Here is a 113,052-nt window from a genome sequence, read left to right on the forward strand (position 1 = left end):
ACACCCAAATACCTCCATGCTGCTCGTATGTAATGTCCGTCTTATATTGAAGCCCCGAAATGCGAAATTGTCCCGAAAAAAATTAAATAAGTCTATATTTCAAGCTCGTTTTGTAGCGGAAGCTTCTCGAAGCTCCTCTTCCCTGGAAAGAGGACAGACCCTGATTTGTCCAAATTTGACAAACAGGGAAGAGGAGCTTCGAGACGCTTCCGCTACAAAACGAGCTTGAAATATAGACTTATTTAATACTTTTTGGGACAGTTTCGCATTTTGGGGCTTCAATACAAGACGGACATTACATACGAGCAGCATGGAGGTATTTGGATGTTCTTTGGTGTGTCTTTTTGTTACGAAGACAGTTGGTATCCCTTTTTCAACTGTTATATGGACATGCACTGCTACGCCGAGACCCCCTGTAACTCAGAGAAGCCACGGAGGACTCTGAAACTTCTCCCAGCCCTTAGTCCACATGAGGGTGAGTAGATAATGAGTGAATTTTCAATCTTGGGTGAACTATCACTTTAAGGCCCTCATGCAGCATTTGTATACAGGGGCTTTTTTTGAACATGGTTGTTTCAACAAATGTCTATCAGTATGCCACATCCAATACTTTACAGTGTTGTGGCCCTGATGCTGTGTTTCAAGTAGCTGTAATCATGACATAACTTTACAGTGCACATTGCACAACATTGCACAGCATTTAAAACATTTAAAAGGGCCTTTTTTTGAACATGGACATTTCAACGAAGGTTGCAATGCTTTACAGTGCTGTGGCCCTGATGCGGCATTTGTTTATGAAGGCTTTTTTTACCTTACTTTTCCCCACCGGTGTCCATCCATCCAGGGTACTACAGCGCATGATGTAAGCTGCAAGAAGAAAAAAAACAGAGAAAAGAAAGCACAAATTACAAATGGCATAATGTAACAGCAGTTACAATGACAGTATTGAGAGTTTTTTTTAATCCAGATGTCACATAATTCACATTGAAATATCTCTATGGTTCACACGAGGAAATTCAGCAAAACTGTGAGGTCACTGAAACAATCAAAACATTAAATGTAGCTTTGTGATACATGGGGTTCCAACACTTCAGAAATTATGCCAAATTTGGCCAGATATTGTGATGAATGTGAGAAGGGTCAGAAAAAAGAGGGGAAACCAAACTAGAAATTAAAAGTAGAATTACAACAAATTCATTTTTGAAAATAATTTGTGCTTCTTTATGTTATGTATTTTTACTGATGGATTTCCACAACCTTTCCATATTTCCATAAATTGTTAACAATGAGCAATGTACTTACTTAGAATCCCATTGACTTTGAACTTATCCAGGACTGTCTTCCCATCTGGCACCTTCCCGTGCTTCCCAAAGGCCACAGCATTTCGGCACTCCTCTGCAGTAAAAAACTCAAAAATACAAAAAGTCCTGAAAATGAACAGAGTAAATATAGGAGATTTTGAGTAAACCAGTACAGGTTAAAAATCCATCTTAAACATGCTACTATATCTTATTGGTCTCAATTCTAATCCTCTTAGACTTAGAAGTGATACAAATTAATCTCTTCACATTAGCCTTCAACTAGCATTAACTTTATTCTTTTTGCATTTGCTTCACACTTCTTCACTCATGCGACACTTTACAATAACAATGTATTTGATTTGAATCATGCACTCTGTATTCTATCTTTTCACTTTGTTTTTATTCTATTTAATTATTTAATGATTACTGTATGCATTTTATTATCAACGAGATCAACAAGATTCCCGCGAGTCTATGCATGCATTTATTATTACTAATTTCTCCAAGATGTCCGCCTCCTCCAGGTAAACAAACACCTGGTTGCATGTTTGTATAACTATTTGCTGTTGTCTGTGGAATAAAAAGGGTGGTGTGTGAGTTGCAAATAGCTAAACGGCGGTAGAACGCACTACCTCCATTTTCTGCTGCTGCTAGGAGGTGGGGACAGAGAGATCTGCTAGATAACAGGAGACATTGAGAGAAAAATCTGCACATTCATTATTCTAGAGGTAAAATATTTGGAAAATATGGCCTATGGTTGTTTTTGCCTGGAATTGTCCTTTAAGCTTTATTGTCTTTCATGCAGACACTGTGATATATGCAACTGCACCCTCTCATTCATTCGTGGTCTCGTACTGCCATCTAGTGGTGCAAATAAATCGCTACGCGACATGACAGCGGGTGATAACGGAAACACCTTTCCTCAGGCAGACACGCCTGTAAGTCCACCAACATAAATTGTAGATAAAAGCCAGATAGCAGCTGCTAAAACCTTAGTCACGGTGCAGCAAGAAGTAACTACCATCAAGCTAGACGAAGAACCGACGTCAGGACACCGCTGCTCAGGTTAGGCTGTAACAACTTAAGATCGTACTATTTGTTTACATTGTGTTGTGTGTGTGTGTTATTTTAATAACCTAGCTTTCTTTGTACCAAAATCTAAATTTACAGGTGTGATTATCACACCCGTGCTGATATACAGTACAACAGCACTCCCTCTCGTGTGATATTGCTTAATTATACAATTAATGTTCAGCTTCCTAGTAGATTCCTTTCGCCTCCCAAGGACATAGCTTCAGGAAGGTGATGCCCTGAGGTTTTGTTTAACCCTATATGATTAATCAATAACTTGATAATACGATAATTTATGAATAGTGACCATAACTGGTCATGAATCATTACCCTCCATATACCCTACATTGTCAATACATTTTAAAGAATTAAATTCTATAATCTACAATAAAGCGGCAACGGAGTTTCTGTAGGTATCAACAATTAGAGACCTATTTGCACTTTCATGCCTATCCTGGAAAAAAGTTGCTACTTTTTCTGATGAGAATTTTATTTTATTTAAATAAAAAATGTTTAAATCAATTTCCCAGCCCCAAATGTAGTGATAATTTGACCAATAGAGTTGTAAAATTCTGTCACTAAAATGCATACAGTTTCAAGTGGGGGTTACTCTCACCTTTGACATTTCTTTTTAAAAAATCCTGTAAATCAATGTTTGCAGCTGAAGTTTTCCAATATATAGATAATAATAATCCAAGTGATAAGAGACCAGAGACTGTCAAAGATTTTGGTTTTTATAGTGTCCATAGTAAGTTAGAAATGACAATCATGCCAAAAATTAGCTAAGCCATGTAGTGAAATGAATTACCATCTGAGTCATCTTTGGGTGAGCCGGGGTCTGGTTCATAAAAACACATCTTCTTCGGTGGGTTTCGCGCTCTTTTGGGCATCTCTTTCTTGGTATTTCCTGCTGGGCCATCCATTCTGTTAAATACATAAAAATACAATATTTTAATTATTTAAAAAGGTGGTTCAATGTCTTATTTTAGTTACTAGTTTTATCATGTCATTATATCTCATAATTTGGTACAGCAACTTGTTGAAACATTTGGATACAGAGATGTGTTACTGTAACCATATCAGACAACTCAGGAACTGAAAAACATGGTCTTTAAGAGGATATAGGCTATCCTCTTAAATTTCAACACATCAACAATTTTGTCCACAGCAAGCACTTTGAATATACATGAGGCTCCAATGCAAATATCTTAATTGCCAAAAATGCCATAGGCTACATCATGTTAAGATTTGATCACCAAATCAAACTTGCTGTCTTGTTTGCTAATTATATAATAAAATATGATTAACCACCCACAGAATTCTGAAGAATTAATTATGAACACATGAATACGTATATAAAATTATGTTTAAGTCATGAAACAATAAGCAGTATGATCTGCTCTGAGACGCTGGAGGTGTGTGCTGGAGATGCTGAACTCTGTCCAGCTGCCTGCAGAACTCCCTTTTAAACATCCACCATTACAACAAGCCTTGTTTAGAGCAGTCTTGATAAACAACATGGATAATACTGGAAAAAATAACATTCATTAGCCACTTCAATCTAATTTGGCACATATTTTGTAGGTAAATGTGGACTCCTTTCTAAATGACCAGCTAGCAGGCAATCCATCACAATCGTCGTCGTGTTAATTTGAAGATTTTTTCAGTTCAGTAGCCTATTATTTTACTCACTTCATTGTTTGTGAAAAAAAATCCCGAAGAGCATATTCTTTACATAAAGATATTACCACAATAAATTAACCAGTTAACGTTAGCTAACAGTTAATCATAATAAGTTCATGGCCACGTGTGGTCCGGGCCTCACTAGCTAAGTTAGCTTCACTATTAGCCGCATGTGCCGACCAGTTTCTTCGAAAACCACCTCAACCAACATAAACTCTTGCCACCTAAATGTTTGCAAAGTTTTACCCAAATTACGCTTTACAAAGATATCGCTTACCTTCTTTTACGTCCCGTAACGGTTCCTTCTGCCTCCATCTCTCTTTTTTTTCCTTCTGCCTCCCGCACATGGCTCCCGCACTGGCGCACTCCAACCGTTAACGTAAGGCTTCACGTCAGTCAGACTTAGTGCCAATCAATGACCAATCATGATGCAGCAATTGTGACTGATGGCGCTCTCTCCCAATGAAATGTTGACGTTAGGGCTGCATCTACTGGGTTCAAAGTTCACATTGGACTTCATTGGACTGTTGAAATAGTAACTTTATTGCTCTCAAATTAACAATAAATGACTGTTGTTTTTATTTTACGTTTTATGTGGTTCATGAAAAAAACCTGAATGATGTGCATTGGAATACTTACAATTATTCATAGAAAATGTAATTAATATAAAAGCAGAAGGTCTTTGCAACCTACAATCATAAATGTTCAATCAATTCATTCTGAGTACAGTTAGGCTATACATAATTAAAAAAAAAAAATCATGTGGATTACAATAAAGTCAACATGATTAAAAACAACCAAAACATTGATCTCAGTCTGAGAAATCAATGAGTGCTTTTGGAGAGCTCTTCATTTGTTCTGTCTGAGCTTAGTATGAGATGGATAAACTGAAGCTAGAATGAGAATAGATTGAGTTTATAGAGAGAGCTCTCTGATTTCTCTGCATGATATCACAAAGAAACTCTGAGAATTATATTAGAGCTTGTTGAGATCTCTTCTGAAACTTAAAAGGAGACTAAATTGAGATTTAGTGCATCTTATTGCTCTGGAGAAAAAGATGAGACACAGGAGAAACAACCCTTAGTCTCAGTTTGCTGTCACACAGATCTCATAGTTGTCTAGGAGAAGTAAATGAAACATTTTTGAGATCTCTTTTTGAATTTTCTTTTCCTCTGGGGCCGCACCCTGTTCCATGCTAAGAATGCGATCTAGAGGCTCTGCAGGCTCCTGCGATGACTGGCTTAATGCTGGGCCTGTGTTTACATCACTGGCTGGCTTACCAGTAGGTAATGACGCATGGAGACCAGGACTAACGTCCTGCCGCAGCACAGTCACAGCAGTGGTGCTCTTAGGCTGAGCAGAGTGCCTCTTATCTCGTCAATGTTCAACCAGTTTCTCATGGACCTCAGCAGCAGTCCACTGCTGCAGAGGCTTGCACCTGAAAATCAGGGACAGTTCAGAATCAGGGCAGTGTCTGATAAACATAGTAGTTAGTTCACGTGATGGATCATCCATTGTCTTATTCTGTCTTTTCAGACAGTCCTCAGTTACTTCCATAGCCTTGTTCAACCTGAGCCAGTACTCAAAAGGGTCCTCACTAGAGAATGGTAAGGTGGAGTAAAAGTCAGCCAATGGCATGATGGAGGAAACTGTGTCACTGAAATGTTGTTTTAATATGTCAAAAATGGGACCTGGGCCATCAGACAGAACAAGGAAGGGGTTACTGCGGATGCCTACTCTAACCACCTCCCTCGCCTTCCCCATTAGCTTGTTCATGACTTCTTCTGCCTGCTCTGCTACAGGTATTGCCTGCTTCCTGAGATATGTCATGACCACTGTCTCCCATTCATGCACTGTATAGGCATCTGAGCCATCCCCCTTAAAACATACTGGCTCTCTGACTTCCGACTTCACTACCCAGTTCACGAGAGAAGCATCTGCCCCTCCTGATCCAGATGCGTTACATGCAACATTTGTACCTGCTCCACTACTAAGCTGTGATGCAATGCAGGAAGCAATACTTTCTCCAATTGACATTCCAATTTCTTTAGCTATGCTTGCAATAACTTGAACTGAAGAATTGCTCTCATTTGCGCCAGGTAAATCGTGTCCAACACAGCCAACCTGGGGTGGAGCAGCAAAAGCATCATTACTATTGGAAATGTCCTCAAGAACTGGCATAGGGGTGATCATGATAGGTGTAGACTGGAACCTAGCTCTACCCCTACCCACAGGTGTTATGGGAGTGTACATGAACGCACCTCTCCCCCTGCCAACACTAGACTAAAGTCCATGTTCAGTATGGCAGGTGCATGAAACAGAGAATAAAAAAATAAAAAAATAAATAAAAGTAAAGTATCTGATTATAGGTACCCCCCAAAAAAGAAATTATGTGATAGGCAAAACCTATAAATGAAAACAACTCAAATAACAGAAAATAGCAGTCATATGAGCAAAATCACTGATAATCAGGACAAAAAAAAAAATTGACTGAAGGCACACAGCCAATAAAACAACAGAAACAAAAAAAAATACCCCAAAATGAAACCAAATCAAAAAAAGAGAAACACCCCCACAGAACAGGGTACACTGTTCATGAAAAAGTAGCCCTAAGACTGCTCAGTCTAAAAGACCTGTTGAATGATTCAATAAGTTGTAAAATAAACAAAACAAAAATAAAATGACGTCCAAATAACCCACAGGTGACAAAAATGTGTCAAAACCTCACCACAGTATGGGAAAACAGTGAAGGAATGAAGCCCTGCTGTCACATGAGTGGAGCCGATGCTCCACCTACTGGCGAAAGAGCGCTACTGCGCCAGACGGACAGTCCGGTGCGTCAGTGACTCAGCTGCAACTACGGTAGTTTTCTCCGGGAACCGGCGGCTATCCTCCCGACGTGAAGAGTCCTGGAGTACGGTCACGGCACCATTGTAACAGTTGTCTGCGTTGTGTTGTTTAGTTGCAAGAAGGACCGACACTCTCTTAGCTTCAGGACCGGACTTTTATTGCCTGGACAATGATACGGAAATGACTGGTCAGCTCACGGTCAAGCACAGCACTCGTTCGGCACAGCATGGGCTCAATCCTGCATACTGGCCTTATTTGTGTACATCATTAATTAAAAATAAATATAAACAAAAACACATGTACCTGGACAATGATACGGAAATGACTGGTCAGCTCACGGTCAAGCACAGCACTCGTTCGGCACAGCTTTATGGAGGAAAATTAGCAAGTTAGCTTAGCCTTCGAGCTAAGGTCGCTAGTTATAAACATTAAACAAAATAAACCCTCTGTAACACATTTAGTTACATGTAAAACTGTTGCCAGCTTACTGAACATAATATCATGATAACTGCATTATTACATTACATTGTTTACACAGTTTCAGTAGGCTATAATGCTGTGCTTCGTGTAACAAACCTACCATGGGCTCAATCCTCGCATACTGGCACTGTGTTTACGTCACAGCCCATATTTATGTGCTGAGGAGAGCCCTGCTAACCAGTGAGCGTCCGTGATACATGAATAAAGATAAATATGATTGGCTGTCACTGTGGAAGTAGACTCAACACCAAAACTCTGTTACATATGGCAGGAGATAATGTGATGAGACCTAAAATTAGTCGGGGGGGGCGCCTGCATATCGGTATACCATATCGGTTGACATCGGAATCGGAAATTAAGAATTTGGTGAATATCGGCTATCGGATATCGGCAAAAAAGTCAATATCGGACATCCCTAGTTTTATGGGATGTAAATAATTATACGCTGCTGTGGCGATGGGAAGACAGAACTACTGCAGGACAGGACACATTAAAAAGAAAATCTTCAGAGTCATTCTTTTACACCTACAATGTTAGGAAACTACATGGGTGTATTACATGGATCTATTATATCCATGGTGTGTATTATAATACTCCGTTGAATTTGCCCGGAATTGTCCTTGAAGATCGGGTATCCAATAGGAGACCTGTGTGCCGTCACATGAGCAGCAAAAATCCAATAGGAGACCTCTCTGCGGTCACATGATTGGTCAAAGATCGTCTATTTATATCACGATGCACGATGGTTGCGCTGTTGCTGTTTATGATCGCTATACTCTCGGAAAATCGCCCGTAAATCCTAATAAATAATGCACAGATGACCATTTACACATTTTACGCAAGCTGAGACCAGTAAATGGACCTGTGTTGAAAGAGGACCTGTGTTTACTGTAGGAAACGTGACAGAAATGTCTGTGAAGCTCCTGTAAATGTCAGGGCTCTCTGCCTCACTACTCACAGTCTATGCCCCCCCCCCACACACACACCTTTTTGCAATTAATTCTCAATTTAAACTATAGGCCTATACTGTCTTTTATTCTACAGATCCATGATGGCAGAGAAATTGTCAGAGATCACTACTTTCTTGAGAGGTAGAGGTGTCCCAGAGGAAACTGTCAATTTAATTGAAGAGCAAAAGGTACTTGAGGAGTACTCCTGGCCACTAGGGGGCAGTATCTTATTAGTGCTACACTGGCTCAGTTAGTAGGCCATTTTGTGAGTATCTGTTTATTATGTTCCTGCTATGGTGGTTGGAGGTTCATCTCTGTTCATATTCCTGTAAGTCTTAGTATTTTATTTTCATTACTATCAAGCTTGGTTAAGCTCATACTGTTACCTTTGCTACACAGTATCACATATTAATTAGCTATTTGTTTTAGCTTATGTTGCTATTCTGTGTATTGCTGCAGGGCTCCTTCATCGTTGTCATTAAATACCTGACCTGACATCGAGGAGTGTGTTTCTTCAGTACTGAATGCAGTGATTTTTTTTCTTCGTGGCTCTAGTACTTCATGCACCCATTGTCAAATATGCTGAAACATAACTTAAGTATTTTTCCACATCAGTTGATGAATGCCTTGTATTTTGCTTTTTACTTTGCATATTTAAGGTTGATTGTTCTTTTGCATGTGAAGTTGATAATCTTCTCTCTGTCCTATCCCTAGATTGACAGAGAGGTCATTCTGCTCATGGAAGATGTTCAACTGGCCCAATATCTTCCATCATATGGAGACAAAGTTGCTCTGTTCAATTTTTGCAAGCTCAACACAAATTCATCAAAGCGAAAACAGGGTCTTTTTGAGAAACTAAGAGAGAAACTGAAACTTAGAAAGGAAAACCACAGAGGCGAAGAGGAGCCAGAAACATCACATAAAGCCAGAGGTAGACCAAAACAGTCCATGAGAAATATTGAAATGGGATAGATTCACACTGACAATGAAGTGACAAAGCAGGTCAGAGCAAAACAAGGTGGAGGGACAAGAAAGGTACCAATTGACATTCAGTCAGGTTATGATGAGATTCTGAAACAAGGAAAGGCCCTGTTCTTTCCAGAGGGTACATCTAGCAAAGGTCACGAATATGACTTTGAATTTGATATTTGGGACTTCAAGCAAAATCCTCTTCCAAAAGATGTTTTAATTGAAAGCATTTACAACACAGTAAAACTCCCAATTTTGCGCTTCTACTTAGCAACTACACCAAGACTATTGCTGAGTGAGTCTGATGATGAGCTTAATGCTATTGATGTGTCTGAGTGTGCTGCAGTGTCAGCTGATGAAGGGTCCCTTGAGGTGTTCTTTATCTCTGAGTCACCAAGAGAAAATCCAACAAGCTCAAGTGATGTTGCAAGCACACTTCTAAACATCAGTGATCCCATCACTCTGGATGTCATTTTAGAAGATGACCCTGAAATCATATTTGGTGCACAGCAAACAGCTAATGATGAGTCTCTCAGTGACACACTACTTTACCAACCTGATGAGTTTCCTCCAAGCCCTCTTCATACTTTGCCTGAAATGACCTTGGTGTTACACCACACAAACAGCTTCAGTGAAATGATAGAGGCATTCTCTGACCCTGAGATCATGAACAAAACCTTGAAAGTAAAACGTTTACTTCCTGACAACTCAGTGGAAAAAGGCAGCGGTTCTGGCGTAGTCAGAGACAGCTTCAGTAGCTTCTGGGAAGAGTTTTATGAACGGTGCACCCTTGGAACAACTTTGAAAGTGCCTTTTCTTAGGCATGATTTCAGTGCAGCTACATGGAGAGCAATTGGACGAATTCTTCTGAAAGGATTCCAAGATCACCAATACTTGCCCATCAAGCTAGCCCCACCTTTTGTAGAGGAGATGCTTTTTGGGGAAGTTCACAGTAATCTGAAGACAAGCTTTCTTCAGTTTGTGAGCTCCCAAGAGAAAGATGTCCTAAGACAGGCTATAGATGATTTTTCATCTGTTGATCCTGATGACCTTCTCGAAGTTATGACTGCCTATGAATGTAGAAAAAAGGTCTCTGCTGATACCCTGCCAGACATCTTAGATGAGATCTCTCACAAGGAGCTTGTACAGAAACCCAAGTTTGTGATTGACTGCTGGAGGGAGATCACACAGTCACAGTTGCATCTGAACCTTGCCAAACTGACCAAAATGTACAGTGACCTCAAACCAACGCCAAGGAAAGTGGTGGGGATACTGAACTTTCCTACAGCGATGACACAGAAGGAAGCAGAAGTCTCCCAGCACCTAAAAAGATACATCAGAGAGCTTAATGAGGAAAAGCTGGGAAGATTTTTAAGGTTTTGTACTGGCTCTGATTTGTTGGTGTCTGGTCATATCAAGGTGGAGTTTGCTGTTCAGAGCAGTTTCACAAGACGGCCCACTGCTCATACATGTGGAATGGTCTTGAAACTGTCTGACAGCTATGATCATTTTCCTGACTTTCGCAGCGAATTTAATTCCATTCTAGAGAGCAACATCTGGATAATGGATATTGTGTAGGCAGGACATGTGGCATCAAATATTACTGCTGACTTTCTACTCTAAAATATTGTTACACAGTTCACTACCTCCATACACATGGTACAAACAAACACATGAAGTTATCAGCACAGATGTTTAATACAAACATATTAAATGCACACATCTTATCTCAGAGAAAGGCATTTCTAACAGAATGTTCAAATGTATCTCTGTTACAGAAAAAAATGTATTAATCGGTTGTGAAAAACAGATTATCAGTTTATAGGAAAAATGTATTGATCGGTTGGGATCAAACTGAGGTAACTGTTTACAGAAAAAAATGGATTGATTGTGATGATATGTGTGTACCGACCACCATCTGCCAAGACAGATTTCTACGACCAGCTCAAACTTTTATTAGACCATTTCAGCTCAAATAATGAAGTTATCCTGGTAGGGGATCTGAACATCAACTGGGATGTAAAACATGAAAGAAAGACTCTGAAACAAATTATGGATCACCATAATTTCTCCCAGTTGATTGAACAGCCCACCAGACTAACACAGCACTCTAGAACAAGAATTGACTTGCTATTTACTACATGCCCTGACAGAGTTGTAAAAACCTACAACCTCCTTACCGGGCTCTCTGACCATAATGCCATCCTCTTTACCAGAAAACTCACAAAGAAACGGCACTGTTTCCATGTTAAACCTGTAAACTCCACCTCCCTCTATGACTTTATACCCCGGAGTCAACAGTAAAATTTAACTGTAGCCCTCCACAACAACAACTGGTCTGATGTTATATCCTGTGAAGATGTCACTCATGCATGTGATCTCTTTAACAGGTCAGTCAAGGAGGTCACGGGCCTTTTCACCTCTAGAGGGAGGGGCAAGAAAAAAAGAAAGCATTTTTTACCATGGTTAAACGAGGACTGCAGAAGACTGATGTGCACGAGGGATGAACTGTGGAAGCAATCATTAAAAACTGGTCTAGCTACGGACCGCCTGAGATTTACTTCCATGCGAAACAAGATAACCCAAACCCTGAGGAAGTTAAAAGCAGATTTCTTCATGAAAATTATTGCAAATGCACATGGCAACGGTAAACTAATCTGGCAAAGTTTTAACAAATTGACAGGCCAACATTACAAGCCAGAAAACAATAATAATAACTTAGAACTTATTATAAATAACAACCTAGTCATAGAACCTATCAACCTAGCAAATTGTCTTAACAACTTTTTCTCAGAGTCTGTAGCTCAGATTGCCAAACTATTCCCCTCTCCCAAATGCACAGCCAGCACTCTGGACAATAACAAACCCATCTTCTCAATCATTGAGATAACTGACTATGATGTAGCCAGCCTAATCTCGGGTCTTAAAAGCAGAAGTGCAAAGGACGCTTTTGGCCTCAGCAGCACCTTTCTGAAACAACAGAAAGATGCCCTGGTTCGCCCTATCACCCATCTTATTAACCTTTCTATTAAACACGCACATGTACCACCAGTCTGGAAAGTGGCAGCTATAACACCCATCTTCAAATCTGGTAAAAAGACTGAACCATCCAATTACCGACCAATAAGTATTTTACCAGTAATATCAAAAATAGCTGAGAAATGGATCAACAGACAATTAATGGAGCACCTTAACCTTGGTCACACGCCACTACACCCCATGCAATTTGGTTTTCGCACCCACCATTCCACTGAGACTGCCATGTGTGTGTTTTTAGAAAAGGTCAAAGGCCTGCTGGACAGAAATGCAATTGTGGGGGCGACCTTCCTTGACTTAAAAAAAGCCTTCGACTCTGTGAACCATCACGTACTGCTGTCCAGACTGACCCATTTTAACCTCTCAGAACAGTCCTTAAAATGGTTTGCCTCCTACCTCTCGGGGAGAAAACAACATGTGGTGGTAAATGGGGTTAACTCAGCCAGTCTCGAGTGCAGTATCGGGGTCCCTCAGGGATCAGTCCTTGGACCAATTTTGTTCTCACTATTTATTAACAACCTGCCTAGCCTTGATCAGAATGTCCACACTATAATGTATGCAGACGATGTAGTGATCTTCAAGGAAGCAAAATCCATCACAGAGGCCTCATCCTCTCTCACATCAGCTTTATCATGTATCGAGAAATGGCTTACTGCATCTTGTCTCTTGCTTAACACCAAGAAATCTGCTTGTATGATGTTCAGCAAACGACAAACGAAAATAACCAACTCTAACGTGTTTGTAAATGGTGTGGAACTTGACATGGTCGAGCATTTTAAATACCTGGGTGTTACCCTAGATTCGACCCTAACATTCAAAAAACATGTCAGTATACTATCTAAAACCACCAAATTTCACCTGCAGAACTTCAAGCAGATCAGACACAACCTGACGGATACAGCAGCCCGAATGTTTTTATTTTCTGTAATTCTTTCCCGTATCGAATACTGTCTTACAAGCTGGTCCCTTACAGGTGTAACCATCCTCAAGTCAGCTGAGTCACTTTACAATAAAGCTCTAAAGGTATTCGATAAAAAACAAACAAGACACCACATTTGCAACGTCCTTAACAGACACGAATTACTGAGTTTCAACAACTTAGTTGATTTTAAACGAGCCTGCCTGGTACACAAAACCCTGCACAACCTGGCCCCCCCACCCTTGAAATATTTTATAAAACGCACTGATAGCCAACCATCTGCAAAGGTCACAAGATCAGTAGCTAGAGGGGACTGCACTATCCCCTACAGACGTACCACCTTCGGTCAGGCTGCTCTATCCGTCATGGGTTGCAGGACATGGAATAGCCTGCCGCTCACAGTCAGAGAATGCACCACACATATTACTTTCAAAAAGCATTTAAAAAACTGGTTGCTATCAACCCAGACCTGCACCCACTATTAGAAGTGTATACCTATTTCTGACTGTTGTATTACTGTTATATGACTGTGTTGATGTTGCCATTACTGTAATTTTGCTGTGTTGTTACCATTACTACTACTACCAGTACTATTATTATTATCATTACTATTATTATAATAACTAACATAGACAAAATAGCAATATGAATAATACCATCACTAGTTATAGGTCGATATGTATATGTGTGTATGGATGTATGTGTACATATATATGTATGTATATATGTATGCATAGGACCTTCTACGCACTTTTGATGACTGTAAGCACTTTATCATGACACGGTTGCACTTTTGTACTGTCTGAATCTGTATTATTTATCTATTGTACTGCTGCTATTTTTATAACATGCCTTTGTTTTTATTTATTGTAATTTGTGTGTACCAGGGAACATCTATGTATGGGACAGCGGATGTAAATTAGCCTGTGGCTACAATCCGGCGTGCTTACGATTGTTTCGTTCATGAACTCGCATTGTCCCATTTTAAAAAATAAATTGAATTGAATTGAAATCAAACTGAGGTAACAGAAAAAATGTATTGATCGGTTGTGACAAACAGGTAATCAAATTGTTTACAGAAGTATGTTGATCTTGACAGGTTGCTTATTGTTTACAGAAAAATGTATTGATGTGTTTGCATCAAACTGAAGTTTTTATTGTTTACAGAAAAATGTATTGATCTGTTGTGATCAAAGCAAGGTTATTATTTACAGAACATATGTGTTGATCATTTGTGATCAAGTTGTCATGGATTACAAAAGTAAGCCAAAGACATTGGATTTCTTCAGGTCACTTGCAGATGTTTGTATGAAGAGATTTTATTCTGACTGTTTACTTACTTGTGAAGTTATTAAAAGATATGTTTGACACAATTGTATTCAAGTCATTTTGATGAAAACAGACATCTGCTGAACATTTCAAAAGTTAACTCATCAGTGATGGAATAGAACTGACTACCTAAACTTTGTTGCTGCACTTGTTTGTGGTATATGCACTTTACATGAGTATTTCTATTTCACCACTATTCAGGTTTTATTTTACAATTCAGAGAAAAAATATTGCATCACACATGTAGACACTAGGCTACCGGTATTTGCATTATTATCACTCTTACAGAAAAAAAACCTTCTAGCCATTTTGCTGATAACATAACATTTGGAATGAATCTTTTATATCATGGGTAGCAGGTCCCCTTTTATGGAGGATGCCATGTTTGTAGAGTAGCATGATGTGCATAAAAATGCTTTAAAATAATAGCTGCACATCAGTACCTCGAGTTGGACAGTGCTTGTTCATCTTTAGTAGGTTATACTGACATTTTAGATGAATGTGACAGGATGATGTGTTCACAGAAGAGTCTTTATGTACACACAATTTAGACCCTTATTTGGAAAGATGCTGTAGGTATGTAGCATCATACTGAGGCAGCCTCTTATGAAGTCATGTCAAACAGTCCACAAAAACAAAATGAACATTGTGAAACTTTTATAGATTTTCAAGTATTTCATTTCTTAATAGTGAATACAGTTCTGTCCCAGCTAGCAGGGAACGTTCCCACAACTTTGGCTAACATTCCCTACAAGTTCTGTTTGTGTTTTAAAGAAAACATTTTCATCTAATGTTTAAAGAACATTATAATGATGTTTATTATTTCAAACAATGTTCCTGTATTGTTAAATGTTAACAAAGATAGAACGTTTTAGATGAAACATTCTAAGGATGTTTTGGGGATGTTGGTGAGGTAAACAATTATAGAATGCTCCTCTATAAAACATTACCTAAATGTTCCATAATAACAAAGGAAAAACATTATCAGAAAATCATTTTAAAAACATTCTTACAACGTTATACAATAACAAAGAAGGAACATTCTTAAAGCAATATTTCAAAAATGTTTTCAGGATATTATTGACACTTCAGATTACACAATGTTCTTTTCCAAAACATTTCTGCAATGTGATATGTTAACAAACATAGAACATTTGTCTAAAACATGCTTAGGATGTTCTGGGGATGTTGTTGAGTTAATGGATTATTGAATGTTCTTCTAGAGAACATTTCCATGATGTTAGAGGAAAACCACAAAGGAACATTCTCAAAGCAACATCCAGAAAACGTTTTCATTATGTTATTAAGGCCTCAGATTATATTATGTTATTTATAAAACATTCTAACAATGTTATATGATGATAAACGAAGAATATGCACAAAGCAATATTTTGAAAATGTTTGCAGGATGTTATTGATGCCTCAGATCACAAATAGCATGTTTGTGTAATGTCATTTACGAACAAAGGAAGAACATTTTACCCATAGCATTTTGAGAATATTTTAGGGACAACGTTTACATAGAGATTACAGAATGTTATTTATAAAATGTTCTCATAATGTTACATTAAGAACATTTTCAAAGTAATATTTGGAAAATGTTTTCAGGATGTTATTGATACTTCAGATGACGCAATGTTCTTTTCCCAAACATTTCTGCAATGTGATATGTTAACAAACGTAGAACATTTGTCTGAAACATGCTTAGGATGTTCTGGGGATGTTGTTGAGTTAATTGATTATTGAATGTTCTTCTAGAGAACATTTCCCTGATGTAACAGGAAAACCACAAAGGAACATTCTCAAAGCAACATCCAGAAAACGTTTTCATTATGTTATTAAGGCCTCAGATTATATTATGTTATTTATAAAACATTCTTACAATGTTATATGATGATAAATGAAGAATATGCACAAAGCAATATTTTGAAAATGTTTTCAGGATGTTATTGATGCCTCAGATCACAAATAGCATGTTTGTGTAATGTCATTTATAAACAAAGGAAGAACATTTTACCCATAGCATTCTGAGAATATTTTAGGGGACAACATTTAGGTAACAGATTACATAATGTTATTTATAAAATGTTCCCACAATGTTAAGTGATATCACATGAAGAACATTTTCTAAGCAATATTTCAAAAATATTTTCAGGATATTATTGATAGTTCAGATTTTGCTATGTTTTTTTCCAAAACATTTCTGTAATGCGATATGTTAACAAACATAGAATATTTGTCTAAAACATGCTTAGGAAGTTCTGAGGATGTTTTTGAGTTAGTGGATTATTGAATGTTCTTCTAGAGAACATTTCCCTGATGTTAGAGGAAAACCACAAAGGAACATTGTGAAAGCAACATCCAGAAAATGTTTTCATTATGTTATTAAGGCCTCAGATTATATTATGTTATTTATAAAACATTCTTACATTGTTATATGATGATAAATGAAGACTATGCACAAAGCAATATTTTGAAAATGTTTGCAGGATGTTAATTTATGCCTCAGATCACAAATAGCATGTTTGTGTAATATAATTTATAAACAAAGGAAGAACGTTTTACCCATAGCATTTTGAGGATATTTTGGGGACAACGTTTAAGTAACAGATTACAGAATGTTTTAAATAAAATGTTCCCACAATGTTAAGTGATATCACATGAGGAACATTTTCAAAGTAATATTTCAAAAATGTTTTCAGGATATTATTGATACTTCAGATTACACAATGTTCTTTTCCCAAACATTTCTGTAATGTGATATGTTAACAAACGTAGAACATTTGTCTAAAACATGCTTAGGATGTTCTGGGTATGTTGTTGAGTTAATTGATTATTGAATGTTCTTCTAGAGAACATTTCCCTGATGTAACAGGAAAACCACAAAGGAACATTGTCAAAGCAACATCCAGAAAACGTTTTCATTATGTTATTAAGGCCTCAGATTATATTATGTTATTTATAAAACATTCTTACAATGTTATATGATGATAAATGAAGAATATGCACAAAGCAATATTTTGAAAATGTTTGCCGGATGTTATTGATGTCTCAGATCACAAAATGTTTTTTTGTTTTTTTTTTACCAAATGTTCCTTTAATGTTTTATGTAAACAAAGGAAGAATGTTTTGCATGTAACATTTTGAGAATATTTTAGGGACAATGATTAGGTAACAGATTACAGCATGTTATTAATACAATGTTCCCTCAATGTTAAATAATATCACATTTTCTAAGTAATATTTGGAAAATGTTTTCATGATGTTATTGATACTTCAGATTATGCAGTGTTCTTTTCCAAAACATTTTTGTAATGTGATATGTTAACAGACATAGAATATTTGTCTAAAACATGCTTAGGGTGTCCTGGGGATGTTTTTGATTATTGAATGTTATTCTATAAAACATTTCCATGATGTTAGAGGAAAACAACAGAGGAACATTCTCAAAGCAACATTCAGAACAGGTTTTCAGTATGTTAACAAGGCCTCGATTACATTATAGCCTATATATATATATATGTATAAACCATCCTGCTATATCACAATGATTGATGATGACTAGAGGACTGATCAGTCAGTCATCAGCTAATAATTATTTTTTACTTATCAATATATAGGCTATAAACCATCCTGCTCTATCACAATGATTGATGATGACTAGAGGACTGATCAGTCAGTCATCAGCTAATAATTATTTTTTACTTATCAATATTTTACTCATCAATTATAAGGAAATATGCACTAGGTTGACTCATCTTCTCTCACGATATGAATGGGCTCGTTTTGTATGACACTGATTACAGTATGGGGCAAAAGTTATTTTTCACCTAGGCTACTTTAGAAAATTTTTAAATCAGCAGCAGCTGAATTTTATGATATCTGTGATATGAAGTTTGATATGAGAAAGGTCAGTAATTATCATGGGAACATGAGAAACCTGACAGAGATGGGCAGGCAATTATTTATCCATTGTCTACTCTACAGTCCATCTTTCCCCGAATGAGGACAACAACTCCTTTGCCACAATATAAAATACAGGCAGCTCTATGCAGCCCACTATATTTGTGTGGGCTGTTTGAAATAAGTGGGCAACTTGGTTGTAGGTTGTACATTAGGGGGAAGCTAAATGGTGGCCTGAAAGCTTGCCAATTTGGATGTAATGGTTTTGAGGTATATTTACAGGATAATAAAATTAAAATATATTTTTTTAAATCATCATGCTAATGTATTTTCACTGGATGATCTTAAAAAAGAAAAGAAAATGGGGCTATGTGTGTTTTAGTGGCATATGTTGCCTTGCTCATTGTTGTGTGTGCGTTTTAAACAACAGTTATTAAAGCAGATAACAGCGGCACAGCCGTTTCGGCTAATGCTGTGTTCAAGGCAGGCTTTTGAAACCGTAAGTTACAGCTTCAAGTCACAACTACGACTTGGTAGCGTTCCAGGTAACCCGTAGCTCGTGTTTTTACCGTCCTGTTGTCTGTGAAAGTTCCCTATAACGGCCACTCGTAACTTCCGACCCGTGAACTCGTACCAGATCGAACTGGTATGACTTCACAGGAAGGAAAAACACAAAGTACGAGTTTCCTTGAACGCACCATGAGTTAGCAGCCCCCGCCCTTGTCAGGCATCAATTGGTCCTCGTGCTACGTCACCACATTCACGCGCATCCCTTGGCTGCACACACAGCCCTTCATGCCGTTCTCTCCCCTCATTGGATAACACTTGTATCCCACAAGGAAAATTTTCTCCTCGGGTTACAGCAGAGCAGAGTGACGGAGAGACTCGTGTTTAGGCTGAAATACTTCATGTAAGTGATTGCTGACGGAAAATAGGACTATTTAGGACTTATATTAACAAAAACATTCCACTGATATCTGCTTTAAGGTGTCAGTGATCTATTCTAGACTAGGCAGTTGATAAAATCATTGGCATGTAGTAGATTTACCGCCCAGCCGGTGGGCCTCATGACAAATTAAAATTCAAGACTTAGACCAGTAGTGATTGACTGGTGGTTTGACCCCCAAGCCGGCGGGACACAACAGGAACCAGTAACCTGCTGCAACTTCAGACTACTTCGCTCCCAAGTCCACATTGGAGGCCCAGATTGTGATCGTGGATCATGGTAAGACTACAATAACTGTTTTGAATTGATTATTGATCCCCAGTAGAGAATTGGGTCCAGTTAGTTTACTAGTTATTCACATTATTTCCCCATTTGTTCATTAATCTGTCAATCAGAGTGATTTTGCACACACTAGATCCTCATTGGCTAGATCAAGCAGCGCAGATCAATGATTGGTCAGAGGGGAGTAAGTCCCGACCCTTCCAGTTTGAATTCGTTAGTGCCGAGTCAGAGCGGTGAGGCTGCGGGGGTGAGATACAAGGAAGAAAACTAGCAGAAATTAAGCACACAGTGGTTGTGAACGCGGTTATCACCACTGAATAATTATTTAAGGGACGCAACCTGAGTCCGAGCGGTGGTTTAGGAGCCGTGAGCCAGGACTATCACTACTTTTGGCGGTGTCATGGTGAGTTGGTGGAGTTAAGCTAGCGCATGCTAACTGTATTAGCCATGTGGTGAGTGGAGCAGGAGAGGTGGAAAACCACCGAGGATACATGAACCTGACGTACCGTTTAGTGTTGTATGCTAAATGTATTAAAGCAAGATTTAGAGCTGCATATTTCTGCACTGATAACCTAATAGAAAATGAGATATGCTATTTTGTTATGCTACGGTGTGTGTGTTTACTTTGTTCATAATGTGTAGTATGTTTAAAGAAACTGCAAGCCTAAATTCATTGTTCATTTATCACAAAATCAAAAGACTATTTTGACATTGAGAAGTGTAGCCTATAGGATGTGTGTTTTGCTGTTATTTAGTTCATCATTTTATGGCAATGTATGTAACAGACAAAAGAAGGGAAATTAACCTATATTTAATAGGAAAAGAGCTATAATATGATAATTCATGATTTAAAATACTCCATTTGAGATTAGAAGAAAAAGATAATTTAATCACTGTTGTGTTATACTAGTGTTTTGTGTTGAATATGGCCATAGAGAGTTTCAAAATAACATAAGAGCATTGTCTTTACAGGCTAGGTTTTTGAGATCTGTCAGGAAACTCTGGATTCTCCCTAACAAGGGAGATGGCGAGCCCCCAGTGAGAAGGCTTCTCCTTCCCGAGGAGTGGGTCAACATCAACTGTGCCCAAGGAGGACACCAAACAGTCTTCGACACCTTCATCCACACTGTGGTAGGACCACCATAGACTCACGGCTACTGAGCTTAAAGTCTGTATAAAATTAAACTAGTTTTCTAAGTTAGTCACACCACAGATGTCTTAACCATCCTGTCAAATTTGATTTAATGCTAGAAAAATTAGTTTAGTAAATTAGGTTTTAAAATCATGGCAAAATCAAGCAGTTCTCCTAGCTCTGGAAGCTGGAGTTGTGTCTGCTGCAGGCACTGAAGCCCTGCCCACTTGCTGAGCTTTGTCAAATTTGAACTTTCAATCAAGTACCATCAAACGACATTCATGCAAACTGTCACATCATACCCGGGCAGCTACAGGTTTGAACCTCTGAGTCTGAGTCCAGCTCTAATTCTGAATACTTCAGATAAACACATGCTGAGGGAAAAGACATACAGTCCAGGTGAGGCGCTGGAGCGTCTGGCCCATAGCTCAGGGCTCCCATTGCCAGTGGTGGCCAGCGTCTCACCTGGACTGAGAAATCCTTGTCCTCAAAAATAGTTTTACCCTCAGATCAGTGCTCCATAGTTATCGGTCTTTGCATGTGTTTTCAAGAACCATATTCTAACATATTTATCAAATCTCGGATGACACTTAACACAGACTTTAAGACTTTTAAACTATATCTGACTTGACTTTATTCCCTTTGGACTGAGCGTGCTGACTTGACCACAACAACAACATTAAAGGGACATTGAAACGAACATAACACTGGACACTTTCCATGTATTTTTTTATTTTATTTTCCATACAGGTCAATACAGCCAAGCTGACTGTATCCTGTGGCTCCATTTATGATAATGTGTCATTTTCTCTCTCTCTCTGTCACTTTAACCCTCCTGCTAGGAACCTGTCCCTGGCCCATATATCATACTACCCTGTGGCGCTTAGTGGGTTACACTTCACATGCCAATATGTCACGGCAGCTGCGGTGTCCTGCTGAAAACTGGAAAGCTGTGGAGAAGAGAGCTGGGGCTGGACCAGGGGATCGAGCTGCCGTGTGCCGAGAGGCAGCTGCTGAAAGCCTGCAGCTCTGAGAGCCAGGTAGCATGTTGCTGCTGGAGGAATCAACACACACCGGGCCACCGCACCAAGTTCTGCTGTCTCAAGTCTGAGACCTTCTCATGTGTACACATTTTGCGAAGCAGGTATGCAATTTGACATCAAAATACGCTGGTACGATTTGCCTTTCTAAACTACGCAAAAAGCTGCTGACATAGAGAATCATGCAACACTCATGTCTGACAACACGGTGCAGCAGTGTGCTGAAGCAGTTTCAACCCATTGTATAGTTGTGTAGAGTAGCAGAGAAAAAAAGTCTACTGAACCAAGCGCCGGGGACACATCGGACGCGGCGCGCCACGAAAATCGCGCGCGAGACAGAGCCCTCCTGTCCCCATCGGAACATCGGTGTTTCGAAGTGGAGGTGTGTCGGAATGGAGAGCAGGCGGATCTTACGTTGTTTAGGCTGTTTACCTGTTTCCCTCAAAACCACATTTTTTTCCCCCCACAGACAACGTCAGGTGGCTATTCAAACATACACCGAGGGGCTTGTTTACTTAAAGAAAGCCGACAAGTTTGTAAACAGAGCTGTAATACAAATGGGGCCCTGTAACGCCGCATTATGTAATAATGACGCATTATGTAATAATGTAATAAATCTTCACGTCATTATGTAATAACGCCGCATTTTGTAATAATCTGCCGCATTTTGTAATAAAAATCTTGAACGCAATATGTAATAAACTTTGCCGCATTTTGTAATAAGTTGTTACATTTTACATCACTTATTACATATTGCGGGTGTTACACTTTTTTATGAAAAAAATGTAATAATTTGGTGCATTATGTAATAAACCACCAAAATGGATGTCTTAATTAGAAAAAAAAGACATTAGGACCATCAGAATAACACTGACTTTAAGCATACCAGCATGCATGAATCATAAATATGAATTAATTTCTAAAACCAGTAGGACGGTCAAATCTAACTATCTATCTATCTATCTATCTATGGGTGCTCCCTGAGGGGCACGCCACCAGATGCGCTTTTCTCCGTGCCGCTCGGCAGGCGCCTCGGCCCCTCAGATGTGTGTGTGTGTGTGGGTATGTGTATCATGTGTAGCCCGTATGTGTGTGTCACCTGTGTGAATGTGTGTGTTAAATCTCGCTCGTGCTCTGTTAAGATGAATAAACAAATCGCTGCAGAGCACGAGCCTGGCACAGAGGTGCGCGCTCTGGCGCATCTGGCACAATCTGTTAAAGGAAACTGGCTCCGCTCCGCGGCTATTTCGCGTCCGACGTCTATGTTAAGCACATGTTTTTATTGATATTGTAGCGTCCGACCCAACGTAACTATACAACAACATAACACAAACTTTATCAGACAGCTCACTTCTTCCTCTGCACCACCTCACTCACTCACTCACCTACACACGCACACAGGACCCTCACACTCACCTTTCAGTTGTGCAGTATTATTAATAATGAGCGATGAGTATGTAAAATAAAAAAAATTATTATAAAAAAAAAACATGACATCATAATACACACATGGAGAGGAGAGTTAAAAGACCATCATACTTTTTACTGGACCTCAATCGACCAAGGGAAAGTGGTATAATCTGATATTTTAGATCGGAGTTTTGAAAAAAGCGTCAAATCATCCAGCCCTCTCCCTCACGTATTTTACCCGGGCGGCGATGCACCATTCTTGGGGAGCGCTCTGGCAGGGCCCCCTCTCTGGTTCTCCGGGCCTGGAGCTTCTGGGACTGGTTCTCGTTTTACAGCTGCTGCTTGCAGATGATGATAATTTTTCAGTAGTAATGTAAATGGATCAGCTGGGCAAATTTTGATAAAATGTTAAATCTGGTGAAAATCAGAGGCAAATCACTTCCAGCATCATCAGCCCGATGAAATCCCACAGCTTGACCCCCCCCAGCTCGCCCCAGCTGCGGCTCCGGGGGCGGTGATCCCAGCCGCTCCTGCCGCTGCTGGAGCAGAGCTGGACCCGGCCTGGAGCTCCAGTCGGACCGTGGTCCATGTCATCCCTCCACAGACGAACATGACCCGGGCGTATTATTGTCGGTGGGCAAGGGGGGAGGGAGAGACGCGGAGCGGTTACCATCCGCGTGGGACCCGCTGTCGGAGGAGACCGCTCTGCTCAGCGGGGAGGAGGAGCAGCGTGTATTATTGTTAATGTTTTTTTCTAATTAAGACATCCATTTTGGTGGTTTATTACATAATGCACCAAATTATTACATTTTTTTCATAAAAAAGTGTAACACCCGCAATATGTAATAAGTGATGTAAAATGTAACAACTTATTACAAAATGCGGCGAAGTTTATTACATATTGCGTTCAAGATTTTTATTACAAAATGCGGCAGATTATTACAAAATGCGGCGTTATTACATAATGACGTGAAGATTTATTACATTATTACATAATGCGTCATTATTACATAATGCGGCGTTACAGGCCCTATAAAATCATTTTTTCCGTTTTAATTTTGGGGAATTTAGTTTTTTTTTTTTTACCTTTCACTCTTATTTTTACTACAAAAAAGAGAGTGTTTTCAATGTTAATGACTAAGATATATACACAAATTAAATAGAAATGACTTTATTGAGGTAACAAACAAACAATACTTAATACGTAACGGCCTCTCCTTCGTGACATGTCCCGTTATGCCCAACAAAGTTGTGATGTGAAGTTACAACGTCAGAGCTCTGGACTTCTGTGAGCCGAGACGCTTTCACCAGATGTGAAAATGATCCATTCCATTGTTTCATTTTGCAGCTCGTAAGGTTCGCGTTTACACATGTTTGTTTTCACTCTGGTCCAAACAGTAGATAGAGTATCTTTAGTAGATCCGTGACTGTCTCGTTTCCATGGCGACTGGCCGTGTGTTACGTTACTTGTACGTGACTTCAGATTGCAAAAACCTCTGAGGAAAAAAAAAAATCTCTGAGAAATAACACTAGACTTTAACAATAGAGACACCAGGCAGTTGTTTTTTAGTTTTTAGTGCAGACAGTTGATTTATTTAAATAGTATTTTTATTATTTATTTATTTTTGTGGTTGATTGAACAGCATTTCAAGAGTGCAATCTGTGACACTTGCTATAGCTGGTGTTTAAATATGTTACATAAATGTCTTATAATAAGACATGATAATGGTAATATTTTCACATTTCCATTCAACTTTTAATATTGATCTTAAGCCCTTATGAAATCAGGCCTTCTAAATTCTATTACTCCATTAATGAATCTGTTACCTATAGGGTCCTGCCATCAGTCAATGGTCAGGGTCAGGCCCCTGTCACAAAAAAACATGCTTGGGCGCTGGTGGGCTGCTGGTGCCACCCTACCACCGGGCTTAAAGGGATAGTTCAACATTTTGGCAAACTGGCCCATTGCCATAATCCCTATAGTCATAGCAGTAGGTTCGTTACCTTTAATTGTCGGTGCAAGCTATTTTTAGAACGGCGGAGCAGAGCCGTGAGCTGCTCAGAGCTACGCTACGGAGGCTCATGGGATTTCTTGGTTTCCCTCATCAAACTCATCAAATACGCAATCCAACAACTCCAAAACGCTCTGGTGGACAAGCTGGTGCACATTCACCACGCTATGAGATAATAACACAACGTTACCAGACAGAGTTGTTTTAGAGGGAAATACAGAGACTGCTTGATGAAAAACTGTCCCGGAAGCCAATGCGCATCAGCGGTTTTGCATGAATTTACCTCTAAAACAACTCTGTCTCATAACGTTGTGTTATTATCTCATAGCGTGGTGAATGTGCAGGTCACAACTTGTCCACCAGAGCGTTGTGGAGTTGTTGGATTGTGTATTTGATGAGGGAAACCAAGAAATCCCATGATCCTCCGTAGCAGCTCGCGGCTCTGCTCCGCCGTTCTAAAAATAGCTTACACCCACAATTAAAGGTAACAAGCCTACTGCTAAAACTATAGGGATTATGGCAATGGGCCAATTTGCCAAAATGTCGAACTATCCCTTTAACAAGAATCCTGTATATAGTAGTAAATAGTATAGTAATTACTAGACATTGTGTCACTACCACTATTACCATACCTCACTTTTTTATCTACTTTACTTATATTGCTGATATAACTGGTTATTTCTGGTATTAAAGCAGAAGTAAGTGATATATTTGTGTTAATATAAGTCTTAAATAGTTGTATCTTCCGACAGCAATCACTTACATAGAGTGTTTGGTCTGAAACACGGGTCTGTCAGTCACTCTGCTCTGCTCTGAGCCGAAGAGAAAACTTTTCTCGTATCCTACAGTTTTTATCCAATGAGGAGAGAGAACGGCATGCAGGGCTGTGTGTGCAGCCAAGGAACGCCGTGAATGTGGCGACGTAGGGACGAGGACTGTTATGGTGCGTTCAAGGAAACTCGTATTTTTCCGACCGTGAAGTCGTACCAGTTCGATCTGGTACGAGTTCACGGGTCAGAAGTTACGAGTGGCCGTTATAGTGACTTTCACCGGTAAAACAGGTCGGAAAAACACGAGTGGGTTGCCTGGAACGCTACAAAGTTGTAAGTTGTGACTTGAAGCTGTAATTTACGATTTCAAAAGCCTGCCTCGAACGCAGCATTAGCCAAAACGACCGGACCACTTACTTCTGCTTTAACTTCATTATTAATGGTCTGTAATTTACAGGATAACCAAAAGACATCTAATGAAGCCGAAACAATCATGATTTTATGATTTTTTTTTGTCATAATGCAGGTGGTGATTTAAGGCAACTGGACCATCTGTCACAGAGGAAGACTCCTGTCCTGCAGTGTGTGAGCCCCACACTGCTGTCAGAGGATTCTGACACATGAACAGTGAACACACACCTTTTCTTTGTATTTTTGGGTTAGGGTTTTTTTGCTTGTGATTGATATTTAAAATGGTTCAAATCATACAGTAGATGACCTTGTACTTTGGTATTGCTTATTGAAGTAGATCAAAAAATGTTTTAAATAAATTAATGTTGTCAAACATTAACATGGGCTTGTAGTCCAGTTCCATTATTAGGTAAATTCTCAGTGATCCTAGTGGTCTGTTAGGAAAGTGTAATCTTGAAATTGAATGATGATGTCATATTTCAATGTTTAAATATTTTAATGAAATGTTACAACATTACCTTTGTGGATTTCTTTTTTTTTCAAAGCATGTTATTGAGTCCCTAAGTATTGTCATTCTGGAAACATTAAAAACTGTCAGCTGTAACCATTTGCAAGAATATTTGGGCATAATGTTGTAGCAATGTTTTCATTTGTAACATTGTAAGAAGGTTATCACATATCATTCTTGGGATGTTTTTAGAGAATGTTCCTCCAGAACGTTCTGTGAACTTAAAGAAAACTTCCCACTAAGAACATCATTAAAACAGTAGCGTATAATGTTATAGCAATGTTTTCATTCAACATTTTAAGAAGGTTATCACAAAATATTTTTAGGATGTTTTTAGAGAACATTCCTCCAGAACATTCTGGGAACTTAAAAAAAACTTCCCACTAAGAACATCATTAAAACATTAGGGTATAATGTTATAGCAATATTTTTCATTCAACATTTTAAGAAGGTTATCACAAAACATTTTTAAGGATGTTTTTAGAGAACGTTCCTCTAGAACGTTCTGAGAATTTAAAGAAAACTTCCTGCTAAAAACATCATTTAAACATTAGGGTATAATGTTATAGCAATATTTTCTTTCAACATTTTAAGAAGGTTATCACAAATCATTCTTAGGATGTTTTTAGAGAACGTTCCTCCAGAACATTCTGGGAACTTAAAGAAAACTTCCCGCTAAAAACATAATTAAAACATTAGGGTATAATGTTATAGCATTGTTTTCTTTCAACATTTTAAGATGGTTATCACAAAATATTCTTAGGATGTTTTTAGAGAACGTTCTTCCAGGATGTTCTGGGAACTTAAAGAAAACTTCCCGCTAAAAACATCATTAAAACATTAGGGTATAATGTTATAGCATTGTTTTCTTTCAACATTTTAAGATGGTTATCACAAAATATTCTTAGGATGTTTTTAGAGAACGTTCCTCCAGGATGTTCTGGGAACTTAAAGAAAACTTCCCGCTAAAAACATCATTAAAACATTAGGGTATAATGTTATAGCAATGTTTCCTTTCAACATTTTAAGAAGGTTATCATAAAATATTTTTAAGATGTTTTCAGAGAATGTTTCTCCAGAATGTTCTGGGAACTTAAAGAAAACTTCCCGCTAAAAACATTCTAACAACATTATAGGTAACATTGTCAGAATGTTTTTAGAACAAAAAATTTCTAGCTGGGGTGGCACTGTATGCATCCGTAGGAGGACTCCAAACATTTTCAGCCATTAGGAGAATGCAGAGCTCGAAAAGAGTCTCATCACAGGGGAACTGCCCTTTTGGGGTGCACTCCTCCTTGCAAACAGCAACCTCCTCAGGTAGTACACATTGGAGTTTGTCCTCTGCTGCACAGAGCTGTGGCATAGAGTAGGGGAGACCGGGGATGGTTGTAACACAGGGTAAGTTGTAACACTCTCAGTTTGACCAATCAGGAATGAGCTGTCGTGATGTCATCAATACAGTCCATGCCCACTTAAGCCCCTGACACACCGCCACGACGCTTCCCGACGCGTCCCGACGCCAACGGCTTTGGCCGACGAGTCTGTCGCCTCTCGTCGGGAGAAAGGAAACAGTGAAACACACTGTGACTGCCCCGACTGCCGACCAGAGCGACTGAGCGGCGAGGACTCCCCCATAGAAATACAGACCAATACAGACCAGGGGCAGCTCTGCTCACTGTTCATTCAAACAAACTAATGCCACTGCCACAGTTAATTTCATCAATGAGACCAACATTAATCTCCCCAAAACAATTTAACCAGCCACGTGTTAACAGCGCTAAAGCCAGAATTAAAACAGTTTTTAGCAGCTTACTGCTGTGGCTCGGTTGCCGCGAATTGGCGATAGCCGATGCTAATTTCTGTTAGCCCGTCTATGGTGTTTTACATTATAAGTTAGCATTAAGCTAGCGGGCTTTATATGCTTAGTTGTGAGCTGTGTGTGTTTTGACGTTGTTTCAAACTATGTGGGTTTGATTGAACATCTTTGATGTTTAAATATATATTGCCGCTTAATATATTGCTTTACTCCTCTTTTTATTTTGTATACCATTTTTACTGTAGGACAGGCTAGACACCGTTTGTTTACTGTGGTCACTTCCGTCCCTCCCACACACCGCGCTGATTCGCTTAGGGCACCGCCAATCAGAATCGCCATAGCTAGCACACAGCCAATCAGAGTACCCGACGAGTCTACTCTCCCGACGGCCGACGAGTCCCGACTGAGCATGTTCAATCGGCCCCGACGAGACCCGACAAGAGCCGAGGCTCCCCGACGGAGAGGAACACACCAAACAGACGAGCTGCCGACGCCGTCCGACGAGGCCAGACACCCGACGGTCGGCTCGGTGTGTCCCTGGCTTTACAGATCGAGCTCACTGGTGAAGCCACATGTCTCTGAGTTAAAAACTCTCTGTTCTAGAGCCAAAAAAATATTTTTCAGGTAAGAAAGTAAAAATTTCCATCACAACAATTTTTTGCATAGTGTCCATTGTGTTGTAGATACAGTTGTTTCACATACATTAGGTCAAAAAGTAGTTTCTCTAGTTTAATTTGATGTGTTGAATTAGTGCTAGCTTTGAAGCTAAATGCTATAAATGGTTAGCTTTTTAATGGCTGCCTGGCATGGGGAGGGTTGTAACAGTTCTAAAAAAGTGTTACAACCTTCCCCTTATGTTGACATTTTGTACTGGCCTCATTTTTACAGCATGCCTAGACAGTGGAAGCGTAAAACAGACAGAGGTGTCCCTGCAGATGTTCTCAGGAAAGCAGCAGCTCAAGTCACCAAAGGAACATCCATAAGACGAGTCGCCAAGGACCACAATATCTGCCATGTCACCTTATACAGATATTGTAAAGCTGCAGAGAAGCTAAGAGAAGAGGGGAACGGTGAGAGACCCCATGTAGGCTACCGTAGTAGCCACAAGGTCTTCACTGGGGAACAGGAGGAACTTGTGGCTGAGTACTTAAAAGAAGCAGCTGACATGTACTATGGCCTAAGCCCTCGAGAGGTAACAGGATGTTTAAGCACTTACATTTTGCAATATGATTCACAAAAAAGCATCAGTAATAAATAATAGCAAAAAATAGTTATTAATGTCTATTTCTGATGTGTGTCTTAGGTCAGGAAGTTTGCCTACCAGTTGTCAGTTCAATACAACTGTAAGCACCCCCACTCTTGGAATGAGAACTCCATGGCAGGACCAGACTGGTTTTCAAGCTTCATGAAACGTCATCCCAATCTTGCCATCAGAAGTGCAGAGCCAACCAGCTTGTCTCGGGCCACAAGCTTTAATCGCACAAATGTGGAGAGATTCTTTAAGAAGCTTGGAGATGTCATTGAGAAGCATGGGCTTGATGGGAATGATATTTGGAATGTAGATGAGACAGGTGTCACAACGGTCCAGGCTCCTGACCGTGTTATTGCACGCCGTGGTGTCAAGCAAGTCGGGGCCATGACGTCAGGAGAAAGAGGTGTTCTGGTGTCAGTAGCCTGTGCGGTGAATGCGTTGGGAAATGCCATTCCTCCAGCCTTTGTCTTCCCACGTAAAAGATACAATGAACACTTCCTAGCGGGTGGACCACCAGGTAGTGTTGGGTGTGGAAATGCCTCAGGATGGATGCAGGAAGAAGAGTTCCTTGTCTTTTTGAAACACTTTGTGAAGCATACAAAGGTCACTCCTCAAAGGAAAGTGTTACTGTTGTTAGATAACCACAGCTCACACATCTCAGTGCAGGCAGTCAGCTACTCCAAAGAAAATGGCATTATCCTTCTTACATTTCCACCGCACTGCAGTCATAAGCTACAACCATTGGATCGTAGCGTGTATGGCCCATTTAAAAAAATTATCAACTCTGCCAGTGACGCATGGATGAGGATGAATCCTGCTAAAACAATGAGCATCTATAACATCCCAAGTCTGGTAACCACTGCATTCCCCCTCGCTGCGACTCCAAGCAACATTCAAGCTGGATTTAAATGTACAGGAATCTGGCCTTTTAATCCAGACATTTTCCAAGACTGTGACTACGCGCCTTCGCAGGTCACAGACCGCCCTGATTCACTCGCCTTTCCTGACACCTCAGATCATCAACCAGGCCAAGCCTCTACCTCAGCTCAACAAGGCCAAGCCTCTTTCTCAGCTCAACAAGGCCAAGCCTCTTTCTCAGCCCAACAATGCCAAGCCTCTATCTCAGCTCAACAAGGCCACTCCTCCACCTCAACTACCCTGGCAGCTGAAGCTTCAACCTCAGCTAACCTGGAAGCTCAAGGCTTCACTCCATCTGCTGTGCGACCATTTCCTAAGGCAGGAGCCAGGAAGAATCCTGCTGGGAAAAGAAAGAAATTACAGTCAGAAGTCCTCACAGACACACCAGTAAAACAGGCACGAGAAGAGGAAGAAAAGAAGAAAAGCAATGCAAAACAGAATATTAAGTATCAGGGGCAAAAGAAGAAAATGACAAGCAAGAAGAAAGCAACAAAGAAAAGGCCAAAGCCTGATGACACCGAAGATGCCGACTCCTCAGACAATGAAAATGTCTGCATTGTGTGCTTGGAGCACTTTGATCATTCGCGGCCAAGGGAAGTGTGGATCAAATGTCAGCAATGTAGATTTTGGGCCCATGAAGCCTGCACCCCAGTCAAGGACAACTACATTTGCCACAACTGCCTATCTGATTAAACATGAGGCAGTTTGCTTTAATAGTTATTAAGCACTTATGCACCCTAAAACATACTGTTCAAAATAGACAATTCAACGGTTCATACGTCTTTTAGTATTTACTAAGTATTTAGTATAGCTTTGCACCACACTGTTCAAAAGTGGTTTGTTCCGCAGAAAAAAAGTGTTCAAATACTATCTCAAATGAAACTGGTTCATTCTACAAAAAACACACACCAGTTTATTCTTTCCTCTTATGTGATATATTCATTTATTTTATTGTATTTATTTTTATTGTATTTAACTTGTACTTTTTATTTATTTTTTTATCATAATTTTTGTTTCTGACAAGTTTATGGTTCTTACTTAATTATTCAATAAAGTTCTTGCATACATTTTTAAGTGTATATCTTTTTTTGAGTATAATAATTTAATTGTTACATCCATCCCCATGTAGTGTTACAATTCACCCCGGTATTGGGGTAGGTTGTAACAACGTACATCTCTGTGTTTGACATTAATTTACATAATCTGTGATGGTGTAGTAGAAGTCCAAGTGTATGTCATTTGTAGCAGACAAATATGGGTACCACATGTCAAAATTTGAGCTCTCTAGCACCAACAACCACTGAGTAACACTCGCTCAAACAAAAAGTGTTACAATCATCCCCGGTCTACCCTACATGAGAATGGGTCGTCCTCTCTGCACACCATGGGCTGGTCTTGATCTTATCTGGTGTGTATTCCATATCCTGACAACCTCATCAAGTTCATCCTGTAAATAAATAACCATTTAACATTAATTGTAATATATACTACTACAACCACTGTTGATCACAATGAAAATGCACTGTATTTTGAATATCCCTTTGCTACAGCAGGAAATACACTGACAGGAATAATTAGGCCTATTAATACAATATATAATGTAATAAAAATACTATACATTTTTAATGCCAGATACTTTAACTTTACTTTCACTTTAACCAAATTATCATTTAAAAATTATGGCGATACTTTTAATTTAAGAACAACTTCATCCAACACTGTACCTGGATTAAGTTGAGAAAACAGAACTGGACCAGGGATTTGTCCAGAAAGTCCCCCGAGAAGAGCCCATCATCTTTGAGGGTCTGAAGTATGTCCATCCAAAACTGGACACTCTGTCTACGCAGGACCCCCCACCACGATTCTATCCGCTGATTGGCAGTGCTGCATCCATAAATGAAGCTCCCATCTCCCGCATGATGATCCGTGTGATTCCTCCGCAGGAACATCTGCATGTCCCTCACGTGTCCATTTTCCGTACCTGGGTCGGCCCTCAGCCGCTGTGGACAGCCTCCAATGCGCATCACAGTATTTATGAAGTATTCAGCTATTACCTTGGGGTTGCTGTTAGTTGTATATGCCTCCATCCACATTATGTGGCGACTAAATCCGTCAATGCAGCCGTTAATAGCAATGCCATAGGGCTTTAGTTTATCATAAGAATCCATGTGCCATAAGGCGTTGGGGCCTCTGCAGGTGTATTGCCGTGCTCGCCGGAGCTCGACTCCCTCTGGATCCAGAATCTTAATTATCAGTCGGATTGTTTCTTGAGACACCACGAAACCCCTCTGAATGGCCCGCTGATGCATCCACCGATAACCCTGCAGTTGACCAGTTCCAGCCATTTCCCCCTCCACAAAAGCAGCGACTTCCTCCAAGTCCGTCTGGTTCTTTCTCCGGAAAAGATGCATTTTCTTGCATATTCTTTTTAACGTCCTAATACTTATGATGGTATGATGCTGATGTGCCAAAAGATTAAGTATCTCCTTGTTTGTGAAACCTATCCTAAAGTACAACTCCACAAAATCCTCCACGGCCCCCATTTTACCAACTGTCCTCTAAAACAACAGGTTAGAATATTATGACTTTTTTCTCATAAAATTATGACTTTTTTCTCATAAATTACGACTTTATTCTCATAATATTATGACTTCATTCTCGTAATATTATGACTTTATTCTCGTAAATTACGACTTTATTCTCATAAATTATACATTTTTTCTTAAATGTGGCCCTAATACTCCGTCGTAGTTTAACAGTAACCATTATGATTTTTTTTTTTTTTTGAGGACTTTTATGTTTTGTTTTTTTCATCACTTTGTGTTGAAGATACGACGGAGTATTAGGGCCACATTTAAGAAAAAAAAAAGTCACAAACTTCGAGAATAAAGTCGTAATTTATGAGAATAAAGTCGTAATTTACGAGAATAAAGTCATAATATTATGAGAATAAAGTCATAATATTACGAGAATAAAGTCGTAATTTATGAGAAAAAAAGTCATAATTTTATGAGAAAAAAGTCATAATATTCTAACCTGTTCTTATAATATGGGCAGAAACTTGTGCCACCAGAAATTGAATTTGAATCATTTATATTTGAATTTGAATTGCTAAACTTAAATAATTGAATTGAAAATTTGAATTTGAATCACATAATTTGAAATTGTATTGTTTAATTTGAATCATTGCATTAGAAAACTGTATCTGAATAGTATAATTTGAAATTGAAATCCAATTAAATTTGATCCTCACTGAAAATCCAACTCTCACAATTCAAATTCAGTTTTCAAAATTCAGATTCGAAATTTCAAAATTCAAATTCAAATTCAAATTCAAATTCAAATTCAAATTCAGTTTTCAAAATTCAGATTCAAAATTTCAAAATTCAAATTCAAATTCAAATTCAGTTTTATTGTGACAGACATCCGGGTACTTGAAGGATGAAGGATGAAAGATGAAGGAAGAGCAATCGAGCTCAGATACACAGGGCCCCATTCATTCTGCACTCGCCCGCGAGCACTCCTAGTGGAATTCTGGTGGAACTGCAACCAAGTTCGATACAATGGGGCTAATGGAGAGTGGCAAGGCTCAGACTGGCTCTGACAGGACTCATCTCGCCTGTGTATCTGAGCCATGGATCTATCTGAGCTCGTAGAGAGAGTGCTGTGCTTAACTGGTTCAACTCTGGTGCCTCCATTAGCTGCTCCTGTCTTTGCTGCTGCGGCGGCGACAATTCTCAGTCTAACGCTGCCTGTAGCCGAGCGGACTGCCAGGCTAATTAGCAGCTAACGCTGATATCAAAACATCGCCGTCACAATGTAGTTGCCGGTCACGGCGAAGACGGCTTCCTTTATTCTTTTTTCAGCCGAGATTAGACTGAGAATTGTCGCCGCCGCAGCAGCAAAGACAGGAGCAGCTAATGGAGGCACCAGAGTTGAACCAGTTAAGCGCAGCACTCTCTCTACGAGCTCAGATAGATCCATGGCTCAGATACACAGGCGAGATGAGTCCTGTGTATCTGAGCTCGATTGCTCTTCCTTCATCCTTCATCCTTCAAGTACCCGGATGTCTGTCACAATAAAACTGAATTTGAATTTGAATTTGAATTTTGAAATTTTGAATCTGAATTTTGAAAACTGAATTTGAATTTGAATTTGAATTTGAATTTGAATTTTGAAATTTTGAATCTGAATTTTGAAAACTGAATTTGAATTGTGAGAGTTGGATTTTCAGTGAGGATCAAATTTCATTGGATTTCAATTTCAAATTATACTATTCAGATACAGTTTTCTAATGCAATGATTCAAATTAAACAATACAATTTCAAATTATGTGATTCAAATTCAAATTTTCAATTCAATTATTCAAGTTTAGCAATTCAATATAATGGCCAGAGATTGGCCTCACATTCTCCGTGCATGTCTCTGTGTTCCAAATTTGCCCCTTCTCCATCGATAGACTGTCTCCATCATCTTTTAGCTCCTGTGGCACCAACTTCATTCTGACCTTCTGACACTGCAGTTGTCCAGAGCCAATCAGATGGACAGTTACAGTTACTGGCACTAAGGTTGTCACGATCATAATCATGATACTAACATTTTCAACTCAATATCGATATTAAGGAAAATATTCGATACTCAATACCATTTTCAATACGGATAAAAAAAGAAAAGAAAAATCTCTCTCTCCCTCTTTCACTCACACACACCTGTTTTTTTTTTTACTGTCTTTCCTGTCTGCTCTCAAGGAGGAGGAGGAGGAGGAGGAGGAGGGGGGGGGGTTACTGTAGGTTCTCTCTCTCTTGCCTCTTTACTGTAACTGCTCTGAAGCAGTGGGCTGCTTGTCTGTTCCTTTGAGCATGGCCATGGGTCTGACTGGGCTCCTACATTTAACTCAACGTAAATGCCGGTCCGGCCTTCAGCCCCGGTGTGTCTGGCACGGTCACCATAAACGTAGCCGAATAGATGGACATGCCTGATAACGTTGTCTTTAATCATTAACGTCAGCTTTTAACCGCTAGCTGTGGCTAATGGCTAATATTAAGACGACAACATATAGCGACGAGCCCTGTTATGCACTCACGTAGCGGTGAGGGGGGGAGAGGGGTGTACCTGCCTGCATAGATGACCTGCCTGCTGCTGTGTGCGTCTGTGAAGGGAGAGAGAGAGAGAGGCGGCAGCAGCGTAGCTACTTTTGACAACCCACACAGAGTTATATATTTTTTACTTTGTAACTTAAGCTATTTAAAATGTAACTAAGTACATTTCTTCCAACAATATGTACTCAAGTAAAAGTAAAAGTACTGATTTTAAAAATTACTCAAAAAAGTACAAGTACACAAAAAAGCTACTTAATTACAGTAACTTGAGTAAATGTAACTCGTTACTTTCCACCCCTGACGTTAACCTAGGTTAACTAAAACCTAGGTTTACTCAGTGAGCAGAACAGTTTGATAAACGTTTAGCTGACAGCAACATTACCCTGCTGTGGTATATCACCTTTTCTCGTCTCGACCTACTTCCGTTTTACTTAGACTTTTTTCTCATAAAATTATGACTTTATTCTCATGAATTACGACTTTATTCTTGTAATATTATGACTTTATTCTCATAAATTACGACTTTATTCTCGTAAATTACGACTTTATTCTCATAAATTACGACTTTATTCTCATAAATTACGACTTTTTTTTTCTTAAATGTGGCCCTAATACTTCGTCGTATGAAGATAATGATGTCTATCCAGGTAAAGCAGATGTTCAACATATAATAGAATATGGGGAATAGACTATAGGACTAGGATTTATCATACTGTAACAAGTTGCTTTTCAAATTTTTGAGTTAATCCCAATGAATCGGACATAAAACAACATTAAGAGTGAGTAAACTAATTGACAACATCACAATGAAGATGCTCATTTCTATGATCGTCTTTTTCATAGAAACGCTGCTGCTCCTGAATCCTGTGCTGAGAAGATGTCTGAACTGATCACCTCCTCTCAACTACAATTGGGTCTCTGATAACAGATCTTTTAATATTACGCTGTTCTTCAATATCAGAGGATTGTGAGGTTGCCAGGCAGGGATATTGAGTGCGGGCTAAGAGTTTCTCCCTTTCAGCTCGGCCTCGGCATCAAAAACGTATTAGACAGATAAATGAGAACTTGCGTGGAAGCGGGCCACTTTCTGTGACCGCGTGTCATTCATCCATCTCCTGAATACTGGCTCAATCAGATAGTAGCCAACCTTTCACAGCAGCCACCGTCTCTCTGCATCTTTAGATCCAAACCCCACAGCAGCCGCAGACCAACGTGCTGCTCTGCTGCTGCTTTCAATGTGAAACTGTGCAAAAATATTCATAACCAGCTGTAGACCTTAGTTTGTTTGTGCTCATGTGTGTGATTTGTTCCGACCCACACCGACTCAAACTGAAATCTTAAAAAAGAAAAAAGAAAAAAGAAAAAAAAGAAAGGACATCCTTGACCAGTTTCCTGTAACCATGGCGATAGGAAGTGCTCTCCAATCATGTCTGTGTATTGTGTGTCAGGGAAATGCTCTGTTTCCTGCTGTTTTCACTGGCTTCCTCCCATTTGGTGTTTGCTCAGGATTCAGTGCCTGGTCCTGGAAAGCAACACAGTTCTTAGCATGAGCTCTTGATTTTCATTTCATTTTTATTTTATTTCACGCTTTTGGATTTACCCACAACAACACGTTCAAAGTTAAATGACGTAAGTTCAACATTTGTTTTATTAAAATATACAGACAGTTAATTATTCTGTAAGAATGCCTTTTCCTAGTCCACATACCAAGTAGGCTACATCTCGTGTAATTTCCAAGGTGATGCAGTGATCATACTCTTAAGAACACTGTGATCGAGTTGTTTAAAGAAAATGTCTGAAAACTATAATCAAACTCAAATAAACAGAGAATGCAATTCAATGCACAGTGGATGTGAATAGAATTTGTGTTCACAAAATACTCTACAGGTCAACTTTATTTATTCATTTTTGAAGACAGTTAAAATTTAGATATTAACATCAAATGGGTGTGGTCTGAAATGTTGAGCACATTTCACTTGCAACCATGTAGTAAACCCTGAAGCAAGGTGAGATGTTAAACAAAAGGCTGAAAAAAAAATAAGATGAACAGACATTCTGCTAGATTTAAAAGACAGTGAATAAATGATGGAAGTTAACACACAGGGCTTTATTTCGAAAAATGTGGTTTATGTTGCAGAGCATCAGACACTTGAAGCCATTTGAAGCCGCCTCATTGGAGACTCCACATCACGCTTCTCAGGATCTGTCCAACATGGGGAAATAATTACATCAAGCAACACTCCTCTACCATTGGACCAAACCTGGCAGCGATGCAGATTGGCCATCACGTCACTGCTAGCACCCCTCTTCAGATCCCTTCACAGCCAAGCTTACACCCAATCCTAGTGGACACCATCCAACCAGTCCTGATCCAGGCCCTTATCAGTCCTCAGCGGGTCATGGAGGGGCCCCTCCAGCCTCAGACACCACAGCCACCCAGGACCTGTGGTTCCCCTGGACCTGCTGGGAAATCCTGCTGGAGCTTTGACATCAGAGTGGCCGTGCTGCTGCTGACTCTGGCAGGAGTTGTAATCTTAGTGCTGCTGTATAAACTCTTACAGCTGAGACACAGGTGTGTACATATCACAGTGGAATACTTGACGTAGTGTGTAGTGACTCCCAGTCCCAGTGCATACAGAGATTAAAGGGATAGTTCAACATTTTGCCAAATTGGCCCATTGCCATAATCCCTAAAGTGAGTAAGTTCATTACCTTTAAAGCAGAAGTAAGCGATCCGGTGGTTTTGGCTAACTTCCTTTCAGCCGATGGAGTTAGCAGTCCCCACCCTCATCATGGATCTATTGGTCCTCGTCCCTACGTCACCACATTCACGCGCATCCCTTGGCTGCACACACAGAGAGGACCGCCCCTTTATGCCGTTCTCTCTCCTCATTGGATAGAGGTTGTAGGATACAAGTAAAGTTTTCTCCTCGGCTTACAGCAGAGCAGAGTGACTGACAGACCCGTGTTTCGGACCAAACACTGTATATAAGTGATTGCTGTCGGAAGATATAACTATTTAAGACTTATATTAACACAAACATTCCGCTTACTTCTGCTTTAATTGTTGGTGGAAGCTACTGTATTTTTAGAACGGCGGAGCAGAGCCGCGAGCTGCTCAGACCTACACTACGGAGGCTAATGGAATTTCTTGGTTTCCCTCATCAAACTCATCAAATACACAATCAAACAACTCCAAAACACTCTGGTGGACAAGTTGTGACCTGCACATTCACCACGCTATGCAATAATAACGGAATGTTACGAGACGGAGATGTTTTCGAGTAATAGACTGCTTGCCGAAAAACTGCCCCCGACGGAAACGCGCATCAGCGGTTTTGCATGAATTTACCTAAAAAACAACTCCGCTTGGTCACGTTCAGTTATTATCTTTTAGCGTGGTGAATGTGCAGGTCAATTAAAGGTAACGAACCTACTCCTAAAATTATAGGGATTATGGCACTTTAATCACAGAGAAATGGTTGTGAACTGCTAGACCAAGATCAATAAAGTTTTACCCTACATGTCTGTCTGGAAGCAGTCCCATGAGATCCAGATAGTCCACAACAGAGGAAGTCAGCCGTAGCTCATTAGCTGTTGAGCCATCCGCCTTTAGGTCATCTCCTCTGGTGTAATATTTCTTTGGAAGAGGAACGGTTAAATTGCAGCTCTGAGGCAGGAGTTTAATGTTTGTTTGCAAATGTTAGCTTGGTAACTTTTTGTATTAATCTTTATTAAGTGAATTAAAGTATAATTCTGAGGGCACAGCAGAAGATAAGAAGAATGTTGTCTGATAAGCACTAGCATGTTCCAAACTGGTTACTGTAGCATGTTTGGTGTTATCTTTATACCTGTCAGTAGTTACTGTGTCACTGCTTCAAAACAGATTTATAGTGAAGATGTTTATGAATTCACTGCATCACACCATATAATGGGATCAACTGCTCTCCATCTGCCTCTTGCAGGGCTCCAGACTAACTTTTTTTTTACTAGGAGCACAGTGGCCCCTGACTAAAAATTAAAAGCATACATTTTGGGGGCACACAGTAAATCAACTTGCAAAGCAAATATTCACATTTATTTTTCACTGTGATCCTCACACACATTGGCCTGCCACCTGTAGGCTAATGACAGATACCATATTCTTTGAGTCATCCCTTCCATGTTGAACCAGTGTTAAAAAGACCCAGCAAATTTACTCGTTGCACATGCGCAAGAAGATGAAAAATTTACTTGCACTGCCTCATATTTTAGAGGCATAATGCCCCCCTTTAGGGTCGGTCTGGAGCCCTCTGATCTGTGTGCTGACATAGGCTAACATGGCTAGCCCTGACTTGAATTGAGCGGGAGCGTACCTATGTTCCCCGGGTCCCAAAAAAGGTCCTATGTTCCCCAGTCGCAATACTTTTGCAGTTGAAATATATACTTTTTTTGGAAAAGGGTCTTATGTTCCCCACTGTTGCCGGTCGATGGACTCTCTCTGTCTATCTGGACTCTATCTGGCCTGTCTAGCCTCTACCTGGTCTTTTTTTACTAAAATTAACCAACTCCTTTCTTCATTGCCTAAACCCAACCAATGGGGAAATTCCACTTCTCACTCAAAGTCACAACTCAACTTCTAGGTATGGGTACAAAAATTGCATGTTCCCCGGGTCCTTTTGGGGAAAAGCGGGGAACATAGGACCAGGGGAACATAGGGATGACCCCGAATTGAGCTCCTTATGATGCACAACACAAGATTAATGTAACAAAATTACTTTAAAGCAATACTTACCGATCTGGCATTTCACTCAGCACAGCACAAACATTTGAAAATCAACAGCTCGACCTCCCTCACAAGTCCCACCCACCTCTCCCTCCTGCCGCACCTCCACGAGCCCCCTCCCTCCCTGCTGCATGCGTTGGCATGGCAACGGTAAACAGAACAGGAACGCGAGTGAAACTGGAACAACACAAACAAACACAACACCGGAGTTTTAAACCGTATAAACGGACTCAGTGATGATGACTGATGAGTTTTATAATAAACTGTTGTTAGCCTACTGCTACTGGAGACGCAGGGGAAGTGATTCTTACAGATTACAGTTCTCAACGAGCCGGGCTGGCGGCCAGACCAGCGCCACCTGATTCGTTGGTTCAGGGCCAAAATAAATCCAGACCGAGCCGAGTCGAGCCGCGCCGGTCCGGAGTTCCACCGGGTCCGGACCGCTGAGAACTCACAGAGCTAACAGTAGCCTAGCCGTTAGCACTGGATGCTTTATAGACACATGTGACTTCCTGTGTTTACGTATCACTCGGGGATGCTCACTATCAACGTTACAATATCAGACATGAAACTCCACGACCAGCTGCGGCTGCAGTTATTGGTCTTTTAAAAAACTACTTATTTCCAAAATAGGGGGAGAGGAGGAGAGGGGTGCACAAAGTGATTACATATTAAGTAGGTTTGGTCGCTCGTCAAATCTTATTAATCGGACCGAATAATATTATTGGTCAGACTTTTCTCAGAATTATATGAGAATGAAAAAATGATGAGTTTTTAACCCTGTTGGGTTTCTCTTACATTTTAATGTATCATCAGATTATTAATAGCATTTTAACTTAGACAAAGAAATGTGCAAAAGTTCCAGAAAGGTAAGTATTGCTTTAACTATGTTGAATCATTTGTTCTTTGACTTTGTAAATTAGGGAAAAAGAAGAACACGTGTTTATTTTGTGTTGTGTTCCTGCAGGCTGAGGCTGGCCGGGGCGAGACACGCTCTGGAGTACTATAGCTTCTACCACACAGGCACCTACACACTCAAACACACTGCACCGTGTCAGGACCTGCCAACCAAGAACGGGACCGTCCCTGAAGCGTCTCTGCCCGTCCAGACTGTGACCGCGGTCACACCTGTTGCCATTGCCCCACTGCCTCCCCCGCCGGTATCCAGCCCACCTCTGCTGCCTCTTCCTCCACCTCCGGTCCTGCCACCGCCCGCTACTCCTCCTGTGCTGGCCCTCCCCCTCCCACTGCCCGTGATCCAAACCACCCCACCCAGCCCTCACCTGTCGTGGGGAGCCTGCTCAGACGCAGATGTCTACTCTCGGATCGGAGCCTTCAGGAGCTCCAGACTCTCCAGCCTCTCCACCCACTCAAAGGTTATCTTGTTTGAACACTCATCTCTCTGACCTCTGACCTACTGCAGAACATGACTGGATATAACCACCATACTGTTCTCCTGCTGAACTGTGCTACAACAAACTGCAGGTGAGGAGGTGTCCATTCTTTAAAGGGGCACTACATGTAGGTTATACTGTACTTGCAGGACATGGACACATTTGAAGTTTCAGTTTTTTCAGGGATGTTTAACATTTCAAAAAGAAAAGTTTTGAGCTTTTTGCAGACTAAAATTACATTTAGTGATCAGTGCCTTTTTTGTTTCACTGGAGAGTTGGAGTTGATTTGGATTGACGGACAAGGCCCAAGGATTGTTTTGTTTTTGTTTTGTTTTTTTCCACAAACTCTCAACTATATTGAAAACTGTTTTGAAGATGGGAGAGATAAGAACGTTTGACTTGAACAAAGACATTCACACAGTGATAAGTACTCATTGTTCATTCAGAGCCTTAGCAGCGTCATTAAAATGTATGTAAATAGAAACTAAATCTGTCATCTGTCAGTTTTTGTTCTAAATACATACATATATTGAAAAAGTAAAGATAAAACTCAATTTTAAGCCATCAATTTGAAAAAAAGATGGAGGCTGTTTGTCGACTGGCCAAAAACGTCAGATTTATTTGAATACTTTTTTTCATTTATTTCCTGTCCATTTGACATTTTGAAGTTGCTCCATTATCCCAAACCCCTTAATTTTCTAGATAAGAACAAACAGTACAGAGAGGGGAAGTGCATTTGTTAAGTGATGTGTTCTGAATGGCTCTTTTTGGGACATTTTTAAGTAGTAAAGAGAAATACTCACATCAGGTGTTCTTGGCTCTGTGATTTTGTTGCAGCACACATTTATGTGGCCATGATGGCGAGGAAGGGATTGATAGGTAGGAAATTGCTCTATTGAAAAAGAAAAGTTGTGAGCAGCAAAACCTGTTCATTTTGAACTTCACATTCAACTATAATCAGGAACTTCATTTGTGTAACTAAACTTTAAACTAACTCTTTGCCAAATATAAACTTGCAGAACATCTTTTACTGTCCAAACAAAGACAACTGTGGCATCTGTACCTCAAACACACACATTACATCTCCACCTCCATATAACTGTCTTAAAACAAAAAAAGGCAAAGCTCTACATGCAACACACTGCATGTTTAAGATACTTACAAAGTTTTGTCACCTTTGGTATAAAGAATTCAATCAAATGTCAGTAGATAGCTCATCATTTTAAAGAAATAGTTTGTCATTTTGTGAAATATGTGTATTTGTTCAAATGTGTCAAAAACTAAATGATAAAAGACATGTTATTATTTATATTGTTTAAAAGTATGATGGACTTTTACAGTGCCACTCGAGTAAAGTCAGAATGTTTGTTTTATAGTAATGAAAATGATGAGTTATGTGAACTCTGTCATTTGTAATGAACTATTTGTAAAATCATCAGGTCTAACCTCTTTGTAATCCTTTTCCATACCACAGAATATAGACTGGCATTTTTACAGTGAGTTGGTTTAGTAGCTGAGTTCATTGTTTCTTCAGACGGAGGTATTTCCTGAGCGGGATTTCCATGTCAGGGTCCCTCCCTGTTTCACACCATTCTCTTGTGTTTCCTCTGGCTCCCAGTCTTACCTTGCATTTTGTTCACTTGCAGTCTTAAATTATCACTGTGAGGATTTCTTCGATCCAAAGGCTATACATTTCAGGCATGAATCTGTAAATATTATGTTGTCACTTAATACATTCAAAACTACAGTGCAGTGCTTAAAGTCCCCCTCCCGCGACCCTTTTTGGTCATTTTAAAACCAGCTCATTAGCAATGCACATTAGCAATGCACCTCTGGAGGATGGGCGGAGACTGCGCTGCTCTGCACCCGCCCAGCCACCTCCGCTTGCTGACAGCTGGACGTTGTACAATTACAGATTCAGCGCGTTTAGCGTAAAACTCCACACTGGGATTCAATCCCAGACTGGAACATAGTCCTTGCTCACGGTGCAAGCTGCTCTACCAGGTGAGCTACACCTGTTATACCTTGACAGCTACACTGAGCTGTCAAGCCTTTCACCTCTGAGCCAGATGCAGAGCGGGGCGGGAGCTTGTAGCACTAGTGCCCTCCCCTGGAGCTGTGACACGTCAGCTCCAGTCTCCCTGAAACTGCCAGTTTGCGTCTGCCGTTGGTTCACAGCAGTTTGAAGGCAGAAAAACTCAGAAATGCAATTTTGCACTTCCTTTTCTGCTGATATGTCCTCTAACACAAGAAAAATGCCACAGGAACATGTGAAAAGCACGAAAAACACCATTTCCATGGGAGGGGGTCTTTAACAATGGTGCAGGTGCAGCTTTTAAGTATTTAGTGTGGTTAACAGCTAAACTGGCATTTACACGTGAGCATGACTAATCATCTAATCATTGTCTAAAGTTGTAGCGTTAACAAAGGGAACAACTGTCTGTTACTCCTCCACATATACTTCAATGTCCATCTGGGTACTAACAAGCTGCTAAGTTTCATTTTGTTGAATAGGACTGGATACATTTGGGAAGCCATGAGTTAAACGATGGCAGTTTGATGCTTTCTGTTCTGCTTTCTTAAGTTGAAAACTGAAACTTTGTGTGACATGTCTCTTTAGTCTGCTGTAGTGAGGCAACTGTCCCCATACTAAAAGCTTTCTAATTTAATCTATGCATGTACTGAGAGTTATCTCTTAATTGGTAAGATGAGCAGGAAAGAGTTCTGTAACTCTATACTGCAGGAGAGATTAAATGAAGTGAGAGGTTAGGGTTAGGGCTAGGATGAATATATTTACGTACTGAACTTTATTCATATTAGTTAAAGGTTTTTATTTCAAAAGTATGTTTATTATCCATTTTGAACTGCAATTGAAATCCTTCATATGGCAAAAATCATTCACATAGTTTTTTTTTTTCATACAAAAAAACAGTATGAGTAAAGTGTTTTATCTTTTATCTATCAGCGAGAGTCAGTTTGTTTCAGTTTTTCTAAGAGCAACTAATGCATGCAAACATGCTGCTTATTATCTTTTTTATATGTGAAGGTCCTCATACACACAGCGCTGCTGTATAACTCTGACAAACTCACTCATTCACAGTACGCAGGCAGCTGAATGTCCACAACAAGACTAAACACAAGCAACGTCTGAAAAATAAACTCTTTTGCTGAATGGACTACCATTCTTCTGTTTTACCTTTATAGCAACACTATGTAGTTTCTTGGCCTTAAAGGGATAGTTCACCCAAAATTCAAATTTCACTCATTATCTACTCACCCTCATGTCAACTAAGAGCTGTGAGAATTTTCAGAGTCCTCCGTTCCTTCTCTGAGTTACGGGGGGGGGTCCGCGCATCCATACTGCTCGTCTGTAATGTCTCTCTTGTATTGAAGCCCCGACATGAGAAATTGTTCCGAAAAAAGTCTATATTTTAAGCTTGTTTGTAGCGGAAGCTCCCAGTGTCTCGGTTCACTGCTCTTCTTGTGCCAGTGCAACTCTCTCGTGATTTGCACTGACCGGCCAGACGTCCGCCTTGGGTACACTTTGAGTCCACGTGGAGTCCGCTCTGTGTACGTTCCGCCCGACTATGTGGGGGCCTAAAGTGGGGTTGCGCCATCTGCAACTGCACTGTAAACTTTCCTGTTTGGCTAGGAACACATTGCCTCTGCGATCCTGGTAGACTGCAGTTCTGCTAAGCTCCAGATTCTGCGCATCCAGAATCAGGCATCAGGCTGCAGCAGTGGTACGATTCATCCAATTAACTGACTGAAACATTGTTTTAGGGCTGAGAAACTTTATAGTGTTGCTTTAAATCAAAACAGTATGTCTTGTGCAATAAGCATTTGCCATTTTGATTTGGAGTTTTACAAAAGATTAAAAATGAAAAAAAAAAAGATGAAAAGAAAATGTGAGGTTGTTCTCTGTAAGGACATCACGCCTTAGCTGCAGGATGGAGGCCAAGTATCTCCAGTTTACTTATATGAAGGTTCCTTTAACTGTGCAAAACTTAACCTTTCTGACATATCTGCCTATATTGGACATTAATGCAATTTGAATGTACATTTTAAAGTTAATTTCATGTTTCTGTTTAAATACTGAATTGATGGATTTTTCTGTCAGTGAATCCACTTGTTTCAAATACAAAAGCTCAGACAAAATATTTTGTAATTATGACATTTCTTAAGCAGGAATGGTGCAACCCAATTTAGAAACAAATGATGAGTGACAAACAAAGAAACTGGTACAACCCATTCCAGGATTACTTGAGGCCACAAAGCCACACAATCAGTCACCAGTCTGGCCTCAAACAGCAGTAATGTCTGGCATAGCTTTAATAGCAGAGCACCTGAGCACAAGTTCACAGGTGTTGTGTAGACCTTTCTAGACTTTGTGGAGGAACACCACTGTCATCCAGAAAAAGAAGCGACATTGTTCCTCTCCCTGTCCTCCTGCTCCTCGCTGTCATCTGAGGTTCAAAAGGACATGGAATACATCAGCTGTGTGCACAATATGACAAGAACGTGGGTCGTCTCAACAATTATGAATGAACAAAAGCAAAGATGAACTTTTCTCACAGGAGGTGGTGGAAGAGCACGGGGCGCCGCAGCAGCTCCACCACCAGCAGCACTGTTGGCACTAACCATAAACATGCAGACTGAGTTAGCATATTTGAATCCTATAGAGCGCAATGCCTTGTTCATGGCACAACTGTCAGGATCAGAGAATTGTAATACCCTGTAACCGCAGTTTCTTTCTTCATTAACAGTCTCCTCCAGGTCGAATCTACAGGGTGCAGGCTGAACCACAGTGGCACCTGCTTCACTTCAATGAAAACAGACAGACACAGTTAAACTAGGTCAACTTTTGTGTCACTGACAATGTTAACACTGAGGCTAATGCCAATTCTGCCAATGCTAACACTAATGCTAATGCTATCTACGGGTGTATTCACACCGGTTTGTTAGTTATCCCAAAACAGGAAGCGTTTTGCCCCTGAGATCAGTTTGTTTGGTCATATGTGAACACAGCAATCGCGTTTGGATTGGTTCCTGGTCGGATTAAAATTTTCAGGCCCATTAAGACCTCTATTCCATGTTTTTCCCAGCTAACTTCCTTCTTCTTCCAGGTACGATTTCTGACCGATGAGAGAACAGTTGGTTTGTGCATGGCATTTTCAGATTTTTTTTTTTTTTTACAACTTTGGACCGCTTTGGACTGTTACCATGTGAACAAAAACAACCCAAAAGAAAAATGCAACAATTGTATTGGTTCAGCTGCTGAATTGGATCCATGCAAACGAGCCATAGGTCTGAATACACAGTCAACAAAACACAACACAGTCCTATCACCCTAGGCTATGTGCAACCTAGAACCTCCTAGAGATGGGTGGGTGTGCCCAAACATTTTTCTTTAAAAAGGTAAAAAAAAAAGATTTTCTCATTAATAAAACCAGACATAAACACACACTCACGGGGAGCTCAGGTGGGGGCTGGTGGTGAGGTTACCCCTGGTAATGAATGGGTGGTTGAGAATACCAGAAGCAGTAATCCTCTCTTTGTTATCCCACCTGAGCATCTCCTTCAACAGCTCAATACTCTCATTCCACTCTTCATCGCCTTCCATGTCGCTCAGCCTAAGCTGGTTTTGGAAACAATTGAAAAGTGCAACTTACAGTGTCTTCTCTCGTAATCATGAAAAGATAATGAATGGACGTCACTCTACCCAACCACCCACCGCTTTGGCTTCATCAAATGAGCAGAACTTGTAGGTCCTGCTGTCCCTTCTGGGATGGGATGAATGGTAAAACTCATCAGGTGTCTAAAAGAAGGGAGTATTAAATTACATTTCACAAACTGTATTTACTAAAAGTGAAGAAGTGATTGATAAAGTTGTGAAAGGGTGAATTGTACCTTGAGTATCCACTGGCCGGAGCCATTTTTTTTATAGAACAAACGGGATTTCCGCCCATTCTTGATGAGATGCTCCGGTGGTGAACCAATAAGGCTGATCATGTATTGGAGCTGAAGACAAAGCAGCACAGCGCCACTATCACAATCATCATAAAGCTTTGATCTGGTCAAGATCATTATCACAGCTGTTAACTCCAGCAAGTGTTATACAACTGCCAACAATTAAGAAACTAAAATTAAAATCTGGTCTCTTTAGAGATAACAAAAAAAAGATTTCAAATGTGACACACTACACACCAGACGGTCATTCAACCACTGACAGTTTGGCAGAAGATTTAGATGTGTTATTGTACTGGTTATGTTCACTGTAGCTTAAAGGGACAACAAGGAGTTTCTATTTGGTTATAAAAAAGTCTCACATTAATGTGGATGAATCTACGCTACCCACACTTGTTAATGGCTTTTCGATAAATATATTGTTTTGTCTCTATCGTTATTTTGTTATTTTAATTAATGGCGGAAATGCTGGGCGAGCCGACCAGCGTTTCCTTACTTTCGGTTTCGCGGACGCTCATGAGAATAACGCTGCCGTATTGCAGTTTATGGTCGGGACTACGACGGTAACTGAACCTCTTTGAACCTCTGACTTTAATTCTTGATGAATGAAAACATGAGTCTGTCTTGCGCTGGTCGAAGAATTCTATGGTGCGCGCGGAGGCTCATAAATGTAGTGTGAAAACGCTTCGCTTTTCCAAAACTCCTCCCTTTAAAGTTGCTCTAACCACAGGAATATGAGTTCTGGCAAGATCACTTCTCCACACACAGTAGCCTACTTTTTTTTTCGGACTCACAACACAACAGGCCTTTTTTCCCCAATTTTTTATATGCAGCATCACTCCCCATGACCCGTAAACGGTCCACAGTGTGTAATATCAGTGGTATTATGGTGAATTGGTGTTATTTTTTGCTATTTCGAAGGTATGTCAAGGAAGAAACTGAACTTTTAAAACTTACTGTAAAAACTTTTCAGGATAAAAGCTGACAATAGCTTGGGAATAAAGCATAACAGAAAAACATCTCAAAATTGTCTTTATTTTGAAGGATAAGTTGCTGAAGCAGAAATGACTGTGCTTTTTGCCATGGCCTGATGCATGTGTCTCTCGTTTAAAGGAGAAGTGCCGTCTTTTACAACCTGGACCTTATTTCCATTCGAGAACCGCGAGAACCGCGCACCGAAATGCAGCCTCTAAATAACACATAATTTGCCATGAAACTCACTCATTTCACCAATATTTTGTTACGATTCACTAGTGCTGTTCCACAAGAACACCACCAGTTACCATCTATTCGTGGACATGCAGTGATTTGTTGTTCTCTAGCCAGCTGTTCCTCTCTCTGCCTCCATATACTCTGGCTCAAAACAGTAAGGACATCTAGCATATTCAAAGTTGTCATCCACAACCTCAAAATCTGACAGATATTCAGCCATGTTGCACAAAAGTAGCGGTAGCAAATTCCAGGTAAACAAGCCGACCGTCACAAGAACAAAAAAGAAAAAGCCGACCGTTGCAGAGTGAATAAGCCTTTTTTTAAATTGCTTTATTAACAATTATATACAGAACAACACTGTTTAGGGGTATTATAGTTATAAAAATGATACAAAGAGGCAGAATAAATGAGCCATGCTCATTGATCGATACGTCCATGGTTGTGCTGTGGCTACGCGTGGCACTCAGAGATGACATCATCCAGTTCAGAGGTTAGTAGGTCAATCTACAGACCCCGGATGAAGATGACAGGCAACTCCGGACTCAAGGTGAATAGCACTGGCGAATCATAACAAAAATATTGGTGAAATGAACGAGTTCCGGGACAGATAATGCGTTATTTAGAGGCTGCATTTCAGGGCCCCAATCACTCCCACTATATGGATACGCGTCTCTCGAATAGATCTAAATATTGTCCAAAGGAATAATGACACCAAAGTTATATTGGTTAGTAAATGACCATATTTTATGCCAGAAATAAGGTCCAAGTTGTAAAAAATGGCACTTTCATATTCAGTATTGTTAGAAGAAGAAAAAAGCACACAAATATAATCATGCCAAATATTATTCCCAGTTTTGGCTCACAACATACAAGTTCCCAATCACTGAATCTAAAATCTGTCCAGATGTTAGTGCCTGTCTGTGTATTATAGTGGAATCCTCCTAATCTCATGTCTTAGCTAAATGAGGTGGTAACTAAAATGCTAACCAATCTTTTAAAAAGGGAATAAGACCGAGCTGAGTCCGACCACCGAGTTCACTGATGTAGAAGCTCTTCAAGAAAAGATGAGCAAACAGAGTCTTTCTATATAAACTGACTTACTGCCTCATACTCGACTCTTGCTGGGAAGAGCATAACACCAAACATCATGACTGCCATCACGCAGCCCAGTGACCAGATATCTATGGCTCCTGAAAACGGTAGGCCCAGCAGTATTTCTGGTGCTCTGAATGAAGATAAAAAACAATGCTGCACCAATTTTAAGATTTCTTGGTTTCATTATTGATCAGTATTTACCTTACCTATACTCGGGTGTCTGGTGTGTGCTGCCTTGCTTGGCTTGAAATTGGAAAATAGCCAAGCCAAAATCGATCAGTTTGACTCTGATGGGCTTTCTGTGGCGATCCACCAACAGGATGTTGTCGATTTTTATATCAGCGTGGATCACTCCGACCCTTTCCAGGGCTTCGAAAGCTGTTGATATCTGCAAGAGATAAAAACGGCAATAATAAGGATGATAACATAAAAACAGAAGTAAAAGTTACAAAAGGTTCTTCAGTCTGCATATACTATGTTGCTATTTTAATTTTAAGTTGTCTTGCTTCCCAGCTGATATCACAGCCCACCTGCTGAATTACAGACTTGATTTCCCCCATAGTTATGAAGTCATCCAAAGTCAGCAGGTAATCCTGCAGTGTGATGTCCAGTAACTCAAATACCAGCCCTGTCTGACCGCTCACTGTGACCTTGCAATCATACTTGATGATGTTAAACTTGTCCAGGTTGTGGTCCATGAGGAATCTCAGCATTAATGCCTGAGGAGACACAACCTGCTGATTCAGCTAGAGCTAGACACACGGACATGACACACAGACCACTGAGTCTAAGTGGGCTTCCACAGTCCCTGCTGCCAGTTCATTATAGAAACACACTTTCTTGCTATTTGCAACATATTTAAAGCAGAAGTAAGCGATCCGGTCGTTTTGGCTAACTTCTTGTCAGCCGATGGAGTTAGCAGCCCCCGCCCTCATCATGGATCTATTGGTCCTCGTCCCTACGTCACCACATTCACGTGCATCCCTTGGCTGCACACACAGCCCTTCATGCCGTTCTCTCTCCTCATTAGATAAAGGTTGTAGGATACAAGGAAAGTTTTCTCCTCGGCTTACAGCAGAGCAGAGTGACTGACAGACCAGTGTTTCGGACCAAACACTCTATATAAGTGATTGCCGTCAGAAGATATAACTATTTAAGACTTATAATAACACAAATATTCCGCTTACTTCTGCTTTAAGTTTGATCATGCAACTTATAGTCAATTAAATTATGACATTGGTTAGCAGGGCATGTCACTCTACCTCATTTTGGAAATTTCTACATAATAAATCAAAATCAACAGTGCAGTTCACCTCCCTGCGGAGGTCCTGGTCAGGGACAGGGACCTTCATGGCCACCATCTCTCCAGTGTCCTTTTTTAAACATTTGACCACTATTCCAAATCCACCTTCTCCCAGATACTGCAGGACCTTGTAGTTGTTGGAGATGTGGATATGGTGAGAGTTCTCAGGAAGTGAAGATGAACTTGAATTTCCCATCGCTGAGCAACTCTATTTCACAGACAGGTGGAAGAGGAGAGGAACAGGTTAGTTTGGTGTATACATTCATATTAATGTACAAAGTAAAGTTAAATATAAACATATTTAAAATGCGTTGTTTTAATAAAGTTGCCTTTTAACAACATATGGCTACCGTAGAAAAGTTGTTCTTCACGTAAGGATTTACACATTCACAAATTATAAGACAGCTTTGACATTGAATATAGTTACTTACCTCACCCAGTTGTTTTAGATTATAAAAGTGGATGTATCTGATGGTAATTCAGCAGATGTTGAACATTTGAACATTCTCTGTCAGTTCAAGAACACACTTATGATGTCATCAACTGTTCTAACACTGTCTTTCCAGGACTTCACTGTGTGCAGCAACTTAACAAGCTTTTATTAAAACATATCAATCAGTATATTTTCCCCGAAGTTTATATCAAAGTGTAAACCAAGCAGAGTGGGTGTGTTGTGGCTGTAGTTGCAGAAATTGTTTGGCCATTGTAACCTGGATGTGACAAACAGGCTTAAATTGATAACTGGTAGCCTAATTTGCTAAGTGGACTATCTGTTCACAAGTTTTTGATATTGAACTACTTATACTGACTGAGTTGTTATGGCCACTCTGACAAATATGTCCAAAAATGAAAAAAGAAATTTATTAATTAAAAAAAAGAAACAACTAAAGGACTTCTTACATGTTTCATTGTCCTTTAAGGTCCATTCTTCTCATGTAGTCATTCAAGTCAGTCTTCCAAAGTTTATAATAGGCTATGTTAAAAAGTCGTTGGCACTTGTGAAGAAATCATTTCAATCAAATGGATATGACACATTAAACAGGGAAGACCTAATGAAAAGTATTTGCTGTGAGCTCCCTGTGCATTTAAAAAGGACCAATTCCACACTTTTACACACTTTCAAGGTCAGATAGTCTTTGAGAACTCACCAAAGGTCTTCTGTGGATTTTGGTTGTGTCTCCATGTGATCCCAGACAGACTGTATGCTGTTAACATCAGGTTTCTGTAGGGGCCAGACTCCCTGTTGACTCCTTATCCTTCTTGTCTGTAGTTATTTGTGATATTCTGGTTGGTGTTGTGTATGTGATGTATGTGTATGTATGCATAATAAATTTATAAAGAATTTAGAAAATATTTTACCATTCTTATTGACCCCAGAGATTTAGAGATATATGAAACACAACAGTAGTCTGAAAATATTCAGAAGACATCTATGAATAAGTCCATGGTGTGACACAGCAAAGTAAAAGGCAAACAGAGAAAGTGTGTGTGTGTGTGTGTGTGTGTGTGTTTGTGCATGTGTGACATGTTTCAGGATACAACTGGTGCACCCTGCAGCATCTTTGAAATGCAACCCCATCTCTCTGTCATCTGTAGCACTGCTGGATTCATTCCTTTGTTAACAGTGCTCTGGTATTCAAACACTGTACTCTCTGACATAAATGCTCTGTAAAGGCACTTTCACTGCTATAGAGAGCCTAAGCGGAAGCAGGAAGTAACGGCGCCATGGGACCTCAACTCTGAAAAACTCGCCATAGAAATGAACGGGACTGAAAATTTCATTTCGTGATCCGATTGAATTGCGCCATGAGAAAAAAATATGTCCTCTACCTGTTTAAAACATCACGTTTCAAACCCCTCCTTGAACCGCCACCTTACCGTGGTGGAGGGGTTTGAGCACCCGAATGATCCTAGGAGCTATGTTGTCCGGGGCTTAATGCCCCTGGTAGGGTCTCCCAAGGCAAACAGGTCCTAGGTGACGGGTCAGACTAAGAGCGGTTCCAAGCCCCTATGAAAATGAAAACATCGAGGAAGTGTACGTCGCCCGGACTGGCGTTACCGGGGCCCCACCCTGGAGCCAGGCCTGGGGTCGGGGCTCGCAGGCGAGCGTCTGGTGGCCGGGTCTTGGCCCACGGGACCCGGCCGGGCGCAGCCCGAACGAGCGACGTGGGCCCGCCCTCCCATAGGCCCACCACCCGCGGGAGGGTTCATAAGGGGCAGGTGCTGTGTGATTTGGGTGGCAGCCGTGGGCGGGGGCCCCGGCGACCCAATCCCCGGACGACATGGAATGTCACCTCGCTGGGGGGGAAAGAGCCTGAGCTCGTGCGGGAGGCTGAGAGGTATCGACTAGAGATAGTCGGGCTCACCTCCACGCACAGCCTGGGCTCTGGAACCCAACTCCTTGAGAGAGGTTGGACTCTCTTCCACTCTGGAGTTGCCCATGGTGAGAGGCGGCGAGCTGGTGTGGGCTTGCTCATAGCTCCCCAGCTCAGCCGCCATGTGTTGGAGTTCTCCCCACTTAACGAGAGGGTCGTTTCCCTGCGCCTTCAGGTCGGGGATAGGTCTCTCACTGTCGTTTCGGCCTACGGGCCGAACGGCAGTGCAGAGTACCCGGCCTTCCTGGAGGCCCTGGGAGGGGTGCTGGAAAGTGCCCCAACTGGGGACTCCATCGTTCTGTTGGGGGACTTCAACGCTCACGTGGGCAGCGACAGTGTTACCTGGAGAGGTGTGATTGGGAGGAACGGCCTCCCCGATCTGAACCTGAGCGGTGTTTTGTTATTGGACTTCTGTGCTAGCCACAGTCTGTCCATAATTAACACCATGTTCGAGCATAAGGGTGTCCATCAGTGCACGTGGCACCAGGACACCCTAGGACGGAGGTCAATGATCGACTTTGTAGTCGTGTCATCTGACCTCCGGCCGTATGTCTTGGACACTCGGGTGAAGAGAGGGGCTGAGCTGTCAACTGATCACCACCTTGTGGTGAGTTGGATCCGCTGGCAGGGGAGGAAGCTGGTCAGACCTGGAAGACCCAAGCGTATCGTGAGGGTCTGCTGGGAACGTCTGGCAGAATCCCCTGTCAGGGAGGTCTTCAACTCCCACCTCCGGGAGAGCTTTGACCGGATTCCGAGGGAGGCCGGAGACATTGAGTCTGAATGGACCATGTTCTCCACTTCCATTGTTGACGCGGCCATCCGGAGCTGTGGCCGTAAGGTCTCCGGCGCCTGTCGCGGCGGCAATCCCCGAACCCGGTGGTGGACACCGGAAGTAAGGGATGCCGTCAAGCTGAAGAAGGAGTCCTACCGAGCCTGGCTAGCTCGGGGGACCCCCGAGGCAGCTGACGGGTACCGGCAGGCCAAGCGGACGGCAGCCCGGGCGGTCACGGAAGCAAAAACTCGGGTCTGGGAAAAGTTCGGGGAGGCCATGGAGGAGGACTACCGGTCAGCCTCGAGGAAATTCTGGCAAACCATTCTGCGCCTCAGGAGGGGGAAGCAGTGCTCCGCCAACACTGTTTACAGTGACTGGGGATATCGTCGGGCGGTGGAAGGAATACTTCAAGGATCTCCTCAATCCCACTGACACGCCTTCCATCAAGGAAGCAGAGGCTGAGGATTCAGAGGTTGATTCATTCACCACCCAAGCTGAAGTCACTGAGGTAGTCCGGAAGCTCCTCAGTGGCAAGGCACCGGGGGTGGATGAGATCCGCCCTGAGTACCTCAAGTCTCTGGATGTTGCGGGGCTGTCGTGGCTGACACGCCTCTGCAGCATCGCGTGGCAGTCGGGGACAGTGCCTCTGGACTGGCAGACCGGGGTGGTGGTCCCTCTCTTCAAAAAGGGGGACCGGAGGGTGTGTTCCAACTACCGGGGGATCACACTCCTCAGCCTCTCGGGGAAAGTCTATTCCAGGGTGCTGGAGAGGAGAATTCAGCCGATAGTCTAACCTCGGATTCAGGAGGAACAATGCGGTTTTCGCCCTGGCCGTGGAACGCTGGACCAGCTCTACACCCTCCGCAGGGTGCTCGAGGGCGCATGGGAGTTTGCCCAACCAGTCCACATGTGTTTTGTGGACTTGGAGAAGGCTTTCGACCGTGTCCCACGTGGCATCCTGTGGGAGGTGCTCCGAGAGTATGGGGTCAGAGGCCCTCTGCTGAGGGCTGTACGGTCCCTGTATGACTGGAGCAGGAGCTTGGTTCGCATTGCCGGCAGTAAGTCAGACCTGTTCCCGGTGCGTGTTGGACTCCAGCAGGGCTGCCCTTTGTCACCGGTTCTGTTCATTATTTTTATGGACAGAATTTCTAGGCGCAGCCAAGTGCTGGAGTGGGAACGGTTCGAGAGCCACTTGATTTCATCTCTGCTTTTTGCAGATGATGTGGTCTTGTTGGCTCCCTCGAGCCAGGACCTTCAGCATGCACTGGGGCGGTTTGCAGCCGAGTGTGAAGCAGCTGGGATGAGAATCAGCACCTCTAAGTCCGAGGCCATGGTTCTCGACCGGAAAAAGGTGGCTTGCACACTCCAGGTCGGGGGAGAGTTCCTGCCTCAGGTGGAGGAGTTTAAGTATCTTGGGGTCTTGTTCACGAGTGAGGGGAGAACGGAGCGCGAGATCGATAGGCGGATCGGTGCGGCGGCCGCAGTAATGCGATCATTGTATCGGTCCGTCGTGGTGAAGAAGGAGCTGAGCCGAAAGGCAAAGCTCTCGATTTACCGGTCGATCTACGTTCCCACCCTCACCTATGGTCATGAACTCTGGGTCATGACCGAAAGAACTGGATCCCGGATACAAGCGGCCGAAATGAGTTTCCTCCGCAGGGTGGCGGGGCGCTCCCTTAGAGATAGGGTGAGGAGCTCTGTCACCCGGGAGGAGCTCGGAGTAGAGCCGCTGCTCCTCCACATCGAGAGGAGCCAGCTGAGGTGGCTCGGGCACCTGTATAGGATGCCCCCTGGACACCTCCCTCGTGAGGTGTTCCGGGCATGCCCCGAGGAAGACCCAGGACACTCGGCTGGCCTGGGAACGCCTTGGGGTCCCCCCGGAAGAGCTGGAGGAAGTGTCAGGGGAGAGGGAAGTCTGGGGTTCCCTGCTCCGACTGCTGCCCCCGCGACCCGGACTCGGATAATGCGGCGGACAATGGATGGATGGATGGATGGACGTTTCATGCCGAGAAATCAGCCGTTTATCATAAAACGGCAACAGAAGAATGTATTTTGTGTAAAGACCGCTCTACGGACTACAAATCTGTGTCCCACAAAAAATACGTCACCAACTGACACGGGAAAGGGCGGCATTTGGTGTGTGACGTCACCTACGCGACTTGTAGTCTTTCTGCTTACAGATTCTTCTGAATTTTATTTTACAATAGTTTTACAACAAACTGCTGATTTCTCGGGATGAAACGTGATGTTTTAAACAGGTAGAGGACATATTTTTTTCTCATGGCACAATTCAATCGGATCACGAAATAAAATTTTCAGTCCCGTTCATTTGTATGGCGAGTTTTTCAGAGTTGAGGTCCCATGGTGACCGTTACTTCCTGCCTCCGCTTAGGCTCTCTATATCCAACAGTGTTAGTGACGTGTTCATCTGTGATTAATTTTTCAAGAAAGCTTTGGTGAGGCATATTCCAAGTCAGCCAACAACAGTGAGTTTGTATAAAGATGTAGGATTTTTGAGAAACAATCATGATCCAACAGATTTGTACCAAGGAAAATCCAAGTCATCACTTGAAAAAAAGGGGAAAATCTCTTAGATAATTGTGGTATCATGAAGTTAAAATCTTCAGTCAGTGCTGAACAATAACATCAGACATTTCCAACAGATTTCATGTGCAGAAATAATGACAGACAGGATTTAAGAAGCAGATAGAATACAACATGGAGCCTGGAGACACTTCATTTACTATGTTGAAAATGACCTCTCTGAATGAATGAATTTTTAACATTAGTCCTTTGTATGCATACTGTATACCTCTACGCAAGCACAATACATTAGATTAACAGAATAATAGCTAGAATAACTTTATTAATGAATGAATCTAACTTGAACAAGGCCAACACTTTAAAGCCCTGCTAGCACCCTTTGGAGGCTGAAATATTCATTACACTCAGCAAAATGACATGCAGGTGATTTTGCTTAAAGGGATAGTTCAACATTTTGGCAAATTGGCCCATTGCCATAATCGCTATAGTCATAGCAGTAGGTTCATTACCTTTAATTGTAGGTGTAAGCTATTTTCAGTGCGGCGGAGCGCAGCAGCTGGCTGCTCAGAGCTACGCTATGGAGGCTAAGGGAATTTCTTGGTTTCCCTCATTAAACTCATCAAATTCAACATCCCAAAACTCCACAGCGCTTTTGTAGACAAGTTGTGACCTGCACAACCACCACGCTATGAGATAATGACGGAACGATACGAAACGGAGCCGTTTTCGAGGTAAATACAGGGTAAATACGGAGACTGCTTGCTGAAAAACTGTCCCTGAACGCAACGCGCATCAGCGGTTTTGTATGAATTTACCTCGAAAACGGCTCCGTTTCGTATCGTTCCATCATTATCTCATAGCGTGGTGGTTGTGCAGCTCACAACTTGTCTACAAAAGCGCTGTGGAGTTTTGGGATTTTGTATTTGATGAGTTTAATGAGGGAAACCAAGAAATTCCCTTAGCCCCCCCTGTACTAAAAATAGCTTACACCTACAATTAAAGGTAACGAACCTACTGCTATGACTATAGCAATTATGGCAATGGGCCAATTTGCCAAAATGTTGAACTATCCCTTTAATTATTCTGTTTATAAGGTCACTTCAGATCACTCAGTCTGCCTCTAAGATTTGAATTGAGACTTTATGACTGGATGGAAGTAAAGGATTAAAAAAAAGAACAACCCACGCATAGTGAATTATTGAGGGGAGAGCAAATCCATGAACAGCGAAGATGTTTCATATTCATGAAAAAAAAAGGTAAAGAAAAGAAAAGCTTCCCATATATACATTGCTAGCTAAGCATAGTGAGTTTGGCTGTTTTGGGAGAAGGAAACACACTGTACAAACAGTCCAAATGGTCAAGTTTATGCAAATAACATTAGGTGAAAATTTTGATTGTAGATTTTAATGCAGAACCTTAATGGAGTTAAAAATGTAAAAAAAAAAAAAAAAATGGATGCAGATGTTTCTCTAGGTGCAAAATGTTTTTAGATCATTAGACTGGATTAATACATTTCATGACATGATCTTTCTCACAAAATTATGATTTGTCCTTTACAGATGGATTTTTCATTCAAGAAATACAAAGATATGCAACTTCACATAGCATAATGTAACGTAATGTAATGTAAGGTAGTGTAAGGTAAGATAACATAACGTAAGTTACGAAACAAAAATATCCAGTCCAGTTATTTAGAAAGTTGATACAACTTTGCATTTGTCTTTTCATTTGTATTTCTCTAAGTTACAGTTAATGTAACAGCTGATGCATTCAGACGTGATGAGGAATATGTCCAGTTATCCTCTTGAGAAAGACACCTGCAGAAAGTATCAAAAAGCAACACAACAAACAAAAAGTATGTGTTTGATGTGTGAGTGTGAAATGAAACAGTGACAGTGGTGACACCTGCTCGGTTCAGGAGGGGGGAGGGGGTCAGGTTCAGGGAGCCAGAACACACATCCAGACTTTAAGGGGCATTTTGCTTCAGGCCTGAATCCAAGTACACTTCACCCCAAAGTTCATTTTCTTTGATTAGCATGGACACTGTACCGTACCCAGGCACAGATCAACAGTCCACTCGTGTTCTAGAGCATGATTCCCATCAGGTGTGGAAACTACTTAAGATCTGAGAAAGAAGTGGACAGAGGAGGAGGAGGAGGAGGAGGAGGAGGAGGAGGGGACATCACTGAACAGTTGTTCACCAGAAAGTGAAATGTCTTTGTGAGACTTCAGCTCTTCACATGCTGGACCAGCCTGGGAAACGTTGGCCTACGTTTTTTCAGGCTAAGTTAATTAATGAAGATGTAGCACGTAATCAGTCGTGACTTCACTACATTTGGAGGAGTCCTGTGAAGCATTTCCACCTCACAGTGGAGGATTCATTTGTTTGCTCATAGCTCCAGAAGAGACACTCATACGTGACCTGAAAGTCACGTTGTCTATGATCCCATCAGCAAAAGTCTCAGCACCACAGACACTCACACAGAATACGTCAGTAAGATTCCCTGTAGATCTTAAAGATATAGAATAAAGAAAGAAAAAAAAAGATTTAGCATAGTGTTAATTCTATGACTGAGATTTTAGCTTAAACGGGAAATGCAAGTCCGGTTGCTTTCGTTGTTTTGCTAACCCTCCTCCCGGCCATGTGCATTTGTTTTTAACAAAGCCCGCAAGAAAGCAATCCATGGAGCAGTGGATAGCTTTATTTATCATGTTACAACGTGTATATTTGTGTAGTCTTATCCGTGTTGCGGTACCGCTGAGACGAGAGCTGGAACACCGGGCTAGAGGCTCTGATCTTACAGGTTGGTTTTCAGCCAAGAGATGCTAAGTGGAAGGCAGAGAGCCTCCATTCTCCCTCCAACAAGTTACAAGTCTAAATTTATTCAACCATCACAATTACTTCAAAGCTGTTTAATTATGGTAAAAATGTGGCATAGTTAAGGTAAAAATCCTGCATAGTTCCTCTTTAAATAGGTATCAACGTCCAAAACGTTTCGTAAAACATTATGCACAAGTTCAGTATCTTGGACTAGGATAATAATTTTGCTTTATTTTATTTGACAGTAAGCTATATGGAAATATAGAAAACTAAATCAAATTAAGCTTTTGAGATAAAGAACATGTCAAAGCCCCTATGTGAAGGGGCTTTGACGGGGGGCGACCGCCATTCCGAAGGACCGCCATTCCGACGGTCTGCCAGTCCGAAAATTCCGGAAGGTCCGTCATTTCGAACTTCCCGAGGGGCCACCGTTCCGAATGTGTTTTATTTTGAAAATTGACCGGATTCTCTCGTGGTTTGACTTCCTGCCCGGCTTGACACGACGCGCCGCGGGGACAGCGCCCGACCGGCCCTTCCCCCTCCCCCTCCGCCTCCAAAGTTTCACCCAGGTGCGAGTCTGATGCATTACATCCATGGTCTGATGCAGCCGCGGCACTCCTGCTGAAAATAAATGTCCTTGCTCTGTGCTTTGGTTAGGTTTAGGCAATGTAGAAAGGAGTTGGTTAAGTTTAGTAAAAAGGTTAGGTAGAGGCCAATAAAATCTCAGTTAATATGTATCTCCCCCGGGAGTCGAACTCTGATCCACCGCGTCAAGAGCAGATGCTCTGACCACTATACGCTACCACTGCAATTAGGCTTGTTTACTCCGTGCCGTAAACCATTCAAGATTTTTTCAGGTTCGGAATGGCACCCTTTCTTTCAGGTTCGTAATGGCACCCTTTTCCCATAAATAATTAAGGGTCGGCATTCCGACAAATTAAAGTAAACGTTCGGAGTGGCGGCCCTTCGGAATGGCACCCTGGAACCGGCTTTGACATATAAAAGCTTAGAATTTTCCAGTGTGGAAAAGAAAGAACCGTAGACTGCAGCTAATTTCATTTGTTGAGTCATTTCCCTACAAACAAAAACTGGAGCATCTGAATGATCTGAAAGACCCTGTGATCACACAGGAATTCAAATGTAGCCTATTCAATTTTTTTTAAACCGTGAATCAGAACTGCTGCTTTAAATGACAACATAGATACAGCAAATTTCTGTTTTCCCCTTCCAAACGAGAACCAGATACAGCTCCGGTTCTGCCGTTTCCCTTGAAGCTTGTTGACAACAGCTCAAAGAGAATATCCCAAAAAAAGACAAATACAGGGTTTATTGTGTCTTTGGGTCCGTGACCGTGCGTAACGTAATTCCTTTGACAGCACGGTGCCGTTGGTGCTCCTGCAGGGGAATCATGACTGAACAGTTCAAGAGCGTATGGACAAAATTTAATCCACACTCTTCACCTCCTCCAATACACAGGCTGATTTACAGCCAAGTGCACTTGGTGGCAGGCTCTGAGGACGCTCACACAACAGAGCCTCAGAATACACAAGTATCCACAGTGACGCATTCAAGCAGCGTTTCAACTGCTTCGGCCTCGTCCTGCACATTTCCAAGTGACTGCTGGGAGTTTGACTCTTCTCGGTTTAACACTTTAGTCAGATAGTTGAAGCTTTTTTTTCCCCCTTCAAGTTGTAGAAGAGATCTTTTGAAATGTCTATTGTTAAAAACACAATGGCAGAGCTGACTGACAAACGCTGTTGTTTCAAGGTAGTGACACTTCAGGCACTCGCCACAGAACAGACAGCATAACAGTTGTGTTGTGGAAGGAAATGTATCAATACAGATTTTGGTGTTGTTATTTTTCTTCTTTCTGGTTTGACAGCTTGCAACAAGTTGGTGACACACTGCAAAATAAAGTTTAGATTACAGATGTTTCTGCAATGTGTGGATTTACATGTGGTTAGAGGTGTGAGCTGGCAGTGGTTAGTTCAAGGTAAACTAGTACTTTATTACACAACTGGGTTAATCATGGCAAAGCTCAGAAATGTGTGAGAGTGATATAAAAAGAATTAAAATCAGTAGTTCTAGAGACAGATGCTTCTCGCATGTGTCCTGTATACTTCCTATTATGCAACTGAACCCTGACTGACTCCTTTGGTTTATTTATTTTTATTTATTTATGTAAGTCTACTGTATGTAGCTTGATGAACACAAAACAATATGTGACAATAGACAGTGTGGAAAATATTTCTCTTTAACCTTTAGGTGAAGGGGAAATTTAATAAAAAAAGAGGAAACATAATGAGGGAAATCATTGAAATTGATGTTAGAATGTAAATGTTCTGGTGTTATTGTTGAGAGAGGAATCAGTAAAATTGTGTTGACTGTGGAAAACTGTCAGAAGAAAAACCAGTGAAATAATAAATATGGAATGAATAATAAAAAGTAAATAAATGACAAAAAAATGAAGGAAAGTAAAATAAAAATACCACCTGTTTATTGTCTGAGATGGCTGACAGCTGTTGGCCCCTCATACACACCTCTGTATTCCTGTGTCGCAGCAGGCCTTTGATCAGGTAATTGCCCCTCGGCCCCCGGAGTTTGGATCCCCCATATGTCGCTATGGCGACCACCTCTCCAACCTCCATCTGTGTGCCCCCTTCACAGGCTTTTTAAGATGGACTTATACGTTATGAGGCTGTGAGTGACGGAGGAAAAGGGCAGCGAGGCGCTGTAAGAGGCACCCAAACCACTTTAACAGCAACCTTTACACTGCTGCTCATGTATGGTGATGAATGTGTGTGTGTTTCCTTTTTGGCTCCCTCTCTGCAAGTCTGTCCATCTGTCCGTCTTCTGTCTGCCACATCTGAGACACACTCCATGTCAGTGTCACCAGACTTGAGTAAATCCACATGTTGTCAGAGGATCAGAGTGAAGCTGCAGCTCAGGGACACGGCTTGGGGACACACCGTTCTGTTAAAGACACTGACACATTTTCTGTGTCAAATCTCACTGTTACAAAGTTTAACTCACAAATGTTCAGTCTGTATAACAACACACTGACTGCTTTTCTTTCTTTCAAATGAACCCAATCCCTACAGGACAACATTTTGTACATGTTCAGTTTCAGTTTGTTCCAGAAATACGTATCAGAAATATTCAAATAAAAATCATTTTTATTTTTGCACCTTTTCATGAAATAATAATATTCCCAGTTCTCTGAGCAGTTTCAGACACATCTCCCGACAAGTTTGATGTGTTTGGTTGATTTGGGATACAAATTTAAAACATTGAGCTGTGGATTAAAATAATGTTTCCCTCCCTGTCAGGGCGCTCTAATGACTGATCATGTGGTTGACGAGTTTATTTAACCAATAAGATTTTAATATTTCACATTAACACAGGAAGAAAACGAGAAATTCACATCTGGAAGCTACTCAATGTCAGATCAGTTTCCTCAGGGGCAGAAAGTGTCTCATTATGTACCTTGCTTGAGGGCACTGCAGCAGTGTGGAGGACAGATGTTTAATGATGTAATTTCCATGCACGTGAAGAGTTTGCAGGTGCTGGGTGTCAATGATGTAGTCTCAGAGACACTAAACAATGGCGCAAAGATCTAAGCGAGCGTCTTCAGGCACTGACTGTAAAATAAAAATAAAAGCAGTGTCAGTGCAGACATTAAATGAGAATATTAAGAGTTTGTTTTCTTTACATGCAATTAAGTCTTTGAATGTCTATGGAAGTAAAATACCTGTGACTCACTGCAGCTTACCCTTAAGCACTAAATACATATTTCAAGATGACTGACTAATGGTTCATTCTTTTACATATTAGAATAAAAAATAAAGAAATAATTTCCAACAGTTCAAGGTGACATCTGTTGATGTTTAAAGCAGAGAGAAGCAGCAGGCTCTCAGAACTGAGAAGATGAAATCTGATAATGTTTTTCATAAAAGAATAATTGATTCATTAAACACCAGAAGCCTCATGAGATGCAGATTCGCCTCTTTAAGATTTTGCTTCTTAAATTATTTGAATTTAAAAAAAGCCTGGGTCTCTACACAAATCTTGAATCAGGACTTCAGAGCAGTTATTAAAAATGATCTCTTTATTGAACATTACAGAACATGATGAGCAACATGGAGCTTCAATGGAACAATCACAGCTTCATCTATGCATAGGCTACAGACATCTCTGGGAATATTTAAGGATGATTATCAACAGTAATCAAGAAGAGCTCTTTTTTATTTTTTTTTAAATAATCTGTCTTTGTTCAGAACAATCTGCTCCTCTCTTCACCTGGATGTCTTTAATAACTCAAACCTCAATGATCCTTTGAGTTTTATCCACACGAAATGAAACTCAACCCGTCACGGTCTGCAGAAGTGACACTTGATGATTTTCTTGAAAGCGCTCTGGAAGTCTTTGTTGAAGTACGCGTAAATGATGGGGTTGAGTAAAGAGTTGGAGTATCCCAGCCAGTTTATGACATCCTCCAGCCAGCGGGGAATGTGGCACGACTCCAGGCAGAAAGGCTTGACCAGGGCGGCGATGAAGAAGGGCAGCCAGCACAGGATGAAGGTGCCCATGATGATGCCCAGCGTCTTCACCGTTTTGCGCTCCCGTGCCAACGCGATCTTCCGCTTGGCCTCGGTCGCCTTCTCGTGCCTGCTCTCGAACAGCGGCACGGAGCTCGGGGTGTTGGGCAGCGGCAGGTTACCTTTGGAGTTGCTGTGAACCTCGATGATCTCCAGGGACTCGCCGTCCTCTGCGTGTTTCACCGCGCCGTTGACGCTGGGCAGCGGCCGGGGCTCGACGCTCCTCTTCCAGCTCTTCCCCTGCGCGTCTGCCGGAGTCTTTTTGTGGAAGAGCGCCGGGGACAGCGCCAAGCACGAGTCGGACACTTTCTTTTTCTCCGTTTTACGCACCGTCCTTCTGATCCGAAACCTGGCGGCTTTGAATATCCGCCCGTACAGAACCAGCATCAGCGTCAGTGGGATGTAAAAAGCCCCAAACGTGGAGTATATTGTGTACCAGGGGTCTTGCCTGATCTGGCACTGCGGCAGGTTCTCCCTGTCCCCTTCCATGCTGTTGGGCTGGGAGCGCATGATCAGCATGGGCGGCACCGAGATGGAGAACCCGACGAGCCAGGTGACGCTGATGAGGACCGCGGCTCTCCTCGGTGTCCTCTTCTTCATGTACTCTATGGGCTCGGTTATGGCCCAGTATCTGTCCAGAGCGATGGCGCACAGGTGCAGGATGGACGAGGTGCAGCACAGCACGTCCAGAGAGATGAAGATGTCGCACGGAACCTGCCCGAGAGTCCACCGGTTTAACACCTGGTAAAGTGCCGCCATGGGCAGCACGAGCACCGACACCATCAGGTCGGTGACAGCCAGAGAGCCGATCAGGTAGTTGCCCACATTCTGGAGGGAGCGCTCCAAGGCGATGGCCGCGACGACGCACGCGTTTCCAAATATTGCGCACAGGATGAGCGCGGCGAGCAGGAAGGATGTGACCACCTGATAGCTCAGCTTCACCTCTTCGTCCTCCGGTGTGGGGGTTTTGTTGGAAAGGCTGTCAAACTGTGTCCAGGTTGTCGTGTTGTTTGTGACCTCCATTGTTGGTGTGCTCGGTGTGTTTTTTGGAGAGCTGCGGTTACTTGCTGGACAGCCCGGTGCGCGCGACACCGTAGCTCTTTGCAGAGCGCATAGTGTGGTGGTGTGGTGTGTTGGATGCAGAGAGGGTCTGAACTGCGAGCCTCGGCTGCTGCCAGAGAATGATGCTGAGTATTTATACCGATGATGGAAAATGCGTCACTTAACCGTGAGGATGTAACACAGTCTGGGTTAGTGTCTGTTTAGTCGGCAGCTCAGACACTGAAGATTACGGAAGCGTATTGCATTCACTTGAAAAAAAACAACAACTTGTTTTTTCTGAGTAATTTATTTCCTTTTTTATTTTTCGGGGTATATTTTTTCAGTTGTTTTTTTTTGAGAAACTAATTTAACTAACAGTTTTCTGTTTTGCGAAGTAGCCCAGCTTTTTTTCCCCCTCCTGTTTTTTAAGTTTTTTGGGGTTTTTTTGCTTCGGAGAATTTTTTTCTGACAAGATAGGCCTTCTTCAAAATCCTGTGAGAACCTACACCTGCGAGTAACGTCAAGCAGGTGTTTTGAGTTGTCACTAAAAAAAATAGATCAGTAGCATATCAGAATAAAAGCCCTACAAATATGTAGAAGCCTTAAATGGCATTCTCTGTAAATTCTGATTGATTAAACTCTGTGTTATTACTGCACAACTCACTTCAGACTGATAGTAGCTACTCCACCTCAGAGTATCGCTCAGGTCAGGGCAATCTGATGTGAACATGGATGGACCAACAAGGTTTTAATATGAATCCGAATCAACATTTTATTCTGAAATGCTAAATCAGACTGCTGAGTGACACTGAGGTGGTCTGACGCTGTAGTCTCTTTTCAAAACAATCTGAATTTACAGGGAACACATTTAAACAAATTAATTAGTGGGGTTTTACTTTATCTACATCACCTTGCAAATTATGCAATTGAATCGTTTTGGAAGATCACCTTTATTTAATCAGCATGTAGCACAAAACAATGCCAGGGATAGTTTGACTGTATTTTTCTTGGTGGGGTAGGCTATAACTTGTGGAGGCTGGCTTGACCGCAGTAGGCTACTTGCAGGTTGGAGCTTCTCGCGGGATTTTGAAATCTCGTCATATCAAAAAGCTACTGTGAAAAAATGAAAAAAAAAAAAAAATCGGCTCCTCCGAAAAACAGAAAAAAAAAGAAGAAGCTTTTTTTCTTTTTCAAGTGAATGCAATAAGCCTCCGTAAGACATCTAACCTAGCCTATTCAACAAATAGTCGACTTGCAATAGGCCTGTTGCTTCATGCTTTTCAAACTGGCTTCCAAAATAATTTGAAAGTCTTTTGTTTTCCTTTTCAAATAGGCTAATTGAAGTGGATTTTGCCATTCCGGTGAGAAAAAAAGTAAATTGTTTCCAATGCAGCCATCAAAAGTTTTCTGCTTTAAAAATACACTAATATGTATCATTTAATAAATAAAGAATGAATGAAACTTCATAATAAAAAGGGGAGGGAACTTTACACAACAGTTTCATAGAGTTCAGAATGGAGTTATTTTTAAATAGCATATTTTTTATGATCAGCATGAGGTAGTTTATCAGGGAATTTAAAACGCACCACAGTTAAAGAAGCAACTGTTTTATATGTATTGCATTTGCATTTCTACTTGTAGGTTTATTAGGTTATTGGGAGTTATGGCTGTATTTTATATTCAGATCTGCAATTCTCTAGATAGAGCTGTTATCTTTATTTATTGATGCAACATGTTAATTCTGCTGCTCTAACTACCATAATTTCCTGTGAAGGATTATTAAAGTATTAGGCCTATTGTAACTTTTATTGAGGCTCCTCTCCTTTCTCATGACCCGGTCGGCACTGGGGCATCGGGTGGGATACTGCCACCTGGTGTTAGTCCGTTTTCATACCAGTTAAATTCTGATCTTTATTAGCCTATTTAGTAAGTAATTAAACAATGTAAACGCACACAAAGATGGGACACTATGATGAGGTTAATTAATAGCCTATGCCAAAAAAATGCCTTAAAAAGAAGCTTAGGCTATACTCTTTAACATGTCATCCAAACATCACCAGTGTTCATTTTGTATTAATGACGTGATTTAATATTTGCACCGACGTAGGCCTATTATATATTTCATTTGCTGTCAATGCTCACAGAAAAGCTGGAAGAGATTATGGACGGACCTCGCTCGTAGGATTTTTGGTCCCTACCGCTGTCCGTAATCCCCCCCACATTCCATGACGTCACCGCCCCGTTTAAAGCGGAAAGCTAATGTAACTTTTTGTTGTTTTGCACAGTGTTTCCATGGTTTTCATCTTTCCCGCAGCTCCACAACAATGCAGAACTGTCAGGTAAGCACACTGTCACTATAAAATATATTCACATTAATAACAGGATCATTGTCGCGTTGTGCAGTGTGTTATTTTCCAGCGAAAACGTCGCGAGAGAGGCTGTCTGTAAGGTAACAGTAAAGTAAAATTCCTTTATTGTCCCGAAACGGGCAAGTGTTTTGCAGCAGCTGCTTCAACATTTAAAATACATGACAGGCAACAAGGACATGGAAAGACAAAGAGACAAGGAACACAGCACTACAACAATGATGGCAGGTGAAGAGCAACAGCTAACAGCTAACAGTAAATTGTTTCACACTGTTTATATCGATAAACACAGTGCATTAACGCGACTGAATGAAATGTCACTGGAGTTTGACGAGTGTGAACGAGGAGGCAAATCCTGTCAACCTGCTGGAGTCGACACCTGAGTGACACATCTATTTTCTCCTCAGCCTCAGCCTTCACATTTGAAATTCCTGTACCCAAATACAAACTATACATTTTTTTTATAGTCGTGCATTTCCAACTTTGTAGTAGTGGTTTCAGCATGAGTGACGTTACCCAGGACCTCAGGCCTTCTCCCAGGATCAGAGCTAGACCATGCTAATGCTGTCATGGTTAAATGAGAGCAAACCCCAGGTTGTGTAGCAAACGGTTCTGCTACAGAGATTCAGGGCTCCACAGCCTTTCTAAAACATGACCAGTGCATTGTCTTTATGAACATGTTTGTTTAAGTGTCTGGTGTAGCCTTTCTTGTTTGAACAATTTTCAAAGGTTTATCAACTATCAGGTTATGTTCCACATGCAGACAGTTTGGGCAAAACAATTGCAACACAATTGCAACAGATTATAGTATGGGGCGTACCAGTTTTTCTTCTTATTTTTTAATATATTAAAGTTCTTTTTGCGAGGTCTGTAACGCAGACAAGGTCACTCTCAACACAGTGTGTGCATGTGCACATGGGTTTACAGTTTACAGTTGCTGACTGTTATCACCATCACCAGAGCTGGACCACAGCCTGAGGACAGGGAACCATGCTGCGCTGCAGGAGGTGTCGGAAAGGCGTCATAGACTCAACATGTTTGTCCAGGGTGAGTCAACATTTTAGTGTTTAGCAAGTTTGGTTTAAAGTTGCTGAATCTGTAAACTCAATGTTGCATACTTTCCTGGGCCATTCTTTGGTCAGTAAGGTGTCACTGTGCTTCTTGTTTCCTGTTGCTGAGACATAAAATCAGTTTTCTTAAATGCTTAAAACTAATTTTAAAAACTGATTATTGTAAACAATTGAACGCCAATACAACATTCAGTCTCTCCAGTATCTGTTTTTCTTCATGTACAGTTAAGTTTTGCGGTGTTGTTCAAACAAAATGAGAGATTTGAAGGCATAATCTATCTGGGCTCTCAGGAAAATCGGCACGTTTTATATTTTGACATGTCTATGTTAAGTGTATGAGGTTGCAGGGGCGGATTGGCCATAGGGAGTACCGGGAGTTTTCCCGGTGGGCCGGTCACTAATGGGCCGATAGGCGGCCGTTTTTTATTTATTTATTTAACTTTTTTTCCGCCATGCCTCGCCTTGCCTTGATAACTGTTGTAACTCTCCCGGCCCAGGGAGAGAGACATATCGGCTCGGCCCACAGTGCTCAGCTGCAGACTCAGCAGAGAGGTGACGATTGGCCTAGTGGCTTGTCTACCTGGCCCAATGGCCCTATGAGAGGCTACAGAGGCCCAGGAGTCCCACCCACGCATGTTCTAGACCCCCCCTCGTCCAATCACTTTTAATGATGAGGAGTCATGATGAGAGAGAGAGCGAGAGAGAGAAAAAAACAAAAACACCAGCGCACGAAAACGGAAAAGAAAAGAAAAAACAAACGCAAAGGCAGCGCCGAAAAATGGAGGAAAGTAACAGAAAAAGAAAAGCTCTAGCAGCACAGACTGCTGAAAGTACAACAATTACGCCGATCAGGGGCCGCCTGGCCTGGCTGGAGCTAGAAGCACTGATGCTGCAGCTTCAGCAGCAGGTCCTTCACGTGAGTCTGAAGAGAGTGAAGCTCCCGTTACCACTGCCCTTATGGTGCAGGAGGAGGCTGAAAAAATAAGTGTTGAGGAAGACTCTCCACCATGTGAAGGAGGTAGTGATACCGTGTTAAGCAGGTATGTGCTTAACTGTGTGAATGGTGTGGATAGACATTCATAAAATGGTCCAGAACGGTTGCTATGAACTTTACTTGACATAATAAATAGCTATAGCTAATAACTCTGATGGTGTGGTGTGTTACAGCTAAATCTAGTTATCTAAAGTATTGGAAAACAATAACTATATTCATATACTATCCTGATTAATTGATTACGGTAGTTGATTTTATTAAAGTGCCCTCACTCAAATTTGGTCATGAAGGACATTGAGCTAACAACTTCAGTCATGGTTTATTGTCCTTTCTTTCAAATTAATAAAACACAGGTTACAGTAGGCTAACTACTGTTACAGTAAAACATCATTCTGCATACATATTACTCATGATGCAGTACACAAATTACAAGTAGCCTATTTCTTGTCATGCTTCATTGTCTGTACATTATGTTGAGCTGTACTGTCTTTCTAAGATAAAATTAGTGTTTGTCCATTTTTCAGATCATTGTACTATTGTTTTCCATACTTTAGCCAACTAGCCACAGTTCTGATTGCATGCAGACTCATTATGTGCATGTAATCTTGTCCAAACTTAACTTATTCCACAATATTCCTCTACTTTGTTGTATATTGTATATTGTTTAGTAGTGGTGTTATTAAGAGCTTGTGTGTTTGTATGTACATCAACGGTGCTAGTTGGCAAAATATCCGTGCGCAGATAGTGGGCCGGTCTGGACCAAAAAGTCCAGGGCCAAATTTTTGTCCCAGTCCACCCTCATGTAAAAGTCAGAGATAACAGCTTATGCATCAGTCATAAACACAGTTCGGTATCTGCCTCAGAGAAACTGGGTCTTATGGGAAATGTCCTTATCGCCTTTTTGTCTTCTTACACCGAAGCAGGTTGAGGCCACAGGTGAAAGCTCGTGTGCTGTCTGCAGCATTTGGCACGTGAATGTTGACACGCTGCCAGAGTGGATACTGACCTCAGTTCACCAGGTAAGTATGTCAGCTTAGCAGTGAAGTGCGTGTCATGTTACATGGTTGAGTTTGTGGCTATCAGGGGAAGTTTGGCAAACGTGAAGGAATCTTAATACTTTCTGAAACCACTGTGTTAACTGTAAACATTTTAATGTTTGTCTCATGTTGTAGATGCTTTTTCATAAATCTTAATTGAAAACTTAAAGTAAAAACTTATACAAAAAAGTCATTTATGAAGCAGAAATTTTAGGTTTTTTATTTTATTTTACATTTTGTGGAAGTGTTGTGTGTGTGTATATACGTATTTTTGTTCAGTTTTTATATAATATTTATTGTTTTCGAGAGGTTAATGGAATTTTTCAATATTTAATTAAATTTTTAAGAAACAATAAAATGAAGGAAATACATTTCCAACCGTATATTTTATGACACAAAACTTTGAATGGATGTTACCTTTTATTTTGAAAATGTTGTGATTTACATATCTGTGGTTCCTGTCTAGGCTCAGTGGACTGTAGGAAAACTCAACTGCCAGAACTGCGGTGCTCGCTTGGGCGGCTTCAATTTCATCGACTGCAGTAAGTGTCCCTGCGGCCAGGACGTCACCGTTCACCTCAACAAAAGCCGCGTGGACCGGGACCATAAGCACAATGTTCTCATCGTCCAGCCGAAGAGGACGAGGTCAGAGAAGGGACCAGCTGGCCTGTCAGCAGACAGCAATCAGAACAGTGAAGACAGACACGAGTCAAACAGAACTGCACTTAACCGTGCTGCTGTCATGTCCCACATCAGCCCCGCAGAGGTGTCCAGTCCACTGACTGACAGCGGCAGCACCCAGTCGTTCCCCTTCAGTCCTCTCTACTGCATCTCTCATAGGAGAAGGTGCAGTTTAGAAGACGACGCCACCTTCAGGCCTTCCTGTTTTTGCCCTTCAGGTCTTATGGACAAATCTGCTCTTAATTTGAGGAGTACAGGGACAGATGAGTCCACACGCTCATCCGCCTCCCATCCCACAAGTCAGCAGCCCGACACGGATGGCGAAGCCTCGGTCGAGGCCGTTGCCTTCCGTTCATTCGCTCCTGTGGGGAGACGACTGCCTCTGGACCAACAGCTGTTGCAGACGGTGGAAAGTGTGGAGTCTTCTGCGGAGACCACAGCTGTCCACGAGGAGGTCTCCGATTCGACCCTGTTCCTGAGAGGAAGGACCGTCTCAGACAGTGTAGCTGAGCAGGAAGAGGAAATGGTGGTATGTTGCCGCTCTTTTAACCACTGTTGTCATCTGTTGTCATTCAGTCGCAATTTCCACACCGTCACGTCACAGCCAACGTTAACATTAGGAGCTGTTCACTTAGCAGCTTGAAGAAATGTTGTGAATTCAGCATCAGACTTAATTCCTTTACTCACCAAGAGCTTGTCTCTTGTGGTGGAAACAAATACCAATGTCAACTCTGACATTAGCATGCAAAAAAAGTAGTTCCAGCCCAGCTCACTGTCACTGTACTGTAGGCTCCAATCTGCCCTGATGAAGCAGCACTGTTATATGTTATAACCTCTTGTCTCATATATACAACGATGGCCGACACTCACTAAACACTGTGTTTGGTGTTGGAGCATCTGTACAAATAGCTCCTTTAATTTCAAGATATTAAAGGAATAGTTCAACATTTTGGCAAATTGGCATATTTGGCATAATCCCTATAGTTTTAGGAGAAGGGTTGTTACCTTTAATTGTTGGTACAAGCTGTTTTTAGAACGGCGGAGCAGAGCCGCAAGCTGCTCAGAGCTATGCTACGGAGACTAATAGGATTTCTTGGTTCCTCTCATCAAACTCATCAAATACACAATCCAACAACTCCAAAACGCTCTCGTGAACAAGTTGTGACCTGCAAATTTACCACGCTACAGTATGAGATAATAACAGAACGTTACGAGACAGTTGTTTTCGAGGTAAATTCATGCAAAACCGCTGATGCGCGTTCCCGTCGGGGGCAGTTTTTCGGCAAGCAGTCTCTGTATTTGCCTCAAAAACAACTCTGTCTCGTAACATTACGTTCTTATATAGCGTGGTGAATGTGCAGGTCACAACTTGTCCACGAGAGCCTTTTGGATTGTGTATTTGATGAGTTTGATGAGGGAAACCAAGAAATCCTCTGTAGCATAACTCTGATCAGCTTGTGGCTCTGCTCCGCCGTTCTAAAAACAGCTTGCACCGACAATTAACCTTCTCCTAAAACTATAGGGTTTAGGGCAAATGTGCCAATTTGCCAAAATGTTGAACTATCCCTTTAACAGTTTCTTTTGTAACTAATTCTACCGGTATATGAATTATTTTAATCCATTAGTTTCCCGTGTAGGACATAAAGGAAGTATAGGAGTATACACGGGTAGATTTCCTGCATTGTTTCTTGCAAGCAAACTGACCCTCATTTGCTATCAATGACCACTTTACAAAATCAGAATATAAAAATATAGATATAGGTATAGACAGGGTTCAAACTTAACTTTTTTGCTCACTGGCCAACTGGCTAGTGAGCTTTAAAAATCTACTGGCCAGAAAGATTTTTTACTGGCCAAAAATGATGTATAGCTGTTTTGTATATTTTTCATTGTGTTGAACTGTTATAATACACTCATAAGCATATTTTTGTGTGGAATAAAGGAGTCAAGTTTGTCTTTTTTCCCTAAAAGGTTTATTTTAGGGCTGCACATGGTTCACCGTTTAACCATTAACCTATAACAAGAACTTGACCGAATAATACTATCAGTTATTTATATATATTTATTTATTAGCTCCTTATGTCGTCAACTCATGGGGGCGTGTCGACATGTGCAGACTTCCACTGCCTTCAGTCATATTATTTAGTAGTTAAAAGTTTCACAGGAGGACTGACACTGTGCACCATGAAGGAAGATCAGACAATAAATGTAGCCTACACGGACATAGATGTGCATCACCTGTAATAACGGCGCTGCAAAAAAAAAAAGAAAGAAAAAAAAAAGACGTTGCAGCTCTCCTGCAGCTCCACAGAGGAGCTGTCAGAGGAGCTCTGCTGCTCCTCTCTCTTCAGTCTGGTGTTTGGCTGCACTTTCAATAAGAGAAGTTCCATATGAGCGTCTCAGCTGATCGCGCTCATATGGAACTTTTCTTATTGAAAGTGCAGCCAAACACCAGACTGAAGAGAGAGGAATACACACGTGCGCCGCGAGCGTTGTAATCGGTCACAAATCATTGCTATATGGCATGTTGTCATGTTGTTGTGAGCTTTAAGATCTGCACGACACCGGCTCACAACCCAAGCGTCACAGCCAGGTCGGGAGGAACAGTAACAACAACGAAGTAGCTGGATTTTTTTCACTCGCCAGAGTGGCCAGTCAGCCGGCTTCCTTTACTCGCCAAAGCATCAAAGTTAGTCGCCACTGGCGACTGGCGACCGCTAATTTTGAACCCTGGGTATAGACATAGATTTAAGTACAATTTAATAGGAATTAGTGTGACTTTTACAAGTGATTCTATTTCACACAGTCCTGACATCTGAAAATAGATGGAACAATGGCAGCATGTTACAGAATCCCTAGAAAGATCACTTTCTTTCCCAGGCTGCAGAAGTAGTGATGCTGCAAAAGACCAGTAAAAATAAATATACACACATATTATAGTCTGAAGAAAGAGATCAAAATGTGTTTCTTTCATGCTGGAGTAAATCTAGTAAAGACCTGATTTCCATGACGTTCATGATCCCCACAGGATGGATGTTGTTGTCTACAGTGACCTCCTGACCTTTTTTAGTGAGACATTAGGTCAACTTGTCCTTATGTCAAAAATAAGTGGGCACATTCCCATCACATTTACTGATGACTCTGTTCCCCAGAGGCTAAACCTTTACATGTCAATTACCCCGTGACCTTTCCTCTCCCTCTCCTCCATTCTCGGGTCAAACTCAATCGTTTTAGCTTCACTAACAATGGAGCTCAGACCGTCAGTGTCCGGTCCAATTTGTTTATTCAGTGTTGTGACAAGAAAATGCATGTTTTGCAATAAAGCTGCTGTGGTTAAATCATTGCTGTTTTATGCTGATGATGATTCCTTGTGTATGTGTGTGTGCTACCTTCACAGCCTCAGGCCTCTGCGACCCCCCCGGCCTCAAACAGCCTGAGCAAAAGGGAGAAGAACCGTCTGAAGAGTCTGAGGAGGAAACAGCGGAGGAGAGAACGGTGGCTGCACAGTCAGCTGAAGCAGGAGCAGGTCAGAGTTCACACTTCACCCTGATACATGCAGATGTGTCAAACTCAAAACTGCTGCATACTATTTATCCCTCTAGTTTATACACTCACACATACAAGTTTTGAAAATAATAGAACAATATTTCTTCTGTTCTTAAAGAGTCGGTACATTGCGTTGAGAGAAACAAGCTATTTCATCAATGTGCACCTCATATGTAAAATACAGTATTAAGAAACCGAAAGACGATGTAATTATGATATTTGAGTTTTATTTATTTTCACATGCAAATGCAGGAATATATCTCTGTGTAAACATAATGGTATATTATGATTTAAAAACATTTAGTGACATTCATTTTTAAATATAATTAGTAGAGTAGGATCATGACACAGTTCATGAACAAATAGTCTGAAAGAATTTACAATACAATTTTTAAATAACAAAAAACTGAAACTAAAAAATATATATAAACAATAACACACAAGCAATTTTTAAAACACATAGTTCCACAATTAAAACAGCCATTTTTCCAGATAGGAAAAACTCTATAAGGGAATGTTTAAAGCCTTGTTTTAAACTGTGGATCACATAAGACTAAACATTTCTAAAGTGCTCTGTAGCTTCTTCCACTGATGGACCACCTGTATACTAACTGATCTGACCAAGAGAGATGTGTCATTTACCCAGAGGAGCTTCCTAAATAAATGGGTATGAGTAGATGTCAGAGAGATGATGAGTTCAAAGATTTAAGGGATAATTCAACATTTTGGCAAATTGGCCCATTGCCATAATCGCTATAGTCATAGCAGTAGGTTTGTTACCTTTATTTGTCGGTGTAAGCTATTTTTTGAACGGCGGAGCAGAGCCGCGAGCTGCTTAGAGCTACGCTACAGAGGCTAATGGGATTTCTTGGTTTCCCTCATCAAACTCATCAAATATAAAATCCAACAACTCCAAAACGCTCTTTTTTAATTTAACTCCATTGTGGAAAATATTCCAAGTTTTATCCTTCTGCTGTGTGTTGTTTGTGTGCAGGCTGAGAGTGTGACACTGTTGGACAGTGAGGAGGAGGACAGAGAGGGTCTGACCTGCGCCGTGTGCCTGGACGTTTACTTCAGCCCGTACAGCTGTAAGCCCTGCGGACACGTCTTCTGCGAGCCGTGTCTCCGCACGCTCGCCAAGAACCGACCCACCAACACGCCCTGTCCCCTCTGCCGCACCCTCATCTCGCACACCAACATCCACAAAGGTCCAGCGTCCTCTCTCTGCATTAACAGATGCCGTGTCAAACGTTTTGCTAGTGTCGGTTTCTCACCGTGCTGTACGGTTCTCGTTCCTCCTCAGACCTCAACCAGACCGCCAAGACCTTCTTCCCAAAAATCTACCACAACCGCAAGCAGCAATTCCAGAACGCCCCGTGTGCGAAATGGCCTCTGCCGAGCTGCCGCAAACACTTCAGAAGCTTTTGGGGTGAGAAACGGTGAAAATGTTGTGTGCAGGATGTGAGCGTGTTTGTGTCTTGTGTGTACATTGATGGTAGTTCCATTGTCAGTGAAGTCTGTGGACATGTGGAAGGGAAGAAGTGTTTTTTCCATGCTAAGTGTGTTTCCTTGTCCTGACCAGGGCATTGTTTGCAGGGAACGAAAGATAGGTTATTGGTTTTTACCTCAATATTACATTTACAAAGCGATTTACAATAACAACCCTCAGGCCTTAGTTGGTCCAATGATTTACTCAAAGCTGTTAAAAGACAAACAAGTCATGAACAAAACCTGAAGCAGAGCTGTGTCCAGTTAATTCTGTTACTCCCTACATAAGGAAGACCTCATCAAACGTTAGGCACTAGAACTGTTTGATAACAGTGGTGTGGCTAAGTATTCAAGTTAGCGTTATCACTAACAGCTATTTACTGACCAGTTTGGATAAACATTGCAAGTTCAATGTTGAACTTCACTCCTTAACTCTGCTGTAGCTGTTTCCAGAAGTGGAGAGACACCATTATTGTCTATATCACTCACAGTAACCTCCAGTCTGTCCTGAGGGTGTCGCTCTGCTGAGAGGGTGTGTAATAATAATAATAATAATAATAATAAAAGTTATAATAATAATAATAATAATAATAATAATTTGAATTTATAAAGCTCCTTTCAAGAAGTCCAAGGCTGCTTAACAAACAATACCAACATACAGTAGACACAATTAGTGGGCGAAGGACTGCAGGAACAAGTGCCTCTTAAGCATAGATTTAAAAGAGTGGGTGGGTGCTCAGCGAATTGTCAGAGGGAGCGAGTTCCACAGAGTGAGAGCTGCCACACTGAAGGCCCTGCTCCCAAAGGTGCTTGTGCGGGGGGGATGGAGAGGAGACGCCGGTCTGCAGACCACAGGTTCCGCGAGGGACGGTGAGCATGAACGAGGTCCTTTTAAATACTGAAGGGCGAGGGCATGAAGAGGTTTGTAGGTAATAACCTCTCGTTAACACAACAATGGATTAAGCCCCTTTTCAGTCTACAGTCAAAGCCCCCTCCCGAACCGAGCACATGTTCAGCAGCTATAGGGAAATTCACAAATAGCCCCTTTAATGCTACAAGTAGCTAAATCATACTGAGTAATATGTACTGTGTTTCTCTTCAGGGTATCAGAGACAGGCAGCAACAGCAAGGAGACGCTGGCACTTTCCTCACGGAGGCGACGCCGTAGACATCACCGACATCCGCGGCTGGCTCTTCTACATCGGCCTGGTCATCGTCTACATCCACTCAGTCAACTGGATCCTGGTTTTCTTGATTCTTTGTTTCCTCATGTACTACTTTTTCTTTTGAAAACACACCTGAATTTGCCGCGGCAGATTTAGGCGTCTTTTCTGGTGGAGAGTCGCTTTAAAGCAGTTTTCATGTGTTAACATATCTCACAGATAGCAGTGAGAAACACATAGAGGAGCCTTTTTATTTGTTTTTTTCCCCCTGTGTTAAGTGCAATGATTTACTTAAAGCTGTTAAAAGACACACAAGTCATGAACAAGACCTGAAGCAGAGCTGTGTCCTGTTAACTCTGTTACTCCCTACATAAGGAAGACCTCATCAAGCGTTAGGCACTAGAACTGTTTGATAATAATTGTGTTTATTAGACAAAAAATGATACTGTTATTCATATTTTCAGAAATAGCTCAACATTTCTTTCTTCTCTGAGTTACACGAGCAGGTCAATATGATCTCAAGTTAAGTCGGGAGCTGGAGCTGAGACAGATGAATCTCACTTAAATTCAGTTGAGTTTAGACTGGAATCAAAGAGAAACAGAAAAACACACCAACCAACACCTCCACAGATTAATCAAGTGTTAAAGCAGAAGTAAGCTAAGAATTTTTGTGTTAATATAAGTCTTAGTAGTTATATCTTCCGACGGCAATCACTTACATAGAATGTTTGGTCTGAAACACGGGTCTGTCAGTCACTCTGCTCTGCTGTAAGCCGAGGAGAAAACTTTCCTTGTATCCTACAAGTTTTATCCAATGAGGAGAGAGAACGGCATAAAGGGGCGGCCCTCTGTGTGTGCAGCCAAGGGATGCGCGTGAATGTGGTGACGTAGGGACGAGGACCAATAGATCCATGACGAGGGCGGGGGCTGCTAACTCCATCGGCTGACAAGAAGTTATGGTGCCTTCAAGGCAACTCGTAACTCGTGTTTTCCCGACCTGTGAAGTCGTACCAGTTCGATCTGGTACGAGTTCACGGGTTGGAAGTTACGAGTGGCCGTTATAGTGCACTTTCACAGGCAACAGGTCGGAAAAACATGAGTTACGGGTTGCCTGGAACGCTACAAAGTCGTAAGTCGTGACTTGAAGCTGTAACTTACGGTTTCAAAAGCCTGCCTGGAACGCAGCATTAGCCAAAACGACCGGTTCGCTTACTTCTGCTTTAAGTGAGCTGTTTAAAGGTGTTGGTTAATGTATGTGTGTTTAGTTTAAAGCAGACCTGTTTCCTCCTGCTTTCAATCTGACTCATAGATATGATTAATAATAATCTTCTCATCTAACTTTGTTAAATAAAGCAGATGTGTTTATTTTCCAGTGATGAGCTATCCCTTTAATGTAGCCACGACAGGAAGCACTTTACTAAAAAAAAAAAAAAAAAAAAGCGATCCAGCAATAAAAACACAAATCTGTGAAAACTCAATGTGATACTAATTAACCTCTTATAGCATCAGTGTGAAAGAAGTTCAGTGTGTGTGCTGTACAATGGACTGATGTAAAATTCAGATATTTTGAAGTGAGAGAATCTGATGAGAACGTTTTTTTTATTTTATGTGCATGTTTACAACGTGAAGGATTACTCAGGAACTGGCTGAGTGGTGGATAAAACAGGGAGCAGGAAGAGCGGACACATGTAAATGTGTAAAATACTCGCTTCAGTATAGTGGCCCTCCTCAGTCTGTGTCCTCTGTCTACAACAGGTGTGTCATTTGAGTATGCACCTGTGCATTCTTTATCTCAACATACTGTCAGATGTAGTATTTTAGCTCAATGAGAAAAAAAAATCAACAATAATAATAAAAAAGTTTATTTTGTTGAAAAAAGAGTAACTAATGTTAATGTGGCTTATTTTTCAAACTTTTCATCCAATCCAATACTGATATGAAGTGAGAGGAGATGGGACCAGAGTATTGAATCATTGCAAATAAAGATCTGTCTGAATAGACTATTTAAAAGTGATAAAACCCTATTTTTTTCACTCCTCTACATTTCTAACACAATTCATGACTGTGGTCCTCTGTAGTGTTATGAAATGACAGGAGGTGTGTGTCCTCTGTGTGCCGGATGTCAGAAAAACAAAACCACAACAAAACAAAAAAACAGAATTTGTTCCAACAGGTAAAGTGCTGTGTGGTAGTCGGTGATGTTCTCATAATCATGGAGAGGTCGTCCCATCTGCCTCTTAATTTAAGATTTATGTTGTGATGAAATGACTCTATGCACTCTCACACTCTGGTCATGGTAAAGCTGTTGTTTTCAAGGTAAATTTGTGCAAAACCGCTGATGCAAGTTCCCATCAGGGACAGTTTTTCGACAATGCATTTGCCTCGAAAACAACTCTGTCTTGTAATGTTCTGTTATCTCATAGCGTGGTGAATGCGCAGGTCACAACTTGTCCACGGGAGAGTTTGGGAGTTTTTGGATTGTGTATTTGATGAGTTTGATGAGGGAAACAAAGAAATTCCATTATCTTCCGTAGTGTTGCTCTGAGCAGCTTACGGCTCTGCTCTGCCGTTCTAAAAATATCTTGCACTGACAATTAAAGGTAACAAACTACTGCTAAAACTATAGGAATTATGGCAATGGGCCAATTTGCCAAAATTTTGAACTATCCCTTTAAAATGGCAAAACATACTTTTTTGAGGGGATGGTGGAGACCAAACCACAGCTAAAAGGAGAGGGAATAGATTTACAGTCATCCACACCAAATGGCCCCATAGAACACTTTCAGGTGAAGTGTAACCTTTATCTTTAGTGCCAGCCTACTTTTTTTCTCAACCTCTGAGCGACCCCTTTTCCTACAAGCAAGTCTGCATTGTATTAGGCCAGCTGAATCAGGGAGAGCTGAAATCTGCATTTAGACACATATTACACACTGTTTTCTGCTGATCCAGACACAGCAGCACTCAGCTCTGTCTCTGTACCAGTGTATGCTAACTGGGCAAAAGGTTAATCTGGACCCACTGCAGGCCAGACCCTGACTAAACCTGACACCACGTCAAATAACACAAACATGTAGCCTAGTACAATAATGTCTGGGCTGCTGCCTGTCTGCTTGTCTTGGAGTTTCTCTGCCCCCTAGTGACCAAACGAGTAACTGCAGCTTTAATCAAAGGTTTCCACACAGCAGCAGCAGCATCCAAACTCCGGCCCCACACTGATGCTCAATGTGTTCACGTCTGCAGCACAGCACGGAGAGCCTTTATGCAGCTCTCTACCCTACTATCATCACTATCAAGGTCTTAGCAGCAAATGCACCGACGTGTCTTCTATATAGTGTCCTGCCCCACAGAGGAGGAGAGAGGACAGCCTTGCATGTCTGTTGTTGTCTCTGGACCTCCGGTTGCTCTTAAACAGTTAATCGCCAGTCGGGAGGGTGACGACTTGTTTTGCTGTTGGCTCTCTCTGAATCCTCCTCACACGTGAGCGCGCGGCGGAAGACGGAGGAGCCTCCCTCTCGGCCTCCCTCTCGGCTGAAGGTGACTCTCCTCTCGGCTGGGATGCAGAGGGAGCTGCTGGGGGTCCGTCCGGCCCACTACACGGTCCTGCTCCGGGGAATAACCACACACTGCCACCGCGGTGCGCTTTAGATATATATATTAAGAAAAGAAAAAAAGAGCGTGCAGCGTCCAAGAGGCTCTTTTATTTTCCTCCTCACCTCGGCGATCAGAAAAGAGGAGGGGAGGGGGGGCGAATCTCCTTCTCTTTTATTTCTCTCTCTCTCTCTCTCTCTTTCTTTCTCTCCCCTGTCTCCTCCTCTCTGTCTGCGTCGGACTGGGCTCCGGTGGTTGGGTGTGCATGAATGTGTTCTGCACCGTACGGGCGGAAAAAGCGCCCAAGATCTGCAGGGAGCAGCATCTTCCCCGTCAGTAGAGGCGCGCAGACGGAGCCCGAGCGCAGGGAGAGCACGGAGGGAGCTGTGGACGGCAGCAGGATGGTGAGTATAGCCTATACTGAAAACACCGAGCGTGGATATACTGTAATGTCGCTGTGCACCAGAGGACAGGCTTATGCACCCACCAGATTCTTATCATGATGCAGCAGTGGCGCAAAAGGGACAGTAAACAGGTGCAGAGTATCCTATCCGGCTTGGTAATGTTTTTATTATTATTATTATTATTATTATTATTATTATGGCAATCTGTCCGTAGATTGAGGATGCATTGTTGGGCTGTGATGGTGTGTTCAGGCTCATGCCAGGAGAGTCGGTGTTGACGTTTTTTGTTTTTTATTCTCCCTAGACTGTCCAGGAATTCAACACCCTGGTGGCACTGTATCGGGAGCAAGTCATATCCATCGGGGAGATCTCGGCCGACTGTCCGTCTCTGCGCGCTCAGATGCACCACACGCGCTCCAAAGGATGCTCCATGGCCCGGGCGGCGCACCAGGACCTCGCCGTCATCGCGGTTTCAGGGTAAGAGACAGGACCCCCCAAGTGTGCAGTCCGAGCTCCATCAGTTTTGATGAGAACATGGCAGCTGTCCATCACTGATATTATTAGTAGCCCTGATTTTCCCACTTCAGTAGAGAAACGTCCCTCCAGGCTGATAGACAGCAGTGAGCTACATCTCCATCTCTGTGTGGCACTTTGCTATACAAAGTTACACAGAGACTGACACGAAAACAACAAATCAGATTGCAGAAGAGAAATACACATTGGTATTCGTCAATAAGAAGAGAGGGGACTGTATTCCCACACAAGCTCTGAAAGGAGAAACTGTCTGAGAAATAATTTTTCTTTATGGGAAATAGTTTAATCAGCAGTGTTTTAGAATGTATTGGTGGAAGTGAATGTCAAATTATTGAAATCCCAGGACAAGGGTAGGTAGCAGCTCCACTCTGGGTTTGTGAAGTTCCAAGTGTTGTTGACTTGATTTTTCTGATCAGTATATTGAAAACTATTGGAAAAATATCTGCAGCGTATTTCAGAACTTCAGCTCCCTGATGTTTTTTCGTTTTCTTTCTCTGTTTTCCTTCCTCGCCTCCTTCCTCTCACCCCTCCTCTCTGTGCTGCTGCAGACCGGAGGACGGAGAAATCCACCCTGAGATCTGTCGGCTCTTCATCCAGCTGCAGTGCTGCCTGGAGATGTTCATAACGGAGATGCTCAAATCCATGTGCCTGCTGGGGGTGCTGCAGCTACACAGAAAAAGTACCATCACAATATCTTTGTTCCGCCATATTTAGAGAGACGAGAATTTCAAAGTATTAACCCAGATAAACTAATTTTCACTCAAGTGTAATATTGTTAACTGGTTCATTCTGTCGTCACATGGGTGTAATCATTGTGTAATTTGTAAACTAGGTGTTAATATCCGTCCATTAGTCCATCAGTAAGATAAGAAAAAAAAGAGCAATTTAAAAGCCTGATTTAAGAAAAAAAGGTTTTATGACTTGACATTTTTGTGCAAATCAAAAGGTTGGCCAGGGTTCTCTGATGTGAGAAATCTGATTAATGCTGTGACATTAAATTAGCAGACTGTCTCAAATGCATTAATAGACTCCAAGTGCAGTTACAAATGCATTTCAGATCTATTTTCCTGACTATTTTCCTGCTTGAAGTCCAATCAATACAACTTTTGTTACTCAAGTGTCATAGGCCTACGTACATTGCATAAAATTTTTTTTATTTAACCTCATTTTATAGAGAGAGAGGGAGAGAGAAAAATGAATGAGTAAAATAAAATATTATCATTATAAATGCCATTGGATCAAGCCAAAATTCGAAGACAACTGTATTTAACCACACAGTGGAGGGCAGCAGAGAGCTGTCACCAGAGCCAACATTTACAGAGTTGCTACAATTCATTTTCTTTCTTTCTTTTTAATAATATAAGATTTAAAAAAAAATCTGTTACTTGTTACTTGTAAATTAAATTAAAACTGACATTTCTGCTACATTTTCATTTCAAAATCATCTCCTTTTTAAAGTTCAATTCTCAAACTCAGCCAATGTAGGCCTACATGATAGCATTTTGACAGGCACCACCGTTCCTATTTCCATAAGGATTTATAGATGTGGTAAGTCTGTTGTATTGATCGAGTTGTTGGTATTGACAGCATCTCTGTTCGGCCCTGAAGGAACAGATTCAGAGCCGAGGGTGGACTTCAGGATGGATGAGAGCTCTGACGTTCCCATCTTGGAGGACCGATCCTCTTCTCCCATAGACTTCCCTCAGGAGCAGTGGTTGGTGGGAAATGATATTGAAAACATAGAGAGGTACAGTGACTTGCTTTTTGTCAGCTTACACTGTTTCGGATGGAACTTAAACTGTGTTGTCAACTCATGAGTGAACCAGACTGCTGAAACATTTGTTTCTCTGTCTTCACAGAGATATGCGAGAGATGAGAAACTTACTCAGCAAACTCAGGGACACAATGCCATTACCACTGAAAAACCAAGGTATGATATGTTAGTGGCAGATGATATTCATAATATCTTTAATGTGAAATAAATATTGTTCAAGACAATAAAATCTGAAAATCATTCAGTTGAATAGTAGCTGATACCATACAAGTTTCATGTAGGTGTGGGTGTTGAATAAATTGAAAATAAATGTTACTGTGAAGCCCAATAATACATTTTCTTGGTATAGCTATATACAGTATCAGAAGTTAATCTCAGCTTTTTTTTGTTATGATAGAACTCTATGGTTATACAGTACCTCTAAAATGATTAAAGTAGCAGTTTTGGGGAGATTAGCTTATTCAATGTTTATATTATTTTCAATTGTGCTGCTTTCAGGGTTTGTTGTTGCTACACAGCCACTACGTCAGAGCTTTGTGCCGTTCACAATACACAAGGTTTTAATACATCCTCTGCGCAGCACTGCTTCCTCAGAGCAGCCTGGATGCAAATGTAAAACTAGAGTCTAAATTAGCATTGCTACCCACATTATGTTACATCATATTGTGTTGTGTTGCATTGCGTTGCTTCCGTTCCGTTCCGTTGCCACTTTCTTTATCTCACTACCAAATAAAAATAATTGGGGTAATTTTAGATGGGTGGTGGGTGTCTTTTACGTTTGCACAGGGCCAAGACTATGTGTCCCTATTTCCAATCCTTAGACTAAGATACTAAATGAAGTAGCCTTTTCCAGACAAAACAAAATCAGCATTTGTGTTGTGATAGAAAGACATAATGACATATTTTTGTTTGTTTCAGATGACAGCAGCTTGCTGAATCTAACTCCACATCCATTGGTCAGACAGAGGAAGAGACGTTTCCCTGGACTCTGCTGCATGGTGTCAGGCTGAAACAGCAGCACTGCAGTCAACACACATGCAACTGGACATTAATTTTAATTCAGTAATTCATTTTTTTTTTTAAATATATACAGTATATATATTTATTAAGACATTATTTAATCTTATATAATTTTATTCTCCATTTATTTACTTTTTTTCTCATCTGACCTGAAATTGTAATTCTGTAGTATCTATCTATCTCTTATTCTTTCCCATGCCTTTCTCTTGAGTTTGGCATATTCACTTGTTAGGAACGTTTTGTTGTTTAAAGTCCCAGCTCTGGTTCAAAATAACATGCACAGTGCCCCGAAGAAGGACATAGTGGCAGCATTGTGTTGTGTTAGCCTGGTGTGTTACTGGTCAGTAGGCTAATTGATGAGATAAAGCAAAATTGTTGACCATGGCAGATTTGGGTGCAGCCAGATCAGGCTAAAGATGTATCGTACTGTATGTGCACCAGGGTTGGCTTCATTTCCAGGGTGCTTTTTAACCACAGACACTCTTGCATTATTCTTTTTTTTCTTGCACATTCTCTCTCTTCACTCTAAAACATTCAGTTTAATGTTATTTTATATATTTAAAGATAATAAATGTATATATCCAGGCTATGCACAGGCATTCTTAGTCTCCAAGGTGTACCACTGTACTTGTGTCACACCTCCATGTCTGAATACTTTACAGTGTGAAATGTTTTAGTCTGAACAACTCTCTGATGTGTTTCCTTTGAGCATCATTCAGTAGAAGCTCCCATGGTAATCCAAAACATACCTGTGTGGTTTAACACTGTGTAGACAAAGCAATTCATCCACAGTATTATGGAGCGCACACATATCTGGCTCCTACATTTCTCTACAGAAAAAGTGTGTAAAATAAAGTGTATGCCAGATGAGAAAAAGTTTCAAAGCGCTGACAAAACTTAAACTTAGATGTCATCAGTCTCTTTGTTTCTGCCCCGACAACGTCAGTGACACATGATGATGTTGGTCAGTTAGTCTGTTGAGTGATTAACCTCTAAGTAAAGTACCAGACAAAGAAAAGTAAGAAAGTAAAAGAAAGTACTGCCCATATGATAATTCCTTGTGTGTAAACCTTTTTTGGTCCAGAGGATGAATTCTCACGACTACATTGATCTCATCATCACCAGTAGTATACATATCCAAAAAAAAAAAGGAAAGAAAGAAATAGATTCATTCATTAATCCCAAGCCTGCTCCCCAGATGATGAACCCTTCTTATCTGAATGACCTCTTGACCTTCCCTCTTAACACTATCATCAGGGTTAGGTTTACTTTTTTTTTTTTAGCTCGCTCTAACTCCCCATGCAGCTAAATCATCAGTATGTTGATTGTTGAGTATTTTTGAGGGTGTAACCGGCCTTGCAGGCTCTAGGGGAAACTGGGTGTTCACTGTTCTGCCCGTCACTAGCAGTCTTCCCGGAAAAAAGATTAGTTCAGCTTAGTTTCTTTTGTTTTTCCATCACAAGGGCTTTGCAGATGTTCCACATACAGAAACAGCACAAGTGGAAAAAGCCACACACACAAAAAAAAAACGAGCAGAGATCCACTCACAGAGGTTCGTCATTTGAATCACTCTACTAGAGCCATTTTCACATTGAATGTAAATTGTGCAATGTAAATTGTTAATTCGTGTTGGTGAAGATTTTCTTTTTTTTTTTAAATTACTGTGATCTAATGTTGTGATGTCTAAATTGCTAAATTCTTTCTTCAGGCATGGATTTGACTCAGACTAGACCATGTGTAGTTAGTGTGTCATGAAATGTAGAAAATCCACAGCTATAACTAGAATGTACAGCTTAGGACATTTTATAATGTGAATAAAGTTTTATATGCAAATAAGATGATGTCTCTTTGTTTGTTATCTTGAACTTCTTTCATGGAACATATCAACTCTGGAAAAAAATTATCTTTTTTCTTTATTTTTTATTGTGTAAGATAGAAGAACAACATGGACAAAACGTTTATGAACTTATGCATTTTACATTCAATATTTATTATATAGGTTATTCAGACATTCTGTAACTACAGTAAATGCACCACTTTACCCTATTAAACCAGTAGCCAGCCAAAACAACATAATTTATTGATTATCATAATAGATAAATAAATAGATGCATTAACTAAACTACAACCACAGAGTAAATGATGTCTGTTGAGTTGGTGATGGTAGGAGAGAATTATGGATATTTATATAATAGGATGGACAAATAATTATTACTACTAGGAGATTTGCTTATAATGCTCTATTTCAACATCATACCCAATCATGAGCATTGTTGAGACCGGCCCACTGTGAGCTGCTGGAGCTGGAGACCATTTCAGGGGTGTTACCCATCTTCACTCTTGTTTCCCCTTGGAGGAGAGAGGAGTTTTCCATGGAGCTCACTCTGAAGTCAACCTATTAACTCACACATCTGTCTTCCACTATGACCGCAAAATATCAACGACATATAGAAGTCTAATGGCATTAATTATCACATTAAGGGACAGTACAAATGTTGGTTTTAAAATACATCTTTAAAGACCTCACCTTGAGCATTGAAGTAATTAATTGATGAAAAAACATGATAAGCATCATGAATTCCTTGTTTCTAATATGTGGTCAATGGTCAGTTTTCTCTGCCTGGTTTTTCCATATGTTGACCCTCTGAGACCATTTGACCCGATCTGGAAGGACACTTCTCTGGTACAGTTAAAACATGTCTGTGAGAGAATGTTTGTTTGGTCCCTGTTTCCCATCATTTTGACAGACTGATGATAGGAAGAGTAACAAAGTGTCCATTACTCTGCATGCCTGTGCTACAAACTTTTTTAGTGGTTGGTGGATGATGCTGGACCTGCAGGCCTTGTCTGCTATGTGGGGATGGTTGGTAACCACTCATCTAGACTTGAATATTAGATATTTGTTGTATTTATATATTTATTTGAATCACAAATTTGTACTAGTTTTTAAATCCTCAGTCTTGCCATGTTTTGAAACAAAGAGATTTATGAGACATCAAACCGATGAATAGAACTTTAGACACCCGGAAACTTAGCAAATTGACAGCTTTTAAACATTTAAACAGTTAGGCTGGATTCACTCCTGCTGTTTCACCATGGACCTGAAAGTGTGCAGACCGTGTTTACTGCCAGATTGCACAAATACTTGGACAGCTGGAGAAGCTGTCAAGTCTCAAACACACCACATCTGGTTTATGTTTCTGTACCCAGGAAAGTCCAGAGCGCTTTTTACTTCCCGTAACAATGGGCGATAAGAGGGTTATGTAAGAATATGATTTATTACTATGTGCTGTTATTATTGTTATTAATGACTTAAAGCCTTTTTTTTAATACAGATTGGGAAATGCAAGTCCAAACTAGAAACTATGGGGGAGGTTTTATACTCCTGCACAAACACAGACACAAACCTCAGGGTCAGATTCAACTCTGCCTCACTGTGCAGGCTCAGCAGCCCAAAGACACCAACACAGCTATCTGCTGCAGAAGACCTCGGTACCTGTGGTGAGTCAGATTGAGCTATTTATTTTTTATGTTAAAGCAAATGTGGAAAATTTGATTTTAAACCACAAATGATGCATGCTTAGTTTCATGCTATTTTATTATTTTTTCTTCGCTCTTCTTCGTTTGCCTTTTTCTTATTAATTAATGCCCTTTTGTGCCTCATGTAAACAAATCAGTCCTCAATCTGTTTATGAAATGTGTGACATAAAGAGGAACTCCTACAAAATCAATTTAACATCTTTAAGAACTGTTTTAATAGGAGGATATCTGAACGCTGCACTGCAATGAATAGAACGGTGCAGTAATGGTAGTTATAGGTTTGGGTTAATATCATGTTGACATGATGGGGTTTTTCAGGATGTTCCTGTGTGAGAATTAGTGTTGTTGCTATTTTGTGTGTGCTTTTTTAATGTTGTTTCATTATCTAATTCTTGTGAAATGATCAGTATGAAAAATATCCTAAACAGATTTCAAAATCTAAAAACAAAACTGATATAGAAGAACAGCTGCTGTCTCTCAGAGTAGGTCAGTCCAGTCTGGGCTCTCCTGATGGCTCCTTCCAGCCAGCTGCTCCTGCTGCTGCAGCTCCTCAGCTGCATATCAGCTGGTCTGGCCTGTTTTTGTCAGCGCTACTCCTGGGGTCCCTGGTCTGCCTGCAGCAGGACCTGTAACGGTGGTCAACAAATGAGATCGAGGTGAGACATAGCACACAAACAGTACAGCACAGGGCAGACACAGGTGAGATACACAGCACAGTGACACAGCACTGACAAACCACCGCAATTAAACCTTAAAATCAACAGCAAGCAACTGTTGTGAAATACAAACCTCATACAGATGTTGCCAGCTGCTCTATGTGAAAGGGATTTTCTCTCTCTCTCTTTTTTTTGACAGGATCTTTGAACGGGATAATTATTACTGGATAAGCAGCTGCAACGAGCTGTGCAGTAAATTTGACAGGAGAGCCTGTAATCAGCAAGTCTGTCCAATCAACTGCTTGCTGACAGAGTTTGGGCCGTGGTCTGACTGCTCACCCTGTGCCAAGAAACAGGCAAGAAACAAAAGATACTAACAAATTCCTTCTCTCTGTCTTTCTGTCTGAGTCTCAGTTCTGTGCTACAAACTAATTTTCTGATGGAACTGTAAGATAAGTCTCATTGATAGACCTAGTGCTGAGGCAGCTCCAGGGGAAATCCCAGCAAATACAAACTGTGTTTAACCTGTCGAGAAAATACAGTATCTTTCCTCGGGATTAAATAATCGGAGCATTAAGGTCCACTTTCTTCATTTCATAGCTTTCGATCCTACGTAATGTCATTGTCCTCACTGAGTGTGAATAAAGCGTTATTCATAGTTTGGTGGTTTCATTTGTCAGCAATGGAGGATGGACATCAGTTTTATTGATTGATAACATTGTCTCCCTATCATGCTGTTGCTATAGTATCGAACCAGGGGCGTCCAGAGGCCAAACCAGTTTGGTGGGTCGCCCTGCAGCCCAGAACTGACAGATGAGAGGCCCTGTATCCCCGCCAAAGAATGCATAATGCCACCCGTCAAGTGCAAAGACAAATTCAAATGTGATAATGGTAAGCAGTTTTCTTTTCTTTTCTCTTTTTTTTAAACACATACTATATACATATACAGTTGCATAAATACACACACACACATCTGAAACCACTGTCTCTGCTGCAGGACGCTGCCTTGACTCGGCGCTAAGATGCAACGGACAAAATGACTGTCTGGATAACTCTGATGAGAGGGGCTGCCCCGACATTCAAAGTGTGTGTCCGACAGACAGGAGGCCGGCCCCTGGGTCTGACCTGCCGGGCAATGGGTAAGCTACCAGGTGTACAACTTTAGTTTGACTGCGCACTGGCTCACATTTCTTAATGGTGTGGTCATAAATTATATTCTCCTCTGGCAAGTGATCTAATATCATGTTGATCCTCTTAGAAATGAAGTTCATTTTCAGAATGATTCACACTTTTATAGGGATTATGATGTTCTTCTAGCTCTGAATGCTTGTGTATTACTGCTAAGCAGCCTGCCTGGTATACTTTTGATCCCAAAATTGATCATTGAAAACAATAATAATCAGATGACAAATATCCACCATTGAGGATCCACATGCTAAATAAAATAAATATTCATCATTAAGCACTTCTAAATCAAGATCTCACACTTGACCAGTACAACAGTTTTAAAGTTAACAGTTAAAGTAACAGCAAATCAATTGCTGCTGCCAATACGTCCGTTGCTGCAGTTAACCGTTGTGCAACTTGATTTTGCATATCAGTGATCATATAACATTTGATCAGTTGTTGTTATTTGGCTGTGATGTGCAACAAATTTTCCTTTTTTATTCTCTCTGAAGGTTCGATGCCCTGTCAGGGGAGCAGAGGGCAGCTGTGCTGGACAACACATTCATGGGAGGAGACTGCACTATCATAAGACCTCGGGACCTTCCGCACATTATAATATACTTTCGAGTCCCTTACAACTTTCACAGCTTTTCCATTAAGGTGGTGTTACTATTTTGAATATTCGATTATACAGTCTCTAACCAGAGATGGGCACTCTCTGGTGACCAAAGTCACAAATGCAGAGACTTCAGACTTTACTTGAGACTTGAGGTCAAAGACTTGAGACAAGAGTTCAAAGACTTGTGACACTTGACTTGAGACTTGAGCCCAAAGACTTGAGACACTTGACTTGAGACTTCAGGTCAAAGACTGGAGACACAAGGTCAAAGAATTGAGACAAGAGGTCAAAGACTTGTGACACTTTACTTGAGACTTGAGCCCAAAGACTTGAGACACTTGACTTGAGACTTGAGCCCAAGTTGAGACACTTGACTTGAGACTCAAGGTCAAAGACTTGTGACACTTTACTTGAGATTTGAGACACTTGACTTGAGACTTGACTTGAGACTTGAGATCAAAGACTTGAGACTTGGGGTCACAATCTTGTGCCCATCTCTGTCTCTAACCCAACAGAAATCAGCTGTCAGGACTGACATGTCCGGATAAAAGAAAGTAGTGAATTGTAAATTGTTAAAAAAGAATCATTGTTTGCTGTTGGGCATTACTATGGGCATCTATGGTTAGAGATATCATCCTACTCTTAAATCTATAATAATTCAATTTGCAAAAAATGCGTGTAAATCTTGGTTGACACATGTATTTGTGGTTGTAGGTTGGAGCAGTAGATGACTTCAACATTCAGCCCCGTGTTGTAGAAACACACTCTGTCACCCTGAAGCCGAGCAGGTCAAAACATGGCAGACCATCTGAGAAACTGCCATATGATACTCCTACTCTGGGAGACATCCTTGCCAGGATGTTCACCATTTACTTAGGTGGTGTTTCTAGCAGTGGGTCTCAGTCTTACAAGGATATGTTTGAAGCTTCAAAGTCATTGGTGAGTCACTCATAAGCACATTCATATTGGTGGGGATGAATTCTCCAGTTGCTCACCTTAGTACTGTTCTGTTTTTGTTTTGTTTTTCACCTCTGCAGGACTCCAAGTTTTTCCGGGTACACCAGGTCCTGCCTGTGTCCACATTCAGGATCAAGGAACCAGGGGATCTTGTCCTATCTCTGCCTTTCCTCCAGTTTCTTCACGCTCTTCCTCTTGATTACAACTACGCTCTCTACAGGGAAATCTTCCAGCGCTTTGGGACACATTACTACAGCTCAGGGACACTGGGGGGCCACTATGACATGTTGTACCAGTATGACCGACAGGAGCTCATCAGTTCAGGTACAATAGCACCGCCAAGTGGGCAAAGTTCAGAATGACATCAACTGCAGTGATACTTTTGGTGGCAACCTCAGACTGTTTATGGTTTCATAACACTACCTCAGTGTTAAAGTAGTGATTCCTTCTTACATACTCTAGTGCCCAGAATTAAAACATTCTCGCTGGTGTTTAAACCATCATCATAAATCCTCATCATAAGTTCATGATTATGAAAGTCACAGTTGAATGTCAGTAGCATGTTATGAGAATGAGGGTCAGTTGAACATTTCGGCCCTTGTTCTGGTTGCCATGTCAAATGATACTGAAGGGACCTCAACATGCTGAAAGAGGAAAATGTACTGTAGTTTAATTGTAATATTTAAATCATTTGTTTAACTTCAGTGTTGCTCTCTGACAGGTGAAACAGAGGAGCACACCAGCGGCTGCCTAAACAAAGACAGTACCTTTACCGTCATCCTCTACACTCAACAAAAAAGTGTAAACCGATGCACGGACACCAAGATCACCCAGACGTATCGAGGTTACTAATAAAAAAAAATCTCCCAACTTAATTCCTGTTCATGATTTACTGATGGTGTAGAAAATTATAAGAGTATCTCTTTTTTTTTTAATCACCATGGTCTCTTCCGCCTCTTGCCTTTTAAAGGCTCGTACATTCAGGCATCAAAAAAGACTTTCTCTAAGGTGAGAGGAGGAGGAGCCATGCAGGCGGAAGCTCTGTCCATCCAGAGGCACGAAACTGCTCCAAACAAAGAAGCCTACAAGAACTGGGCCAAGACTGTCATTGAAAACCCAGTTGTGGTTGAAAACAAGGTGCGATTTTAAGTCACCCTGAAGGAAATTAAAAAAAAAAAAAAGATACATGCTAAGCTAACATTGTGTCTGTGTGTGTGCGTCTTTTTCCAGGTGCTGCCTCTCATAGACCTGGTTCGGGGAATACCCTGTGCTGCCACAAAGAGGAGAAACCTGATGAAGGCCCTCAGGCAATACCTGGAGGAATTTGATCCCTGCAAGTGTAACCCATGTCCCAACAACGGCAGGCCTATTCTCTCTGGCACAGAGTGCAAGTGTGTTTGCCCTACTGGCACATTTGGCACCAACTGTGAGATACGAGCTTCTGACTACACTTCAGGTACATTGAATCTAGATCTTTATCAACCAATGGCCACACCTGTGACATTCCCACATGTGTGAATCTGCTGTTAATTTTTCTAGTCTCCATAAGATGAAGCTTTATAATGAATAATTGAATGAACATATTATTAAATTCATTAATCTTGTTGATGGTCTCCAGTTGGTGAACCTTTTGATTTCAATGACCCAATAACTCATCATATTATAGGACATTCAACTTGAGCCGTGAGGGCTGCTTTACAGGTCTTCAGACTTTGACCTTTGATCATAAAACTCACTAGGTTTGGTTATGTTCACACTGGAAATGTGGTCCTGTGTCTAATTTCCACAGAGGCAGTGGATGGTTACTGGAGCTGCTGGGGGCCATGGAGCAGCTGTGGGGCCTCCATGAAGAGACAGCGGACAAGGCAGTGTAATAACCCTTACCAAATCAGTGGAGGCCAACCATGCGATGGTCCTTCCACGGAGGTGGAGCCATGTCACATCTCCATTTTTGAGGAGTAGGCTGCACTCTTTTATTAAAAAAAAAAAATCAACTTTTAACTCCTGATTAGTTCCTGAACTTTACCAAACCAGCAGCCTAACTTACCCTGTGGAGAAAAGAAGGATTCTCATGTTTTGCTGTTGCAGAGCTAGCAATAGCATTAACAGCTGTTTATTTACAAGTCTATGAGAGATGTGGTGAGTCCAGGATCAAACTTAATTTCTTTACTCACCAAGAGCTGTCTCCAGTGAAAGAAAACAAATTCTTGACACTAGCCACCTATAGCTCCAACTGAAGTATTATCACTTCCCCATAGTGTCTGCTGGGCCTGAGGACGTAGTGCTACAACAACAGCTTGTCCCGTAAATGTTTGATGACCAAAGTTACACCGTTACTGAGAGCTGGGAATGCATTTGAATGGTTGTATTATACTGTATGTGTATGCGTTTAAAATACATTCATGTGCACTTCTTGCTCTGTGCTTTAAGCTTTAGAATTTGCAAAGCACTGAAGTGCAAGTTCTCAAGGTTGAAGAAGCAATTTCTACCTCCTGCAAGTGGGAAGAAACCATGTTTTGCCACTTTTTTTTACTTAGTGAAGCATACTTACATTATTGAGTGCATATGAATGTACTACTGCTCCTTTGTCCTTACAAATTTAAATATTCAGTATTCTAGCTCTTATTTAGTGTGTTTAATATTGTTGTTAATGTTTTCTTGTATAGACAGGATACGTGTGAGAATGATGATGACGTCACCATAGGCTGGATCGACGAGCTGCCTCCTGGTGTGCAGGGCTGTCTGAGGCCACAGAGGCCGGCCAACAGCTTCCTCAGGGTAAACACACAATGACCTGCAAGTAGTGGTTGAAATGTGGAAGACACAGCAAAACTGATGTTATTATAAGTGTAACTTACATATTATAAATTATTTGTCAATTAAAAAAGTTAAAAATATGTATTATAATATGCTAAATTAAATTCAGCATTAATATCATACACGATACACTAGGCTACACATATACAGTATGTACATATACTGGAATACAAAAAATGAGAAAAAAAAAGAACTTTAAAAACTGTAAGCAATAATTATGTACAAATACAAGTAATACATTATAAATAAAAATAAATGCAAATGTAAATGCATTTTTTAAAATATATAATTGACAAATTCATGTTTTATACATTTTATATTTTATGTTATTCATTTACTTATATGACTGCCTGTCATATTCCATCTAACGTTTTATTTATCAAATTATGTTGTTAGGTTTATTTCTGATTGGAACTGAGACAATTACCAAGCAGGTAGGACCTAAGAAAAGACACTACAAGTACAATAGGGAAATGAAGGATTCAAAGTTTTCTGGAGCTCAGCTAAAACTAGAGAGTGAATGAGATGTTATCTTGCGAAAAGGATCATGCCCAGGCAGATTTAGAGAATGTCTAACTTGTCTTCTTCATATGAATCCCCTCCTCTGACAGAAATCAAAGCAGTATTATAACTTAGGTGAGGATGAGGAGTTCCAGTGCTTCACTGGATTTCACATGGAGGGATTTCAGTACATCAACTGTCTTCCTGATGGATCCTGGAGTCAGCCAGCTGGAAAATGCACCAGTAAGTTTTGTTTTCTCATTAGACCACTGAACAATGATGAATGATGAAACCGTTAAGATTAAATTGAACATCTCTGTACCTTATATACATATATGTTCATTTAAGGCTTAAATCTGTACCTTTAGGAAACATCTGTCTTCCCCCTGAGCTCCCTGCTGGGGTTACGATGTTGCCTGTCAAAGAAGAGTACAGTGTGGGGGACACAGTGCGTTTGAACTGTAACGGCGTGGGCCAATGGCTGACACCACACAGCACCTTCACGTGCAGTGACAGCCTGGCCTGGGAGCCTGCACTACTCACTGACCTGCGCTGCACTAGAGGTACTGGAAAGACAGCACTAAAATAGTATTAATAAACAGTTGATGAAGCTAACTCAATTTAACACCATTTAACTATTGCAAGCATTAAAGAAGATGTTACTCACTCAAAAGAATGGAAAACAGGATATGATGATGTTTCAGTTTGTTTCATGGATTCATTTGAGGCAGATTGCAGTCTAGTCATCAGTTTACATGGATCTGTTATATCTCACACAGGCTTCGCCCTCTACTGGACTCTATGGGTATATCTCTCCTCCAATCGCGTACGCGCGATGGCCCACTGAAATTTGCATGTACGTAGCCGGCCAGTATGGCGTGCCTACCTTTCCCGCCCTTTAGCTATATAAGCAGATGCACCGCCAGCTGCCCTCATTCCTTTTACTTTCAGCGTCGGCGAGTGCCCACTGTCACACTAGCTCCAAGGATGGAGTCGCCGCTTCAGGAACAACGCCTCTGCCGGCCTGCCTTAACGGCATCATCGCCCCGGCAGACCCACATCTTCTCTGCTTCGAGTGTCTCGGGAGGAAACGCGCCACCGCCGGGCTGGAGCAGCGACGGCAGAAGGAGGACGCTCCAGCGTACACCACCTCCACGCCGCCTGATGAAGCATCACCGCCCAGACCCGCCTCAGCCTCTGCTGCAGACTCGCCGCCACTACGAGACGAGGAGGATGAACTCTCCCTCTCCGACAGCTCGACGGTGTTTGGCGCCGCTTCTATCAAGCTCGACTTCCCGTAAGTCATGATGACTGCAGCGGAGTGTGTCGGGCTTCCCCTGCCCCCCCCACTGCCCCCGAAGCCGGTGAGCCGCCTCCGCGTGTGCAGGGCGAGACGGAGACTGTGTTCCCCGGTGTGCCCCCGCTCGAAGACGCTCTGGCTGCGCTCATTATCCCGCACTCGGCTGGTCAGGACACAGAAAGCCACTACCACCGCTGCCGCAGGATAATAATAATAATAATAATAATACATTTTATTTGGAGGCGCCTTTCAGGTCACCCAAGGTCACCTTACAAAAAAGGAGTGATAAAAGATCATAGTGTGGGGGCTAGGTTGTGGAGAGCTTTGTAGGTGAGGAGAAGATTTTTGTAGTGGATGTGGTATTGAACCGGGAGCCAGTGGAGTTGGATGAGAACAGGGGTGATGTGGTCAGATGATTTAGTGCGGGTGATGATCCGGGCAGCTGAGTTCTGGATGATCTGCAGTCTGTTGATGAGTTTGGTGGGGAGTCCGGTGAGGAGGGCGTTGCAGTAGTCTATGCGAGATGTGACAAATGAGTGAACCAGGATTTCAGTGCTGGATTGGGTCAGTGATGGGCGGAGTCTGGAGATGTTGCGGAGGTGGAAGAATGCGGTCCGGGTGATGTTTTGAATATGGGGTGCAAATGAGAGGGTGTTGTCCAGTATGACGCCGAGGCTCTTGACTTGGTGGGAGAAGGGTACAGGGAATCCGTCGATGATGATGGGTGTGGCTGGGGTGTGTTGTGATTTGGCGAGGGTGGATTTGGAGCCGATGAGCAGGGCCTCGGTCTTGTTGCCGTTAAGCTTTAAAAAGTTCCTGCTCATCCAGCTCCGGATGTCTTCCAGGCAGGTGATGAGGGAGGTGGGAGGGATGGCAGCGGTGGGTTTGGTGGAGATGTAGACCTGTGTGTCGTCAGCGTAACAATGAAAATGGACCCCATGGTGACGGAGGAGTGTGCCCAGCGGGAGGAGGTAGATGGTGAACAGGAGTGGACCCAAGACTGACCCCTGGGGGACACCCAGTGAAACACCCGAACACCCAGACTTGTGGTGGCTTAGTTGAACAAATTGTTGACGGTCGGTGAGGTAGGAAGTGAACCAGGACAGTGCAGCACCAGTGATCCCAATGCCAGCCAGGCGGTCCAGGAGCAGAGGGTGGGAGATGGTGTCGAATGCTGCGCTGAGGTCGAGGAGGATGAGAATGGTGAGTAGTCCGGAGTCAGCTGCACGGAGGAGGTCGTTGGTGATTTTGACTAGGGCTGTTTCAGTGCTGTGTTTAGGACGGAAGCCGGATTGGAAGGGTTCGTGGAGATTGTTTGTGTCAAGGTGGGACTGTAATTGTGCGGCAACCACCCTTTCAAGGGTTTTGGAAATGAAGGGGAGGTTGGAGATGGGCCGGTAGTGGTTGAGGTCAGCTGGGTCAGCACTGGGTTTTTTCAGGATTGGTGTGATGGCAGCCAGTTTGAGAGAGGGGGGTACAGTACCAGTAATGAGGGAGGAGTTAATTATGTTGGTGATCATGGGGGAAATGGATGGCAGACATGCTTTGACAAGAGAGGTGGGAAGAGGGTCCAGTTGACAGGTGGTGGTTTTGGCCTTGCGGATGAGTTCTGAGACGGTCTGTTCTGTTACTGGGGTGAAGTCAGAGAGGGAGCTGATGAGAGGTTGGCCAGTGATCATCCAGGGTGGGTCGTCAGAGGGAGTGTGAGATGTGGCCAGTTGTTGGTGAATGTTGTTGATCTTGGAGCTGAAGAAGTCCAGGAAGGCAGTGCACTGATTGGTGGAAATGTCTGGAGGGAGGGTTTTAGGAGGCTGAAGTAAGTGGCTGACTGTTGAGAAAAGGATTCTGCTGTTACCTGTACCGGTGTTGATGAGGTTGGAGTAGTATGAGGATTTGGCAGTGGTGAGGGAGTTCTTGTAGTGATGGAGGTGGTCCGAGTACATCTGGCGGTGTACAGTGAGTCCAGTCTTTTTGTAGAGTCGCTCCAGTCGACGGCCAGTGGCTTTGAGCTGGCGGAGCTCAGGGGTGAACCAGGGAGCAGTGTGGGTGAATGAGACTGAGCGGGTTTTCAGGGGGGCCAGGGTGGTGAGGGAGGAGGAGAGGCAGTTGTTGTAGTGAGTCACCAGGTCAGTCAGGGAGGATGCTGAGGGGGGGCTGGGGTAGGAGCTGATCAGGGTGGAGAGATCGGTGGTGTTGACATGTTTGATGTTTCTGAAGGAGATGGTCCGTTGTTCCTTGGCTTTGTGTAGTTGGGTGTAAATGTCAAAAAGTACAGCTTTGTGGTCGGAAATGGGGAAATCAATGATGTCGAGGTTACTGGGAGTGATGTCAGTGCAGCAGATTAAGTCCAGTATGTGACCTTTGTTATGGGTTGGGAGGTTGACATGTTGTGTGATGCCAAGACAGTCCAGGAGTGATGTGAAGTTGTTAGCAAATGTACAGGATGGGTTGTCAATGTGGATGTTGAAATCACCAAGGAGGATAATAGTCCAGTACAATAGTACATCATTTCTATGAGGTGTCTAGAACAACATACTAAAAGTCCTAAGAAATCCTAGTTGGGGAAATATGTTTAATTTGCATCATTATTTACTGTATAAAGTCTATGGTGCTGACAACAATACACCCCAATGGGGCTATTTTTTCCCTTTACTCCTATCACAATGAAACTTAACACAATGAAAGTATCCATGAAATGTAACATTTTTTGTATTACAAGTTTCTTTGAAAATGAATTTGAATATGCAAATGAACCTCACACTAATCAAATATGCCCAAAATACACCCGAATCGGCTTCTTTTTTTCCTTTACTCCTACCACAATGAAACTTTACACAATGAAAATAGACATTAAAAGTAACATATTTTGTATTACAAGTTTCTTGGAAAATGAATTTGAATATGCAAATGAGCAATACACTAATGGAATATGCCCAAAATACACCCGAATAGGCTTATTTTCTTCCTTTACTCCTACCACAATCACACTTCACACAATAAAAGTATACATGAAAAGTAACATTTCTGTATTTGAAGTTTCTTGGAAAATTTATTTTAAATATGTAAATGAGCTCAACACTAATTGACTTATGGTCAAGAAGCCATAAAGCCACAAGCAGCAACAGGGGCCAAATAACTAACACATTCATGTCCATTCAATAAGTTAACCTATGCACTGAGTGCTGTCACTTGCCACACTTGACTTATTCATACACACATGTCACTTGCCTATAGACCTATATTGACCTTAAGAATTAATTGCACAGTCTTGTCTCCAGTTGCTTTCTAAATTCTTTTTTTTATTATTAGCGAACAAGCCTTACCTAACGACTTTCCTCCCAGTTTGCAGAGAACATCAGAAGAAAGTCAGAATTCATCAAAGTCATTTCAACGACTGTGTGTGATGTTATATTAAATATTAAGCGTATAGCGTTAGTTCTGGCAGGCCATGACGTCAAGCTCTAATCAGCACAGCGTAACTGTCTTCACCTGTGCAGGTCAGCTGATGGCTCAGCTGACTCCCCTATTGGGGAACTGTATTCAGGGCGCGCTGTTTAAACTGCTGTAGCCCGACGTCACCTCCCTTGCTGCTGCTGCTTCCTCTGCCGGCTTTTTTGCAACCCACCTCCGCCCCAGCTCCTCCTGTCATTATATCTTGTTGGTTGCTCTGCTCTGTCTGGGTTTTCTTTGCTGCTGCGCTCCCTGCTTATGCCGTTCATGATGGCTCGTGAAGGGCAGGAAGGTGCTCTTCCTGCCTCAGGCTTTCCACGCAAGCGCGTGGAAGAGCAGGGGGTCCCAGAACAGTACCATACCGCCAAATTAAACTGTGCAAGTAAATAAATATTATTTTGACATAGTGGTCCTGACAGAAATGCTGAACTATGTTCAACAACATATGAGCGGGACTAAGAAGTAAGTTATTCTGCCCCTGTTTTTGCTGCTTGTGGCTTTATGGCTTCTTGACCATAAGTCAATTAGTGTTGAGCTCATTTACATATTTAAAATTAATTTTCCAAGAAACTTGAAATACAGAAATGTTACTTTTCACGTATACTTTTATTGTGTGAGTAAGTTTTATAAGTGTGATTGTGGTAGGAGTAAAGGAAGAAAATAAGCCTATTCGGGTGTATTTTGGGCATATTCCATTAGTGTATTGCTCATTTGCATATTCAAATTCATTTTCCAAGAAACTTGTAATACAAAAAATTTTACTTTTAATGTCTACTTTCATTGTGTAAAGTTTCATTGTGGTAGGAGTAAAGGAAAAAAAGAAGCCTATTCGGGTGTATTTTGGGCATATTTGATTAGTGTAAGGCTCATTTGCATATTAAAATTCATTTTCAAAGAAACTTGTAATACAAAAAATGTTACATTTCATGGATACTTTCATCATGTAAAGTTTCATTGTGATAGGAGTAAAGGGAAAAAATAGCCCCATTGGGGAGTATTGTTGTCAGCACCATAGACTTTATAGAGTAAATAATGATGCAAATTAAACATATTTCCCCAACTAGGATTTCTTAGGACTTTTAGTATGTTGTTCTAGACACCTCATAGAAATGATGTATGGTGAAAAACCTTCTGTGACAATTAGTTCTATTTTGGGGTCCAAAATGAGCTAAATTGCCTGGACTATAACAGTGGGGGACATTGCACATACAGATGTTAATAGTGATGAGAATTCATTGAGGAAAACGGCAGAGGGTTTTGGTGGTCTGTAGATGGTGACAATGATAGTGGGTTTGGGGCCAGTGAGTTTTACAGCTAGACATTCAAAGGAGGAGTGATGGGGGACTGTGACAGCAGTGACTTTGATGTTATCACGGTGGAGGAGAGCGAGGCCACCCCCCCTCCCAGTGGCACGGGGTTTACTAATAAAAGAGAAACCTGATGGGACAGCCTCATTAAGATGGGAGAACTCACTTGGTTGCTGCCAGGTCTCAGTGAGGCAGAGAATGTCTAGGCTCCGGTCAACAATAAAGTCTGCTATCAACAGGGCCTTATTACTGAGGGATCTGGTGTTCAGTAGACAGAGTTTCAGACAGGTGAGTGGAGTGTAAGAGGTTGCTTTGAGCACGGGGGACAGCACACTGTGATTGACAGGACTGACAGGACGGGTTGTGCGAGGAGGGGGGCGGGGCCCAGTGGACCAGAAGGAGCCGATGTTTGTGTTGCTGTTGCGAGTGAACTGAAAGTACCGTCCAGAGCCTCGGTGGATGTATCTTGGTCGTTTCAGGATGTAGTGGTGGGATGCAAGCTGAGGTGGGGGGGTCCTTGAGAAGATCCGGAGACGTAACAACTCCGTTGCCGAGTAACGGAGCGGTAGAGATGCGCTCGTGAGAGCCGAGCAAAGCGCAAACCAGAGGAACAGGTTAAAAATCCACATGATGTGAGGTCGGCGGCGACGTAATCCAGCGCTAGATGATGATCCAGGTGGTGATGGTGAAGCCACAGAGCCAGCACAGCGGAGGCAGAGGAGTGGAGCGTGCCGGTTGTAGCTTCGCTGGAGCCGGGGAAGTCAGTTGGACGGCGGCGGGGGTTAGCAGCAGCCTAGCCGGCCAGCAGGTGAACACTGTCGGGTAGCAGTGTAGCAGGGAGGCGGCGTCCTCCGCGTTGACAGCAATCCGCGGGCGCAGGTAAACGTCCGGGAGAGCTGGCAGGGTGGCAGCGGACCGGTCCGAACTGGCGTGCTTCGTGGGGCACACCGGCGCAGGCTATCCAGCCACAGAGTGCGGAGAGGAGCCACAGAAGTCCCGACAGGTGAGCCCTGTGCCGGAGCTAGCTTCTGGCTAGCGAGTCAGGCAGTAGCAGCAGGCAGGCAGGCAGGCAGGCAGGCAGGCAGGCAGAGACTAAACTGCTGTTTCAGTGTCGCAGAGTGGAAGATCGAGCGGGCCGAATCAAGCAGATGGGTTTGAGGTCCAACATTCATAAAAGACAAAGCTTGATTAATCAATATGAAACGTCAAAATAGCGAAAATAACGAAAACCAGGGGAGGCGCGGCAGCAGCTTGCCAGCGGTCCCTCACACCCGGAAGTTACTATAAGGACACGCTGGAATATTTTGACAAGATATTCCAGCTGGGCAGTACTAGCAGCAGCAGCAAACAACCTAGGTGTGCTGGGCGTAGCAGCGGCGGCTTCACTCCCGCGCGACGCCCCCCCTTCCCCTGACACTATGGAGTATCTTGGCCGGACCATCGGTCAGATGAACAAGACAGGGAGTTGCTACTGCTGCCGGACGAGTGATGTCACTGTCGGCCGCCGCAGCAACGCCCCGCACGGGACCCCAGCGCGTCCCGTCCCGCGGCAGCTCGCAGCACACCCAGGCCGAAGCTGTCCTGGGGCACACAGCGACCAAAGTCGCTCCACAGCTGTCTGCACGTCCTCTCATGTGTTTTTACGAAGCATGGCAGAGCAGCTGTGTACTGACAGACTGGCTGGACAGGACCCTCAGACTAGGATATTCTCTCCAGTTCTGCGGGCTCCCCCCAGCGTTCAGGGGCATACAAGAGATGAATCTATCCTCTCAACAAGAGATAGAGTTCCTCGAGGGGGAAATTCAGGACCTGCTATCAAAACAGGCCGTGTCAATTGTCCCTCCTCACGACAAGGAACGGGGTTTTTACTCCCCATACTTTTTGGTTCCCAAAAAGACAGGGGGCTACAGACCCATCCTGGACCTCCGTGCCCTGAACACGCGTATCGGTCGCAAAACGTTCCGCATGCTAACCACAAGGAGGCTGCTGGAACTCGTCCAACCAGGCGATTGGTTCTCAACCATCGACTTGAAGGACGCTTATTTTCATGTCGAGGTGGCACCAAAACACAGGAAGTTCCTGCGTTTTGCATTCCAGGGAACAGCCTACGAATACAACAGACTGCCATTTGGCTATTCCCTGGCCCCTCGTACGTTCAGCAAATGTGTGGACGCAGCGCTACAGCCGCTGCGCAGCCAGGGGATGAGGGTCTTCTTTTATCTGGACGACCTCATCGTGATGGCCAGGTCCAAACAATGGGCCGTTTTTCACACAGCTCAGTTGATACTTCACCTGACCAAGTTGGGATTTGCCATCAACTGGAAGAAGAGCAACCCCCAACCAAGCCAGCGGGCTGAATACTTGGGGATTGTGCTCGATTCTGTCAGCCTGAGAGCCACTCTGTCGGAGTCCAGACGGATGGCCCTACAGCAAGAGGTTCTCAAGCTGCAACAGGGTCCACGTGTCACAGCCTTGACCGTCATGCAAGCACTGGGGCACATGGCAGCAGCTCACCTGGTGGTTCCACTAGGACTGCTGCACATGCGTCGCCTGCAGAGATGGTTCGCCAGCCTACGCTTATGGTACAGACACACCAACTCCGTCAACCGACGTTCCGTCAACGGATTCCATTCATGTCTATGTGGAGCAGGAGCTCCGGCCGGGCGGGGCAGATGGATACAGCAGGAGGAGTTGACGGCCCCGTCGCCGTATGTGAATTTGCATAAAGTTCGATAGATTGAACTTTATGCAAATGAGGTCCGTCCAACGCAATGCGGCCGGCTCCAGAAACTTCGTTCAAACTATCAAACTAGGCGGTGTTGATCAAATATAAATCCAGATTCTGTTACTGCACTACACATTTCCCGCCTCAAATGTTTTCAGAAACATACTTTAGTGTGTTGTTTAACTGTAAAATGAGATCGTTTGTGACCCGGCCGCCATGTTGGAAACGGCAGAGCGAAACTCAAGCTCGGCACTACGTCACATAAACGTCACCTAGTCCTGCCCACTCGCTGCAGCGCTCGCCGGTCCGTTGTGGCCGGATCCGTCGCCGCCGGAGTTGGTGTGTCTGTACCATTAGACCTCTAGAGGCAGAAGTTTCGGCTGCTGACGGTCCCTCCAACAGTGCAGGGCAACCTGCAGTACTGGGGGTCCCCACGACATTTGTTGACCGGGACACCACTAGGACAGGTGACCTCGTACACGTCGGTGTTCACGGATGCCTCCCTGATGGGGTAGGGAGGCACCTGCCTGGGGAGGGCGATAGGTGGTGTGTGGCCTCCGGGGGAGGACCGTCACATCAACCTCCTCGAGTTACAGGCAGTGTTCCTGGTTCTCCAACACTTCAGTCACCTGTTAAGGGGGAGACACGTGTTGGTGAGGACCGACAATCGCACCACAGTCGCTTACATCAACAGACAGGGCGGTGTACATTCCGCTGCTCTGTTAGCGATGGCAGAGAACCTGTGGTCATGGGCTTCAGAGCACCTACAATCTCTGAGAGCCCTCCACGTTCCAGGAATCGAGAACAGGGGGGCCGACCTCATGTCAAGGGGCGGCCCTCTGGAAGACAAGTGGAGACTGCAACCAGAAGTGGTACAGCAGATCTGGACACGATTCGGGAGGGCAACGGTGGACCTGTTTGCCAACAGGTCGAACACCCACTGCCCCCATTGGTTCTCCCTGAGCCCGCAAGACCATCCACCCTTGGGGGTGGACGCGTTTGCACACGCTCCATGGCCAAGAGGGCTACTTTATGCCTCCCCCCCCCTCCGTCTCATCCCCCAGCTACTGGAGAGAGTGAGAGTGGAGCGGCTGAGGGTCATTTTGGTGGCTCCCGACCGGCGGTCGGCTCCGTGGTACGCGGAGCTGACCACAATGATGGCGGCCCCACCATGGCCCATTCCCCAAATCCAGGGAGCACTGTCACAGGAGGCAGGCGCGATACAGGCACTGCCGATCCTGGGCCAGCCGCTTCAAGCCTGGCCCCTGAAAGGGACAGGCTAATGCGGGCTGGGCTGACTGCGCAGGTGGTGAAAACCGTCCAAGTGGCTAGAGCTGGATCCACCATTGCCTGTTACAGGGCTAAGTGGTTGGGTTTCCAGCATTGGTGCGAAGAGAGGGATGTGGACCCACTGACATGTTCAGTGGGGGACACTCTTTCCTTTCTACAGCTTTTGGTTGATAGAGGGCTGTCTCACTCGACTGTTAAGGTTTACGCTGCAGCCATCTCATCATGCCATGAGGGGTTGGGCGGAGGTCCAGTCTTCGCCCACCCTCTGGTAAAACGGTTCCTGCAGGGGGTCAGAAGGTTACGACCAGTGGCATGCACTTCTGTACCACAGTGGGAATTGCCACTGGTGCTCGAGGCCCTCACAAGGGACCCCTATGAGCCTTTGGAACGCTCCTCCTTAAAGGCGTTGTCGTTCAAGACAGCGTTGCTTCTTGCTCTGACGTCAGCCAAGAGAGTGAGCAAATTGTGTGCCCTGTCAGTCCACCCGAGTTGCTTACTCCTTCGCGGGGACCGCAGTGGTGCCATCCTTAAACCGAACCCCTCCTTTCTTCCTAAGAACATAAGGAGCTCATTTCGGTTCAGAATCATCCAGTTGGAGGCTTCTCACCCTCCCCCTCATGAGGATTCTAGGGAGGCGAAACTGCATCTCCTATGCCCTGTGCGTGCGTTGACATACTATGTCGACCGAACAGCCACTGTCAGGAACACCGACCAGTTGTTTGTGTGTTATGGTGACGGGACGGCTGGCAGAGCCCTGTCCAAGAAACGCTTGGCGAGGTGGCTGTGTGAATGCATCCTCTCAGCCTACAGTCAAGCGGGTCGAGAGCCGCCCACTGTGGTCCGGGCGCACTCCACAAGAAGTGTGGCGACGTCTACGGCCCTGTTCAGTGGTGCGAGTGTTGAGGACATATGTACGGTGGCATCGTGGTCTTCACCCTGCCCGTTCATAAGGTTCTATCTCTTCGATGTATCAGGCTCCTTCTCCAGGTCTGTGCTCACTGTAGGGTCACAGGACATGTGAGAGGAAGGATGTGTCAAGTGTTTTTAATACTTGATCCCCACAGGGTGTCATGCACCTGCATTGGACTGTGCTCTGCTAGGACACTGTCAATGAGGTGTGCAGGAGGTCTAGGGTTGAGACCCCTGCGAGGTTAGACCACAACTTCACCCAGCCTAGCCAGGTGCTGCTAACTGGGATGAAGTTGGACCCGTTATCACTCCATACGGTGGTTAAGATTAATAAAGTGGTGACTGGGTCTTGGTACCTAACCGGTAGCTGGTGTGGTCAGTGGGCGGAGCCTCTCCCGCGGCAGGGAGTACATAAATCTGGCTTTGCCTACTGTACCCATAGAGTCCAGTAGAGGGCGAAGCCTGTGTGAGATATAACGAAGGTTACGATATTGTAACCCTAGTTATATTAACACAGGCGGAGCCCTCTACTTAGGGCCCTGCCGCTCTTTCGCCTTATGCTGAAGTTTTGGTGGAACGAGGGCAGCTGGCGGTGCATCTGCTTATATAGCCCGCTAAAGGGCGGGAAAGGTAGGCACGCCATACTGGCCGGCTACGTACATGCAAATTTCAGTGGGCCATCGCGCGTACGCGATTGGAGGAGAGATATACCCATAGAGTCCAGTAGAGGGCTCCGCCTGTGTTAATATAACTAGGGTTACAATATCGTAACCTTCGATTTTGACTTTCTCCATGTCCTTGGGGAAGCATTATCTCTTCATATAGCTACCCTCAAACAGGAGCAACATTTATATTCCATATGAAAAACACTCAATATATAGGAGAGTCAGAATTGATTTGTTTGCTTACATCTTTTTGTACGTAGGAGAAACTGTTGTTCCAAGTCAGTGTGGTCCAGGACAGAGACTGGAGGGCACTCAGTGTGTCTGTGTCCCGAGAGAGAGCTGCTTGTAAGTCTTTGCGGATTTATTTATCTTATTTTATTGTAGTTTTTCATGTTTGGGTAACACTTTATTTAAGGGGTCCTTGCTCCTGTGTATCTACCTAATTAATTACAGAGTAATTACCTATGTAACCGTATGTAATAACATGTACTTACATTGTAAATACATAGTGTATTTTCGTGTACTTACAGGTCCTTGTTACACTTGTAATAAGAAATGCTTGTGCAAAGAGAGAGGCCACTTTGGCATTTCTTATTACAAGTGTAACAAGGACCTGTAAGTACACCAAAATACACTATGTATTTACAATGTAAGTACATGTTATTACATACGGTTACATAGGTAATTACACTGTAATTAATTAGGTAGATACACAGGAACAAGGACCCCTTAAAATAAAGTGTTACCCATGTTTGTCTCATCTTATGATCATGTGGGCAATCCTTCAACATATATTCTAATATGAAGCACTTTTGGATGAACTAGAATGAAAATAAAATATAAAATTTGTGTGTGTGTGTTTGTGTGTGTGCAGGTCAGAAACAGCAGACGCCTGCGTCCTGAACGTAAACGTCGGTGCCATGGTGTCGATGTCCCTCTGCTCCTACCACACTGGTCGTTGCCATAACGATCCGCTCTTCTTCGTCAGCGAGGGCGTGTGCGATCCGGACGACGAAAAGAAACTGGAGTGGGCAAAGTTCAGAGCCAAGATGTCCACCAAGAGCTCTGTTCAGGTGCCCTGTGGTCCGGACACCTGTTATGACTGGGAGACCTGCAGTGGTGAGTTGAAATGAAACCATTCTTACCTTCATCTTTTTTTTTCTTTTGGCGGTTTATTGCAAAGTATAACCCAGGTTCAAACTAAACAGCTAATAATGCTATGCAGTGTAATATAAAAAGCGTAGTTATGAACTGTATTCAACTATCATCATTTCAGTGACACATCATATGAGGGTGAGGGTTAAGAACAGGATAAAAGTGGATTCATTAAATTTGAGTGTATTTGCTGAGACTAGAGAGATTTCAAATTGGAAAATAAAAACTTAAGTTTTTACAGTTTTTCCTCACTCATGTGAAAACTCTTTTATTTATTTTTTCTGGAAATTATTATTAGCCATCCTAAACCTTGGAGGGGTTCTGATGACAGGAACAATATCCTTCCACGTGAATCCATCCCCAGTGGAACTCGAATCCATCACAAGCAGCTTATTGGCTAATTGGCTGGAAACAAGCCAATAACAATGGACAACAAGCAAGAATAGACTGGTGTTGTACAGTGTCCAAGTAGAGGAGTGGAACTAAAATTAGATAATTATTTAGTAACACTTTATTTGACGACTATCTCTATAACGTATTATAACCATACTTATAATGAGTTATAATGCAGTTTTATAGCACTGTATAACTAGAGTTATAAACACCTATAAATGATCACAATGCTTTATAACAATAATCATAACACACTATAAAACATTTTATCATGACTTACTGTATATAAGGTCAGGTATTATAATACGTTATAATTGTTAGTAACTCGCTGACAATGCCCACATCAATAATGCATTATAAATATAGTTATAATGTGTTATAATTGGCTTATAAATGTGTATAACTATCATTATAAACACTCATAAATTATCATAAGGCACAACACATTATAGAGCATTATAACTCTAATATAATACTTGATCTTATAAGTCATTATAAAATGCTTATGTTGCACTCATGTTAATCTATGAGTTTTTATAACTTTAGTTATAAAATGCTATAACTGCATTATAAGTCATTATAAGTATGGTTATAATGTGTTACCTAGGTGGTTTTATTTTGAATCACTCAAAACTTGTCGATCCAAATTCCTCATTCCTCCACCAGATTCACCCTGTATAAGTGTTGACACTTCATCCGGCATATTTATGAATGAAATCAAGTGTGAATGTTTGAAGACCTCACAATTACACAAACTGATTTCCAAACATGAACTCACATCTCCCCTCAGTACTGAAGACGTGTGTGTGCAAAGCTGCTCGTGCCTGCCCCAGAGACGGACAGAGCATGTCGTGTGTGAGGATGACCAGGACGCAGAGTACTCGCAGTCTGACCGTTTGTTCCATGGCTGCTCTCAAATGTTCCAGCTATGAGTTTGAGATCCTCTACGACGGGCCGTGTCTGTCTAGATGATCTGTGCCGTTACACTCAACCTCTGAATTCATTTAACAGTGGTGTGCCACTACTGGAGAAACACATATGATTTCACTGAAGCTCAACTGCTCTGCAATGCGCTGTGCTTGAACCGCTAGTACACCTTGCACCATGTTACTCTCTTAAGAATTACGCTATGAAAGCAAACTGTAATGGCCAGCAGGTATACCAAAGTCCAAGCACTTGACACTACTAAGTCCCAAAAGCAGGCATGAGACACATTATTAATGATGGGAGATCAGAAAGCTGAGGCACAAAACTTGGTGGTTTAGAATGCACTCACACTATGGGCTGCAGTGCAACTGGTCTACATTCATGAAAAGGTGCTGGATGACATCAAATCACATGACATATTCACTTCTTTTCAAAACATTGCATCATTGGAATGGATATTCATCAGATTTTATATGACTGGATTATTACCAGATCTGCCATGAAATGTGAATGTAGTGAGTCGGTAAATTGTCTAACTGGTCTGTTGACCTGAACTGAGCCGTCTAATTACAGGCACATTTACTATGCTCAATGTTCTTCCCATGTAATAATAATAATTAAAAAACAAACAAACACAACATTGAATTTCTTTTCTTTTCTTCCAGTATGTATCTCACAGCTTTTGCTCTCAAAATCTGAGCATGTAACTACTGTTTGATTTCACCTCTGGATATTTTTTAAACCACACATTTGATACGACCAAGCTATGCTCAGTTACTCAAAATATAATCTGAGTAACAGTGCTTGAATTGAGACAGGAGGACCTACAAGTAGGTCTGTACAAGTAACTGAAATGTGATCAAAACTTCAATATGGACAATTATCCAAATCACTTATAAGAAGCTTAATTGTAGGTTGTTAACATTGAGGGCCCTATTTTCGTGGCGCAATTCAGGGGGGCGCAGCGAGGCGAGCCCTGACGCAGCTGGCGCAGTGGTATTATCGTCCAGTGCAACAAGGTGCGCAGCGGATTCGGTAAATTGGTAGACTGCTGTGCGCCGAGATGGGAGTGGTCGCGCAGCAAGGGGAGGTGTCGACAGATTCACCGTGGCGCAGTGACAATTTGTTGCCGATAGACCGCGCGGAGAGTGCGCCGAAAGCTCGCCAGCTCCAACCTGGTCTAATCTCAGCGCAAGGCGAAGCGCAGCCAGCGCAGTGGCAATTTGACTGCCCAGCACGCAGTGCGCCAACGTCACCAAGACCTCACAGGCAGATTTCCACAGTTCCAGGCACATTTAAATGCAATTAATAATAATAATAATAATAATAATCATCACAATAACCCCTATTTATTGTATCTGAATCAGCACATACACCTATATCTATATAGATTGTCCCGTCACACTGATGACAGATCAAAGGCTTGCGTAATGGAAACTCAGCCTGACTGAATTAACACAGATGAAACCAGGGAGGGACTGAGACAGCCGTGGATGTCCCAAGAGCAGGTGTTGACACTACACACTGTGCCGTTGCAGATGATCAGCTATTTATTTACTTATTGATTTATTAGGGGCCAGCGCCGCATCGTCACGCGACCATAACAAATAAAACTGAAAACAAATAAACTATCATCTCTCACAGCAAACCACAATCAGCCTCGGCATCATAGTGAGCAGATATTCACATCTCCCCTCTCAGGTAAATTCTAAAGAAAAAAGAAAAAGAGAGACGCTCCGTGATGCCTCCTTTACGCACAGCTGTTTATTTATGTTGTGATCTGTGCACACATGTTTAAATATAGGTTACTAAATATGAGTGTCTTTATTAATGGAAAAGGGGTGTGTGTGTTTTGTTTTTTGTTTTTTTTTACTGGGCAACAGCTCTCAATCTGTCAGAGCAAGTGAGACGGGAGGAAACTGATGTTCTGGTCCGGTCCAAGCTGGCAGTGTCCGGTCGCGCGAACAGACCTCACGGGCTGATGATGCAAAAGTAGTCTGGGAGGGAGGAGGTTATGAGGTTTGCTCTGACAGATTGAGAGCTGTTGCCCAGTAAAAAAAACAAAAAAAACAAAACACACACACCCCTTTTCCATTAATAAAGACACTCATATTTAGTAACCTATATTTAAACACGTGTGCACAGATCACAACATAAACAAACAGCTGTGCGTAAAGGAGGCATCACGGAGCGTCTCTTTTTCTTTTTTCTTTAGAATTTACCTGAGAGGGGAGATGTGAATATCTGCTCACTATGATGCCGAGGCTGATTGTGGTTTGCTGTGAGAGATGATAGTTTATTTGTTTTCAGTTTTATTTGTTATGGTCGCGTGATGATGCGGCTCAATAAATCAATAAGTAAATACATAAATATAGCAGATAATCGTGTAGTGTCAACACAGCAGTAATCCATCCTCATCTTTCATCTGTGCAGCCTTTGATCTGTCATCAGTGTGACGGGACAATCGATATAGATGTGCTGAATGTGTATGATGTAATCTGTATGTGCTGATTCAAATCTTCTCTTCCACGGTGAAATCAAACGTCCGCCGAGGAGAGGAGCTCATTTGATTGGTGAAGATCTGACTCGGCTGTGTCAAACCCACTCCACGCCTTCTCTCCTCCCTCTATGCCATTTGCGCCGGTGGGAGGGAAGTAGGCGGGATGCGCCCCGCTGCGTTTCGAAGGAAAATTGCAAACTGCTCCTGACCACTCCCCGTTGGCGAAGCGAAGGCGAGGCGCAGGCCTGATCCGCTGCGCCTGCACCTAGTTCACGAAAGTAGAGCCCTGAGTCTGAAAACTCAAAGCATTGTAATTCTGTATAAATTGTTTAATAAATGACACTGATCTTGGATTATTGTGAAATTGTCAAGTGTAGTTTTGGCAAAATTTCCAATGTACATAATAAAATCTAAACACACAATAAACATAACACGTGTTATGTGACTGTATACAAATTTTTTAATGGTTTCAAGATAAATGTCTTTGGTAACTTTATTTGTTACAACTTGAATTCAAGATGTATAAGCTCAGATC

General features: G+C 42.2%; 7 protein-coding genes and 1 long non-coding RNA gene across 13 annotated transcripts; 5 read left to right on the top strand and 3 right to left on the bottom strand.

The window, feature by feature from the left end:
• Positions 1-822: 822 nt before the first annotated feature.
• Positions 823-3,298, bottom strand: LOC146977588 (uncharacterized). The gene is made up of 3 exons (XR_015037211.1): positions 3,181-3,298; positions 1,303-1,427; positions 823-867 (listed from the first exon to the last, which is right to left on the bottom strand). It is a non-coding gene; the product is annotated as an uncharacterized LOC146977588 (long non-coding RNA).
• A 6,642-nt stretch (positions 3,299-9,940) lies between these two features.
• LOC146977589 (uncharacterized) lies at positions 9,941-10,882 on the top strand. The gene has a single exon (XM_085794331.1). It carries the CDS (start codon positions 9,941-9,943, stop codon positions 10,880-10,882), a length of 942 nt encoding a protein of 313 aa, XP_085650457.1.
• Positions 10,883-37,597: 26,715 nt separating this feature from the next.
• LOC146977590 (uncharacterized) lies at positions 37,598-42,371 on the top strand. The gene is made up of 3 exons (XM_085792444.1): positions 37,598-37,716; positions 38,225-38,659; positions 41,820-42,371. The coding sequence occupies exons 2-3, from the start codon at positions 38,358-38,360 to the stop codon at positions 42,256-42,258; spliced, it is 741 nt and encodes a 246-aa protein (XP_085648570.1). The 5' UTR covers positions 37,598-37,716; positions 38,225-38,357; the 3' UTR covers positions 42,259-42,371.
• Positions 42,372-46,943: 4,572 nt separating this feature from the next.
• LOC146977591 (homeodomain-interacting protein kinase 2-like) lies at positions 46,944-52,065 on the bottom strand. Its single transcript, XM_085794332.1, has 9 exons — positions 51,834-52,065; positions 51,051-51,239; positions 50,727-50,908; positions 50,527-50,650; positions 48,157-48,267; positions 47,981-48,064; positions 47,718-47,884; positions 46,989-47,068; positions 46,944-46,954 (listed from the first exon to the last, which is right to left on the bottom strand). Exons 1-9 carry the CDS (start codon positions 52,017-52,019, stop codon positions 46,944-46,946), a joined length of 1,134 nt encoding a protein of 377 aa, XP_085650458.1. The 5' UTR covers positions 52,020-52,065.
• Positions 52,066-64,430: 12,365 nt separating this feature from the next.
• On the bottom strand, positions 64,431-66,288 carry htr1ab (5-hydroxytryptamine (serotonin) receptor 1A b). Its single transcript, XM_085793934.1, has one exon. The coding sequence runs from the start codon at positions 65,954-65,956 to the stop codon at positions 64,706-64,708; it is 1,251 nt and encodes a 416-aa protein (XP_085650060.1). The 5' UTR covers positions 65,957-66,288; the 3' UTR covers positions 64,431-64,705.
• Positions 66,289-68,169: 1,881 nt separating this feature from the next.
• Positions 68,170-78,972, top strand: rnf180b (ring finger protein 180b). 4 transcript variants are annotated; one of them, XM_085793938.1, is made up of 8 exons: positions 68,170-68,313; positions 69,301-69,387; positions 71,328-71,423; positions 71,908-72,651; positions 75,520-75,648; positions 76,663-76,876; positions 76,972-77,097; positions 78,259-78,972. In XM_085793938.1, the coding sequence occupies exons 2-8, from the start codon at positions 69,331-69,333 to the stop codon at positions 78,444-78,446; spliced, it is 1,554 nt and encodes a 517-aa protein (XP_085650064.1). In that variant the 5' UTR covers positions 68,170-68,313; positions 69,301-69,330; the 3' UTR covers positions 78,447-78,972. The 4 variants fall into 4 exon arrangements, with proteins under 4 accessions (XP_085650064.1, XP_085650062.1, XP_085650061.1 ...); XM_085793936.1 differs by having other exon boundaries at positions 68,187-68,313; positions 71,325-71,423; XM_085793935.1 differs by having other exon boundaries at positions 68,191-68,313; positions 69,268-69,387; positions 71,325-71,423.
• A 3,122-nt stretch (positions 78,973-82,094) lies between these two features.
• rgs7bpb (regulator of G protein signaling 7 binding protein b) lies at positions 82,095-87,475 on the top strand. Of its 2 annotated transcripts, none has more exons than XM_085793949.1 (6): positions 82,095-82,311; positions 82,616-82,788; positions 83,394-83,524; positions 84,433-84,592; positions 84,705-84,775; positions 85,538-87,475. In XM_085793949.1, exons 1-6 carry the CDS (start codon positions 82,177-82,179, stop codon positions 85,627-85,629), a joined length of 762 nt encoding a protein of 253 aa, XP_085650075.1. In that variant the 5' UTR covers positions 82,095-82,176; the 3' UTR covers positions 85,630-87,475. The 2 variants fall into 2 exon arrangements, with proteins under 2 accessions (XP_085650075.1, XP_085650076.1); XM_085793950.1 differs by having other exon boundaries at positions 84,454-84,592.
• Positions 87,476-89,036: 1,561 nt separating this feature from the next.
• c6.2 (complement component 6, duplicate 2) lies at positions 89,037-110,628 on the top strand. Of its 2 annotated transcripts, none has more exons than XM_085793947.1 (18): positions 89,037-89,140; positions 89,661-89,835; positions 90,035-90,191; positions 90,582-90,726; positions 90,833-90,974; positions 91,515-91,662; positions 92,336-92,560; positions 92,659-92,902; positions 93,300-93,422; positions 93,549-93,715; positions 93,809-94,034; positions 94,368-94,536; positions 95,245-95,356; positions 96,007-96,139; positions 96,265-96,459; positions 107,803-107,887; positions 108,417-108,661; positions 109,881-110,628. In XM_085793947.1, exons 2-18 carry the CDS (start codon positions 89,690-89,692, stop codon positions 110,060-110,062), a joined length of 2,844 nt encoding a protein of 947 aa, XP_085650073.1. In that variant the 5' UTR covers positions 89,037-89,140; positions 89,661-89,689; the 3' UTR covers positions 110,063-110,628. The 2 variants fall into 2 exon arrangements, with proteins under 2 accessions (XP_085650073.1, XP_085650074.1); XM_085793948.1 differs by having other exon boundaries at positions 89,069-89,140; positions 89,666-89,835.
• The last annotated feature ends 2,424 nt before the right edge of the window (positions 110,629-113,052 follow it).

The sequence above is a fragment of the Trachurus japonicus genome, chromosome 12 (genome assembly GCF_045865225.1).
Source record: "Trachurus japonicus isolate A0001 chromosome 12, Traja_1.0".
Lineage (NCBI taxonomy): Eukaryota > Metazoa > Chordata > Actinopteri > Carangiformes > Carangidae > Trachurus > Trachurus japonicus.

Coding starts and splice junctions, on each gene's coding strand:
- LOC146977590 (XM_085792444.1), top strand. CDS start 38,358: ATGCAGATTGGCCATCACGTCACTGCTAGCACCCCTCTTCAGATCCCT. Junction 38,660..41,819: donor CTCTTACAGCTGAGACACAG/GTGTGTACATAT, acceptor GTGTTCCTGCAG/GCTGAGGCTGGCCGGGGCGA.
- rnf180b (XM_085793936.1), top strand. CDS start 69,331: ATGCTGCGCTGCAGGAGGTGTCGGAAAGGCGTCATAGACTCAACATGT. Junction 71,424..71,907: donor TACTGACCTCAGTTCACCAG/GTAAGTATGTCA, acceptor GTTCCTGTCTAG/GCTCAGTGGACTGTAGGAAA. Junction 72,652..75,519: donor AGCAGGAAGAGGAAATGGTG/GTATGTTGCCGC, acceptor CTACCTTCACAG/CCTCAGGCCTCTGCGACCCC.
- LOC146977589 (XM_085794331.1), top strand. CDS start 9,941: ATGATAGAGGCATTCTCTGACCCTGAGATCATGAACAAAACCTTGAAA.
- rgs7bpb (XM_085793949.1), top strand. CDS start 82,177: ATGTGTTCTGCACCGTACGGGCGGAAAAAGCGCCCAAGATCTGCAGGG. Junction 82,789..83,393: donor GCCGTCATCGCGGTTTCAGG/GTAAGAGACAGG, acceptor GTGCTGCTGCAG/ACCGGAGGACGGAGAAATCC. Junction 84,776..85,537: donor ATTACCACTGAAAAACCAAG/GTATGATATGTT, acceptor TGTTTGTTTCAG/ATGACAGCAGCTTGCTGAAT.
- LOC146977591 (XM_085794332.1), bottom strand. CDS start 52,019: ATGGGAAATTCAAGTTCATCTTCACTTCCTGAGAACTCTCACCATATC. Junction 51,240..51,833: donor ACCAGGACCTCCGCAGGGAG/GTGAACTGCACT, acceptor GTGTCTCCTCAG/GCATTAATGCTGAGATTCCT. Junction 48,065..48,156: donor CCGGCCAGTGGATACTCAAG/GTACAATTCACC, acceptor CCCTTCTTTTAG/ACACCTGATGAGTTTTACCA.
- c6.2 (XM_085793947.1), top strand. CDS start 89,690: ATGGCTCCTTCCAGCCAGCTGCTCCTGCTGCTGCAGCTCCTCAGCTGC. Junction 90,192..90,581: donor CACCCTGTGCCAAGAAACAG/GCAAGAAACAAA, acceptor CTGTTGCTATAG/TATCGAACCAGGGGCGTCCA. Junction 90,727..90,832: donor CAAATTCAAATGTGATAATG/GTAAGCAGTTTT, acceptor TCTCTGCTGCAG/GACGCTGCCTTGACTCGGCG.
- htr1ab (XM_085793934.1), bottom strand. CDS start 65,956: ATGGAGGTCACAAACAACACGACAACCTGGACACAGTTTGACAGCCTT.